The following is a 142,194-nucleotide window of genomic DNA, read 5'->3' as shown; positions in this document are numbered from 1 at the left end:
CAGAGCCCTAGGAGATGCCAAACAGAAGGGACAGACAGCCCTCATCCAACTCAGCAGCGATGACAATGCTCTCTTGTGCTTCCTCCCCTTGGGTGATGGGGTCCTCCGACTGGAGGATAGAGGGGTCTTAGTTGCAGCAGCCCCCTGGGAGCAGAAGAGGAAACTGAGGCTCCAGTGCAGTTAGCTCAAGGCATGTAGGGAGTCACTGACCAAGCTAAGAGCCTGGTCAGGGGCTTGGGTTCTAGACCTTTGCATCATGGAGGAAAGGACCCAGAAGTGAGGAAGGAGTGGCCCGGTTTGAGAAACTGAAAGGAGGCCAGTGTGGCCCGGGGGGCCATGGGCATTGAGGGAGTCTGCAGGCAGGCCAGGGGAAAGGCTGCAACAGGGAAACGTGTCTGTACCCAGGGGGAGAGGAGGAGCCGCTGTTCCAGGACGGGCTTCCTGCTCTGTGATCTGCCCTAGGGCTGACCCTGCCCACCTTCCTGGATCAGAGGCTGCTTCTGCTGGAGATGCCAGGAACTTCTTCACACCAAGGCACAAAGGGTGATGGGGAAGGTCATGGTTGACCTCTTCACAGGATTCTGAGAACACCGGTGTCACCTGTAGGAAATTACTGACCCTCCTCCTATCCCTTTCCTGCAACAGACAAGGCATCTGGAGCCAGAGAAGGGACCCACTTGCCTGAAGTCACACTGCCCAGAGTGGCCTCCAGGTGCCCTGAGCTCCTTGAGCACAGGTCAGCCTTTCCCTGGAATCCTCCCAGCCCTGAAATGCTCCTTTTACAGATGAGCAAGCTGGCGCTGCCCGCAGAGAGCTGGGAACAAAACAATAAAAACAACATGTCATGTAGACTCTGGTTTTGCTCCCAAGCTGATTTCTCCTGGGACAGAGTCTGCTGGGTCCGTCCGAGTTGCTGATTCTGGGCATGAAGTTCCTGTTTGGAACTTGAGGTCTCTGAAAGCCGGAGAAAAGGAGAAACATGTTTCTTCTCTGGGTCCAGGTTAGAATGAGAGTGTGTTCCTCCAGCCCCTGAGGAGGTATCCTTGGCTCGCTCAGGCTCGTGAGACTTGATTCCAAAGCTACTTCTATTCCCAGAGTTGCTTCAGAGGGGCGGGTCATGGGTGCTGTGCAGTCTGGCAGAATCTGTACCTGAGCAGCCTTCTCCCTGCTGTGTGACCTCAGGCAGGTTGCTTGACCTCTCTCTGCTCTGTATCTCAGGCAGGTTCAGCCCAGGGATGCGCAGGAGTGAGGTCCCATCCTGCCTTCCATGAGAGCTAGTTGCTCCCTCTCCTCTGACCACAAGGCAGTCCTCTGCCAGAGCTACAAACAGGAACTGAGCCGCCAGAGCCGCTGTTGAAAAGAACTCTCGGACTAGAGGGTGTGTCTGTTCAATTTGGTTCTCTGCCCTCAAGGATCTGGGAAAAGTTCCAGGCCTGAGCAAGTTTATCAGATTCTTTTCTTTACCCACCCAGCCTTGAATTTCATGGAAAACAAAACAGAGTTTTTCCTCCCCAAAAAACAAAAAACAAAGTCAGCTACCACTCATTCAGTTATTGCAGGGAAAATGAAGTCTCCTAAGGTTGAGTTTCTGCACTTGACCACCTACTCCGTGGGTGCCCGGGGGCAAGATATTTTAATGTCTCTGAGCCCCAGTTTCCTTGCTTCTTGTGTATAAAAAGGGTATTGTAATGAAGGCTCTGTAGTACGTTGGAGAACGAGAGGTCAGTCCTGGAGAATGGTCCTTGGCACGGGACGATAGCGTGACAGGGATGGCTAGTGTTTCCCTGGGTGACCGTTCCCCACCCTCAGCTTCACACCCCAGCAAAGATGTCCATATTCCTCATCCAGGAACCTGGCCCTGTGTGCTTTTCAATGGCAAAAGGAACTTTGCAGGTGGGATTAGGTTAAGGATCTCAGAATGGACGGATATAATCCTAGGATTCCTTTAGAGAAGGAGGCAGAGGTGGAAGGAGATGATGTTATTGGGGATGAAAAGGGAGATAAGGTAGCAAGACACTGGGCAACGAGCCAAGGAATGTGGGCGGCCCCTGGAAGGTGGAAGAGGCAGAAATTAGATTTTTCCCCTGGAAACTCCAGAAGAAACAGTCTGCCGACACCTTGATTTTGGACTTCTGACCTGCAGAGCCCTAGGACAATGAACATGAATTGCCTCAATATACTGAGTTTGAGGCAAGTTGTGATGGCAGCCCCAGGACCCTGGCATGAGCCTTGAGGAGATGCCCACGATGAGCCCCGGGAGCTCCCTGGCTTCCTGACTCCCTCGTCCTGACTCTGCACCTCCTGGCTTCTTGTCTGTCTCTTCTGAGAGCTTCCTGACAGTCTGCGCTTCCCACGCTCTTGGCGACCAGCCAGGGCTCCCCTGGGCTCCCAGTGGGACGTGCTCTCTGCCACGTGTGGGGCTGTTTACTCCATGGGCGGATGCTCCTCTGGCCGTTTATTCCCCACCTCGGTTGGCAGTTCTGACTCATAAGGGCTGGTAACACATGTGCAGATGATGGTCTGTTTGGACTTGCCAGAAATGAACAGAGGAAGAGAATAGGGCCCTATGTCCCCCTTGCTCGGGCCACCTGGAATACCACCTTGCCATATTTAGGTGTCTGTGCCTTTCCTTCCACAACCACCCCCACCCCCCGGACTCTGCTTGCCACACCAGCCTGTGTAGGTGTGGAGGGCAGTGGTTATGGGGTGAGTTCCGACGGGGTCCTAATGCCAGTTCTTCTACCTCCTAATCGTGTGGCCATGAGCACATGGCCCAGCCTCTCTGCGTTTCTGTTTTCCTCATTGGTCTGGTGGGAAAATCAGATGCCTCCTTCTGAAGGGCACTGGGATGATTTAATGAATTTTTACAGGTAGAGTTTAGGGAAAAGTGCTTGGTATAGGTGTGACATGATGGGGTGCCTGGCTGGCTCAGTCAGCAGAGCATAGGACTCTTGATTTCAGTGTCAGGAGTCTAAGCCCCTTGTGGGACATAGGGCTTACTAAAAAACACATGAAAAAATGCTCAGCAGCACTGGGCATCAGGGAAATACAAATCAAAACCACAATGAGCTACCATCTCACACTCGTCGGAATGGCTAAAATTAACCAGTCAGGAAACGACAGATGTTGTTGAGAATGCAGAGAAAGGGGAACCCTCCTACACTATTGGTGGGAATGCAAGCTGGTGCAGTCACTCTGGAAAACAGTATGAAGGTTCCTCAGAAAGTTAAAAACAGAGCTACCCTATGACCCAGCAATTGCACTACTGAGTATTTGCCCCAAAGATACAGATGTAGTGAAAAGAAGGGGCACCTGCCCCCCAGTGTTCATAGCAGCAATGTCCACAATTGCCAAACTATGGAAAGAGTCCTGATGCTCAACAATAGATGAATGGATAAAGAAAATATGGTCCATATATACAATGGAATATTACTCAGCCATCAAAAACAATTAGCTCTTGCCATTTGCAACGATGTGGCTGGAACAAGAGGGTATTGTGTGAAGTGAAATAAGTCAGTCAGAGAAAAGTGAATTCCACTCATAAGTGGAATTTAGGAAGAAAAACAGCTGAACAGAGGGGAAAGGAAGGAAAAATAAAATAAGCAAAAAAGAGAGAGAGAGAGAGGGAGGCAAACCATAGGAGACTCTTAACTCTAGGAAACACACTGAGGGTTGCTGGGGGAGAGGTGGGTAGGAGATGGGCTAGATGGGGGATGGGCATGAAGGAAGGCGCTTGATGGAATGAGCACTGGGTATCATATACAATGATGAATCACTAAACTCCACCTCTGAAGCCAATTTAAAAAACCAATCATAAAATAAAAATTAAAAAATACACCAAAAAAAAAATCAAATGGTAGCCTTAAAAAAATAAGCCCCATCTCATTTCTTTAGCTGAGAGAAACTTTTCTGGTATTTCACATCTCAGCTCCAGTGTTAATCCTCCCATGGAGCCTTCTTTGAAATCTCCTACTCCTTTTGTGTGGCTGTTTCTTCTTCAATTCTGTCAGTGTTTTCTTCTGATATTTAGGAACTCTGGTGTTGGGTGCATCAACATTTACAACTGTTATCTCTCCCTGGTGAATTAATCCAGATGTGGTCAGTTTGGACTTAAAGTCTCTTTTGTCTGATATTAGTGCAGTCGATCCAGGTCTCCTTCAGCTCCCATCTGCACAGAATATCTTTTTCCTTCCTTTCATTATCAAGCTACATGTGTCTCACATCAAGAGTGAGTCTCTGGGGGCGCCTGGGTGGTAAGTTGGCTCAGCATCTGCCTTGGGCTCAGGTCATGATCCCAGGGTCCTGGATTCAATCTGGGCTGAACAGGGAGCCCACTTCTCCCTCTCTGGCTGCCTTCCCCCACCCCCACTAATGCTCTCTGGCTCTCTCGCCCTGTCAAATAAGTAATAAGATCTTTAAAAAAAAAAATTAAGTGAGTCTTTGTAGACAGCACATCCTTGGAAAACTGTTGGTTTGTTAATGTATTCAGCAATCTACATCTTTTAATGCAGGAGTTTAATCTATCATGGGGCTGCTTTGAGTAGTCCTTTTTACAAGGAGGGTTGGTGCCTCCTCCTTGTCCCGGAAAGCCTGTATCTCCCCGGCGTGACACTTGACTGCTCACATTCACTTGTATCTTAATATTTCACTAATGCCCACAGGCCGTTAGAAAACAGAGATTTTGCTCTTCTCTGCCACCTGCATGATGCCTTTAGCGAGCATTGTATGCATCTCGTTGAGTGAATGATATGGCTGAGAATAGTAATAGCTAACATTTATTGAACACTTACATGGAACCAGGTGCTATGTTAAGCTCTTTACTCGTGTCCTTTTAAATAAACCATGAAGTAGGGACTATGCTTATCTGCATTTTGCAGATGGGAGAATCCAGAGGAGTAAAGAAAATTTCAGACTCCCCCGCATGGAAATAGCAGACCAGGCTTCAAGTCCTGGTTGGTCAGCTCCAAGTCTGGGTCATTACCCACTGTATTTCTGCATCAGTTAGACTTAGGTCTGGCTGCATGGGCCAGAAAGTCCCAAGTGACAGTGGCTTAAATAGGAGGGCAGTTATCTCTCTCTCATAAAAGAAGCCCAGACGCAGGCAGCCTGGGCCAGCAAGGCACTGAAGCAGTCTCCCCAGAAACTCAGGGTTCTGATTTCTCTGCTCCAACCTCAGCACACAGCTTCAATCTCAAGGTCTCATGGCCCAGGAGGGTTGCTGCAGCTCCAGCCACAGCACCACTCAAATTCTAAGTCACCAGCAGGAAGAGGTGGGTCAGAAGAAGACAATTCTCTCTTTAAGACAATTCCTGCAAGTGTCATGCTTGTATTACCAAAATGTTACCTCCTTAAAACACCATGCATCTATCACTCCAGAGTTTCTGTGGGTCAGGAGGCTAGGCATGGCTTAGCTGCGTTTTCTACATCAGGGTCTCATGACCCCTCTAACTAGGTGCTGCTAAGGGCTACCTTTTCATTGTAGGCTCAACTAGGGAACAACCCACTTCCAAGCTAAGGGGGCTTTGTTGATAGAATTCCAATCCTGTGGCTGTAGGATAGAGGGCCTCCGTTTCTTTCTGGCTTCCCTCAACTCCTAGAAACCACCCATAGTTTCTTGTCATGTGGGCTTCTTTAACTGGCATATTTACTTCATCAAATGAGCGAGGAAGAGACTCCTCATAAGACAGACATTACCATCTTATGTACGTAAATATGTGCGTGTGTACATGTGATCCCACACATGATCAAGGACATCCTATGACCTTTGCTGCATTCTCCATGTCTAGAAGCAAGTCAGAGTTCTGCCCTTCTCCAGGGGAAGGGATCACCACAGGTGCGAACCCCAGGATTGCAAGGGTTCGCCACCATGACATGACAGTCTGTCGACCACATCGCCTATAACACTTGTGCTAGCGACCCACAGGCTAAAACCTGGTCCCATAGTCACCATAGTGCAAAGGAACCCCGGGAATGTAGTTTCCTAACTGCTCAGCAATGTGTCCACGTAAAGACTGGGGACATATCCTCAAATGGATGGATATTAGCAGCTAGAAGTCATTTCCAGCCTCTCCTTCTATTACCCATAAGAGAACATGCAAAAAAAATGTTCTTGATAGTTCATTTTCTCCTTTCCTTCAGCATGCTTTGTACCTAATAATATTAATTTAATATTTTATTTTAAGATTTTGTTCATTTATTTGATAGAGAGAGCGAGAGTGCAAGCACGGGTTGGGGGGAGGGGCAGAGGGAAGCAGGAAATAATCTGAGATGCAACAATAGCTCCCGGCACAAGGAGAGGCACCAGAGTGTTTGCTAGAATGCAAATATTTGATACAACCCTGATGACCATCTATTACTTGTCCAAAGGACAAGATAACGATAAACCACACGGCGGACTGATAGGCAGTCATAAAAAGTCATGTTTGCAAATGCTTATTTAACTAGGAGAAAATAAAGAGCTCAGGATATGTTAGGTTTCAAAAAAGCAGGATGGATAATTAAATATATACAATGATGACTTCCATCCTCTAAAAATTGTGTCATAGAAATAATCTGAAAGGTAAATGACAAAAATGTTAAAAATATTTGTCCCCAGCTGATGGGATTTCAGGTGTCGTTCATTTCCTTCTTTCCACATTTCTGTATTTCCCAGATGTTAGTTAATGTGAAAGTGTTGCTTCTTGAGTCAGAAAAAGGGGAGAGAAGTGCATGTGTCTGCCACATTGGCAGGAGACAGGGCTTTGGGCTGAATTGCCTGGATGGGGTGTGGTTGGGGGGCGGGTTTAGGTTCCCCTGCTCAAGCTGAGAAGAGACATCCTTAGGGCCTTTTGGTGCCTGGGTGGCTCAGTTGGTTAAGCTTCTGCCTTCCGCTCAGGTCATGACCTCAGGGTACTGGGATTGAGCCCCACATCAGACTCTCTGCTCAGCAGGGAGCCTGCTTCCCCCTCTCTTTCTACCTGCTGCTCTGCCTACTTGTGATCTCTCTCTCTGCCAAATAAATCTTAAAAAAAAAAAAATTAAAAAGAATATCCTTTCCAGAAAACTGTCTACAGTGGAGGGAGTGGTACTCTGGGCCCCTTAGACCAGAGTTGATCTCCCTCAGCTTTCCATGATGATCAGGAGTTAAAAAGGGAGCCAGGGTTTGGCGCAGGGCTGTATGCATCCCACAGAGCCCACGTGGTTTCCCCCATGATGGCTTCTTTTCCTGGGACCTGCTGAGCCCCCTGAGCGAAAGCAGGCTCAGCCTGTGTGTGAGGAAAGTTGGGGAGGAGCCGGGGAGGTCCAGGAGCCACCCCACAAGCATGACGGCTGTTGGGTGATGTCCCACCGTCTCACCCCTCCGTGAGGTGGTGCCAGTCGCTCTTTACAGTCTCTCGGGGGACCCCAGTCCGAGCACGCCCCGGGTGCCCATTGTGGTAGACTGCTCATGGATGTACCCGACATCCATCCTCTTCCCTGCCTCAACTTCCCAGGCCCTGGGGCTTCCTGAGATCACTTCTCCAGTAAAGTGCCCGCCCATAAATCCTTGTGTTAAGGTCTGATTCTGGGAAACTCAGTGGCTCTGCTCTGGCATTTTGAACATCCTCTGCTCCTCCTACATTTTCCGCCAGGGGCCCAGCACAGGCAGCCATCTTGTCGCACTCACTCTTGTCTCACATCTCTGACCTGGCCTGCCCTGCCCTCAGGTCTCCAGCTCCCTGCACGAGCGCCCATTTCCCCCATGGCCCTAATCTTTGTGCAAAGACCTGCCTGCGTGGTCTTGTCCAGTTTTGCAAAATTGGCGGCCATCGTACCCAGCTTCTCTGCTCCAGCCACTTCCCTGAGGCCAGACATCCTCACTTTGCACCAGAGGCCCTCAGATGCTACCCTCCACCCCTCCTCTGCCTCCCTGCACCCCCTCTTCCTTTAAGCCGAGTCATGAGATTGGATGCTTGCAACGAGTTTGCTGGAACATTCAAGAAGATAATGGATGGGCCAGCCAAGCACAGGGCCAGTGCGACCAGGTGCCCACTAGTTGGATTGAGTCCAGCTGCTTACTCGGGATGGGGCACTGGAAGGGGGGTTGTGGAGGCATCACAGCTTGGCTTTTATGGGCGAAGGGTTACGACCCAAGATCCATTCACAGATGTCATACCACTGGATGGATTCCCCGTAGCCCCCAGATAGGGTCATGTTTAACTCAACCAGACAGCCAACAGTCAACTTGGAGTGGTCCACAATACAGCACCATTTTGCTGACAACAACAACAAAGACAGCAGTAATCATAACAGTTGTTTCTTGACCTTCTAATGGCTTTCCATCTTGCTCAAAGGGAAAGCCAAAAACCAGTGGCTACAAAGTGATGTGCACTGGCGTTCTTTTCTTTCTGATCCTATCTTCTCCCCTCTTTCCTGGCTTCAGCAGAGAAACATAAGGTCACACAGGGGAGAGAGAAAGGTGGAAGACAAACAGAAGACAGCCAGCATACTGTAATTAGGGTTTCTGAGAAGAAAAACAGAAAAACAGGAGAAAAATTACTCACATATGTATTAGAGAAACTTTCCTAAAATAAATATGCAGATTCTGTGGGCAAAGTCCCCCCAACTCCCACTTCCTGCCCTGCCCCACCAACACACATACAGCCTGCAAAATAATCCATGCCAAGATACAGTTCCTGAACTTTCCTGATAAGCAAAGGACCTTGGAGACATTCAGGTAGAAAAAGCAGTTAAGTAAAAGAGAGACAAAGCCAGGCTGACTCTCAATTTTTCTCCAGCACTTTTAATTGCTAGAAACAATGGCAGTGAAATTTTGAAGGAAGGAAGGGAGGCCCAAACATGTAAATTCCAGCCAAGTTGACCTTCAGATAGGAAGGCAACGGACAGACCTTTGCAGCCAAGCAAGAAATTAGGAACCAGAGTGTCCACAAGCTCTCCGTAGGGAAAGAAAACGAGAACAAGAGAAAACCTAGCTGATAGGAATTCCTGTCTTCTGAGAGAGATGCATCGGGAGATGGACAAGCTGGTAAGAACAGACTGATGGTGAACATTGAGTCCATTTCAATGTCAAAGTAGTTACACAAAGGTGGAAGTTACGGTTCTAAAATAGAAAGCAAGTTGTAGGAAACTTACTGTTGAAAACTGGTAAGAGTGATCACCAGCTGGTGACAATGGAGGAATGTTGGAAACATACCTAAGGGCACACATATCCTTTTCGTCGTTAACTCATTCATCATTCCTTTAATCAATAAATATTAGTCAAGCCCTTACTATGTGTCAGACCCTTTTCTAGTTTCAGGGGATAGAGAATGGGACAAGGTAAAACTGCGGCCCTTGGGCACCTCACATCCTGCTGGACATGGGGACAATAATTCCCGTGACCTGCTGAGTTCAGGACCTTGCTCATTCAGGGAGCTTCAGAAACCCACCAAGCTTGTTTGTGCTTTTAAGTGTCCTCTCTGCCTGGAATGCTTGTCCCAGCCTTCTGTTTTGCTGTGTTAATGTCCACTCAACTTTAAATACTCAGTTTAAGCACTACCTCTTCCAGGAAGACCTCCCTGATCACATACTCTGGCAGGATTAGGTATCCTTCTAATGTGCCCTCTTCAGCCACCTCTCCTCCCCACCCTGAGAACTTTTGTAATCTTGATATCTTGGCTTCTATCCCAGCATTCTGAGCACAGTGCTGGGCAGAAAAATAGGTGTTAAATACATTTAATGGATGGGTGGATACATGGTGGGCTGGCTGGCTGGATGGAAGGAAGGATGGTGGCAGGTAAGCTCATCCCCCTTGTGCACTTACCACCCTCGGCAGTTCACACTCCGTCTCATTACTGTAAACTAGAAGCCTAATCGTGTCACGTGAGCTAGATCTTTCTTCTCTCCATGGTCCTCCCACTCAATAAAGTCCAAGCCCTTCACCGTGACATGCATGCATTCTGGGATCTAGTGTCTCCTTCCCCTCCAGGCTCAAGTCTCAGAACCATTTCAGCCTCTGATTCAACACTGTCTACAGGCTTGAAACTAGAATTACAGCAAACCCCTCGATGTGGCCTTTTCTCGACTTGATGTGTTTGCTTATCTTGCTCCCTCCGCATGGGATTCATCTCTCCGCGAGATCTTCTTCTCCGCCCTTGGCCCTCCCTTCCCTGTATAATGGTGCATCTTTACATCTACAGCTCTTTAGTTTGGTTTTGTGTTTACCTATAGGTCCCCGGCCCCAGCCTGTGGGTTCCCGGAGAAAATCGTCCTAAATCTTAGAGCAGAGCAAGATGCTACGCCCGACAAAGAGTAGGTACTAGGTACTCAACAATGCCCCTTAAAGATGTCCATATCCTAATCCCCCCAGCCTCTGACCGCCTGACTTCACCCGGCAAAAAGAGACTTCGCAGATGCAATTAAGTTGAGGGTTTTAAGATAAAGAGATTATCCTGGGCAATCTGGGCTGGACCTAGGCAATCAATCACACGGGTCCTTAACTGCTGGAAGAGGGAGACACCCCGGTCAGACCTATGAGGATGGGACCAGGGCTTAGAGGGCTGAGGCTGTGGGCTCTGAAGATGGAGGAAGGGCCAGAAGGAACCCAGCCCTGCCTTTAGCTCATTGAGCCCCATTTAGGACTTTGTACCTCAGGGACTATAAGGTCTTAAGTTGTTTGTTTTTGTTTTTGTTTTTTAAAGATTTTTATTTATTTATTTGACAGAGAGAGATCACAAGCAGGCAGAGAGGCAGGCAGAGAGAGAGGAGGAAGCAGGATCCCTGCTGAGCAAGCAGCCCAATGTGGGGCTCAATCCCAGGACCTTGAGATCATGACCTGAGCCGAAGGCAGAGGCTTAACCCACTGAGCCACCCAGGCGCCCCAGTTTTTTGTTTTTTTTTTTAAAAGATTTTATTTATTTATTGGAGAGAGAGAGAAAAAAAAAGCACAGAGAAGGAGTGAGAGGGAGAAGCAGACTCCCTGACGTGGGGCTCGATCTCAGGACCCTGAGATCATGACCTGAGCTGAAAACAGACGCCCAACTGACTGAGCCACCCAGCCCCTAGGCAAGCGTAAGTTTGAAGGCACTAACTTGTCTGTCATTTGTCACAGCCGCAATAGGACTCTGGTGTAAGAGTGGCAGCTAACACTTCTGGGGCCCTTTCCCCGTCTGCCTCCGCTGTGCTCAGCCCGCCACGGCTGCTGTCTCATGGAGGGCCTGAGGGCTGCGAGAAGTGAGAAGTGACTGTCACGCGGGCAGCAAGTGGCAGGTGGGGACTGCACCCCAGGCAGTCCGGCTCCAGTGCCTGGTGTGTAGCTGCTTCCCTGGGAGAACACGGTGCAAGGGACCTTTGTCACTGTGCTCCAGAGCTGCCCTGGCTGGCTGGTTCAGCGTCAGTTCTCAGGGAGAATCTAAAATGGTTCAGGTTCCTTCCTAATACAGACCCTAGAGGCAGGAACCTCTCCTCGCCTCTACCACTTCGTATCTTCTTCCCGCAGAGGAAGCCGGCAGCCCGGAGCTGTGGCCGCCTGTCCTTGCTGGGAGCCAAGTGAGCCTGGAGACAGGTCACAGAGCCCACCAGCCTGCACCCTCACCCCTGCGTTGGGCCTCCCTGCCCCCCAGGCCTGGCCTCCCACCGAGGAGGGGAGGCGTTAGGGTGCCAAGTTGGCCCCGGGCACTGGCCAGGTGGGCTGTGTGGCTTTTCCCAGAAATGTTCACACTGTGCCAATCTTCTCCGGGAATCCGGGCTGCCCACTGTGCCAGACAACGTGGTAATTCTGCTGCTCCGATCAGCCTCTGTGAGAGCCGGCAGCCCCTGGGGCCTCGGGGGAGGAGGGGGCCCCCAGGGAGCACCTGCCCATACCTGCCCCAGAGCCAGTGATGGAGACCTGCATCCACAGCGTGCGGGAGCATGGTGGACCGGGGGGAAGTGTGACGGGCTCACGAACACAAGGACAATGGGGTCTCCCCGCTGCAGCAATCAAAGAAACACACATCGGTTACCCACTGGATTCTTTAAGTTCGAAATGCTAGGACTCACAGCCGTTGAATGTCCTGGAACACATTTTCCAGAGATCAAGTTAGTATTGATTTATTCTATATTATTTTAAAAATGTATTTATTATGTAACACTCACATATTATTTTGAAAGCTTCTTACTCTCTGACCCACTAATTCCACCTCCAGGGAATCATAACAAAAAGGGAAGCAAAACCAAAATAGGCATCTGGATAATGATTTATGTAGAAGAATCATCATCACAGTGCGATTTATAAGAATAAAAAAAGGGGGGGCCCTGGGTGGCTCAGTGGGTTAAAGCCTCTGCCTTTGGCTCGGGTCATCCCAGGGTCCTGGGATCGAGCCCCGCATCAGGCTCTCTGCTCCGCAGGGAACCTGTTTCCTCCTCTCTCTCTGCCTGCCTCTTTGCCTACTTGTGATCTTTGTCTGTCAAATAAATAAATAAAATCTTTTTAGAAAAAGAATTAAAAAAGGAACAAAAGAAATGTCAAAAATTAAGGGATCAGTTACATAAATTCGGGTAATCTCAGTATGCTATAGTGCAGATTTTTATAGGACTTTATTATTTTTTGCTTTATTATTTATTCCTTCTTCTTCTTCTTCTTTTTTTTTTTTTTTGGAGAAAGATTCCTCACGTGTGGGACAGGCAAAAGAAGGAGAGAGAGAGAGAGAGAATCTCAACCAGTCTCCACCCCCTAGCTGGGATCCCGACCTGAGAACTTGACCCTGAGATCATGACCTGAGCCAAAATCAATATTTAAAAATTTTTTTTTTTTTTAAGTAGACACCATGCCCAGTGTGGAGCCCAACACAGGGCTTGAACTCACGACCCTGAGATTAAGACCTGAGCTGAGACCAGAAGTTGGATGCTTGACTGACTAAGCCACCCAGGTGCCCCAAAGTTTATGCTACTTATAACCAGAGTAAACAGGTATTATTAACTTAACCCGTGTTAGAGATGCACAGTCTTGTTCATTGACAACATCCACCAAATGCATCCAGTGTGATGAACACTGATCAGGTCAGGAGCCAGTCAGAGGCGAAACCCTAGTGTGAACCCCTTCCCGAAGCTCTTGGGTTTTTGGAGGAGGCAGCAGCTACAGCGGACCTGGTGACCTGGAACCTTTAATGGATGTTTTTTCTGATAAAAAGGAACAGGTCTGTCCATGAGCTCTGCCAAGAGCAGCCTATTAAGCAACTGGCCCTGGGGTGGGCCAGCGGACCTCCCCTTGGAATGCGCCTCAGACATGGCTTCCCGGGAAGGAATCCAGGCCCCTAGGGTGGGCCTTTATGTTTTTGGAAACAAAACCCATCAACAACAGGCAAAAGCATTTTCTGCCTCCGCTGTTCAGGGGACCTGGTCCTGACTTTCAGAAACCTGGCTCTGATCTCGTAAGTCGCTGTCAGGGACGCCTCCCTCGCCTACCTGGGCAGCCCCAGGCGTTCCACCACCAGGCCCTCCTCCTGTCCCCTGCTCCTTCAGTGTGATGGCTTTCTTCTCCTGCAAGGCCCAGCCCTGCCCGTGGAAGGCTGAGAGCCAGCCGTAGGATCCGGAGACCCGAGTCTGAATCCAGCCTCGCTGCCTGCAAGCTCTACGACCTTTGAGCAAATTACTCACCCCTTTAAAGCTCAGTTTCCTTGTCTGAAAAATGGGTATAATCCATGCTTCTTTCAAGGAAAAGAATTTGTGAGTGCTCACTAATTTGAGTATTTCCCGATTTTTACTGTGTGCGGCCAGCAAGACACAGAAGAGGCTGTGCCCAGAAATGACACTTGGTAAAAGAAAAAAAGAAAAAAAAAGCTCTAATCCTTGTCCCTTGCCAGTTTCCGTGGTGTGATATTCCACCGTCATCGATTTCAGGCGATGAACAGTTGAGCGGGTTGGCAAGACTCCTGCATATTTAACCAGTGGCTTTCAGGATCTTATGAGCTTTTCTTGTGGCCACAGAAAGCGCCTCTGGCCAGAGCACACAGTCTAGACCCCTGTGTCCTGCTAGGAGACAGGTTTGAGGCAGCGGGAGGTCCTCCTGACCCTACCATCTCTCTTAGTTTCCCCCCCAATGCTCCCCATCTCCCCAATGTTCAGCCTCCCCTGAGCACACTGCCCCCTCCAAGCGGCTCCCAGCACACCTCAAGCCACTGAGCAAGCCCCTATACGCCAATCTTTTTTTTTTTTTTTTAAGATTTATTTGTTTATTTTAGAGAAAGTGTATAAGCAGGAGGGCCAGAGGGAGAGGGAGAGAGAATCTGAAGCAGACTGTGCTGAGTGCAGAGCTGGGGCCGAGCCCGATCCCAGGACCCTGAGATCATCACCTAGGCTGAAGTCAGATGCTGCATGGACTGAGCCCTCCAGGGTCCCCGACATCGGTATTTTCTTACTACCCCGTATATAGAAGTCCTGTCTCTGCTGGATGACACCGACCCATGGGCAGCTCCCTACCTTACAGGGTATCCCCCATTGTTGGGGAGCTCTGAGCACAGGGGGTGAGGCCATGGAGCTGGACAGCAGAGCCGGGAGCCAACCTGTCCTGAACACTTCCTCTGTGCCGGCCACATGGACACAGATTTCTAGAAAAATCATCTCCTGGCTTGGGAGGCATGGCTAATTATTATTCTCATATAATATAATATTATCACATAATAATAATTATTCTCACTTTAGACACAAGGAAACTGATGCTCTGGGACCCGAGACACTTGTTTGAGGACACACAGATGCTTGGTGCACCTGTCACCACCCAGGTAACATTCCCTGGGCCACATCTACCTTGAATGGGCCGCTCTGCCCCCCTGTACACCTCTCTTTGAGGCTCCGGGCCTTTGGGAAACCTGAGGGCACACTCATGCCACTTTTGTTGTCCTGAGACTAAGGGGAAGGGAACCTCCAGTTTACTAGGTACTTCCTAGGCACCCCGAGTTCTCTCCACTGCTCTCCTTCCATTGTATCACATACCCCTTGCTCATCGCAGGCCCTAGAGTTAATGGGTAAGAAGCATTTGTTGAAAGGACAAAGGCACGTCTCTTGCAGACACAGAGCGGGAGGCTCTGAGAGGCGGGGTGACCCACAGTGGGCAGGGAGCGCTGGGCTCTGACCGCAAGGCCAGCCGGTTCAAGGCTCAGGCCTGTCTCCACAGGAGGCTGCCTGTTCTCAACAATGTCCAAATCGCCCCCAGCCCGAAGTCGCTGGGGAGACCGGGGCCAGTCGGCTGTGTTTGGAAAAAGCAGGTGTGGAAGCCTCAGGACCCTGGTTACTCATTACCTTTTATTAAATGCTGATATTGCAAACCCTCATAGATAGGCCAAGGAGTGCTAAGTCACCACAAGTCCAGGCCAGACAAACAAAAACCTTACTGATTAACCAGCCCAGCTTTCCAGGCCTACCAGCTGCTCAGTCGCCCCGGGAGAGGCCAAAATTGCCCCCTCGGCCAAGGGAGCCAAGGCTCAAAGGCTGGGCTTGTTTTTAGGCCCAGCTGTCAGGAATCATGAAAGCCAGCAATGTCACGGGCCCCTTGACTTCAGTGCCAACTCCTGGAGCCTCTAAATGTCCCCGATGAGGGTGTTTTCCAGGGAAGGCTTGGAGTCCTGCTCCTTCTGACCCCAGGAGACTCTTCCTGTGGGGAAACTGGCTTTCCTCCCTGAGTGGGTGGGGGCTTGGTTGTCTCCCGTCCCACTGGACCTGCGGTCTCAGCCACCAGGTTTACCCCAGTATTCAAGCTGGATGGAGCCAGGGACACCGGCCAACATCCTCTCGGGTGCCCATCATGAGCCCACAAGTCTCGGCTTCAAAGTTTTCGTGCATCCTGTGTGTGGAGAAAAGGAAAAAGGGGAGGAAACTGATTATCGGGAGAAGGGAACAGCCACTGAACAGTGCTGGGAACCTCAGGGTCCCCACGGCTCTGTCTTAGCTAACGCACGCACCCATGTCCTCCGGCTGCCGTAACAAAGCGCCACACTTAGGAGCTTCACACAACGTGAATTTGTTGCTGGGGAGTCAGGAGTTTGAAATGGGTTTTCTGGGCTAAAATCAGGACGTCAGCAGGATGCCCTTCCTTCTGGGGGGCTGCAGGGGAGAACGCATTCAGCTGCTGTCTCCAGCTTCCAAAGGATGTCTGCTACTGCTGAGCTCGGGGTGACATCACTGTGGGGTCACTTCTGTGTCTGGGACTCGCACTTGCCTATGTCCCTCCTATATGTGCCCTTGGGACTCCATTGGGCCCATCCGGATCGGGCGGGATGATCTTCCCATCTCAAGGTCCTGAGCTTTATCATTTCTGCAAAAGCCGCTTTCCACGAACGGTAACAAGGTCCCAGTTTCTGGGGGTTCAGACACGGACATCTCTGGGGAGGAGTCTGTTCTTCCACTGAGCCTGGTGAGTTTGGACGCTCTTTGACATGTTCCCTGACAGACACTATGCCCTAAGGTCACCAAGCTTCCTTCCCCCTGACTCACAGGTACCGGCATTCTGAGCTGCTTCTTCCATAGGGCCGTCCGTGAGGGTGACTGAGCTGCACCTGCCAGTCTTCTGGGATGGGGGAGGGCTTCCTCACCCTTGGGTGCTAACTGAGCTTGGGCTTCTACTGTCCACCATGACTCCTCTCTCAGCCTCAGGTTTGGAACTAGACTTGGCTATGCCAAGGTCACAAGGGACCTTGGAAAAATCTACTGCTGCCTTTGACCCCCTTTTTCCCCTTGCACAAAGGGTCAATGCCATCTCCTCCCCAAAGCGATCATGAGGAAGGGCTGAAATGGTAAACTATAACTCAGATAACTCAAATACCCACAGAGCCCTCCTTGCCCTTTGGAACGAAGATAAGATTCCCGGAGAATGCAGCCCAGAGTCTTGGCACTTCCCGGCTTATACCCACCAGGGGCTTTGGCAGCACTTCCGGCAGAGCTCAGCTGCCCTCCCGATGCCCGCAGACACGGCACTGTCCGGCCCCGGTCACCTCACAGCCCTCACCCCAGCTTGTCCACACTGGCTGCTCCAGTTCCTTGAACACACCAGCCAGGGCCGCCTTCTGGGATCCGTCCTTGCTTTCCTTCCTGTGCAGAGCACATGTCACCAGCGGTGTGGACCCAGCGGTGTGGACCCAGCAGTGTGGACCCACCCATGTGGACCTTCTTGCCCTTTAGATCTTAGCTCTGGTCCCATCACTTCAGACAAGCCCGACTTGCCCAGACAGTGGGATCGGCTTCCCACTTATTCCCTGTCACCGTCACCACACCTCGCTTCTTTCCTTTGTCCCCTTTGTCACGTTCCTCCTCCTCCTGGACACCCAACTGACCACAACTGCCCACTTCCCAGCCCTGGGTGTGGCCATGTGACTGTGCCCTCGATAATGGCGCAGGCAGGGGTGATGTGCTCTGTTCGCAGGGCTGGCTGAGAAGCAGCTCCCTCTGTGTTCCCCCGTCCCTGTCTGTAAGGCCGGTAGATCCTAGCCGATGGGGAGGCCCATCGCGTGACTGTAAGCCTGTGCCCGCAGATCTGGGAAGAGCTCAGAAAGTACCCACGCTGGATTTCTCTGTAAGTAAGAAATGCGTTTCTACTGTGTGAGGTGCTGGGATTGTGGAGTTGTCTGCCAAGGCTGACGTGTTTGTATTTATGGGTTTACTGTCCATCTCGATAAAAGGTCCACTCCGTGAGGCAGAGCCTGGGCCTCTCTGGGTCCCCCTTGACACCTCAGCTCCTGGCACCATCTCTAGCACAAGGTGGTGGACAACTGAATCCCACTGAGCAAAGGAATAGATGAGTGAATAAATAAAATTGGCCTGAGTCCCCTTTCTACACTCTAGAAAAATCCAAAGCCGACCTCAAGTTTTTGCAAATCCCCAGGCCCCTAGGATCCAGGGCTCAGAAATGTGGCATTTTGCCGCCTTCTCTGCCGGGTTCCTTATGTCTAGGCATCTTCATTCCGTCTTACTCAACCTTAGGACAGGTCTCACGGGGAAGCCCATCCCCTTCTGTGTGCCCGTGTGACACACGCACACGCGGCCCGAGGCCTTCACTGAGGTCTGCGCAAGGCAGAGGTCGGCATTCACCCCACAGCCGGGCGCCCAGCTCCCAGAGGAAGTCAACACCCGGGTTCAGTTTCTACCCTTCCGCCACCCCTATCTCCATCCAGACATTTCCACGGCCATTTCAGCCTCCTGTCCCCACTGTCTGTGATTTCCTGGTTTCTGTTTCCTCTTCCTCTTCTTCTCTCTGCCTGTGGCACGCTGTCCTACCACGGTTGCAACAATATCTCCCATTGCGCACACTCTTCTAATCTGTGACCTTGTCACCCTCCCAACCAGAGGAGCCCGGGGTCTCTGCTCCCTGACTCCGGGCGGGCCCGTGACTGCTTCCCCCAGGGAGAGCCAGGAGGGAGTAGTAGTCTTTTCTGAGCCAGGGGCATCAGAGGCAAGGTGGCTTCTCCCTCTCCTGCAGGGACCCTTGGCTCGTGGGCGACAAGTCCGGCTCTCTCGAGGCCAGCATCCCGAGAAGAAGCCAAGACCACCTAACGAAGCCCGCCCGAGGCTCTGGTCTCAGCCCCAGCAGAAGCCACCGAGCTGGCTAGTGCAGATGCCTTTTGATGTTTCCAGCTCCCCAATGGTGTGACATTCCACTGAGACTTCCCAGCGGAGGCCCAGGCATCGTGGATCCGACCCAAGCCACCCTAGCTGGGCTCCGTCCCAATTCCTGACTCACAGAATTACGGAGCATAATAAAATTGGGGGTTTCCACCACCAGGTTTGGGGGTGTTTTGCCATCCAGTAATGTAGAAACCGGCATGGCTCTTTCCTGCTCTCTCACAGGCAAACAAACAAAAAAAAATTTCCCCCTGATTTTCTTAAGTCTGTCAACTTAGCCATTTCTTTTGTTGCTTGTCTCCGGCCTCAGAGTCTCAGATTCCACCCCAAGTGGCTTGTTAAGGTATTTTTCTAAACAAAACTTCTCTCTGAGAGGTGTTCTGATGCCAGCAATTAAGATAGCAAAGCGTTTTATCTCTGCCAAGCGTCTGAGTGCTTGGCGCATACATTTGCTCAATTAATGTTAGTTTGAAATTCGGTATTCTTTATTGAATTCCCAGGGAGCTGGAAGGTGAAGAAAAGGCTGGGGTAAGGGAGTAACTTTTGGATTCCAGATATAGGCGTTTGGCTCGTGCATTTGGCCCCAGCATTGTAAGAAGCAGGATCCCGCAACAAAAGAGCCCTTATCAGAAAGTTTAAGAGAGACAATTAATACAGAGAAACAGGTACAATGGTGTCCAGAGAGTTGAGAAAACTTCCAAGGAGGGCTGCCAGATAAAAGACAAGAAGTCTAGTTAAATTTGCATTTCAGATAAATAATGATTTTTTTTCTTCTAAGAATGTCCCCTGCATATTTGGGAACACTGATTCTTAAGGATACGTCATTTATCTGAAATGAACTTTGAACTGGACATCCTGCATCTTTATTGACTAATCCTGGGGCTCTTGGATGCATCTTGGAGCTTAGCAACAAGGAAAGCATCTCCTCCTGCGGTTGGGGCAAGGGAGGAGGGGCTGACACCGGGATCCAGGAGCTGAGGCTACCCCCCCTGGAGCTGGCATCCTGTCAAGGACCTCCACACTAGGGCTGGGACCAGGGTAGGGATGTGAGATGCTGCCTGGAGCAGAGGGAGAAACGCACTAGCTCCTTCCTTGCTCCTGCTCTCTTTCCCCTGCCAGGACCTCCCATGGCCAAACCCAGCCAGAAACATTGGCCAGGGAGCCTGGGAAATGTAGTTTGCAAGGGTCAGCCATCGGGGACAGGGTAGACAAGGGTCCTGTGTCTGCGCTACACGTTTCGTCATGCATATAAAAAATACAGCAGACTTTTTCAACCATTTCTTGAGCCCTCCCAATGTTTGTGGCACCATATTGAGCAATTCAAAGGCATTTTGTCATTCGATCCTTAACCAGACTTATAAGGAAGGCGCGATTCTTTTCTACATTTTACCAATGAGGATGTGGATCCTCAGAGAGATGAAGAAATGTGCCCACGTGCTGCCCAGGAAGTATGTGTCAGGCTCTCGTCTTTCCTACAGCAGCAGGAGGGGCTTCAGCCCTCCAGGCTGGTAGGGAAAAGGGCAGAAGTCAGAGAACGAACGAGGCGGGGTTGGGGTCCAACATCCATTCCCCCAGCCTGCGGGGTCTGGGAGGGCCGCCATCTTGACCCGTGTCCACATGCTTCTGCTAATGCCCGAAATGCCTTCTCATTCTCGCAAAGGCATCCGATCCGTTTGCTGTTTCCATCTGACACCCAAAACATACATGTTGGCAGCCACACAGGGGAGAAAACAGCAGAATATAATCATTAAGCACCTGAGCCCTGTAAGGTGGCGCGTTCAAATCCTGGCTCTGGCATTGACTAGCTCTGTAACTTTGGGCAAGTTCTTGAAGCTCTCTCTGCCCGTTAGTCTTCATTTACGCAAGGAGGTTGATGGCAACGATGTCTCGAGATGATGATCTCCCTGATGGCGATGGGGAGGTCTATGGGACAGTTACACAGACTGCTCATTGCTCTTCTACATGTACTGGGCCAGCAGGAACCCTGCCTGTGGATGTGAATGTTGAGGGAATTCATCCATGGGGAGCAGTGGTACAAAGCCTGGCCTGCAGTCGGTACCCTGTTATTCTATACATTCCAGAATCAGCTAAGCATGGGACAGTGTGCAAAGTTAACAGTCTCTGCATACTGAACAGTAGGGAGATGAGGGGGACAAGGAAGCACATCATCTGAGGAGGAGTCGGTCTTGTAGAGAACACAGCAAGGACATTCAAGGTGGGATGAGTCAGGACAAGGGCATGGGGAAGAGCAGATCCACACTTGGAGGCTATGGTGAGATGCTGGGGACATGGGGGCATGTGGCAGAGGGAAAGTAGGGAGAAGGGGTAATTTGAGACAAAAAAGGATGGAGAGGTTGGCCAGAGGCCAATACCATGGGTCTCACTAGCAACTCTGCTGTCGTGGTTGGCACGGAAAATTTTAAAGTCAGGGGCTGGTTGTACAGAGCTGATGTGTGGGCCTCTCACAGGGGCCGGGGAGAGCGGGAGGGAGCTGGCTGGAGAGAATCGCCCTCCACAAGGAGAAGCCAGTCTTAGCCCAGTGACACCAACCTCACCCCCTCCCCCCACCACCGCCACCCACCCGTCACTTCCGTGGCCCAGGCTGGCACGCCAGGTAACAAGCGCTTCCTGAGAACCCCCACAATGGTGACCCTTGCACTGGGCCAGTCTTGTATTGGGGCAGAGACTTGTGCGAGAGCTGTAAGCAGCAGATATGACTGTGGGCACAGATGTGGAAGGGGAAAAGCAGATCGGGCACGGCGCTCGTGATTTCTGGGCGTGCCTGAACCCTAGCCCAGAGTGCCCACTGTTCTAGGCTGACCTCCTTCCCCCGCCAGGTGAGGCCCTGGTCCAGAGCTCTGCTGACCTGAGTGGCCTTGGGAGGGTCTGTCTCCTCCATTCCACCCAAGACCACATGCTCCAGGTCCCACAGAGGAGCTGAACAGGAAAGTCATGGGGCATTAGGTCACCTAGATTTCTTATTTTATAGATGAAAAAATGGGGGCCGGTGAAGGGACAGGGCATTCCTCGTGCCAGGGGATGGGAATGACACAGGGAGGGCTCTCCCATCTCCCGACCTAGGGCCCTGCCCTTCGCCTTCACACTCTGCAACATCACTTCCCTTCACCCTGCTGCCCAACCATCCAGTACTTTTTTTTTTTTTTTTTTAAAGCGATGCCTTTCTCCACTCAGCTCGCATGATAGAGCACCTGCTCGCTGCCAGGTACCGTGCTGGACACGGAGAACACAAGAACTCACCAATGTCTGATTAAGAGCTCCCCGTGGAACGAGGTAGACAGGAAGGCAGAGGAATAATGCTAATAGAATAGGGATGCCAGCTCCTGGGGGCTCTGGAAGCCTGATGAGCCACGGGAGGGGGATGGCAGGTGGGGAGGGGTGATCCGTCCTCCAGCCAAGGCTGAGAGGGCAGCAGATGGCTCTCCAGTGGTCCAGAGGGCTGCTCCGTTTCAGTCTAGCCAGCGAGCCTAATAGCAAGCGAGAAGGCAAGCCATGTGTGGCCCAAGCTGGAGGTTGGAGGTAGGGGCAGGAGCTGGGACTCGGTTTTCCAGGGAGTCAGGTTTAGGGAAGAGCGTGACCAGAGGCATCACCTGCCCAGCCCTGCTGCTTCTGACACTCCCGCTCAGCCGGGCCTCCGTGCTGGACCAGGACACAGCCACAGCCTTGTAGCACCGAGCCGGGGAGGTCATGCACGCATTTGCCATCTTTAATAAGAAAGTTCAGCCGGTAAAGGGAAGCCACGTTTATGTAACAGGAAGCCTGATTTCCAGGATGTGCAATGCAATCACAGCCCTATTTCTGGAACAATTCTACGGGTTCCAATTTCTTTAGAGAACTCCAGCAAAACCCCGCAGGCCAGCAGACAATGCAAGGGTTCAGCTTTTCTCGCTGTTGCTCTTGGTCCTTTTATCCCAAAGGCCAGACTGTGGGGAACGTGTAACCCACACCCCTGAGTTCGGGGCTTCCAGAGGAATCCCCATCCGTCAGACCCGGGGCTGGACAACTGCCCCGAGACCTGTCCCAGAGGGTGCTCATGCCTCTCTGACCTCTGGCCGTGACCCCAAGAGATACAGACACTGGCCCCTAGATTTTTGCCGAAGCAGGACAGTCTGCTCTTTCCCCTGGTGCTAAGACCCCAGAGACTGAGCAAGTCATCTCGTCACCCTGAGCCCTAGTTTCCACATCCATAAAAAGGAATTACTATTAATACACATTTTGCCATCTCCTAGAGTTCCTCTGATCAGATGAGAAGATACAGGGGAAAAATTATGTCTTAGTATTTTAATTTTTTTAGCTTTTAAAAACATTTAAGTGAAATCCATGTAACAAATAACCAACATTTTAAGAGGCATTACCCATGCAGCCACCACTTCTATATGGTTCCAGAACCTTTGCATCAGCCCAGAATCTAACCCCGGGCCCATGAAGCTGTTACTCCCACGGCCCACCCGTGGGCCCCACAGCGGCCGCCAGCCCTGGCCACCGCTGCTCGGCTTTCTGTCTCTGTGGGTTCACAAATTCTGGCTATTTCACATAAGTAGAATCCTATAGCATGTGGCCTTTTGTGTCTGGCTGTGTTCACGTCAGATGATGTTTAACTATGGGGTGTATCCATATCAGAACGATTTTCAGTGCGTCATCCTTCTGACGGCTGAAGAGTCTTCTGTTGTATGGATGGACCATAGTCCATCCACGCTGCTGTTGAGAGACACCTGGGTGGCTTGGGCCTTTCGGCCCTTGTGATTAGTGCTGCTGGGAACATTCACGTCCACGGGGCTGAATACACTTTCCGTTATTTGGGGTATATACCTATGAGAAGGATTCCTGGGCCCTACGGTCATTTCGTGGAACTTTCTGAGAAACCACGAAGCTTGACCACGTGGAAGTTCTGCTTCCAACCGTAGGGGACAAGCGTTCTGTTTCCTCCACATCTTTGCCCACGTTTGCCATTTCCTGTCTTTTTGATTACAGTGGTCCGAGTGGGCGTCCAGTCAAATCTCATCAAAATCGTCACTAAAGATGTTGAGCATCTTTTCCTGAGCACGATGTCCGTTCATATAACTTCTCTGGGTAAATAATCTGTTCAAGTCCTTTGACCATTTTTAAATGGATGATTGGGTTGTTTGCCTTTTTGTTGTTGAGTGGTAGGAGTTCTTTATATATTCTGGAAATTATCAGGTAGATGATTTGGAAATAATTTCTTCCATTAATACTAGTTAGAAATAATTTAGAAGAAAAATTTTATGTACTTACAGCTTTAACCTTGCCTCATCTGCTTTCTCCTTTCCTCCCGCTTTTTCCCTCCTTGTGTTTCTCCTTCCTCCTCCTCCTCCTCCCCCTCCTCCTCCTCCTTCTCCTCCTTCTTCTTCTTCTCTCTCTCTCTCTCTCTTCCCCTTCCCCCACCTCTCTCCACAGAGAAAGAGAAATGACTTTACACTGCAGTAAGAGATTCCATTCATAACCTTCAGAACTTTTCAACTTCTTTGGGATGCCTGGAGGGTTCACAGAGGAGCATCCCAAACTGTTCTTTGGTAGAATAATGGAGCTGGTCATCCTTGGAGTGATCCTTGCCTCCCACTCACTCGGAGGACCCTGTGCCTGGGAGTGCAGAAAAGCCCTAGACGGGGTCTTGGCCAGGAGCGAGCCCAGGCCATGGAAAGCCGGACCTTACCGTCATAGATCCTTTCCATTCAAACCAGGTGGTTCCTCACACATGCATCGTGGGACTGTTGGGTGGTTCCAGTCACAAGGGGCTCGCCGTCCAACTGGGGAGATAGTGGTGGGACTGTGCGCGGCGCTGTGGAGCACAGAGGGGCATTATTAGGCTGGGCTCCGCAGTCCCAAGTCCCTCCCCATCTGTCTCTGTCTCAGCCAGATTTGTCACTAGTCAGCTCGAGTTGGATTACCTGTTCCTGGCTCAGAGCTGCTCAAGGACAGTGAGGACATGAAGCCCCTTACAAAATGTGCATTTTGTGTGAATGTACGTTCGACCACCACACCACGTATTGTTTTGGTGAGATGGCACTTTAGATTTCCCTGCTCACCCCGGTCTACACCCTCCAGTGCTCTACATTTTCCTGAGGGGAAAGCCCAACGCCAACCAGATTCGCAAAAGAATGGGATCCTGCTGCCCTGCCTCAGTGTCACGACCACCTTCCCCTTTGCAATTGTGCCATGCCCTCCTCACCTCAGGGCCTTTGCACCTGCTTGTCCCTCTGTCTGGCACACCCCTCCCACCCCTTCCTTGTTTGAGTCACAATCTTTACCCCTTCATCTTAGCCGAGTGGCCTCTTCCTCCAGGACATCTCTCTTGATCTCCCTAGACAAACTCAGCCCCAGGATGCTATGGAACTCTGAGCCTCTGTAGCCACGTGTCACACTGTTTTCCATGGCTGGTTTGACCATGTCCACTAGAAAAACAAGATGGTTACATCAGGGAAGTAAAGGAATGTCCTCCTATGTCTGTCACAGTGCTCTACACTCCACAAACGTGGATGAATGAGTCACTATGGTCCCTGCCCCCAGGCTTGCTGGAACATCTGTGCCCCCAGGCAGGGGCCAGACTGAGGTATGATGCAAAAGGGGCCAGCTGGCAGGAGCAGAATCTGGCCCTCTTCTCATCTGACCGCCCTGGAGCCCTCCCGCCCGTCCTCTGCGCTCACGCCCGTGTGCCCTAGCCTGCTCAGACTGTCACACGGGGCCAGGGTCAGGATCCCCTGGACACTGTCTGCCCCTCCTCTGGCCAGGCCAGGCCCCGAAGGAAGCATGCGGCCCATCTCCTCTGCCTGCTCTGTTGTGTATATTAAATGTGTGCTAATCTCAATGGCCGGCCGGCCTTCGATCCTGGCTTTCCAGGTCACGTCGCGTGTGGGCTCCAGAAAGAGGGAATTCAAGTCACGCCTCTGTCCAAGGAACTACCCGTCTCTGAGCCTCATGCAGAGGGTACTACTATCTTTTTCACGTGGCTGTGGGGGAGACTTCGAGGAGAAAACGCCTGATAAATGCCAGGCAAACAGAGCGGACTCAGAAAACGGTAACGGGGCCCTGTTTGCCTTCCAGGCACGCTTTCGCTCATATACACACATGCCCATTTTACAGATTACGAAACGAAGGTTCCCAGAAATCAGGTTTTCACCCAGCTCACAAAGCTAATGAGTCACAGAGAAGGGCCGCCGCGGGAAGCCAGGAAAATTCCAAGATCTGGAGGTCTGTCTGGGGCGCCAGGCCAGCAATGTCCTGTGCAGTGACCGCGCAGAACCCTTCCAGCCACTCTACGCTGGCTTGGGGGGTTTTGACCTTTTCCAGCTGCGCCAAGGCTCTTCCTCCTGACCCAGTTCTCTTGGCTGAGCACAGAGATATTCGTTTCCTTATCTGGAGGGCGGTGGAATTGATACTGAATGCCATTTTTTTTTTTTTTTTTTGAAGTTCTGACCTTATACAGGGGCGTGTGTGTTTCTCCTGCAGTTTTCATCTGCTTTCCGGGGCCTGAGCAAACCCTGCAGAGAGCGAGCTCTGGTGGCAGGTGGGTCCGTTGCGCCCTCTAGTGGCCGCCACCGCTAGGCGGCTGGTCTGCGCTCTTAGTGGAGAAACCTTTTGGGGGGCTTGGGCTTTCCCAGGGCAGGACCTGTTCTACCACCTGGAAGCAGCCTGCGCGGGCTCATCTCCAAATTGCTTCAGTCTGGAGCAAAGCTGGAAGTGTCCTGGCCCCAGACTCTTGTGGGAAACGGAGGTTTCTCATTCTCCGCAAGGACTCAGGAACTCAGTACCTTTCTTTTAAGTCCTGGGCACACCCCTTCCTTGTGGGGACGTTACTCCACCTCCTAGAGGTTCAGGCTCCTCATTACATTCTCCTCCAGTGGGGGAGTGTCCTGGGCAGGATTGTTGAATAATGAAATGAGATAAAGGTAGTCAAACCCCTTGGCCCATGTGGACCCTGGTGCAGAAGGAACCTAAGGTCATTATTACCAATCTCCCACTCTTCCTGGTGTTGCTGCTATCTGGCTACCTGCCTGAACCCCTTTGGACTGTCGTCTTCTGATGGCAAAGACCTTGTCTTGCCCCGCCTCAGCCCCCAGGGGCCCTTGGTGAGTATTTATCAAATGAAATGTATGTAAACATAAAGTGTATTCGTTTTCCTCCCTATCCCATGGGGTAGGCAGATCAGGAATCATTCCCACTTTGCAAAGAAGCCCCATGCCTGGATCTAGGTCTTGGCTTCTCCAGGCGTGTGGGGGCCCATGATCCAACCAAGCCCTCCTCATGGGAGGCCTCCCGGGGAAAGAAAGCTTCCAGCAATCTACAGACCTACACTAACCGGAGCTCCCTGTTTTGAATAAAGGCTCTGGAAAGCCAGTCCAGAGGCTATAGAACATGGAAGGGGAGGAGTTCTCAGAAGTCACGAGCCGCCACGGGAAGGTGAAACTGGACGTCTGGGGCTCCACAAACCCTCAGGCACTCAGCTTTCTGGTTTATACAATCTGTAAACTTCTGGAAGGCTGAGAAAAGGTCTCAGTTGGTAGCACTCCCAGCCCCTGGCTTCAGTCTTCTGTGCTCCAGGAAGTGTACCAGGCACACGCAGGGAGCTCCCTGGCCTTGCCAAGGGCAGGCTCGCTGCCTGGACCTTGGAGGCCTGCCTGGGGGTCCGGAGCCATCCGAGCCTCTGCCATCCGAGCCTCTGGCCGCTTCTCTCTGGCTCCCAGCAGCAGCAGCTGGGGCGAGGACCACATCCTGAGGGGCCCACACTCCTGCTTCTGGACTTCATCCCCTGCCCTTTCTCCCCAAACCTTTCTCTTGCCGCACCTGCCATCTGGTTACACCACGTCCCTTTGCGCCCTGGCATCTGCCATCTTGGTGCCTACTTTCCCTCATTCCTGGTGGACTTTGCAAATTCGTTAAGTGTGGTTCTACCCAATTTTTGTTTGTATCCCAGTGACTTCCCTGTCCCTGTGGAGCTCATGTATAGAACCTGCCCTTCAGGGCCTTGGATGTCTACTCTCCGCCCACTTCCTTCCTCCACCTTCTGGCTCGCCATCACCTGGAGCTCTTCCATCCTGAAGGCCACTCAGACACCTCGTGCCTCATTCCTCCCTGAAGTCATCTTGGCCCTGGCCTTGGGGGGAGGCCCACAGCCCCATGGACCTGTGGCTTCTTTGCTCACTCCTTCAAGCCTCCTTGTCCTGTTCCTCCTCCTAAGACTGTCCCCATTCACCTCCTGCAGTTTCTCATCCAGACCCACAGCTTTCTTGGTCTATAACCTGGCAAGGTCCAAGTCTCTGTGTCCAAGTGGTGGGGGTCCTCGGGCCACAATCCCACCTTCTTGCCATGAGCTCTGAGCTAACAGAGAGACTGACTGGGGAGCCTGTTGGCTCTTGCTTATCTCATCCAGCTGAACTGACTTTGCTCTCCCTGGCTGGGACCTCCCCCTGCAGGTGGCAGGCCAGCCTGGAGTGAGCGCCGTGGAGACCCAGAGGTGGGAGACGTTGAGGAACACTGCACTTCCCAGAACCAATATGGCGGTGGCTTCCTGAGCTCCTGGTGGCTGTGTTCACCTGGTGGTGGAGGCGGGAGGTGCTGGTGGAGGGGGGGGCGGTTTCTGTCGTGTCTTCTTAGGACAGCAGTAATCTCATCCAGGGTCCTCCCTTCACGACCTGCTCTCAACCTGATCACCTCCCAAAGGCTCCCCTCCAAGTAGCCTTAACATATGAATTTGGGCTAGGGCTCCAACAAAGGAATCTAGGGGACACAATTCGGTCTGTAGCAGCGGGTCGGAGTTGAGTACAGCCAGTCTCTGGATCATTCCATGGCTCGCAGAATGTCAGGTGTGGCCTGCATTTCTGAGAAGCAGGTTACCTGGGATTCACCCCTCCTGGGAGGACCCAGTGTTTCTGCTGGAGACGGCCAGGAGGGCTTCTATTGTTCTGCGGGGCTCCAGGGCGTGGCCGGGTCCAGGGTGGGCTTCAGAGGGAGCAGAGCGACAGGGGCGCACGAATACATCAGTATCGTCCTACAGATGGATATTGTGAAGTAGTGGTTTCAGAACCGGAGCCCCTCATGTTTTAAAACAAGAGGCAATTAGAACACTTCTTCCCAGAAACTTCTTTTTGATTCCATGAGCTCTTTGCTGAACAGTCAGGTGTGTGTTTGAAGCAGCCTGGGGGGTGCGCCTGGGAGGACCATCCTAGGGTTCCCACAACCAGATCCTGGAGGACCTGCGTTTGTGGGATGCATGGGGGTTGCATGGGGAGGAGGGGGGTGTGGGGGGTGGGGGTGGGGATGGGGAACCCTGGCTCTTGGCAGGTGCCAGAGGGTCTTAAAGAAATATCTTTAGGTCCTCAGGTCTCTCTGTGGAGGGCTCTGGCTAGTTCCTTTTCCTTCCCAGGCTCCTTCCTGCGTGGGGCAGGGTCGTCGGGCACCCAGCGGGCTGAGCCTTCCCAATGGGGTCTGCTTGCATGTGTCGCCACCTGGCGGCCGCATCCCCACCTGCGGCCCTAATGAGAGCTCCCCCGGAGGGAATTTGGGGGAAGCTGGGTCTCTAATGGAAGGGGATGGCGGGAGAGAAGTGTGCTAACACTGTCTGAGAACAGGCGCTGAGAGCGGGAGGACAATGAAGTGATGGGGCCGAAGAGGAAAGGGAAAGCTAAGAGTTGAAGAAACCACTTGGGAAGCAATCAGAAGTAACACCAAAGCCCCCAGCAAAGGGGGTAGGGCCGGGGAAGAGGTGCCGGAAAGGGGAGGGGGCGAACGAAATCAGCCTGGGTGCCCCAGCGGGCCTCACGGTTTTGCTATCATCTCCTTCTTCATGCATGAATTTGGTTTAATAACAGCTAACATCCACTGGGGGCTTCTTGGTCACCAGAGTCTTCTTAGCCTGCAGTGTGTGTTAACACACTCCACCTTCAAGCATGTTTCTAAGGGGCGTACCCCATCCCCCTGACTGTCCAAAAGGAGTTCAGGCACAGGGAGGTTAAGGAACTTCCTTAAACTCACAGAGCTAATAAGAAGGAACGCAGGCGGCGTGACTCCAGGGCACCTATGTTCCTCTCTGCCCCCTCCGCTCTGAGGGCTGCCCTCACAGGGTCACTGCAGACCAGCTTCCCAGACGAGCCTGGGAGATGTCCTCTTGGGAGGCAGCAGATAGACAGGGAGCCCCGGATCTGCCGAGAGAAGGTTTGCTTTGAACCCCACCTCTGCCCTCAGCTGGCTTTAATTCTCCACTCCTTTGCACACACGGAAACCCAGGCGGCCCTGTAGGGCTGCTTTGAGAATTCAAGGTCGTTGTCTAGGGAGGCATCGTGCAAAGTGCGACCGGCCACACAGACTCGGGGCGGGGGGGTAACTATATCCACCAAATGTACATTGCAGAACCCCAGTCCTGGATTTCTGGATCTTCTCACAAGAGATCTGTGCTCACTTTGGATCAAACTTGGATTCATCCACAGATGTACCCATTTACTGGAGGAAAAGCTGAACCCTAACTCAGCCCACATGGGGCCCTGGACAAGGCTATTTCACTCAGCAAAAGCTTGGAGCAGCTGACGCACATCTCCTAGGGCAGGTCTCCTGAGTTGCCTTTTTTTTAAAAAAGATTTTACTTACTTATTTGAGATCCAGTAAGTATGAGCTTGGGGGGAGGCAGGGAGGCAGAGGGAGAGGGAGAAGCAGGCTTCCCGCCGAGCAGGGAGCCTGATGCGAGACTCAATCCCAGGAAGCCAGAACCGTGGCCTGAGCCCAAAGCAGACAGTTCCCCACCGACCGAGCCCCCAGGCCCCCTGAGCTGCTTCTCTTCTTGATTTCACACCCCCTCTGATGGCCGGTACCGTTTGGCAGAGGGGGCAGCTGAGATCCAGAGAGGTTTGGGGACCCATCGGAGTCACACAGCCGCAAGAGGCGCTGCGGCATCTGTGAGGCTCATGCTCTGAACCTCTGGGCCCGTGGTCGGGGCAGACACGAACCGAGGCGGCCCCCCAGCCGGTGTGCCACTGGGGGCCTTTTTTCAGGACTGAGAGTAAGCCCACTGGAAGCTGTGAGGGGAAGGAGGAAGGCGCGACCCTCGTAGACAGACGACGACCACGCCCGAACGATAAAATAGCTTTGTTTTAATTCACTCTGATTTGAATCATTGGAAATATTCCACAATAAATAAAACAGAGCAGAGGCTGGGGCAGGCCGACTCTTGCTACCGTCCTTCAAGATGCACCCCGATCGGCGTTCAGCTACCACACAGACACCGGAGCGAGGCAAGAGGGAAAAGAAAGTAAATTTCTTAAAAACACCAAACAAGGAACCAAACATGATTGCAAAGAACAGAAAGTGCTCAAGAAACTTTGGCTTTGAGGTGAATCTGGTGAGGGCCAGGCGCCGGTGGGCAGCCGTGTCTGTCCCCCAGGGCGGCCCCTCCTGATACGGACCCAGGGGGAAGCTGGTGTCTGGCTCAGGGCTGCCCGCAGGAGGGCACAGAGGGCAGTCCTGCCCTTTGAGAGAAGGGAGCAGCGGGGTCAAGTTCAACACCAGGGCCGGTGAAAGCGGACTCTCTCTTGAAACCCGTCAGCCCAGACCTCGGGAGAGGATGACCAGCTGGTGGCCCATGGGCACGTTTGCTTCCAACCAGAGGTCCATGATGGACATGACAATGACCTTGAGCTCTCCAGAGGGGCAAGGGCAGTGGATCATCTCTGATGGCCTGCGGCCAGCCATCTTTGGCTTGCGCTTCCCTGGAGAAAGTGGACGGACGGTGAGTTCTTTTCTGTTTTCCATTTTTGTGTTCAGGCTGCCTCGAAGAGAATTGTTAGACGCAAACATCACGGTTCTAATATTCTCTGTGATTCCACTGCACCCCGGAGCCAGAGGCCCCGTCCTTCTGGTAAGTTCTAACTTGCAAGGATCGTTCTCCCCACCTTCTTGCTGGCTTCCCCATTTTCAGTCCTATTTTCTTCAACCTGGCTTCTCCCACTAAGCGCATGCCCGGAAAAGCATCACTTTAAGAACTTTCTTGTCTGCCCTATGGCTCTGGAAGCCAGACGCTACAAACCAAACGCTCCCTGCTCTCTGCCCTAGCAGTAGATGGGGGCGGGGTGTGGGGGATGGGGATGGGAGTGGGGATGTGGACCCAGGTGCTGATTTTGCAAAGGTGACTGCAGCTCGAGAAAAATCAGTCTCCTGGCCCCACAGGGGTTGGGGAGAGTGCTGAGATCTCTCTTCCTCCTTGGCCCTAGTCTTTCTGGCTTCAGGCTCACACTGACCGCAGGTAGGGACACCTCTGCTCTCTGCCTCGGGCCCAGGACTGGTCTCCAGGGAGCTCTGGACCTGAGGAGCAGATGGAGAGCCCTGGGCTGGGAGCCCAGCACTGCAGTGGGCCCTTGAGAGCCTCCCCTGGGGACCTCACACCAAGTGCTCCATGGGAAATACTCTGGCTGGATTCTCAGACCCCTGGGGAGGACACCAGTCTTAAGCCCACCCATGCCTTCAGTCCCAGCCATGATGATGGGCGCTCTTCGGTGAAGACCCTGCCCCCTGGCTAAGCCAAGGAACACAAAGAGGTGCGGGGCGGGGGTGGGGTGGAGAGCAAGGCTGTCTCCCCCACGGGAGGGATGGTGGGAGGGGCAGACCCCGGAGCTGGCCAGGGCCACCACCACCAGCAGCCTCAGGAGGAGCCCAGCGGTTAGAGGCTGAGCTACCAGAAACCTCCACCAGCTCACTGTTCTCAGAGATGCTAGGCAGAACCCAGCAGGGAAAGGCCACCCTGGGATGCCTCAAACAGAAGAGCAATGACATTCTATTTCTGCTCCAAGTGTTTGACGTGTGCTTTCTGTCACAACCGGTTCATTTTTGCAAGTCATATTCCTTCTCTGGGCCTCGCTTTTCTCCTCTGTGAAATGGGAAGCCGGGAAGGCCTCTCAACAGCTCGAAGGGCCCAGCGGGAGGGAGGGAGAGACGGCCAGGATCAGGCAGCTGAGCCGGACCCCTCCTCGCTCTGGGGACTCGTTCGGACTCCGCCAAGCCCAGAGGCAGGTGGCACGTTCTGAACGTGTCGTCTCTGAGTGGACTCAGCTCCCGGGACTCGGGGAGGAGCTCAGGAGTCCTTTCTGCTCCCTGTCTCAGGGGACACTTTTCTCAAGGGATGAATCAGCCAACCAGCAGACACCTGCTTTAGTCTTTGGGGACTTATGATCAGAACGATGACCTCATCGTGACGTAGGAGCCTTGATCGGTCAGCAGAGTCTTACATTTTGGAGGATTTTCAAGCTGGAACTGGTTTTTGTTTGTTGGCTTGCTGTTACTTTGCTTTTTGTAAACGACTGCCTGGGTTCTGTGTCTTTGAGAATCTAGTGAAAACTACAGAAACTCTCCCCAGGAAAATGCTCCTACGCACAGGCTTGGGGGAAACACACAAATGGGGCATGCTATTTCTGGGGGCACTTGTGAATTGCCTGACACTCTCCGTGGCCCTGAGCTCCCCAGATGTCTCCCTCCCTGTTTACAGAAGGACAGACTGCAGCCGGGAGAACAGAGCTCGCCAGAGTATGGCAAGGAGCTCAGCAGACAGGCCCCGTGGCTCCAGAGACCGGCCTGCTTCCCTCTCCCCAGGGACACTGTCACGCATCCTCAAAGTCAAGTGGCCTAGAAGGGGAAAAGCTCTCAACAAGAAAAGTGCTTTCTCTGATTCAACATCAGTAGCGGGAGCCGACCGACCATCACCGTCCTCCAGCAGGTGCGACCCACTCCCCACCTGGCCCTAAGGGAGTCCCACTGCATTTTGGAGACTCTTCGCCTGAGACTGAACCCAGTCCGCAAGGACAGAGAAAGAAGGCGGAGCTGAAGGGAAGGAGGTACAGAGCCTCCATGAACCTCCCAACCCGGAACCCCGGGATCTGCCCAGTGGCAAACCCCCAAGCCCTAGATGCCTCCCACCCCAAAGCTGAGGATTCCCATGAGAATAGATTTAAGCTCCCTGTGCCCCGGCTGCCAGCTGAAGCAAGAGCAAGCTTAATTAAAACATTAGGACCAGCCACAGAGCCCCAAAGTGCACACAATCTCAGCTGAATTAAAAAAAAAAAAGAATCAATAAATAATCAGGTAGGCTGATGAGGACGAACCAGAGCAGCGCAGGGATGAGAGGGTGAGGTATGTCTTCTCCCGCTCTGAGGGTCACGTTCCCAGGATGGCCCTGCCTCCCCCAGGACACTGTGCAGGTGGCCAGGGAGGACTCGGCCCAGAGCGTGGGCTCCAGGGGAAAGTGCTGGCTGGTGGAGGTTCTGGGCGTGGGAGGTCATGGGCACCGAATCCAACCATCGGTGAACGTCAGAATGACCTCCTGCGGAGGATGTCTCTCTGGACAGTGTCGAGTGTCATCCTAACTTTGTTCCAGATCTGGCACCACCCCAGAAAACTAGAAAAGATGTCCCCGGCTCTGGAGCAGGGGGTTATGAGACCGGGGGTCCCCCAGTTCCCGAGTCGAGGCTTTTGCCTCATTTCAGCCAATGCGCACATTTCTCCCCCAAACACAAAGGCACATGGAAGTAGTCAGATCTGCTGTCAGCCATGATGATCGCAACCAAGATCGATCACTCCAGGAGATGTCAGCTTGGGAAGAAGTCCTCTGCGGAGTCTGCAGCACTTGGCCATGAAGACCTTGAGGCTGGGAAGCCCCTCCCAGCCACCAGAAACGAGCTTGGGGAAGACAGCACAGGTGGGGTGGTCGTGCCCAGTGAGGGAGGGGGCAGGCAGCGTGCAAAGAAAGGCGCCGTCTCGCCCCCAGGGTCCATGTGGTCCGATGGGGCTCTGTCCCGAGGTCCTCCTCACTCGGGAAGATCCCAGAGAGAATCAGAATCTGGGACTCAGCCCCGGACCCTGGGCAGAGGAAAGTCTCTGCCCATTCTCCCTGGGAAACTGTCCTTCACTTAGGAGCTTGGAGTCTTTGGTGTCTGCCCCCACCTCCACCAGAAAACAAAATGACTTGAGCATTTGGAGACTGGACTTCCCCCGCGTCTCCCCACCTTCTGCCAGCTCCAGGACAGCCCTGGGGCGGGGTCTCCCCATCGAGGACCAGTCCTGAGACTCGCTCTGCAGATGCTGCCAAATGCTGGGTGCGAGAGGCCATGAGGGGCCCCGGAACACACCTCCGAGAATGGCCCTCAAAGCCCCCTGGGCAGAACGGTTCCAGCGCGAGGCTGGGGCTGGCCACGGAGAGGCGGGTTCCGGGGCTTCTCGGCAGCATCATCTCCCCTTAAATATCCGGATTTTATTGATGGACGCCAAGGTGGCCGTCACGTTGGACTCGAAGTCTCCATCGTGCACCCCGGTCTTGCGAAAAGCCCCCGCCGAAGGGTTGTTCTCCCAGTAGTGATGCCAGTTCCCCTTACTGTCCGCCCCGAAGCCGTACAAGTCCACCTGTGGGGGCAAAGCACGGGTCAGAACCAGACAGCAGCGAGACAGGTGGCACCTCTAAGAAGGGGTGCCTGCGGGTAACCCCCAAATCCGCAAACACAGCGTCCGAAGAGTCACATAAACCCTTCCCCCCATACACCCTTCCAGTTCCTTACTGGACCTGCCAGGGCCTTTGTGAAGTAAAAGCAAGTTCTGTGAAAGTCAAGTGTGATGCCAGGAGGCACGATGGAGGCCCTGAGGGAGCTGGGGCAGGGGGACCTCCACCCCAGGGCTCCAGGAGGTGGGGGCAGGGGGAGGAGAGCAGGAAGGGGGGGGCCGCAGGGTGGTGGTGGTGAGAGCCAGGCTCCAGCCCTGCCCTACTTGCTGGTAGAGCCTGAAACTGCCACACCCTGTCAGAGCCTCACTTCCCTCATCTGGAAAATGGGGCCAAGAGGAACGACCCCATTGAGGCAGGTGGTAGGTGCTGATCGTCTTCTTCCCTGAGGCTAATTTCCACGTGGTCCAGGGGCCCTCCCTGGCCAGTGGGCGGGGGTGGGGGCTTTCCAGGATGTGACAAGCATTTACTGAGCACGTCCTCCGTGCCCAGCACTGCGCAAAGTACATCAGAGCTCAGGCAGACCTTCACCGCGGCCACCTGGGGGACGTAGGAGTCAGGTGTCAGACCTCGGAGCTCTGACTGACCATGAGCACCAGGGAGGGGAGGGGCGGGGCGAACCTCAGGGCTCCCGCCCACACAGGAAGGCGGAGGCCGGGGACTCCAGGCATCTGTGAGAGCCGGTGCCATTTGAACTGGGTCTCGGGAGATGAGATGAAGATGTGCAGGAAGGAATATTCGAGGGCCCTCCAGGGTAGGATCTGCCCTGTGATTCTGCCCCCATGTCTGAGATTCCACCCACTGGTTCCGCCTCTGCCTCGGGAGCCCGCGTGGAGGGAGCCGGGACCCTGGCTCCCGAGAATGTGCCCAGCGAACACTGCTACCCCGTGCAGCCCACTCTGAGCGCAGCGCTGGGGAGTCCAGCACGCTCCAGCGTGGCGATCGGCATCGGAGCTTCTGGAACAAGAGCTACGTCGGGGCCCTGGGGTGGGGATGGAGGTCGGCCCGATGGCAGAGGCTCTCACGGGAGCTCTCGGAAACGTGGCAGGAGAAGCCCTCATGGGCGGCTGGGTGGGCACGGGGCCGGGGGAGGGCGTACCTCATCGCAGATGTGCAGCGAGAAGATGACGGAGAGGATGCCCGTGGACGGGTACCGCCCGTGGCCCTGCAGCCAGCTGTCGAAGACGTACTTGATGAAGGCCGGGTGGTAGATCAGGATCTGCGGGAGGACACAGCCCTTCGTGAGCTGCTGCGAAGGACCCCTGCGCACCTGTAAGTCCTCCCCCTCCCCCGCAATGTTGTGGCCTTGGGGGACGGAGCCGTGCCCAGGATGAGCGCCCCCGAACTCGGGGCCTGACATGTAGTGGGAAGGACGGGCAGTTACCTAATCACGGGGCCTGGGAGGCTAAACCATAACTGTGAGACAGAGAGAAATGAAGCAGCGACACAGTAAAGCCCCAGAAGGGAGAAGCCTTGCTGAGGAGGAGACGTCCGGGTAACATTCCAGTCAGGCCAGGAAGGTTCTAGGGAACAGCACGAGGTAGGGACAGAGACAGCCCTGTCACCCAGCAGGAGACACAGGCACGGGGACACCCGTTCTGCCAGCGATGGGACTGAATGGTCTCCACGCCGTAACATGGCCCCATGTGCGAGGAAACTTGAACTCAGAGAGGCTAACGAGGCGCCCAGCGTCACACAGTCAGGCTGGCTGAGCCGGGAGGGGTCTGGTATCAGACCAGCCCTTAACACCACGCCCCCCACCCCCAGCGCTGCCAGGAGGACAGGGAAGGAGACCTCTCAGGCAGTAGATGGTGTGCATGTGTGTCCAGGAAGCCCCGCGCCCGACCCTAGGAAGAGACTGGAGCAGAGGACCGTGAGGGCTCTGCCGAACTGTTCCTCTCAGCCTGGCCTTCAGCCACGGGCATCTGGGAGGCTCTTCCCTCTTCCCACTCGGCCCTCCAGGGATTCCCACGTGGCTCCTCCCCAGGGCCGTGCGCCCGGCGCGAAGGGCAGGGGCTGGAGGCGCGGGGAGTGCTCGAACTCCAGACACACCGTGAAAGAGCTGTGTGTTCCCGAGCAAGTCACTTGGCCTCTCTGACCCTGATCTCACCAGGTGAAAAGCACACAGGGTGTGCCAAGAACAGTGTGGTAGATGCTTCTTTCCTCCTTCTGCCTTTTGCCCAGGTGCTGGCCAGCCCCATCCCGGGGATGCCACTGGGGAAGATAGAGTTGGGGGCCGAAAGGTGAGGTCTGGCCTTGAGAAGCGCACACCGTGTGTACAACACCGGTGTGTACTGTAAGGCCGCGGGCACCCGCATCGCTGGAGGGCCGGCAGAAGCCCGGGTGGCTGGGCCATGCCCTCCCTGCAGAGTTTCTTTTTTCTTTTTCTTTTTTTTTTTTTTAAAGATTTTATTTATTTATTTGTCAGAGAGAGAGGGAGAGAGAGCGAGCACAGGCAGACAGAGAGGCAGGCAGAGGCAGAGGGAGAAGCAGGCTCCCTGCCGAGCAAGGAGCCCGATGTGGGACTCGATCCCAGGACGCTGAGATCATGACCTGAGCCGAAGGCAGCTGCTTAACCAACTGAGCCACCCAGGCGTCCCTCCCTGCAGAGTTTCTGACACAGCAGGTCTGGGCTGGGCTCGAGGGTCTGAGGCTAGGGCTGTATCCTAGCGAGGCTGCTGGGCCAGGGTCCCCCATGTAGAAACTGTCCCAGAATCTGTCTGTGGAGCAGGGAAGCTGCCTAGGGGCTCCGGCATCCACCAGCCCATGGGCCCCAGGGGCTCTTGGCAGCCAGGTGCCGGCAGAAGGGAGATGGGGCTCTCCGCCATGGAACTGAGCCTCAGCTCAGAGGACAAGGGCCTGAGCCTCAACTTACCTTATTCTTTTTCACTTTGATCTTTGCGGGGACAGGAACGTAGGTGCTGCAGGTGGAGAAAGAGCGGGTGGTCAATGTGGCTAGGGGCCCAGGCTGCCCGCATGCCCCTGGGGGGATGGATCCTGGACAGGGCAATAGGGACGCCACCTCCTCCTGTAGCAGTGGCCCACTATGGACACCAGAGGGCGCGCTTGGCTAACTCTAGAAAATTTTCAAACTGCTGCTTCCCCCTGCACCCCCCACCCCCAAGAAGTTGAGGACTGGGGGACTTGCTCCTAGCAAGCCCGAAGAAGCACAGCTCAGGGCTGCGGCGCTGAATGATGAGCCCTACAAAGACCCCCTTTCCATCTGCGAGGTTACATGTGCCCCAAGATGAAGGTGCAAATGCCCAGCCACCTGACCTTAAGTCAGATCTAATGGGGGCAATTCCCGCTCCTGATCCTGGGGTGGGAGGGGAGAGCAGCTGAGCGCAGGCCTGGCCCCCTCACCCCTGCCCAAGCCCACTTCCCTCACTGCCTTCCTGAGAGGGCGGCCCCCAGCTTCCCGTACCCCAGTCCATCAGGCTTCCTGGCCGGGCCTCAGACTGGGAGGTGTCTGGCCATTTGGACAGCAAAGCCCTTTCTTTCCAGGAAGAGTAGGGAACTAGGAATATGACCCAGATGCCAGCCTGGCTTCCAGGTAGGGCTGCGTGCTGGGGCAGGCCTCTGTGTCCCCCTGGGAGAAGGGAGACGAAGGAATGAGCAGTGTGGGAATTCGAGTAGACAACCAGAGCCCAGGGTGCAGGGCACTGCCTGGGACAAAAAAGCCACTCGGATATGAGCCCCAGGAAGGGCCGGCACGCTGCCTCCCAGCCTGCCCCCACCGCCATCCATGGCTACTTTTATAGCTTCAAAAGCAGGGGCGCTGTCCCCCTCAGGGTGCAAGGCAGAGACAGGAAGGGGGCAGAACAGGACTCTCATGTGTGGGGAGTTCTTTCCAAGTTCTTCCCAGGGGAGCCCCTCCTCCCCAGGAGTTTCCAGGAAGCCTTGGAGGCCTGTCCCGGACTCGTGACCAGGCAGATTGTGGTTACCCATGGGTGTTTGGAGCTCAGAGAGGGAAGGGACCAGGAGCTGCTGCAGGCTGGGTAGGGGCCAGGGGCTGGCAGGCTGGTGCATTCCAGAAGCAAGTCTGGTGATGGGGGGGTGGCGTTCTGGTGTAGGAACAGCATGGTGGGGGGAACTGAGGGTCCATGGGGGGGTAGACAACGGCTTCCACGCCAAACCCCTCCCCAGCCCCCAAGCCCCAGCCTTGGGACTCACTGAGAGATGGTGCCCGTGGTGGTGGCACTGATCACCCACTCCAGGTCGGTGGTCTTGAAGGGGACCAGGACCATGCTGACATTCTCCGCCAGCTCCCTGAAGCTCTCGGGGTATACCAGATGGTGAGTGGTCTTGCTCCCAACATCCATCTCAAAGCCCACCGTGGGGGCCTTGTTCATCCTGGGGGAGAAGGGACAGAGGGACACGCATCGCATCGCACGGGCGCTGCTTCGGGGCCCCAGCTCCCTCAGCTGTGAAACAGAGATGATTAAGAGGCAACTAGAAAGCTTTTGCTATCTCTGTCTCTTCAGGATCTCCAGTGAGCCTGATTGTTGCCACTGTCGCGGACCTACCGTGCACAAGGCACCCTTCCGACCCAGGAAGGCGCCGAGTTGCACCTTAATGACAACCATGCCCGGGAGGTATCCCGTGCTCCTATTCCATGATGGAAGAAACCGGAATGCCAAGAATTTGTCCCAGGACACAGAACTAGCAGGTGGCAGCCTTGATCGTGGGTCTGTCTGACCCAGAACCCAAGGGTGCACGCCAGGCTCACCGAGGCTCCGAGAAGCCAGGCTCATGCTCTGAGCACATAAATGCAGAGAGCCCAGGAACAGGAGATGATTGGCTTGGGAACGGCAGCCCCACTGCCGAGTGAACAGTGGGGTGGAGATGACAAGAAACCCAGGATACACATCTTCCTGGAGGATCTATTTTATTTGGAGATAAGGAAACGTATTTGTTAAAAGTGTATAGTTTTATTATGGCTTAGATTCCAAAAGGGGGCTGAATTTTAGAGATTAAACCAGTCTTCATAGAAATCTTGCCCTCTCTCCAGGCCCCTATGGGCCGACCTCCTGGCCTGCTGGCATCCTCCCTTGTAGGATTTCCCAGCTGGGTCCAGAGAGGCATGGTCGGTCCGCCTCCTTCCTATGATGCACCACCGGGGAAATTGAGAACTTTGGGAGGCAGTGGGGGTGCTGGGTCCATGGGGAAGTCTGGGCATGCTAGCACGGGGGTCCTGACCTCCTGGTCCTGAGCCGAGGGGTCTCTAGTGGCTCCGAGGGTCCAGGCACTCACCTGAGCACGAAGTCGTGGCTGTCGATCTGAGGCCCATACCACGATTCCTTCAGGTTGCCGGAGTTGCCCACCACGGCACAGCGCCGGCAGCCCACAGACCTCTTCTCCAGCAGGGGGTCCACGTTCCCGGGCACCACCTGGAACAGCTCCCTGATGGTATCGTTCAAGTTATTGGGCTGCTTCTCCCGCTGGAGCTTCTGCGGGCCGAGAACAGAAGGAGAAAGGTCAGCCCGTCTGTGCTGCCTCTGGCTGGGGCCACTCAGCCGCCCCCATGCTGGGCCCCAAGCCCCCCACTTGTGCTCAATGGACCCCTCCTTGGTACCTTCCTTTCTGCTGGGCACCTGGAGACCCACCAGAAGCCCGGGAGCCGCTCAAGGGAATGGGAAGGAGATCACTCCCTCGTTCTGCAAATGCTTTCTGAGCACCAGCTACGTGCCCACGACTCCACTGGCCACTTAGTCAATGACACTGGGTGAGAGGAGAAGGGTCAGGTGACCCTCCAAGGCCACCTCCCCGGCCTTGGCTCCCTTCATCCTCCTGCCCACCGCCGGGGGACCACTGGGCTCCAGGCAAGACCAAAAAACCAGCCTTTTGCTGGATGCATCAAGGCTTTCGACGTCTGTCTAGCACATTGTTTGCATCCTCTGAGACCGAGCTCCGGGTTTCCGACTTCCTCACTCATGGTAAAACCGGGAGACCTTTCCTAATTAAGCAGTGTCACCTCTGACCCTGTGACCAACCTCGGGCACACCGCATCCCATCTGAACAGCAGATGAGGAGGACACTGTGGGGCCCAGACTGGTTGAACCCTGTGTCCCACATCCAAACCGGGATTTGAACCCAGGCTTTCAGAAACCCACTTAAAAGTCCCTCCCACAATACTGCCCCTGTCTCAGACCATTGGAACCTCGACCTTCAGAAAGTGCAGTTCCTGGAGCTGCAGGGGCTGGGGCGGGGGTGTGTTGGGCAGGAGAGGGGCTGTGGGGTGAGTCCCATCAGCCTCTCCCAGCCCCAGCCCCAGCGCCAGCCCCAGGGTAGTGGCTGGCAGAGAAAAGAGGTTACAGCTCGCTGTGGCCATTGTCCAGGGGATTCGTGGCAGGGCCCATGGGGGGATACAGGCATGCAGCCCCTGCCCTGAGATGGAAGGAATCAGATCTCCAAAGGAGGGGCACACCAGGGGTGTGGTTCCTCTAGTGGAAACCTTCAGCGTCTCTCAGACAAGCCGCGGGAGAGCTGCAGGCAACAGGGTCTGGACCACTCACCACACCCCCAGGAGGGTACAATAAATGAGAGAAAGTGAAACAAGTGTTGGAGAGGATGCAAGAAAGGGGCACACTCGGCCATTGCTGGTCGGCATGGAAAATGGTGTGGCCACCGTGAAGAACCCACATAGAACACCACAGAAGCCACAGTTTCTGCTCCCAAGTCTACACCCGAAAGGACTGAAAGCAGGGTCCCGCACAGAGCCCCGCACACCCACGTTCACGGCAGCGTTATTCACCAGAGCTAAAAGCTGGAAAGCGACCCACGCGTCCACTGGCAGGTGACCGGATGAAATAGGTGTGGCACGTCGCACAGTCATGAACAAGAAGGGAATTCATGAGCTGACTCAGGGGGGAGTCTGTGCTTCTCGCTCTGCCTCTGCCCCTCCCTCTGCTTGTGACTCCTCTTTCTCACAAATAAATAAAATCTCAAAAAAGAAAAAAAATAATAAAGGAAGCGCTGGGACTTGGAAACACGCTTACTGACCTATGCCAGACACAGGAGGACAAATACGGTAGGATTCCACTATATGAGGTCCCCTAGGGGAGCCAAATGCATCGCATGGAAGGTGGAAAAGGCAGTCAGCGGGGTGCCTGGGTGGCTCAGTGGGTTAAAGACTCTGCCTTTGGCTCAGGTCATGATCCCAGGGTCCTGGGATCGACCCCGCATCAGGCTCTCTGCTCAACAGGGAGCCTGCTTTCTCCTCTCTCTCCTCTTTCTCTGCCTGCCTCTCTGCCTACTTGTGATTTCTGTCTGTCAAATAAATAAATAAAATCTTTAAAAAAAGAAAAGGAAAAAGAAAAAGAAAGGCAGTTAGCTCGGGGGGGGGCAGTTTGCGTTGAACAGAGGCGGGGTTTGCGGGCACAACAGAAGAAACACTGGCTCTGGACGGCGGGGTTGGTCGTAGAACAGTGGGAACATCCTCAATGCCACTGAGCTGTACACGTACAAATGGTCACAACGGTAAACATTATGTTATGTACATTTCAACACAATAAAACGGAACAATCCCCAGATTAAACACCTGCTTGCGGTAAGATCTCCTGGGGCAGCTCCAAGCTCCCGGATGGGCGGCCACCCAGGATCTTGCTAATTCAAATGGCCTGACTCAGTGGGACCGGCCTGAACCCAGGATCCCACACTTCCAGCGGGCTCCCGGGTGGTGCTGCCGGTGCAGGTGGAGGACCCCGTCCATACTGTCCTGGAGGCACGTCCCCGTGCTCTGAAGTCTTGAGGCCCCGGGAGATGGGACTTAGGGAGCACAGCACTGCGGTGTCTTAACCCGGCTACGGCTCTTACTCATTTTTAATGTCTCACTTCAGGGGAAAAAAAAAAAAGTTCATTTTAAAAGGAAATCTCCCATCCCTACCGCAAGTGGAAAGCAAGGATTACTTGGCAGAAGTTAAACAAAGTAATCGCACCAAACAATGTTATCTGATTCCCGTTCAGACTGTCACTGGCCCGGGCACGCTGCCCACGCTTCACTAGAAGCAAGGCGGCACAGGACTGGACAAGTGCGTCACCAAGCACGGGGGCGGATTAAAGTCCTTGCAACTGCACAGCAAGAGAATCATTGCAGACTCCGTGGACTCCCTTCCTCGTGCTGGGATGTGAGGGTCTTGAATGCCCGGCCCCGCCATCACCTGGGATCTCGAGGCCGGCGACATCCCGTCGGCGACCTCGAATCTGCTGTAGTGCTTTGCCGTCAGGAGTGGAGACTGAGGCCCAGAGGGGAGACGGGCGAGGCCATCGGGCACGTGCACCCACACGTCCGCAGCGGAACCAGCCAGAGCTTGGGTGGGAAACTTCTGCAGGAGAATCCTAACTTGTGCACCTGCCCGCTGGGTCGGATGGGGCAGGGTCCTCAGTGCTCATCTGTGTCCCTGTGCCCGTCTCCCTTGGGAAGGGATACTCCAATTTCCCTCTCATAACTCCCTTTGCCTCTCACAGCAAAGGGACCACTAGGCTGCTAACTCGCCCGCAGGAGGGAATACTGAGAAGTTCAAAGACAACCTCCCTGTCTCACTCCTCTGCAGGAACTTCCAAGTATCCTTCTTGGTCAGCGCCCCGCAGGAGCCTGCCCGCTGGGGTCAGGGCTCCTGGAGGCCGCCCTGTGACTTCAGGCAGGGCCGGGAAGCAGAGGTTGGAGTCAGGGCTGCAGCTGCGTGGGGTGGGCGCCGACTGCAGCGAGGGACGGGGCGACATGATCTCCATGGCAGGGTCCACTTCAGCGGGCGGGGGCCAGGGAGGCACACGTCCTGGCACACGCACACTCGGGCCACAGATGGGGAAGAACTATAGGGGAGCCTCGAGGCATGATGTCTGGCCTTCTGCACCTCCTGTCCCAACCCCCCTGAGTGTGTTGGAAGGGCATATCCTCCCCCTACCCCTGTCCTGCCTTTCTGCTCCGCCAGTGAACCTTGCTCCTCCTTCCAGTCCAGCTCGCCCTGCGGCACCTGCGAGGCCTCCCACAGTCCCCCCAAAATACTGGTCTCTGCCTTATGCATGTGCTTGGCACGCAGGACCCTCGCCACAGGCATCGTGTAATCCCCGGCTGCTGTGGGCTTGTCTGTCCCGCCCCCTGGGCGGCTGAGCAGCAAGCACCGACGGACAGACAGACACCCACTCAGGGTGCTGAGCAAGCACATGACCTCCAACGGGGTTGACACCCACCGGACCCAGCACAGCAGAGCACCCCCCCCAATGCTCCAGATGCCGCGTGCGTGCGGTGGGCAAGTTAGAGCAGGCTCGTGTGCCCGCCTGTGAGGCCTCGTCATAGGTGGAAGCCTGTGTTCTGTGGCTCTTCTTCTTCTTCTTCTTTTTTTTTTTTTTAAGATTTTATGTTTTTATTCAAGAGTGATGGAGAGAGAGAGAGAAAGAGAGCGCAAAGAGGAAGGGAGAAGCAGACGTTGGCTGAGCAGAGAGCCTGACGTGGGGCTCGAACCCCGGACCCTGGGATCATGACCTGAGTAGAAGCCACCCAGGAGCCCCCCGTGGTCCATCCATGCCAGGCCCCGCTCAAAGAACATCACAGGCGTTTCCTCATTCACTCCCCATAACTGTCCTTTGAGCAAGGTGGTATGACGTACCCATTTTACAGCTGAGCAAACTGAGGTTCAGCGAGGTGGAGTGGATGGCCCAGAGGCCCCAAGATAGCCTGAATACCCCGGCCTGACTCCAGAGCTTGTCTCTGCACTGGAACGTGATCCGACTGTGCCCCTCACCAGTGAGGCAAGCCTGACAAGTGGAAAACGAGGGGTCCTCACAGGGTGTGGTGAAGCTGGGGGGGTGGGAGGGCAGTGCTGGAAGCGAGGCCTGGGGCCCCGAACAGAGCGGCACCTGGCGTCAGGCGGCGGGTATTACTGTCTTCCGTGCACTGAGCACTGTGCTTGGGGCAGGAAGATGTGGGCGGGGCAGAAGGCAGGGGCAGACGGAGCGGGAGGGCCCAACAGTGTGTGGAAATGTGGCCTCGGCAGAGGGGACCCTTGTCCTCATGACTGGGACACAGGCGGGAGGAGAGGGTCATGGGCAGGTTGGGGCCAGCCCAGGGGTGGCCCCGTGTGATTGCTCCTGTTCTCCTGCTCCCGCGGGAGCTTACATCTGCCCTGTCTCCTTTGCCTACCGGGACTGTGATGCCCATTGATGGCAGCCTTGAAGCTCAGAGGCAGGGTGGGAGCTCGAGACCGCGCAGTTCTGGCCTCAGACTCCTCCTGGCTCAGCGGGCTGGCCGCTCTCCTTGACACTGCCGCCACCTGTTTCCCAAAGAAAGCACCCCTCCTTCACTGGGCTGGGGCTCCCTCGCACAGTCTAAGTAGGAGAACACGACTCGGGTCATCTGCTCTACCCCAGGGCTCCCAGGGGCCTAGCGCAGAGAGAGTCTAGGGAGAGTGTGGGCTTGCCTCCTGGGCCCCGTGGCACCAGCCACCTGCCGCTGGCTCTCTGCCAGCTGAGGGCCCTACAGCGGGGCTTCCAGTGGGCTCCCGCCAGGCTCCGAATGTGTGCAAGACAGGGGCTCTATGGTTGGGGTCCTGGGTCTGGATCTGTCCACAAGATTGTCCCGGTTCCCTGGGAGGGGGGAGCTGGCAGGGCTGTGATGCATCTTGGAATTCCCAGGGTGGTTTTGATTTCAAATATTCCATGTCTCCACCTGGAGAACAGGAGATCTTGTCCGACGTGGTATCCTGATTCTCTACTCAGGACGTGTGGCCTCTGTGTCATCTAGGCACCCAGAAGCTTTAAAGCCCTCCTCCTTTCTATCGATTTCTGTTCCCAAGGGCTCTCTATCCCCACCATACACCCCTTCCAAGCGGCCACCGGGGCTGAGCTCCTGGAGAGAGAGGCTACCAAGGAGGGCTGGGGTTGGGACATGGGAGACAAGTTGATAAAATACCAACAGTCACTTGGAAAAATGTTCAGCCTTGATAAGCGCTGGGGCGCGGGGAAGCAAATTCATTATCACTTGCCCATTCCGCCAGCAAGAATAAATACAGGTGTTACAAACGAATGTTCGTGACTCAGATGAAGAGGTTCCTCGAGAGCCCTCTTGATGAGACCAAGAAAGTCGGGAGCAAAAGCCAGGAATGGTGAGGGCACATCCCACTTCCTAAGTCTAGAAGGCACAGAGCAGTTTCTGCAAAGACACACAGATTATAGCAGGAGATTGATTTTTTTTTAATATATATACTTTTTTATCCATCCCGGGCTAAGCCAGCCTGAGAGTGTTAGAAGCGGCTCTCCCCGAGGACCTTTGGGAGGGGAGTAGATGAAGTCGTCCTGGCTACCCACTCTAGAAGTTTCTTACCGGTACCTCCAGGTACGGAAGGCTGGATGGAACGTGCTCTTTGGAGCAAGTCACCGTTCTTTTCCGGGTTTTCACTTCCCTTCCCCACCCACCGAGGTTATGGGGGCAATTCTGCAGCCCCTTGTCTCCTGCCAGGGTCGGCCGGCAATATCTGGAGACATTCTGGGGCTCACAGCAGGGGGGTGGGTGACGCCAGCATCTCGTGGGTAGAAACTGGGGATGCTGCTAAACATCTCCCGATGGGCAAGGCAGCCCCAGGAACAGAGATGTAGCCACCCCAGCTGTCACCAGTGCGAGGTGGAAATCCCGCTCTAATCTTTCTCAAGCCTGGTCCGCTGCCTCCCATAGCAGACACCGGAATCTTCAAGAGAGTGACGACCCTGCCTATTCTCTCTCCCACCTCCCCAGGACCCACCCCAGGACCTGCACACCGAGGGTCTCAACACAGCTCAGCGAACCAAGACTGAGCCTGCGCATTCCGACTCCCACCTTCTGAGTCACTGCAGACTCTTCCAATCTGCTCAAAGAGACGGTAAGCTCCCCAGAGTGCCAGAATTGCTTAGAGTTGCTGACTGGGAAAGCCAGCCTCCTGCAGGAAGCCCCCCCTGATTTTCTCAGCCTACACACAATTCTAACTTCTTAACATGACCTTGTTCACATTGCCAGGCTGATGCACACTGGTCCCTGGGCCTGGAGAGCCCTTCCTGTGCTCCCCACCGGGACAACCTCTCTGAGTCCTTTAGGAGGAGCTCCATCACAGTCCCTTCTGGGGAGCCTTCTCTGACAGCTCTCACTCCAGCCCTAAGGTAGGGTTGGGAGCCCCTGCTCTGCGCCTCTGGATCCCCTCTTCCCTTCCGAAACATCACCTATGACCCCAGCCTGTGGCTGGCTGTCTCCTCCTCTCTAGCCACCCTGGCAACCCAAGAAAGGGAAGACTAGTTTTTCAATTTCATTATATCGACACTTGGCATATAGTAAGTGCCCAATAAATCCGCAAGGAGTTAATTCTTTCTCACCCCCTTCACTCTATTTTGGAGTTCAACCCCCTAAATAACCTTTCAAACCCCTCAATCGGATCCTGGGACTCCTCTCAGATTCACAGCAGCTTCCTGTTGCACAAAAATCAAACCAGAAATCCTACTGTGGGGGTTTCCCACTGCCGGGGCCCTGTTCCTCCAACAGAACCCTGCGGAGGCCTCCCCAGGGCTCCTATGCTGGCTGCTGCCATGACCCGGAGCACATTCTCTGGATCCTTCTATGCCCAGTGCCTTCTACCTCCAGGGTCTTAGCTCAAGTCCTGCCTCCTCAGAGCCCTTCCTCGATGACCCCATTTACAGAGGCCCCGGGCCCCCAGGCTCTAGCACAAACCTCCTGTGACCTCCCTCAGGGCATTTCCAGCTGAGTCAGTCTTCTGGTTTCTCATCTATCTCCCTCAGCCAGGAAACAGTTCCCTGAGAATGAGGACCTGGTCTCTTTTCTGCATCTCGGAATCTGTAGTGCAGGGAACCAGTGGTCTCCACAAAGGTATGTCCAAGCCCAACTCCCCGTGAACGGGACCTGGTGGGAACAGGTCTTTACCGTGTTAAGTTAGAACATCATGAGATGGGATCATCCCGGATTTAGGGGGCCCTGAACGGAGGAACAGGTGGTCCTGCCGAGATAGGCGGAGAGAGACCCAGAGGAGGGGTCAGGTGGAGAGGGAGGCAGAGCCTGGCGTGGTCTGTCTGTTGTTTTAAGTCACCCAGCTGGTGGCCGGCAATCTGCTCCAGCAGACACGGGGAACGCATAGGGACGCTCGGCTCTGATTTACACAGAGCGGGTCTTCCATGAACAGCTGTCGCACAAACGAACGATGCCTCCATCCCGACCCCTGCTAAGCACCCCGCCCCCACCCCCCGTGCAGCCCACGGCCGCGCCCCACCGGGCCCCCAGACGCACGCCCAGCCCGGCTCTCACCAGCCACCAGCTGTAGGTGTCCTCCTCCAGGAGCGCGTTCTGCGCGGTCAGCAGCGGCTGCATGGACCGGTTGAACCTCTCGTCGAACCAGGCCGACACCCTCTCCTGACCCACGCAGCGGGCGCAGGTGCAAGGCCTGTGCGCGTACTTCATGAGCTTCTTGAAGTTCTCCGAGAGCTCTACGACCATCTGCTTGGGAAACCAGGCGGCGGTCACCATGGTGTGGGAGTAGTTCAGGAAGAAGGAGGTGAGGAAGATGAAGAGGACGAGGAAGGTGAGCACTTTGAGCGTCCTCTTTCTCAGGGTCACCATTTCTGCGCTCCGGACTGGCGCCTCCCGGGGCTGGCGGGGCTGGAGGAAGTCACGCCTGGCGGAGGGGGAATTCGGAAGAAAGTCCCAGAGATGGAGGCCCGCTCACAAGGCGAGGCAGGGATTCCCAGGGGGGCCTCCAGGCCTGCGAGGGCCGACTTCACTCCTGCCCGGCGATGGCCACGCCAGGGTGTGGGACATCACCCTGTGACAGTCAGAGGCTAAGTGGACCCCTCTGGGGGGTTGCGGCTTCTTGCATATAATTTGTCCTTTCTGGAAAAAAAGTAGGTGGCTTTGTCAGCAGTCCTGAAACAGCCGACAATGTCTCTTAAAGCTTTAATCAAACTTAGTAGAATGACCTCCTTTCACATCCACAGGGGTTGAGGGGTAATTAATCTTGGTGACAGTGCAAGGACTCTTTGGGGTGAAGACCTCGGAGGAAGGGTCACGGTGCGGGACAGAGGGATGCTGTCTTCGCCACTGTGCTCCAGAAAGGGTGATGGGTGATGATGCTTAATCAGAAGCGGGTCTTTCCCCTGCTGTGACCAGAGATGTGGCCATCCAGCAGCACGCCGGAGGGAGGCACTGAGGCTTGTCTGTCATCTGCACAGAAAAGGAGGAAGAAAACAGGATGAAATTCTATTACCTTGGAATATTTCCTTTCTGTCTCCCCACCTCCTCCAGGATGAGCTCCATGATCTCCTCTGCAGTCAAGCCAACGGGGCAGGTGGCTCTGGACCATTTCTTTACCCTCTTGAGGGAGCCTTGGTCTGTGCATGTGTATGATGGGACGTTAACACCCATTCTTCAAGGTTTGCTAAGGGACACAGAGGCCACCCCACCATCTTTCCCGCAACCAGAACCAGGTCCATGTAAAGCAGTCCATCAAAATCTGTGCAACGAGTCAATGATGCACGCCCAGTGGAATGGACACAGAGACTGCTGAGTACCCGCCAAGGATATGCTACTCCCTCCTTCACTCTCCTTCAGATCCTGAATTTCAGTAAGAATTGTAGGCTTCTGCCCCCCTTGGCATTCAAGCTTTGCCTATTAGCCTCAGTCCTACAGAGTAGTCTTTAGCCAGCTCAGGTTCAAGTTGCAAAGTTAGTCAGTCAGCCTGGCCCTCAGCCTCCTCTTCTGTAAAATGGGAAAATGACACCTCCACTTACCAGTGGTTACAAAGATAAAGTAAAATGCTACGGGTGAGCTGCTGGGATGTAGTGGGCAATTGCTAAGCTTCTTCTTTTTCAATGCACACATGAGTGAGTGTTCTTGGATGATTCACTCAAAGCCAGACACGATGGGTCACGCATGTGTCTTCTTCCTTCAGCAGTCCTCAAAGTACACTGCCAGCCAGAGAGGGGGTCCCCGTTTTGTCCTCAGAATAAACTGAGATTCAATGAGATTAAATGACTTGCCCAAGGTCCTGGGGAAAGGAGGAAGCAGGATTTGAATCCAGCTCCACAGGCCTCTGATTCCATGTGCATGGAAGGACGGGGCGCCAGGAACGGGGCAGGGGGTGGATCGTCTGCTCCGGAAGCAACATCCTCTCTCTCTACTGGTCTTTAGTTGGAAAACACAAAGGGGGAGTCCACTTCCACCAAAGAGAGCAAACAGGGACTCCTCAGATGTCCCTAACACGAGCCCCCAGAATGCATTGCCCTTGTGCTGGTCACATCTCTTCACTTGAGCGTGATGACTTTGTTCTTTGCTTGGAATGTGTCCCCCTCCCCCAACTCAGTCTCTGTCTGGTCCGTTCATCCCCACCCGCGATGTATAAATGTCAAAGAGCAGGATGCCTTTTTTTCCAAGGAAGCAACATTTGAAGGGTTATTGATTACCTTTTGGTAGAAAAGGGGGGGGGGTGCTAAAAAATCCGGTTAAATCCAAAAGGCCTTCCTGGAAACATCCAAGGCTTACGTGTGCTAGAACTCCCTCAACTCTTCAGCTCGGTTGGCCAGGCCATTTTGACTGTCCTACTTCTCCATTCCTCAGTGTTCAAGACAACCTGACTCATATTTATAACCCAGGGGTGCCCAGAGTCATCCCTTCCAGCCACCCGCTGCTCCTCTAGCAAGAAGCAGCTCCATCACTAGAGTGAGATTGACCTGCTTATCTTCCAGGCTGGCTGCTGACTGAATGTGTCTGGCAGAAGATTCCCAGCCCTCTGGGTCCTGGGATGGGTACGTGTCCTAGGTCAACCAATCACACTAAACCCCCTGACTTGTAGGGAGGGAAGAAATTTTATTTTGCTCTGGCTGTTTGATTTTTGCATATAAAAGTCAGGATCATGCTGGCCATTTTCTATTATTATTATTATTATTTTTTACTGTGTAATTTGTTTTTATTTAAATTCAATTAGCCAACATATAATCTGTGCTGGCCATTTTAATAGCTCATGTGGCAGAGGTGACTGCTGATCAGGGCCAAGACAAGTGGTGCTGACTCCCTGATCTAGCCATACCTGCAGCCCACCCCACACCTCAACTGTTTGATGACACGGGATAATAAATCCCCTTTATTGCGTAAAGCAGACTACTTATATAAAACTTGAAGCAATATGACTGACCTACAGGTCACAGCTGCTCCTGCCCAGGCTGACCCCACAGAGCAGAAAGTCCAATCCACCCAGCCTGCTCTTTCTCATTCCTCAGGGATCAGCTGGTGCTGACTCCTGGAGAAAGGCCTGCCCTCTCCTGGCAGGAGAAGGGTCCTCTCCTGGCCTCCACAGTGTGGTGGCTCCATTCCACCAGTACTGTTCACTTATCTGCCTCCTCCCTGGCTGGGAGACCCGTGAGGATAGGAGCTCACTCTCATTCATTGTTGGGGCCCTGTCACCTGGTATCCAGAGGGCATGAAGGAATCCAGAACCGAATGAAGGGAAAGGCAAGGGCCAACGATTCAGAGCAGAGATGTAAGCCTGCCCTCTCTGAACCATTTCTTCAATTGAGAAATGAAGAAATACCAATTCTGTCCACTTTTCTGGGCTTTCAACCAGGTAAACTCTGTCCAGTCATCTGATTCTCTCACTACCTATTTTCTAGGGGCCTGTGATGGGTCAGCCTCTGGGACAGGTGGTTGGGACACATCATGGAAGATTCTACGTTGGGAGAAGATGCCTAGGAGTAGGCATCTTCAGAAGGATGCCTTTGGGAGAAACGAGGGCTGTACCCCTGGATCAATGGGAAGAAGAAAAACAGGTGTGTGGGGGGTGGGGCAGAGAACATGGGGCTGTGGAAGTCATTACGCAAGACCAAGTTTGCTCTGTGGGACCCAGGGACCCGAGGAAGGGTCTGAGCAGAAGAGCAACACAGTCTTACTGCATCTGTCTCCGTAACGAGCATGGCCCCAAACGCTTTCGATGACTCTGAATCCTGAAGCCAAAGGCAGAGACAAGGTCACTCAAATAAATGACTGTTCTTGAACCACACGGACCAAATACAGTTCTGAACGAGGGGTTCCTGATAACGTCCTGGCTCCTCGAGGGAGGTGTTCATGGTCTCAGCTGGTGCTGGGGTGGGGTGAGAGTAGAGACAGAGGGCAAGGCTGGGCTGCAGAGGCAAGGAAACCGTGACACCCCCCTCTGTCCACTCAGCACATGCTGGGAGCCGCATCTCCGAGACCAGAGCATGCACTCGGATCCCACTGGCCATCAGAGGCTTCTGAGCTGGTATCCATTAGTGTTTTCCAAAGCCTTGAAATAAGCTGCAGAGGAAAAGCAACAACACCCTTCCACCCTCTTTTCCGGCCCCTGGGGAGAAACGAGGAATTCATGACTTCCCTGCGCTCCAGTAACTGAGGCAGCCTGTAGCACCAGAGGCAACACCAGCCCTGGTTCCCTGAAACGGAACTGAGTCCAGGATGCCAAGTGCACGGGGAGGGGGGAAAGACCCGCCCCCGCAAAACAAAGCGGGGGAAGGACACGGCTCCCTGTCCCGCCAGCAGAGTGGCTGAAGTCTCGCAGCCACATCCTGGAGGACAAGCATATCCTGTTTGTCCTGCTCTGCGGATTGGGGCTTTTTACAGACAGATCTGAGGCAACCCTACCTGTGTTGCGCACATCTACCGGCAGCATTTTCCCAATATGCCCACTTGGCGTCTCCACGTGATATTTGGTAATTCTCGCAGTGTTTCTGAGGTTTTCATTACTGTATTTGTGAAGATGATCTGTGACTGGTGATGATGACAGGCTTTAGGCTCAGGGGATGGTAAACACTTTTCAGCAATAAAGTATTTTCAAAGTAAGGTACCCATCTTTGATTTTTAAAGATATAATGCTATTGCACATATAATAGATTCCTACCATATAAACACAACTTCTGTAGGCACTGGGAAACCAGAAAATTCTTCTAAATCACTTCGTTACAATATCCACTTTATTGCGGTGGTCTGGAACTGAACCCAGCATTATCTCCAAGGTCCACCTGTCCTGGAGTGGGCACCGAGAATGTATCTGTGACCATCTATGGGGGTCGCCGGAACAATGTTAAATACACATCAGCACCCTTTCAAGAGTCCAGAAAGTCAAGGTTTCTCTAAAGAAGGTCCCTAACAAAGATAAGCCTACCTGGTCACAAGGAGATGCTGGCAATGACCAGCTACTGACAGAAGAACTGTTTCAAATGCTTGGGGAATGAGGTGAATGAACAGTATGGGTTTCTGAATGTTCACACCTGCTGAGGTGCACAATTCTCCCCAGGCTGGGATATGCCCTCCTAGCTCTCTGCACAGTCTCCTGCAGGAGGGCTGCTAGTAACATCAGCACATCCAACAAGGAGGGGCCTCAACTGTCCTCCACGTGATCTTCACATCAACTGGGCAAAATGGATAATCATGTTTACTTCCCGGACATTGGAAATGAAAGCACAGAGAAGGCAAGTAACTTGTCTCAGGTCACACAGTGAGACAGTGGCAGAGCCAGCACTTTGACCCAGCCTTCTACCTTTTCCCGGATCTTTCTGTGTAGCCACAGCCAACCCTGTAATTCATTAATACCTGCTCTCATCTTCATTGTCTCCTTGTCATTCCTTTGGGCAATCTTTCCAATTTCTTGAGATGGGCCCTACCTTGTTCACATCCTCTTCTGTTGTTTGAATTAGGGTGTTGTTAATTTTGGTTACTGTATTGCTCACTTCTAGAATTTCTATCTGAGCAAAATTTTTATAAGCTCTGTTCTTTTCAGGTAAAATTCCCCACCTTGTCCCTCTTCCTGCAATTATGCACTACAATTATTTCAAAGACTCTGTCTGCACCTTGTGACATCTGGGGAACATGTGGGTCTATTTCTGTTGTCTGTTTTCTCTCTTTACCTCCCTTTGGTCATTTGGTTCTGTCCCATGGCATGACTGGCAATGGTGCATACTGTGTGCTAAAAGTCCAGAGATTCCAGAGCAGGCTGTCCTTATTCAGAGAGGAAGGTGCTTTCTCCTGGTCAGCAGGAGGAGCCGGGACATGTGACTTTGTTCCAGGTGGTGAGCAGGTGCCTTGGGGCCATGTTTCAGTTTTCACAGAGACTGGTTATTTCCGGTTTACCCCCCCTTGTTTCTGGTTTACCACCACTTACAGACTACGGCCCTTCTTAAGGCTATCTGGGATGTCTACCAAGGCCTGTCTTCCTTGCGTGCTCTCACCTCTGATCCCCCCTGCCCCGCGAGGTTATCCAAAGCTGAGTCTAGCTTTTTAGTCTCTCAGCTGCTATTTGCAGCTTGGTCTCTCAGGCTCTGGTCCCAGGCAGCTGAACTACTGACAGATGCTTAGAAGGAAGAAGGGATGCAGAGTATTTCTTCTTTTCTCTGTGGTTCCCTTTGCTCCAGGTTCTTGGTCGCTTAGGTTTAGGCTGACCCGGCGGTCCTGAGTTCTATTTTTAATTGAATTTAATTTGTTTTACTCCCAGTTTGTGAGATGGCCCAACACTGAGCTGCTGCTGCTGCTTTCCACTTGCTTCTGGAGCCTTTTATGAGCCAGCACAGCCCTCCAGCAGGGAGGGAGCTGGAGTATCAAGCTCCCCCCATTCATCTCCTTCCTCTCGTGGATCTTCGCCTCTCACCTCCTGGCTGCTGTAGCTGTCCTCTTCATGAGCTGGGTTTCTAGCTCATTCCACTTTTTCGGTTCTTGGAGGGAGGAATGGTCTACAGGCCTCTGCCACTGCTGGACATGGAGGCCACAGGGTCTTTCCGGTGCCCGGCCTGGAGTCCTGGGTGTGGGGGGATCTCAGAAAATCTGGAGAAGAGGGCAGGCCCAGAGAAGCCCCACAGGTGCCAAACAAATGGCCTCATAGCGGCCGAGCGAGCAGATGGAGGGAAGGAGGGCGGCAAATCAACAGGCAGAGGGTGGCAGCTGCAGCCTCGCTCGTCTGCCATGACCTCCCTGCCCCCGCCCCAGCTCCATCTGCTTTCACGCGGCGTCCACACACACCAGCTTCAGGACACGCAGCGAGGATGACTTCCCAGCTCAACCCATCCTGAGCACACGATGAGCAGTGATGAGGATCCGGCACCCGGGAGCCTTCCGGTTCTTGAAAATGGGATCCCCTCTGTCCTGGCTTTGGGTGCCCTGACTGCTTCACATGGTGGTCCAGGGTGGCATGGGATAAGAACTGTCTGGAAGGGTCAAGCCTTCTGTCACAGAAGAGCCATTCTTTCCTGCATGGCTACCCAGCCCCGACCTCTTCTCTGGACATGCGGCATCTGCCTGGTCCGGTTCTGTGAGGCACCTGCTATCGGGTCATGGTCAACAGCTGATGGAAGAGAAAATGGCACAGACAGACCAGGGTTCAAATCCTGATTCCGTCCATTCCCAGCTGTGGGCTCTTGGGAAAGGCACTCCATCGCTCCGATATCAGTTTCTGAATTCAAGAAGTGGGATGAAAAAGCGCCCACCCCCGAGGGTCCCGGTAGATTGAAAGGACGTGCACAGAAGCAATCAGCCAGTCTTTGGCACAGGGTTGGTTATAAATGTCAATTCTCAGCCCTCCCCCAGGCCCAGGCCCTCATTTGGGGGAAAAAAAAGAGAGAGAGAGAGAAAGAGAGAGAGAGATAAAGGAAAAAAATCCAGCGGAAGCCCTGCTTTGCCTTCCTGACAGGGTTATTTAAAAGAACAAATGAAATCAGGCATGAAAGCACCAAGGGGCATTAAGGCAATGATGATCCCAACTGGCCGCACGAGTGGCTTCCATCCGTTGAGGTACCGCCTGCCGTTCTACTGGCCATGACCTCTGAGAACCTGCAGGGAAGGGGCCCCAAAGCAATGAAGAGGCTAGAGGCTAGCAGAGTACTGTTGCAGTCCATGTGGCCCAAGTACTCTGTGCAAAGGTTATTGTTCAGAGTGCCTACCGTGTCTGCATGGGGGGCACTGGGACATCCCGTTTCTTGCAGCTTACAAGGCCCCTTAGGCTGGATATAGTCTAGGGGTGTGAGGACTCTTTCCTCCCTCCTCTGTGTCCTCTCCCCTACAGCAGGGCCTGAAAGTCTGGAAACCACATTTCCCAGCTTCCCCTGCCTGTAGGGCTCTGGATACCGCAGCGATTCAGCCAGTAATCGCTGGGCAGGCAAAAGGGAGGCAGGGCCGTCCTCCCTCCCACAGCGGTGGAGGCTGCTTCGTGGTCTGAGTCCTGGACCCAGAACCACCTGCCTCCCTCACCCCCGGGCTGGCTTCCTGTAGTTTCTCGGCTCTTGACCTCAGCCTGGAGCCACGGGACAAGGACTCCCCTCCTGTCACCTTTCCAATAAATTTACAAGCACCAGATCCCCGGAATCTAATCCTTTTGCTACAAGTTTCTGTTTCGGTTTCTTCATCCATAGCCTGGGGATAAGTATGATACCTACTTCCCGGGGTTGGATCGAGAAAAACATGAGTCAAGGTAGGTCAGTGGCACAGAGAGGTGCATGGCACTCCCTGAGTGCTCCCTGAATTTTGGGTGTTATTAGCGCCGTGGGTTCAGTGTCCTGCACGGAGCACCGACACGCCCACCCCTACGTTTCTGTCCCATTTTTGCTAACAGATGTGGAAGCTGAGCTCAGAGAGGGGAAGTGACTCCTCCGATGACCCAGAGATAAGGCGCCAGAGTTGAGAGGGGAACCAGGCCCCGGAGTCCAAGTGCATGTCTGTTCTCAGAGATAGAACCTCTCTGGTCACGAAGCTGCCCCCAGCCGGGCAGTTTCTACACTTCCCCAGGAAGGAGCTCGGAAGGTGCCTCCAACTAAGCTGAAACGGAGCAAGAACCAGCAGAGGCCGAGGTGGCGAGGTCTGAGAGCTGGTCCAGCCGCTTCTGCCAGGGGTGAGGCCCTGCAGGAAAGTCCGAAGTCCCTGAGCCCCTGGTAGTGTGACCCCGGGGACGAAACCTGGGCCGCCTAAGCTTCGAGTCCCTCATCTATAAATGGGGGGTAAACACCGCCCTTGCCTCTGAAGGGGCCTCAGGGCAAGAGGTGATCTTTTAACAGCAAGGAGGGGTTCTCTCTGGTGGACCTTATTCAAAGCAGGACAGTGGATCAGAGCCCGGAGCCCACAACAATCATGGTGCTGGAACCAGGAATCGCCTCCATCTTTTGGAGGCGGGAAGAGAGGTCCCAGTGGTCAAGTTCCCTGCCCAAAACCCTCCACTGGTAAGTGATGAAGAGGGGTGGCAGGTGAGGCCGAGCCCAGTGGGGGGTGTCCAGGGGTCTGCCCTGCCCTGAGCCTGGCATCTGAGCCTCAAGCGAGGTGAGGGGCCCCCACAGGGCAGTCCCAATGGGGCGAGCGTGAGCCCTCCCTGCTTGTCTGGCTCTCTCCCAGTGGGCTCACTGCAGCTCAGCTCCACCCGCTCCAAGTTAGCCCCAAAGCTGGCAGCCGGTTCCCCGCGGCCCGGCCCAGCCCTGGACGCCCTCGATGCCTTGCTCTTCCCCTGGGCCAGGAAGGACCAGCCGCGCTGCAACCGGACCCTGGAGCTGGCACAAAACATCCCCTGATAGGAGCCTGGTCACACTGAGGGGACACCTGAGAGGGGCCCGGACACGCAGGCTGAATAGGGGTGACAGGCTCCCCGACACTGTAGAGGGGGGAGTGGCTGCTTCTCTCCTTCCAGAGTCAAAACCAGGACTCGAATTAACCCAGCCAGCAGCTGTGCTGACCCCGAGGCCTCTCTCCTCCCTGTGCCTCCCGGGGGATGGACAGCCTCCTCCCTGGGGCAGCAACCCTCTGGTCCCACAGGGACACAGCGCCACCTCAGGACGTTAGGCCAGTCCACATCTCTGGGCCTCGGTTCGTCCTCCATACAATGGGACAACGAGGCCAGCCCCTGCTTACCCCAGACTCTGTTCAGAGAAAAAAACGAACGCATACAATGTGGTTAGCGCTGATGGTCAGTTTCCAAACGGACAGCAGGCAGCCCCACATTATAAAAGTGTTACCTAGAATATGGAATATATAACACGTTTCGGGATCAGTGCTAAGGGTTTATGGATCTAGGAAAGTGTCTAGAGTGATCCTGACCTTCAGTCAAAGATAGCTGACATCAACACGGATGTTGGGGGAATTTCACCTTGCCCTGGTGTCACCGTACATTTGAGGAACTAAAATGCAGGTGTGTCCACTGGGGGGGGGGAGGGGTGGGGTGCAGCAGGAAGGCGCAGCCTGTGCCAAGCGAAGTGCTCACCACACACGGTTACAGCGCCCCAGACAGACACGTCACTCTGATCCGCGCCCCGCCACGCCCCCCGCCGATCCTCTCCCCCCCCGTGGTTCTCTCACCCTACCATTGCAGGGCACAGCCAGGCAGCAGCCGCTCTGCCCACTGCTGGGCCCTCCTGAAACCTGACCTTACAGAGTGGGGCCGAGGCTGAGATTATTAAGGAATCACGGGGAAGACTTGAGAAAGGCCGTGATGGATCAGTTCTATGCGTCGACTCAGCAAGGCCATGGTGCCCTGTTGTTCGGTCCAACACTAGTTTAGGTGCGGCTGTGAAGGCATTTAATAGATCTGGTGGCCACTTATAATCAGCTGACTTTAAGTGAAAGAGATGATCTGCCAAAATGTGGGTAGGCCCCGTCTAATCAGTTGACGGTTTGAGAGAAAGAATTTTCTCTCAAAACTGTAGCAGAGAAACCAAATCCTGCCTGAGTCTACAGCCTACTGTCCTGCCCTATGGATTTTGAAGTTACCCGTTCCACAAAACATAAGCCGGTTCCTGAAACATGCATATACCTGTACTCTATGGGAACTTTTTCCTTAGAGAATCCTGACTGGTGCAACCATCTTCAGCATTACAGAGAAGTGCGCATCGGATACAGCTAGCAGGTATCCCTAGGAAGTGGTAATGGTCTGAGGCCTGCATAGCAGATGGGTAACTAGGCAGAAAAGACAAGAGCCTCTGGGCTGGGGAAGCTTCAGGGGCAAGAGGTCTGCAGGAAACAGCAGGTGAGTCTGAAGGAACTGAAAGAGAGAAGACCAAGCCAAGCAGAACGCCCGAGAGAAAGATGCAAGATGGAGCTGGCAGGCGAGCTGGGGCCACATCCTGGGAGCCTCAGGTGGCCCCAGCGGGGTTTGACACAGTGATGTTTCCAGATTAGGCTCAGGGAGGTCGAGGCTTGCCCAAGCCACACTGGTAGGACACAAAGTCAGGCCTGAGGAGATGGCACCTCCCCGCATCATCCCTGTTTCCCCTGCCTGTCGGGGCTGCTGAACAGGTGCACCCAAGTCTTCGGGGGGCTAGGCAGGGAGCTGGGCATCTGGTATTCGCTCCGCCTTTCCCACCTTGCTCCGTGCCCAGGGGCTGGCCTTGGGGCCTGCACAGGGTCCCACTCTGCCAGGCTTCCTGTGGGTCTGGCCCGTGGGAACGCAGGTGGGAGGCTGGAGAGAAAGGGGGCAGACGCTGGGGGCTCTGGCCTCTCCCCGCCTACACTGGCTCTGTCTCGGGGTCTTAGCAACATCTCTGATCTCATCCTCTTGCCTCCTTAGCCCTAGAGCTCAAAACATTCCACAGTCTCCATCCGTAGGGATGGTCCGGTCTCCGTGGCTTCTCTGCCCAACTACATCCTTATAAATACCCCTTTCACAAGCTGCCACCTGCGCCCCCCCCCCCCAAGGACACCATCTGCGTCCTGCTGGGCAGCACCGGTGGCCCCAGGGTCCTGCCCTGCACCTCGAGGAATGGCCCTGGCAGCCTCAGAGGATTCATGCGAAGAGCTGGTTTGGGCCAGCTGGACGCCCAGAGCCCTGGCTCCCCTCCCACCTTGGGTAGCTGATCTTTCTGGAAACTTCCCAGCCCTGCTGCCCGGGAACTCACCTATCAGGAGGTCTCCCACTGAAATGGCCCGTGCCAGCCCCAGAGCCAGAGGCTCCTCCTAGGCTCTCTTCAGGCTCCAGGCTCCCCACATTCCAGGACCCACTAGGGGGCCCCAGGCTCCCTGGTGATAACCGGAGCCACCTCCCGGCCCCGCCTCCCACAGGAAGCAGCAGCTGGTGTGGGCAAGCCACAGGGCCAGGCCCCTACAGCCCACGGCTGCCCCCAGTGCTGGCTGCGGCCTGACCCCCAGCCACCGTGCAGCCCCTCTCTGTCACTGACTCACCCCCCTCTCCCATTCGCCGGCCCTCTGACTCCTGCTCGGCTTCAGGATCGAGCTGTCAGAGAGAATCTTCATGGTTCTGTAAGGGGGACAAAAGCCCACAGGACATCTCTAACACTGGCGGGGGCTCCTCCTTCTCTCGATAATGGCTTGGCAGCCTCAACCGCCTCCCCATCTTCCCCACGCACAGTCTGCCCATCTGGCAGTTCAGTATCTGGCACGTTTTTGTGCTGGGTTCCTGGAAGGGGCCCAGAGGATCTTTGGGACAGGTACCTGTCCCTCTGCTGTGCAGTGGGGAGGTCTTTGGACTCTGAGACGACACAACTTCTTAGGCACTAGCCAGGGTGTGAGAGAGGCGGTCGCAGGTCTTATGGGGAAGGTGGTACCCATCAGTCCCATTTTATAGATGGGAAAGCTGAGGCCCATGGTCTCAGGATACTTTCTCAGGGTCACAGGGCTAGGAAGGGCTGGGCTGATTCCCGAGTCTGCTCTTCAGTGCTATTCTGGCTGGCCCCTCACCTAGGCATCTCTTACCTGGCCCTTACCTCTCACCTGTGAGGACACCTGTACTGCCCTGCACACCCAGTGATGTGTCTCTCCTCGCCTCGAGCTAAGGAAGCCAGACTGGGCCAGCTCCAGGATCCAGCACATGACAGTTCACACACGGACCTGTCTTCTCCCAAGTCACATGCACCTCCAAGGCGTGAACACTGGCTAAGAACCCCAGCAACTTGGGAGGAAGAGGGAAGGCTCCGTGGAGGAGGTGTTTGTGGAGACTAAGTGGGGTGGAGAGGGTAGAGTAGAGCAGAGAGCTTCGTAAAATGCAGGGTCGTGGTGGCCGTGCTGATGGGGACGCCTGGCACAGTTAGGGAAATCAGGGTGCCCTGAGTAGGTGGGGCCAGCTCTCAGAGTCTTTAGGAACGTGGGCTTTGGGCTACAGGCATCAGGGAGCTACTGCTGATGGTTTGTGAGCAGCACACAGTAGTGATGCAACCGGCATCACGAAGCCAGACTGGATGGGGTGCACATGCGGCCCCTGAAGCCTGAGACCAGCCCTGTCTCCATCCTCGTGCCTCGGGAAGCCCATCTCCATCGGGATCAGTTTCCCCACTCCTTCCGGTGCTGACTTGACCATCTGTCGGCCCAGGTCCCCCACACCCAGGGGGCGCTGACAACTGGAGAGAGCCCCTTTCTTGGGCTCAACCGTCCTCCTCTCCTTACCCGGGTACTTCTTGCTCGCTGGAAGGGAAAACAGAGATTCCCTGCAGCACAAAGAGGGAGTAAGGTTCAGAGCGGCGCTTTGGGGAAGCACGTCTGAGAAACGTGATTAAGCAGGATTAGGGTCATATGAGAAGCAGTGGATATATTTTCATATTTTGAGCCGCACAAAAGGAATTTAAATCCGCAAATCTTCTTATGTGTGTAGATTGAGCTGTGCTAAATTCAGAGTCTGAAGACATCCACACAATATGCGAGGCAGGTAATGTGGTCAGGGGTCAGGACCGCATCTGCACAGACTGACCCCACCTCTGCCCGCAGAAAAAAAGGGGGGGTTCCCCTGATTTGGGTGGTGCTGAAGTCATGGCAAAGGAAAGACTATTTTGCCAGCTGAGGGACCCCACGAAGAGTTCCTTGTCTTTGTGTGTCCTGGGCCAATGCAGGGAGCACACGGGCTTGTGTGGGAAGGACACCGAGATAAGCCACTGCTCCCTCTAGTTATACAGCACTGGGTGGGTTGAGGGACCAGATCCCGAGAAAGGGCATCCCACATGCTTCCTTCTGCTCCTTTCTTTGGACTTCTGGGGTCCTGCCCCTTCACACCTTCTCCTTCCCTGCCTTAGTGAGTGACCAACAGCATCTTTCACCAGGATGGTGACACTGGCGGGTGGTCAGGGTGTGTGTGTGTGTGTGTCTGTCTGTCTGTCTGTCTGTGTCTGTGTCAGAGCTACATATCAAACATGGCTATGTTCTGCCAAGAAAGGGAATAATCAAAAACCCAGAACAATGACCATTGGGCTGAGCTCGCTTCCTCTTTGCTGCGTGTTGGTTTGTTAGAATTTCAACTGCACTTCTTTAAGACTTCAGCAAAGTTGCTCTGATCTCAGGGTGAGCTACTTCCAGAGGAAACTACATCAGGATGTGTCAGGGTATCGCCACGGACATCTGTTTCCATGAGCACACGGGAGCCCGGGGGCTGGTGGCCACGTTACCGGGGACGTGGCGATAAGGACACGTAGAGCGGCGGCTGTGACATAGTGGACATTTGAACTTTAAATACCAAGAATTGGGAGGACTCACGGAGTGTTTGCTCTGGGTGAGGCTTCTCTTTGCTGCCCTGAATCACTCTCCGGAAACCGTGGGACACTTGCTCCTGGCTTGGCCAAGCCATTTCCTGTTGGCAGTGGTGTTAAACCACTCAGCGGTCTTGGGAGAAGGGCCCACGTTCCTGCCTTGGTGAGCCTTTCCCCCGCCAGGGGCACTCACCTTCAGGGGCGCCCCACTTGCCTGTCAATGCCAGTCCTGTGGCCCGCTAGCTACGTGCCCCAGCATCGAGGGACCCAAGCCAGCAGCCTTTACTTGGAGGGACTGACTCCATAGACCCCCGGCTCACAGAACGGTACACCTCAACTAAATCTGGACTTCACTCTGCCTGGAACAACAGTGTAATCGATCATTGGTTTGGAGCACGTTATCTCTTTAATGGCTTATTAAGAGACATTATCCTATAGACTGCTGCCTTGTGAAATATTACTATTATAAATTATCATTCCTGTAGTGAACCTGTATTAAATTATTGCCAAAGACCAGCTCAGTCTCTCAGCATAATTTGCCTCAAGTAAAATATTCTGGCTAATGCAGATAATAAGCGCACTGTCTTCAGACTCAACTTGTATTTACGAGGTTCACAGCTCTGCCTGGATGCAAATTTTCTCCATTTGACAGGTACACATAGAGAGATGAGGGCCTCCCGATAAGCCATGACCTGGGGCCGGCCCCCAAAACCTTCACTCCTTCCTGTTTCCAGAGCTCTGAATTTGCGAGTGTTGACTGAGTTGTCATCTTCCCCCAGATTTCGAAGGGGTAACTCAGAGCCCTGGCTCCGGGGGGGAGAGGCAGGAGATCTCCTCCACAACCTGCTCTTCACAACAGCCCTTGCCCGCATCCCGGAGCCTCACGGCACCTGCCAGGATCCGTGACACACCAACAGGCTAGCTTCTCAGTCAGCAAGAGGGGAAGAGGATAAACTCAGTCAGGACCGTAGCTTTCCAGTCCCTCCATGGTCCTCTCCAAGCATGCCTCCCACTACCCAAAAGTCTCCAGAGGTTCCCTTCATGCCAGAAGTGAAATCCAAGGCTCTTGACACAGCCCTGCAAGATCCTTCTAGACCCGGTCCTTGCCTACTTTGACTCCACTCTCCACGCCTTTTCTTTGGTCACTCTACTCACCAGCCACGTGCCCTCCGCAAGACGACAAGCACAGGACCTGTGGGCAGGCTGGAGACTAGCCATCACTTAGGATACTGGGTCCCAAGTCACCTCCTTGGAGAGACTATCCCTGCACTGTCTGCACCCTGAATCATGATGTCTGTCACACTCTGCATTTCACCTAGCTGTTTTCCAACATGATATACTTAGGAACAGCTGAGAAGATTCTCCATACAACTAGTTCTTGACAACTAGGTTCGTAGACTCTGTTCCCCACCGTGTTCCTAGAACAGCGATCTTATATAATCTTGAATAATCATCTGAAAGGTAGGTACTATCCCATTTCACAGGTAACAAAACTGAGGTTAAAAGACATTGAGCAATTGCAAATTTACCTCATCTCACGATTAGTAGGTGACAGACTTAGGATTCCAATCCTGGCATTTTCAATACCACCCTATTGTCAAGAGCACTACTCTACGGGTCTCTGGCACTCCCAGGGGTCTTACTGGGCAGGCTAAGAATGCAAGGCCCCACAGTCCTTCATCTGGATCATTCTTCAGCATTGCGCCTGCAGCAAATGACTGTAAAACATGAGGTAATGTCTTTCTGGGACCAAAAGATGTCTCACTTATTGTCTGCTACAAAACGCTATATTTTATCATCAGGATAATGCCCTTGCTGATGGAGCGATTTTTCTGGCCCACAGGTCCCCCAGCAGGTGAACTGTGTGTCTCAAGTGCCACCTGCCCAGGAACGCTTCCCTGGATTCCTCCCCTTCCTTATCCCCCAAATCCTTGTGAGATGAGGATGTACTGGAAGGAAGGGAGCAAAAGAGAATTTGATGTGATTGAAGAAAGCCAAGCCAATGCATTTGGGGCAGACACTGTAGAAGACAGATTAACACAGAGAGAAGAACATTTCTGAATGTTTACATTTTTGTGACCTTGATAGTTAGCTCAGCCATGAACTCTCTGGAGTTCGACCAAACCAGGAAGGTGGTCAGACAGAGCCTGACTTGCCACTGAGAGCATAGGCTGTGTCTCATTTAGTTCAAGTTCTCTGGTACTGTACCCACATGGGGGCCTGCTTAATGGGTAGATGGACAGAGGGATGCACCAATGATGCTGACTCACAATGGGCTTGCTGGTCGACCGCCATGCTGCCTGCTCCTCAGGGAGAGAGCAGGAAGGGCTGGGCTGTCTTATGTATGGGAGCTTTTTGGAGCATTCCTTCTGGGAAACTTTCAAGGGGTTCACAGGCCAGTAACCAGGCAGAACAGCTTTCTGATTATTCTTTTTCCAGCTGAATGAGATTCAGTTAATGGAACACTTAATAAGTCCTTCTGGGCCCCAAGCAAAGAGAGACATTCCTCTGCTCCTGGAAATGAATTTCTGGTGCCACAGCCACAGAGTCCAGATCAGGGAGAGGTGACGGCTGCTTGAATTTCTTAACTGAATGCCCGAGGCAGGACCGCCAAGGTCATGCCCCTGGCATTGGGCATCCCTCTGCTGAGAGCCCCAGGCCTACATTATCAAAGGGGAGCTGCTGGAAGGCTCTGTCTCAATGCCTGGCTGCTGCCTGCTTCGGAGGCAAAGGCTTGTGGTGTTTCAGGATCACATAGGAACATAGGGAGGACCATGTCTCTCTGCTTCCTTTTTCAGGTGCGGAAACCAAGGCTCAGGGAGGGGACGTGACTTGCCCCAAACTGTGTATGAGTTCTGTGTTGGCTCTAAGACTAGAACCAGGAGTCCCTAACTCTCTAAATATGTTCCTTCCAGCACACCTGGTCCATGAGATGTTCCAGCAGGTGCCAGACAGGGGTCAGTATCCTCACAGATCGCAGGAGAAGTAACCCCTAGGCAGGATGAGTCTGCCCGAGATCACAGCCCACTAATGGCCCTGCCGGGACACCCGTGTGTCTGCCTTGGCCCTTGCCCTAGCCCCGCCCCCACCCCAGGCTCTGCCTGATGGGACTTCCCTCTCCTGAGATCAGATTGAGGTCTGTGGTACAGCACCAGCCAATTTCTTGCTCTGTGTCTGTTGTTTTGAAATCCAGGCTCCTGTCCGCCTTAGAAAAACAAGCCTGAAGTAGTGGAACAGAGTCTGGCTCAAACATGTGGTTTGAGAAAAAATACAAAGCAAGGAACAATTGGAAGTATGGAACTATTTCAAATGTCACCCAAGAGTGGACAGTGCAATTATTAAGGAACAAGACAAGTAGTTTCCTATTAGATACACACCTTCCTTCTGCCCCGTTCAGTTCCGTTCGATTTTTCTCACTACACAGCCACAATCACCCACCTCACCCCTGCAGACATGTGGAGGGAGGCAGATGGAGAAGACAATTGAGGCTGGTAGCTATGTTGGTCCCAGGGCCTTTGCACATGCTGTTCTCTCCTGCGTAGAATGTTCTTACCCTAGAATCCACATCGTTTGCTCCCTGGCTATATTTATGGTTCTGCCCAAAAACGCTCCTTGGAGGGACCTTCCCTGATCACACTAAAATAGCATACCTGTCACTGTCCCCAGGCTCAACTGCACTTCCCATCACAGACTTAATCACAAGATGACACTTCATTGTATACAAATTCCTTCTTTCTGGCTTTGTCTCCCTGCACCAGGAAGGCAGAAATGTCACCTATGACCCTGCCTGCTGCGTCCCCCATGCAGGGGACAACAGTGGGCTCCTACAATATGTGCGAGCCAGAGGTAGGGTGAAAGTGCTCAGAGCTCAGAAAGCAGAGATTCCTGTGGGTTTGTGCATAGGAAGAGGTGGAAGGGGGTGGTCCTTGATCATCGTGGGGTCTCAGGGTCCTCATATGGGAAATGGGATGGCGACACTGAGAACCTCAAGGCAGCCCCGCCCACGGATGGCCCAGGGCAGCGTGCAGCTCAGGGCAGGTGCCCTCTCAACCCGGACCCTTGTCTTGGGGGCCTCTTTGTCTCCAACTGGGCAGATCAGCCACCTTTAGGAAGGGAAGGCCGAGCTCGGCCTACAGACTTCCGTTGGCTTTTGAAAAAAACAACAAAACCAAAAATACCATAAAACCACACTGTGCATCTGTGCAGCTGTTGAGAGCTGCGGCATGCAGGCGTGGGTCCTGCCCCAGAGGGTCGGTCCTCTGTGGCCGAGGCAGGATGTGGGGCACACAGCGTGGGACGGGGACACCTGGCTCTGCTGGGTGGGGTGCACAGGCCTGGTTCCCAGACAGTCTGGAGCCTCGCGGTGACTTCCAGGGAAGGGGGGAATGTCAGTCATGGGGATGGAGGGGCTCAGTGTCCCACAGGTGTGTGTGTGTGGCTCTGGGTCTGTCCCGACCAGGGTACCCACGCAGGGTGGGGTTGTTTTATCAAATACCACCCCCTTCTCAGTTCCCTGTCCTGATGGCTTTTCTTTGTCAACTCAGGAACAGGAGCATCTGTGTGAGTATCATCAAAACCTCACTGCCGCTCTGGCTGGGAAACCACAGATGGACAAACTGAGGCCCAGCAATGGGAGCACACTTAGCAAAAAAAAAAAAAAAAAAATTAGAGAAAAAAAAATATGCACGCATGCAATAAAATGAAATAATAATACAAAATAAAATAGAAAAAATATATATTTTTTTAAATTCACACAGTGTCACATGGTAGAGCCATGCCTAGAACCAGCTCTCCAGACTTCAGGACGAGGCCATTTTTTTAGCTAGCGGTTTTCAAATTTTCTTGAAACTCGAGTCTTCCCCAAGCAGAAACTTGCTACTTCAACCGCTTTTCCGGGCAAGGTGGTGGGGGCGATCCCCCAGGCCGGCCGCCGTTGGGTCTCAGCACCCCCGGAAGCTAGTTTGCAAAGCCAAGTCACACCCACTCCGCCCCCGCCCCGGGTGCTCTCTGAGAGCTCCAGAGGCCTAATCAGGCAGCTAATCTGCGGTCACGTTACTAAATGGGGCTTGTTCGTTCTCAAAGCGTTTTCACAAACAGGTTCTAGGAAAACTTGTGAAAACAACAGAGTGGGTTTCAAGGACGAGGAAGTGGAGATTGGCACTCTCAGGACGGGAGGGAGGGGGCGGGAGAAGCAGGGGGACCAGGAGAAAACAGGGATGGTCCGAGCCACGAGCCCCGGTGAGGCTGCAGAAACGGCAGCGGGAGTGGGTTAGCCCCCCGCAGGCCACCAAGGGCATGTGGGAGGAGGGCGCTGGGGGCCCGAGCTGGCGTCAGGCCCACGTTGGACTCCACCTCCGCCACCTTCCCTCCCCTCTTCTCACTGAGAAGTCAAGTGTCCTACTTTCTGAGTCACAAAGACACGTCCACTGTCAAAATAATCTATCCGTATGGCCTGCCTGTACGACAGGAGACAGGCTTTATCATCAGGCACAGAATGCATTTCTCGTGCCGTACGTGTTGGCGACCTGTTGATGTGTTTGAATGTGGCAAAAAGGGAACGCACTTGGTTAAGCAGAACTTTCTGAAGATGAGAGGAACGTCCCATCCCCTGAGCACTGCCCCACCGCCGGGGATTAGAAAGGACCGCCTTCGAAACATCCCGGATGTCTGGAGAGCCTACTGTGTCCTGGGTACCGCAGGAGGCATAGCGAGAGATACAAAACCCGGGTCACAGGTCTCCCCGACTTGTGTGGTGGGGGGGACAACCATTTCAACACAGTTCAAGGCAGAGAGGGCAGGCAGTTAAGAGCACAGATTCTGAAGTCACAGAGAGCAGGGTTTGAATCCCAGCTTTGCCACTTACCAGCTGTGCCACCTCGGGGGAATTCCTTAACCTCTCTGAGACCGTTTCTTTATCTGAAAAATAGAAAAAAAAGAATACTCAGACTTATGACAGCGAGAAGGCATGAAGATCTCCCTAGAGAGTGCCAGCCATGTACACAGGAAGTGCTCTTTTGAGGGCAGAGCCCTGTCTGATCCTGCTGAGGGGAGAGAACAATATTCACCTTCAGAGCGCTGGGTCAGAGTCAGAGGAGCAAGTGGCAAGGCTCTGTGCTCCAAACCCTGAAGTGAAAACCTCGGACCGCCTGATCTCTGAGACCACTTCCTGCCCGAGATCCATACCGGGGGTGGGGGTGCGCTCTTTCGGGGATCCCTCATGCGCCTGGCAGGATTAGCCACTCTACCCCCACAGCCTTTCATGGCAGCCCGAGGCAGTTCCAGCCTCCTGTCAGACCGGGGAGGAAACTGAGTCTCACGCAGAGTGTCCTGGTTGGGCCTCAGGAGCAGCGAGCAGCAGAGCGCCGGGGCTGGAAGCCATTCTGCCCCAGTGGCAGAGGACAGAGGACTTTTCAGGTGCACTTGCAACAGGGCTAGTGGTGAGTCCCAGATCACACAGAGGTGGGGCAAGAGTCTGATTCTAGAACATTCTAACTGGCAGGAATCAGACAGCTGGGCATTTTGCGAAGGGAGAGGTTACGTGAATCTGAGAATTAGGGAGGTGTTATTATTGTTTTACCTTTTTTTCCCCTAGATGCTGGGGGGGGGCTTTCTAAACAGTAATAAGGATGGATGAAAATGCCCCCCGTCCACCCGTGGCATGAATAACAACCCCCAGCTTGTAGCAGCTTCAGTCACTTGCTGTCTTGGCTCTTATCGCCTGTGAGGCATGCAAAATACTTTCCCCCTGGAGTGGGGATGCAGAGAAGTTTCTGTAGCATCCAATTTTAGCATGTGTGCTCCAAGGCGGAAAGAAAAGAAATTTCTGAATAGTCCAGACCACCTGGGCTTCTTTCCCTCCCTCTCACCTGAGCGTACCTGCGCCCGAGGACCTGAGCTCGCTGACCTCTACACGTCAATAATGGATGACCTAGAGGCCCATGGGTGCTAATATTACATAGAGGCCACCTCAGCCAGAAGGAGGGACTCAGTGCTCAGGACGTGATGGCCTGCCTCTGAATTTCCATGAGAACAACATAAAAGGAGAAATTTTTGAGAAGTATAAAGTAGTTTAATTAATTAAAGTAATAACTTTCCAGAATAAGCAGCATGGGCTGCAGGCACCCTCTCTCCCACTGCCTGCAGGGGAGCATGGAGGGCGACATAGTCCTGTGTTACTAACATGGGCTGAGCCTCAAGGCCATCCCGGCCAAGGCTGGGCAACCACCAGCCTGTCACTCCTGGCTGTGCATCTTCTGTATGCCTCAGTCTCGTCATCTGTAAGGTGGGGAGGATGATAGTGCCTAGTTCCCAGGTTGCTGAGGCAATTAAAGTCAACATATGTGAAGTGTTTAAGGAATGCCTGGCAGATAGTAAGCGCTCTCTAAGGGCTAAGCAACTATCCTCACCATCACTACCACCACCACCATCTCCGTCATCATCTTCATCTCCATCACCATCACCATCACCATCATCGTCATCTCCATCATCATCATCATCATCACTGTCTTCATCATCATCATCATCGTCCTCACCAACACCGTCATCCTCACTGTCTCTATCAACATCATCACTGTATCATCACCATAAGCACCACACCACCAATACTATCATCATATCATCACCACCATCATCATCACCACCACCATCAGCATCATTGTCATCATCACTTCCATCACCATCATATCACCATCATCTCCATCACCATCATCATCATCATCCTCATCATCATCACTGCCATCACCGTCATTACCATCACCATCATCCTCACCGTCTCGACCAACATTCACCGTATCATCACCATCATCACCAAACACCATCACTATCATCATATCACCAACATCATCATATCGTCACCATCATCACCTTCACCATCATCATAATCTACTCCAGCCCAGATGTGACACATCTTATGGAAAGTGTCATTTTGGTCCCATTGCCCAGATGAGGAACTTGAGCCTGTGAGAGTCCAAATGCACTGAATCGTGCCAATAATTAACTAGCAGTGAGCTGGGAGGAGGCCCAGAATGTGTACATGGTGCCACCACTCCAGACACTGTTGACCTGACCTGAACCACATCAGGCAGTGACTACGAAAGGCAGGCTATCCCTATGTCCCCGATCTTTTTCTCCTTAGCTGGTGGATCCCTTTGCTAAACAAACACCCTCAGGCACATCCCTTCCTAAGCAAGGCCAGATGTGATTGGGAAAAAGAAACAAACATGGAGTTTGAAGGGTCACCACCGAATCCTACCACTGGCTCCGAGCCTGAGTGTTCTCTCTGAGTGGCCATTTGAGCTGAACACCCAGACTCATGAGCAAGACCCAGAACCTTTCCCAGACACAAGGCAGTAGGAGTGAGTTCTCCTGATACCCACCCACACCCAGCCGTGTCAGGTGGGGTCATCATGGTGCTTTACTGGTGGAGACAGTACATGTGGGAGGGGGTTTGGAGAATCACTGCCACTTCGGACTTCCATACAGCATCTTTGTAAAAAGATCTCTTGGAGTCGATTTTGGTTCTCAATATTGCCCAATTACCTTGGCATCAGCATGTAAGGCCCTGAGGAAGTGAAATCTGCTGAGATTTTGCTGGCACAATTTTTGGCCTTTTTCTTTTCTTTATTCTTTCTTTCTTTCTTTCTCTCTCTCTCTCTCTCTTTCTTTCTTTCTTTCCTTCTCTTTTTAATTTCAGTGTAGTTACTACCCAGTGTTTTATCAGTTTCAGGTGTACAATGTAGTGATTCAACAATTCTCTACATTACTCCGTACAGCGTTATTTACAATAGCCAAATTATGGGAGCATCCCAAGGGTCCCTCAATAGAAGATTGGAGAAAGATGCGGTGCATACACACTAGGGAATACTCTTCAGCCATACAGAGAATGAAATCTTGCCATTGCAAAATACTTGTCCTGAACTGATGGACCCTGGTGATGTGACTAAAGTCATAGCAGGTTAGCAATGTCCAGGGCTTCCCAAACCTGGTTAGCCCCCCTTAACCGCCTCCTGCTTTGCTTTGGGATTCCAAAAACGTACTTTCTGAGCACCTAGTCTTCACCAAGGGGTAGGTGCCAAAGACTTAGAGATAAATGTTTTGAGGAATCACCACTGCAGGGAAATACTCAAGTCTAATGTGGGACAAGCTACAACCAAGCACTAAGAGCAGCCTAGCTTCTGTTCAGCATGCCCTTGTGAAGCCCTACTCCCCAACATCACTGCATTTGGAGACAGGGCCCATGGGGAAGTAATTGAGGTTAGATAAAGTCATAAGGGGGGGGTCCTAAGCCTACAGACTGGCAGCCTTGTAAGAAAGAGAAGAGATACAGAAAAGCGCTCAGAGCGCACCCATGCAAGAAAGGCCAGCGAGGACACAGTGGGAAGGTAGTGGTTCACAAGCCAGGAAGAGAAGTCTCAGGAGACACCAACTTGGAGCACCTTGACCTTGGACTTCTGCCTTCCAGGACTGGGAGTAAATAAGCTTCTTTTTTTTAAGTCACCCAGCTGTAGAACTTTGGGATGGAAGCCCCAAAAGACTGACGCAGTCCTGTAATTACCATCCTCATTTTACAGATGAAGAGACTGAGCCACCAGGAGGAGATGTACCTTCCTAAAGGCCAAGCAGTTCCTAAGTGGTAGACCCAGGGGGTCAGACCCAGGCATCTGGCTGCAGAACCCAACACTTTATGGCTGACTGCATTATGCAACTATGTAGTTTCCCCCTCCCTGACCCCTCCCTTTCACTGTGAGAGAGCTATCCCTCCCTGCTCCATTGATGTTGGCTTTGGCCCTCCTGTCTCTTTCTTTGCCCAGCAGGATGTGAACAGGTACAATGTGTACCATCTCTAAGCAGAAGATTTAAATTTGATTATGTGGGGGTTTTTTAATGGGGATTTTTCAGCTCTGAGTAAGTGTGTGATGTCCTAGGTAATGATTCCCTTAGTCTGGGCCTTAGAGACTCAAGGCACATCATTGGCCTGCACTTGGCCCACAGTTTACTTGTCATACAAAAAAGAATTACACATTTGTGGTAAGTCACCAAGATTTGGGGATTGTTTGTTATGCAGCAGAATGGACATAAGTAGGGCTCAGTTTGTAATGATCCTATCTCCAAACAACCAACCAACCAGCCCACATTCTGTCTATAAGAATGGAGTAGGTGCTCAGGAGATCTGACTTCCAGAACCGGCTCTGTCCTTCACCAGCTCCCCATGGTTTTCATTTCTCTGGGCCTCGGTTTCTTCATCTGTGAAAATAGGGATCATAACAGCACTGCATTCTGGGTTCTGGCAAGGATTCCACGAGAGGTGATAGGAAGTTCTCAGCATGGTGCCTAACATAGTAAAGGCCTACTATGCCCATGGTTGCCACCTAGGATGATGATGCGATGTGTTGAAGCTGTAAGAGTTCAAATCAAGTGCTCCTTCTTCAGCCCATCTTATAGCTAGTGCTCCCTCGGCCAGTCAGTGTGGAGGTCCACATTTTACAGGAGGAGGCCCAGAGGCTGGTCCTGCTCGGGGAGGCAGCAGGAAGTAGGATGAGCGAGGAGGCGGGAGGCACTTGATTCCTGTGAAGGGGAAGATGGGCTCCCCTAGGCCCAGAGCTGTGGAAGCACAGTCTACAAAGAAGGGTGGGAAGAAGGTACCTTGAGGGGCTGGTTCCCCTTCTCCCATTCCTGTCCCACTTCACAGATGAGAAACTGAGGCCTGGAAAAGGGAGTGTCTTCCCCAAGATCACACAGCTGGTTATCATCAGAACTTGGACTAGAACCTTGATCTCCCAAGACCAACTCGGGCAACATTCCACTGCCTCTTGCTCATTGATAATGAAATGAGACTCATTCTTCAGGCTACCTAGGAAGGCAAAGGTCAAGTTTCTCTATCTTTGTGGGTAGATTTACCAAAACTCCACAATTCAACAAGCTTTCCTTTGAGTCACTTCAAAACACCCCCTTCTCTTTCTGGGAAACTCAGTCCTAGTCACCCCTTGGCTCCTGGAGTGGGCAGTGGGGTAATGCGCTGTGAATACAGTTCAGGGCACAAAGTCAGGGTTAGTGGTTGCAAGATTTGTTTTTTGGGGGTTCCCTGTTTATGGGTCCACTTTTGCCCAAACCTTCCAACAGGCACTGTGTGAGGAAATTCAGCACGAAGGTAAGGCTCTGCCTTCCAGAGCTGCCAGTCGGGAAAATGAATCTGGAGGCTCTATTTTAGAGAAGAAGCAAACCGTGCTGAACAGGGAGGGCTTCAGGGAGGAGGCAACCCTGCACTGGCTCTAGAAATACGGGAAGAAGATGATAAGGCCGAAGAGAAGAAGAATTTCAGAGTCTTGGAGGGTGAAGTTGTGAAAAGGATCCAAGAGGACAAAGGTCTCAAGTTTTTGTTTTCATTTTTATTTTGCAGGGTATGGGGCAGAACTGACACTGAGTGACAGATAGAACAGTTCACAATTTCAACTTTCAGGGAGGGTAACTGAAGGAAGCTTCGGTTTATTCATCTGAAAAACGGGGGAAAACTGAGGGCAACTCCAAGATGTAGAGAGAGCGGAAAGTAGAGGTAGTGGGTCCCCCGGAGCAGAATTCAGATCTGCTTCCCATCCAAGATCATAATGTCTCCCTCCAGGGAAAAGCTGGGGAGGTCTGCTTGTGGTCCATTATAGACCTCATTGGCTACGATACTGCCACTGCGCAAAGTTTGCTTGTGGTCCATTATAAAAGACCACAGTCCCTCAGGTGTGAAGCAAAGCCATGGGACATGGGGTACAAGTCAAAATGATGCAAACATGAAGCGCAGGCTGCCCAGCTGCGCTGGGAGTGATAAAGTCCTTTGTCTCTGACCCAGGAAACTCATATTTTCTGCCAGTATCTGCCGTCAGGCTAATTGCTAGCTAGCCTCATGGCCACTCTCCCAGCTAGCAAGTAGAGTAACACCTTAAGATTTCCTCAGTCCTGCAGGGCCACTGGCCACATGTGACAACTTTTGATTAAAATTAAATACAACATAAAATTTTAAAAAATTTAAAAAAATTAAATACAATGTAAAATATAGCTCCTCAGTTGTATCAACCAAATTTCTAGCGTTTAAAGGCTTTAGGTGGTTGGTGGCTACGGGTTTGGACAGTACAGATATGGACCATTCCCCTCACGGGGGAGGTTCTCTTGGCAAGACCTGATCTAGGAGATATGAGCAATGAGCACAGGGTGTGGGGTTCCATCCTTCCTCCTACCACGTACTGGCTACGAGAATGTGAGCAAGTTACTTCCTCTTCAAGTTCCTCTTCCTCATCTCTAAGAACAGGAAAACGGCTGACCTTGTGGGTTCTTATGAGGATTCCACAATAACCCATACAAAGTATATCTAGTCTGGCCCTGGGGGAAGGGCTCCTCAAACAAAAGCTAACATTTTTAGGCCCCGAGCAAATGCTAACTCCCCCTTCACACCACAGGGAGGGTGGAGGGCATTATCAGGGATGCTACAGAACAGGAAGGAAGGGAGCAACACACAGAGGGGCACAGTAGGAAGCCGGGCCCAGAGGTTCGGCCTCATCCCAAAGGCAAGTGGGAGCCTTCGAAGACCACAGGCAGAGGGATGCCTCGTCTCCCGCTACCCAAGCTCACAGAGACAGCGTGGAGAGAAGGAAGATCACAGGCTTTGGGACAGAAGACATGGGTGAGATTCTCCCCCTGCCACCTATGAGTCGTGAGGCTCTGGGCAAGGCGTTGGGCCTCGAGAGCCAGAGCTTGACCCCTTGCAGACGCCGGCATCATGAGACCCACCTCACAGGGTTATTGAGAGGGTTAAGTGAGGTAACACGGGCAAAGCTCCCAGAACAGTTTCCAGCACACAGTAGGGAAGCTAAGGAAAGCAGCTTCGTTCCTTTTTCTCCTCTCCGGAAAGGAAGGCTGGCCCGGAGGACGAGCAGGAAACCTGAGTGGCACGGAGGGGCGGGCACTGGTAATCAAGAAGTGCTGGGCTTTCCTTAGGTAGCAGATTACTCCCAGTGACCTACGGACCTTCACCTGGAGAGGCAGGTTTCAGGTTTTCATTTTCTTAGCTGGGGTCAGGCTACTTGGAAGGCTCTGGGTCCCTGTAGAACAGAGATGCTGTTGGCACCCAGCCTGAATGGCCCGTTCCCCCTTAGCTGCTGTGGCTTTTGGCTCCAGAGGACTGCCCTGGCTAGACAGGAGCCACCTTGCAGAGAAGGAGCCCACAGCCTGGCCCCCATCCCCCCCGGAATGACTGAGGTGCCTGGGATTACATGATGCTGGCATCCTTTGCCTCCCTGTGAAGCCAGCCTTGTCACGGGCACGCTTTGTGCTCCAGGTACCCATGGAGTCAGCTGAGGGTTGACTATAGCTGGAGGCACATCTCTGCTTAGCTTCTTTCCTCCTCCTGCCCACCCTGTCTTCCTCACCCCCGCCCCATTCTCCTGGAGCACCTCCTTAGTAATCCACACACACCAAATGCCTGCCTCAGGCTCTGCTAGCCAGGAACAGAGATCCCTGCGTGTGGCTGGTCTGCGTAGCGACTGCCAGTTAGAGAAGTCCTCAGGAATGCTCTCAAGTGCAGAGAACTGTTCAAGAGCAAGGCATGTCTTCAGCAACCCCCTGGCCCATACCCTTGGCTCCACATGAGTGAGAGGCCAGGGACCACCTGTCATTTAACAAGGACTCCTCGGGGCCCAGAACGTGCCAGGCCCTGTTTAGATCCTGGTGATACAATGGTGAACACTCACTAACAGCCCAAGGTCCCCTCCTCTTGAAGCTGATGCATCAAATCAAACAGCAGAGCACAGCGAACACTTCTGCAGAGAAAAAAGTGGGCAGGGAGACTACGGACGATAGCCCTGTTTAGAGGCGACCCTGGCGTGACCTCTCAGCCAAGCCACCAAATGAGTCACCCATACAAAGGCAGGGGTGAGGGAAGCAGAGTTCAACCCAAGGGGAGAGGCAGAGCGAGATCAAAGGGCAGAGACAAGTGGGTCATCAAATGGGCAGAGGTGACTCTTCCGGATTCCCTTTCCCAGTCACTTCCCCGGGGTTGGCTCCATCCTTGGGAAGCCAGGCGACACACCTGCTCCCACCCGAGCTCCCAGGTCAAGACCACATCTCACGTCGGGTTTTCAACACCAATACCAGAGATCAAGCTTCGCGAATGAACCGAAGAGTGGCCTTTTGAGCACCAGCTCCATGTTCCAAACTGCTGGCTTCTCTGTGCTTTCCCGGGAAGGCGCCCCTCAGACATGAGGCCGTTAAATAGTTCATCGTCCTTCATTTCATCCCACATCAAATGAGACCCAGCTGCAGGAGGCATTGGGGAGATCGGCGGGAGGTCGTCAGAGAGGAGCTGAGGCAGAGGGTGGACTTTTGGAGGGGCCAAGGCTCTCAGAAGGCAGCCCGCGGTACCTCCTGCCACGTGCTCACCAGGCAACCTGAAACCAGTGCCGAGAGTGTCAGGAGCCTCAGTCTCCTCCTCTGGAAAATGGGTGCGCCAGCGGCCGTGAGAGAGGGAGTGAAGGCAGCTCTGGGACTTGGCACACAGGGCACAGGTGTCTGGTCTCTCCACCACTGACAGCGTCGCCTGCCTGGGCCCGGGGTATGGGAATGGAGGGTCCTCCTCCTCCCTGGGGTATGGGGATGGAGGGTCCTCCTCCTCCCACTGTGGCTGGGAGCAGCTTGGGGACACAGGGTGAAATCCCTTATGAGGGAATACGGGGAATGGGGAAGGACTCTGAGGAGGCCAGCCTTTGGTTCTTTCTCCCTAAGTCCTTACACTGGGCTATTCTTCCATAATAACCAGTGACCTTTTCAAACAGGATTTTAAGTGATCAACAGAGGGGCTTGTGGCCAGAGCAGATAGAGGGCAAGGAAGGAAAACTTTGCCATTCTCCCTCCTTTGGTCTCCAGCATGATTATCCCATGCCCGAATTAAATCCTTGTGATATACCTGCCCATTCTGGCAGTAAATACTCATCTCGGGGGTTTTAAAAGATCAGCAGACACAGTCTGGAAATTCTCATTGAGCCAAAGCCTGCTAAGGATAAAGAAGCAAGGTTATCTGGGGGTATGCGGAGGTAGATGCGCAGGGGATTGGAAATCCTTGGGGAGGTAGCAAAGATGAATATGATGGAAACGTCCCGGCACATCTGATAATACAGAGGGGCGACTGTCTTTAGTGAACAGCTACTATGTGCCCAGCAGGTCGCATCCAACAGCTGCCATTCACTAACCAGGCACACGTGCACCGTTACAAACCCCTGATGTGGACTAAGCCACCTCATCCCGCAAACAACCCAGCATTAGGGGTCTAGTGGCACCCCACACCTAGGCAAGCGCAGAGAGGGGAAGTCGCCGGTCCAAGGTCACACAGCCAGAAGGTAGCAGAGTCAGTGCCTGAATCCAGATTGTCAGGTTCTGGGGCTGAGGCTGGGAGTGACACACGCCGTCTGTTCATCTCCCTTCCCTTGGTCTCCAGACCTTGAGCGTTCCATGGACCACGTGAACTCTTAGGGAGCACCCACTGAGGTTCAGAAAGGGGAAGGGTCTGTCTGTGTGTCCTTGGAGACTCAGCCCAAGTCTCGCATCTGCAGGAAACCTTGAGGCTAAGCAAGCCAAGGGGGTGGGAGGGAAGCAGAAGGGAAGGAGGAGAAAAGCCACTGGGCACGCAGACCCAGAGAAGGAAATCCATCTCCCCCTTTGCCCTTTGCAACACCAGGTGGGATTTATGAGTTTTTAATTAAAATTTTTGACAGACAAGCTGCATCCTACACGCCGCACTGGGTATGAGAACACCTGCGAGAAGGGATCAGAAGAGGCCCGAGAGGTCCATCAGTCTCCTCTGGCTTGGTACAAAATTCACATGCGACTCTTTAACATTAAGCTGACAGCCTGGTCCATGGAAGGGTCCAGAGCTGAGGTGGGGGGGCGGGGGGAGGGGGCAAAGAGGGGGGCAAAGGTGGTTCCATGGAAGTTGGGGGTCCTTGTTTAGGGTCCCATGGGGGCTGCCCGGGACTAGCTGGTTGACTGCACAGGTCTTTCAAGTGTTTCCCGAGAACACAGCTTTCAAGGTCAGCAGTGAGAACACAGGTCAGAGAGGAGGGCACGGTGCAGAGGAAACCCCTCTGGAATGCCACCCTCTACTCTGGGCCACCATGTTCAGCGTCCCGATGCCTCTGGCCTTGACCCAGTCCTGTGCCTCTCTCTACAGCAGCGCCCTCCCTCACTTCTCCTGCAGGGGACTTGGGACCTACCAAGGTGCAGGGCGGCGGCGGCACGTCCAGGATGCCCCGTCTAGAACCCACTGGCAGAATTAATCACTCGTGGGGGCATTTTGCTCACGCTACTTTTGAGTCCTTTTTTTTCATTCTAGCTTCCCCCCCTTTCCCACTGAATCTTGGAGTGGCAAAGTCCTCTTTTGAGCAAAAAATTCTGTATTTACATAAAGGAAAAGACAGAACACATTAGAAGCGCAAACTTTCCTAAAGCAGGAGCTGGGAAACTAGAGTCCGGCCCCCGATTTTTGTAAATAGAGTTTTACTGGAACAGAGTCGTGCACATTTATTTTCATACTGCCTGCGGTGGCTTTTGGGCTACAATGACAAGCATGTAGCTGCGACACAAAGCCTGTGGCTCTCAGAGCCTTAAGTATCCACGAACAACCCTCAAGGAAATAGGTGTTGGACGCCAGCTGGATGGGATTAAATATCCCGAGCGATAGTGAAAAATCAAGGTGAACTAAGAAGCAGATTTGCAGCACGCCAGGCACCTAGTAGCCATAATATATAAAGAGCACTTATAAAATAAGGACACACACACACTTAATTTCTAAAAATGGTTAACAACAGAAAAGGCAAATCAACTGAGAAGAAATGCAAGTCACCAACTAGCTCTAAAGAGTGGCTCCAGGTCACTGATAATCTAAGTGATACACAGGACAAAGAGATGTCATTTCTTCCCTATTGGAATCTCAGGGGTTGAAGAAGGAACCGCAGGACTGACCGACCCATAGTTCATCCTTCTGCCTCTCTCCCACCAGATGTAGCATGTTCCCAGGCAATGGGGAATGGGTGTGCTTTGCTGTGGTTTCGGGGTCACCAGGAAGCTCAGAGTACCCCAGAGCCACATACTCTGGCTGTCTATCATGCCATCAGCATGGCGTACAGAGCAGACCCCATGCCTCAGGGTAATCCGCTCCCTCACCCTATTGTCATCTCCATTTTCTGGAACTCTCTGTTCTCCTGCCCAGCAGGCCTTGGTAGAAATATATGCCTCTGAGGGGTGAGTTCTTCCCCCACCCTCTTGGGAAACAAAACCTTCCCACAAGACACCACTAGCCAGCTGGCCCACCCTCCAGAGACCGCACCCTGCTTTGCCTCCCTGGGCCACCTCTTTCTGCTTTGCCTCCCACATTCTCTCTTGTTCTCTCTGTTCTCATCCTACTAACTCCACATCTGGTCTTGAATTCTCCAATCTCATTCCTGCCTCAGGGCCTTTGCACCTGCTGAATGCCGACCCCTCCCCATCATTCCTGCTTTAGTTCAAGAGGAATTTAAGGCCAAAAGTAATTCCCATTTCTCTAACATTTTCTTTGGCCATCTGGACCCATCTGCCAGAACACACCCTCACAGTAAATAGCTCTGTGAAGGCTAGCAGCGCAATTACTAAATGGCCAGCCAGTGTCACGGCTGGGACATCAGGAACTGGAACAGCTCAGACTCTCGTAATTTCAAGCCCAGGTTCATTTTCCTGGGCCACGAGGTTGACCACAAGGGAGAATAAACATCCCCCACTCGGTCTGAGATGTCACAAGCAGTCTCTTTTTTTAAGAACGCTGGTTCAAGGGTAAGGACACGTCCTTCAGTCAGACTCCAGGCACTCAGTGGGCGGGACCCTCTGGCAAGAGGCCAAAGGTGTTCTCTGCACCATCGGGCTGAGATTTATTAGGTCAGCGAGCCTACAGACTGCCCACAAGCTGCCCTCCCAGCAGCAGGGGGCCTTGCCATTACTGGCCACGGGTGGGCCAGCCACTTCCTGTGGACTGGCTGCCACTCATAATGTACCCTGTGCCAAGCACCCAGCCAGGCTTTTGCTGAAACCATTCCAGGGTCACTTCTGGCAGCACAGTAGCTGGACAATCCCATGCAGGAGGGCTCAGAAGCCCCAGCCCTCCTCCCGACTCTGTGATTACAAAGATGTGTGACTTAGAGAAAGACCCCAACCCTCTCTGGGCTTTAGTTCCTACTTTGGAGAAAGGCAGCACCAAGGAGCCCCTCAGGGTGGTGGACAACATGCCATACTAAGCCACAAAGAACTTTGGGTCACCAGTCCCTGGGGGACCCTTGACAAGTTCCCAAATTCTTAGTCTTGGTTTCCCGATCTGTCTAAGCTGGTGCTAAATCAGAGGGGGTTGAAACTGCTGCCTCATGGGCCTGTTTTGTCTGTGCCAAAACTCTGAATTAGATTAACACTTTTAAAATCAGAAAACCTTCACATGAAAATCTGAACCTCTGGCTTCCTTTGCTAGAGGAACAGATAATCCAGGAACCCAGGGCTCACATTCCCCCGGGGCTAGGCAATAGCCATATCCTTTGGTCAGGACCTGGTCAGTCTGCCGGTCTGCTGCAGACCCCACTATTCCCTAGTGTTGACCCAGGCCTCTTTATCACACCTGCACTCCCCGCAAGGCCCCTGCAGATCCAGGAAACAGTGACCCCTGGACTGGATATTCTAAGGGCCCCCTCTGCTCTGGCTTTCCATGACTTTCCTGATATTCACACGCCATTAGAGGCCGCCCTGCCATCCCCTGGTGTAGGGAGTGGAGGGCTGCCTCTCATAGCTCTGCGAAGGGAGAGGCCCTGCCTTTGCCAGGGTTCCGATCCGGTCATCGGAAAGATGATAGCTCCTGGGGGGTACTGAGCAGCCACCAGGCCACACTGAGCTTGCACCGCCCTCCGTAATGACCTGCAGTGTGTAATCTAGCCCCATGGAGAATCCTAAGGAAGGAGGGCTTTTTCCCCAGGCAATTTCCTGATCGTACAATTTCAGGGTTGGAAGGGACTTTAAAATGGCATCTAGACCAACCCATCATTACTGTCTTGCTGTTGGCCCAGCACTGCTGGGAACTGAAAATACAAGACGTGGCAAAAGCAGCCCCACCCAGGCGTCCTCCCGGGCTGCGGAGGCCAGGAGAGAAAGCAGGTAATGACAACGCAGGATCGCAAGGGCTCCCGGACCCCATAGCTACGGGCACTCAGCGCTAAGAGTAAACAGCGTGTAAATAATCTTCCCTAATTCTCCAGAGAACTCTCCCAGGAAGTGCTGTTTCTCATACCATTTGCAAGGGAGGACTTTAAGGCTCAGAGAGGTTAAGGCCCTTGGAGGAAGTTGCACAGCCCATAGGATGCTGAGGCAGACTTTGATCCTGGAGAGGCCTGGGACCAGAGCCTGCTGAAGGGGCAAATGCCTACCTTTCTCTTGAAGGATAAGCAGAAGAGGGAGCGAGCCTCGGGCTGGGGAGGGCAGGACGGGCACAGAAGTCCGGGGCCTCCTTAGCAATCCAAGAAATGCACATGCAAACAGGAGGAGGCATCCCTTGACCCCGATAAGCCTGGCACAAATTCGCAGGCACCATGATGCCAAGTGTCCGGGGTACGTGTAGTCCCAGAACCTCACGCTGTGCTAATGGCAAAGTAGACTTGTCAGCCATAGGAGGAACCACCGGAAGTCCTGGGGCAAGAGACATATAGGCAGGCTCCATGCCCCACCAACACTACGCCAAGGCGAACACCAGAGTCATCCAAAGTTATCAAGGAAAGTACAGAGCGACTTCCAGAATGTTCTTATATGTGCGAGAGGAAGAAAAATCCCGGCTCATAGAAATTTTTTTTAAAAAACGAGGGAACTGTTTCTGTTATAATGTCAAGGTGAGAGGAGTCAGAAACAGGCTGATTACAGGATGGCCCAGGAGGAGTCCGGGATTAGATACCAGCACAGATGAAGAACTCGGGAAAGGAATGCAGGCAAGAATCGGTACTGCCAGCAATCCTGCTTTGGGACCTTCGAGAAGCTCTTTCCATTCGTCCCCCCTCTCAGCATTCATTCATTCAGCATGTCTGCATTGAACACCTGCCGCGCGCCCGGTAACCCGCCCGGCGGGAGGCCGAGGCAGGGAGCCGCGCGGATGAAGCCGCTGCGGGCCGAGGTGCTCCAGGGAATCAGCAAAGCACGAACCGCGTTCTCGGTCAGAGGTGCAGAGGCCCGTGATGAAGAGTGAAGAGGAGGGCCCTGAAGGAGCCGGCAGCAGAGGTGTGCATGCCATGTCCTGCATATCCTACGGGGAACCCCTAGGGCAAGCCAGTGCCAGGATCACAGAACCTTCCATGTCCTGACGCTTCTGCCTTCCAACGGCTGCCAGTCGTCCCAGCTTCAGGAGGGCCTTAACCTAGACTACCATGATGCCCCTAGACACCCAGCGCGGCTTGGAGAAAAGAGGTTGAGCCTGGCCCACCTGGAACCTTCCCTTGGGAGCTCTTGGATTCTGATCCCGCTTCAGGGGCAACAAGAGACCCCACCCCCACCCCCTGCAGAGGAGGCCGGCTGTGCGGGGCTACAGCCTTCTAGAATGAAAGGACATTCATGTGGGGGCATCGAAGGCCTCAAACAGTAACCTTGCTTCCACTCTGCAATTCCCCTCCAGGAATCCCTACTCCAGGAAATGATAAACCGTGTTATTTTGAATAGCAGAATGCAAGAGAGCAGCAACGTGCCCCACCTTAAGGAGGGCATTAAGGACAGTGAGGCGTGTTCAAGCAGCCATTCTGTGACGAAGAAGTCTCCATCGTTAGTAAAGCCCTTGAAGAATTTAAAATAAGGCGGGGAAACATCTGCTGTACTGTTAAATTGGAAAAAAAAACAAACAAAAGAAACAATACCAGAATCAAAACTACAGTCTTAACAATACAGGAACCAAAAATGCAGAGAAAGGAAATACTCTAAAATGCTAAAATCAGTACTTTCCGGGACGATTTTTTTTTTTTTTTTTGCTCTGTTTTGTTTCCTCTGGGTCATTATACTTTTTCTCTGTTTTCAGGATTTTCTTCAGAGGTCATGATCACTTTCATGGTAGTCAAATAAGACAATTAAAAACAAAACAAACCCTAAACCAGTCATGGCACCTTTAAAATGTTCTCTTGCGGCCCAGTGCTGGGTGGGCTGGGTTGGCGTCTCCCCAGAACCTTGACCTAGTGATCTGTCCAGGGCTGTATGTAACGAGAGAGTCTCCCAGGATTGGGGATTTCACTTCCAGGGGCTTAGGCCTCTGGAAAGGAGGAAAATAGGGAGCAATAAAGAAGACCAACAGGGACAGCAGGTAAGGATTGTGTAACTGTGCAGACCCAGCAAAATATGTAAATTGAAAAAAAAAAATACAAATGGCTCCCAGGAATGACGGCTTGGGGAAAGACTGTCCTGGACCCCCATGCTCCCAGTGTGGGCCATGCTCCTCACCAGGCCCACGCTCCCCTCCTGGAAAGTCTGTGGGATGGTGGCAATGTCACTCAGGAACATAGATAGGTCCTTCCCGGACTCGGAAAGCTGTGACCCAGGCACACTGTGGTTCTATCTCCTCCTACTCCTCCCGGTGGGAAGGTAACACAATGTCTTGTATCATACATCAGGGCTGAAGGTCCGGCTCAGAGAGGTCATTCACTTGCCCGAGGCCACACAGCTGGTCAGGGACATAGCAGGGAGTGGGACTCAGGCCTCCAGATCTGCAGCGCTCTACCCCAGAGCACAGCTGGCCCAGGAGCCATGTGCTGGCATCCAAAAGTCTGGGTTCCAATCCACGTCAGAGAGTCACTCGGCCACTGCGGGTCTCGACGGTCAGCCGGAGGAGATCAGGTTTCATCTGTGAACTGGAGGTCCCCCTCAACGCCCCTGCCCCATCCAGAACAGACAAGGTGCCGGGCAAACGGGCGTTAGAGCAAAGAGATCAGCACGGACTCCCGGGAGGAGAGCTGGCTCTGCTTGGACATTTGGCAGAATGTTTCCACACTGCTTTCTGGCCCAAGAGAGCCGGTTTCTGGCCAACTGTGCTCAATGTCTGTCTAATTCCAAACAGATGGGTCTGCGCCCTGCCCCCCACTCTTTCTCCACAGCCTCCTGCCCACCCCCCTCCCCTTGCTCCAGGGGCCTCCTGCCTCTGACAGGGCCAGAGGGAGGAGCTGAGGGCTTGCTGGCTCTTCCTAACACCACAGAGGCAGAGACTGGGCGTCTAGACCCACCCTAGCCAGAGGAGGGACAGACCCCATCCCCTGGGGACACCTCTGTCCCAGCACACGTCAGTCACAACCACCGGAGTCTGATTCTGGCTCTTTCAAATCTTGGCTGGGACCACTGGGCAAAGGTCTTCCCCTCTCTGTGTCCCCCGTAAAGCAGGCATAGCCAGGCTGAACCAAAGCCACATTTTAACGGACCCGAGGGTTCATGCAAAGACTTAAAAGAAGCACGCCACGGGGGGCGGAGATGGGCTCTGCTGTCGCCTCTCCTGTTCTGTGTCATATGTACAGTCCAGTCCCCTGGAGTCCCCAGGACCTCCCTAAGGCAGGCAGCATGGTAGGCACTCTCCCCAGGGACTGTGGATCGCTCCCCAAATACTGATCTTTAACGAGGGCCAAAGAAGTCGTAATCATCCCAGTTTTTCAGATGAGACTTGGAAACACAAAGAAGTGAAGAACTCATCCATGGTCACCTGGCCTGGACGTGGCCCAGCCAGGACACAGACTCAGGAGGCTCCCCCCAGGACAGAGCCCTTAACCACCAGGCAGCGCGGCTGCCTCCAGCAGACAGCACCGTTCCGCAGGTGAGCGGATCCTGTAGCTTCTCCCAAAGGCAGCGCTGAGTGGGGAGGCCGGCCTGGGCTCTGGGGGGCCTGCAGCCAGGTGAGCTCCAGAGCTGAGGACCCCCTCCTGGCTTCACACGTGCCAACGTGCCCCAGTCCCGGAGAGATGCCGGAAACCCTCGCCCCCTGCGCTTCCCTCTCCCGTCATCCACTTCCCAGCCAGCACCCAGGGGCTGTGCCCCTGTACATTGTTCTAGATCAGGAGGAAGACAGCCTCAAGGAAGAACTTTAAGGTCCCCCACATGCAGAGCCAGCCAATTTGTGTGGAGTTCTCACTAAAAGGGTCTGTCTTATCATAGTGTTTGCTTCAACCAGTGAATGTCTTTCTTTTTACCCAGCCATTTGTCTCCAGAGAAAAAGGCTTCCACGGAGGGGCCAGGAGCCTCGCTACTATTGGGTTCCTGAGATAGATTACATGTCGGAGAGAAATGAGAGAAGACTGGGACTTTCGGGCAATAGTGAAACCACCGTAAAACCCTGCCAATTAGAGGGCTCAACAACAACAACAACAACAAAACAAAACAAAACAAAACAAAAAATGGAACTGCCAGGCATCCGGGGTGGAGGGAGCTCAACGTGTTTTCCTAGACTTGCAACACCACCCAGCATGAGGTCGGAGGGGTAGCTCCCAAGGCGTCAATGCATGAATTTCTGCAGCTGAGGGCAGTGGACGGGAGGTGCTGTGGTTCCCGGGAGCACTAAGGGTGGGAAGAAGCTTCTGGAAGGAGTTAGGGCGTGGGGACAAGGGACCGCATCTACTGAGAACCCAGGGTGTGGGGATGGCGGGACACTCAGGTACATGGCTGGACTGAATTCTCAGGACCCTTTAGGCAAGCTGGGCCTGGCAGCCCCAGGAGCCAGAAGAGAAAACAGAGGGTCAGAGAGGCAAGCAGACCTGCCCAAGCCCACCTGACTATTGATTCTTGAACTCAGATCTGGCTGATTTCAGGACACCCATCCATGACCGCTAAGGCTCATGTTTGCACAGTCACCCCCAAGAGAAGGGGCTGCTTTCTAACAAAGGAGGGGGTGAAGTGTTGTTTTACTCAAGGTGCAGGGAGGGACCTTGCCTCTATTTATTTATAGGTCAAAAGTCCAAGAAGGGGTTTGAGGGTGTGGATAAAGCACTGGATTGGGAACTGAATCACCCAGGTTTAAATCTGGCCTCTATGATGAGGGGCGCGTGGGGGGCTCATTTAAGCGTCTGCCTTCCGCTCAGGTCACGATCGCGGGTCCTGGTATAGAGATTGGGCTCCCTGCTCAGCGGAGGGTCTGCTTCTCTCTCTCCCCCTGCTCATGCTCTCTCTCCCTCTCAAATAAATAGATAAAATCTTAAAAAAAAAAATCTTGCCTCTCCTATGAATGCTGTGTGATCTTGGGGAGATGACTTCAGTTCTCTGTGCAATGGTATCCTCAGCTGGGAAAAGGGGGCTGGGGTTGGTAGCTTGTTTGATCCACGTGCTTCCCTCCAGCTCTGGATCCGACCGCCGCATGTCAGCTCAGCACGGGTGTTAGGAGCAAAGGCCCCAGCGCAGGATTGCTAGGTTCGAGTCTCAATGTGGTCCTGCATTCCATGAGCTCAGGCATGTCGCTTTTCTGTGACTCATGCTGCCCTGCATAAAATGAGGATAATGATACCAGGGCATAGGCTCTTATGCAAATAATGTGTGTGAAGCACATTGCGGGGTGCTCTGCCTCAGTGGATATCAAGAGTCAAGCCATAGTCACGCAGAGCGCAGGACAACCTCACCGCGGGAAGGAAACAGCTTTTCTGCTTGGGGCGGGGGTGGTCTCGCTCCTCAGTGCCTCCTTTCTGGGGGACTAACGGCAGCCAGGAAGCTCCACATGCCCCAACCCCCACCCCAGCTCACAGACGCGTCAATCCTGGTGGGCCCTGGTCATGATTGGGTGCTTAGAAATCTGTGGGGTTGCCCACTGGCTTCCAGAAGGGAGGCATTCGCAGAATGTCAGCGTCCAGAGGGCTACGCCAAATCCTCCTATAGGACCCTAGAGGGGACGGTGCCCACCCCCACCCTGAGCTCATTAAACTCATTCCTGAAAGGTCCATCTGGAGGAGGGGATGGTGTCTATTATCCCCGGGGTGGAGGAGGGTGGTGCTCAGCTTAGATGCTTAGAGGGAAGGCGCGGGTCTAGTCCAGAAGATCAGGCTCAGCAGCTGTGGAAAGGTCATCCCTGCGCTCACTGACCCATCCCCTGGCTCACTGTGCTGGGCTCCGGGCTAGTCACAAGGGCGCAGAGCTGAGTGTAGCACAATGGGACCCCCCAAGAGCCGCTGTCCCGCGAGGGGCCGTGGGAATCAGTAGACAGTGCATACATGTGCTAACCCAGCTCTTTCCCTCTACAGCCTAGAAGGAGTCCAGACCAAGGGTCAGTAAACAACAGCCCACGGGTCAAAGCTGGCCTGCCTCCAGGTTTTGTAAACGAAGTTCTGCAGGAACACACCTGCGCCCGTCACTGAAACATGGCCCGTGGCTGCTTTTGCTCCATGATGGCAGAGTCCAACAGTCAAACCGAGACCCACAAAACTGAACATATTTACGATCTGGCCCTTTAGAGATCAAGTGTGCTGCCCCTGCAAGCCCGGGGCCACCTGGATCCCTCTGGCACACTCAGTGGTGGTGAGATGAGAATGTCCCACGGGGATAGGGACAAGGGCAGAGGCCAGCATGAAAGCAGATGGGGCATGGGGGACAGTTGTCCAGGGTGGTGGCCCTCCTGCTGAGGTGATAAGGGCTTGGCAGACCCCCCTGCTGGGTGAAGAAATAGGGGTGGGTGTTCTCGGCGGAGGGATGGCACGCGTGACGACACACGGAGAGTGAAACACTGAGCTGGTCGTACGTGCAGTGCAGGTGGAGGGGGGCACACGGGGGACACCAAAGCCTCTGGGGCAAACCCGTAGCCGTCGGTCCCAATCCGGATGGAACAGAGCAGCCAGTGAAGGACTTCCTAGTTCTCTAGCCTGGTCCAGGTGACACGCCTGGAGTTCAGGTCTTCTTTTCAGAGGTTCGCCCAGTCCTCGAGCCATAGAATTTAGCATCTAGCAGGGGAATCTGACAGGCAAACACCAGGTCGGATGAGCTGAGTGCCCGGCAGGGGCACGGACGGGACGGGAGCGGGGTTCTGTGGAAGGAGGAGATGGGTCCATCTGGAAAAGGCTCAACAGGGTCCCAGGGGAAAGCCAGCATTTTTGGAGAGCCCTAGGAACTCAGATGTTGGGAGCGGGTGCTCCTGAACAAAGAGAAGAGGTCACAAAACTCAGGACCGGTGGACGGTCCCACTTGGCAGGTGGAAAAGTGAGAGACCCAGGTAAAGGGGAGAAAGGTGGGCAGGCAGATAACCTTGCAGTTGGGGATAGGAGCCTAGAGGCCTGCGCAGGATGACACGGGCTCCCAGAGGAGGGATAAGGACAGTGAGGGGTGCAGGCATGGTTTCCCAGAGGAGGGAACGTTGTCACTGGAAGGGCTTAGGGAATCAGCCGTAGGATGTCACTACTGTCCATTGAGAGGCACAATGTCACACTTGGGAAATGTCAGTCACCTCAAGGCCAAGGAGGCTACCACGACAGGCCTTCCCCCTTGCTCCCTGACCATCTGCTGGCCTCTCACTTCCTCTGTAGGGGTCCCCCTGTGTCTGCTGCTCAGATGCCCCAGGCATGCTCCTGCCCGCTTAGGGTGTGGTGACAGCTGTCCCCCAGGTAACACAAGGACAAGGCTGTCACCTCCTCCAAGTCTCCCGAGGGCAGCCAGCCCCAGCCACCCTCCACTGGCTGCTCTAACGCTCACCACTTCTCACCCTCCTATGAATGCCGGACTCCATTTGCTAACTTCAGAGTTAACCAGAAGCCCCCCCCACCCGGAGGTACAATTCACGAGGGACGGCTTGTGAGTTACCGAGGCATTGCCAGCTCTCTGAGGTCCACCTGGCGCAAAGAGGCATTCATTCAATACTTGTCAATTCATTTAAGGAATCAGCCGGAGTGGGGAGCCACAGTCCGCACCGGAGCAGCAGGAAGGGGAGCCGGCATTTCAGCGAGACATCTCCCAGAGTCCTCCACGCGGGTCCCACGCTACAGTGACCGAATCGAAGCCAACCTTTCGTCTTTTTATTTTTTGGACTTCTGTGTCTTTTCAAAGGCTAAGAGGATGCATGTGCCTTTGTAGCGTTCATACCATGAGCTTCCAGACAGAAGTATTTCAGGACAAGGCTCCCAGCCTGAGCGTCGTCCTGGACGGACACAGTGCAGGCTGTCCTGTGCAGCCGGGGCTTCCGGAAATCCCTGGGCCCAGGCCCTGTGGATTCCTTCTTTGATTTCGGCCCTGCCTAAGGGGCCAGATGTTCTCGCTCTGGTGGCTAAATGAAGACGGTTACGTCACCAGCAAACAGAGGAAGGAAAAATGAGGAGCGTAGTCCAAACTCGTCACCCAGCCCTTGATCTGGTTTCCAGGGAAGTGAAGGGGAGGGGAGCCGTGTCCTCACATATGGGTCCCGGGCTTAAGGTCCTGCTCCATGAGGCACTCCCTGCACACAACCCTAGCTGTGTCCAAAGCTTTCCCCGCCTGGCAGGGGGACAGAAATGCCGGCTTAAGTCATGGCGGTACTGAAAATTCAATTTCGTAGAAATGATGTATAGTGGGTGACTTCTGTGGCAGTAACTTTAAAAAATATTTTATTGGCATTAGAAGACGCATAGTATATGTGATAGGAAGTATATATACACACAAATATATGCACATTCACATAGGGTATGCGCATATATGCGCACAAAGAGCATACATCAGCGTATGTGTGCACAGACAGCACAAATAGCATTTAATACATCCCTGGCACTGTTCTGAGCGTTGTGCATATCCACTCATTTAATGCCCATAGGAATCTTATGCAGTGGGTTCTATTATCCCATTCCATAGAGGATGGAAATGAGGCAGAGAAAAGTCAAGTCTCTAGTCCAAGGGCACTCAGCTGGTGGCAGGTGGGCCTGGGATGTGAGCTCACTTCTCCCTTAGGCAGCCTGTTAGAAAAGCCATCTTCTCCAACACTGCCCCGACACTCCTGAAATCATGTTCCCGGGACCCCCGGGGGTCACTGAGGCCCTTCCGGGGAGTTCATGATGCAAACCAGTTTCATACTACTCCTGAGACATCATTTCCTTTTCCCTGTCTTACGAAGGCACCGGCGAGTGTCCCAGAGGCGAGGGACGAGGGATGTCAGAACCGATGGAAGGCGGAAGCAGACGGGAGACCCTGGCTGTTTTCATTGAAGCCAGACACCAGAGAGATCTGCAAAACTAACACGAGTCTTCTTTCTCATGGTCTATTCTGGCACGTAGTCGTTCCTCGTCATCCGTATGTGACCACGTGATTCACCTATTATTGTTACTTTTCAAGGAAGGCACATATCGGAAAAGCACTTCTCAGTGTTCATGACTAACATGACACACGTTACGAGAGAGAAGCCACGTACAGGAAAGCTGTCTGGGGCCATGGGTAACGCTGAAGATGGCAAAGGAGTGAGGAACACAACAAGCAGCTTGAGAACCACAGCAAGACACCAGGCAATGCGGCTCCACAGCCCAACCGCAGGGTCCTGGGGAGGGTCTGGCAGTTTGGACGGGACTCCTTCTGCATGGTACAGGAGGTAGAGCACTCCGGGCCCTGACCTGCAAAATGCTCAAAGATTCCCCAGGCACCATGCCAGCCAATATGCCTCTCCCCACTGTGTGTGTGTGTGTGTGTGTGTGTGTGTGCGCGCGCGTGTGTGTGTGTTCATTGATGTCCACGTGTGTGTGTGTGTGTTCACCGGTGCTCACGTGTGTGTCCACCAGGGTTTGCGTGTGTGTTTGTTCACTGGTGCTTACGTTGTGGGGGAGCTGGGAAGCACAGCTTTGGAAGGCCATCTTCTCTTCCCGCCCTCCCTCATTTTCATATGCATCCATTCAAACCACCGAGGAGCTAATTAAGAGCCGGGTAGGATCTGGTTCCACTGCTGTCAATTAATCTGCCGCTCCTGACCATTTTTATTGTGGAGGGATAACTTCCAAGCCACAGCTCTCTGGCTTCCCCCTGGATGCCGGAATGCTGGGGACGCCTAAGGTTCCATGGGATGTGGGCATCCTATGCCCCTCAGGGTCCCTCGGCGCTCTGAGTTCCAAGGAAACCCATGGGACTTGCAAACCCTGGAGTTCTGCAAAATTCCTGAAGCCTATAGGATCCAGGAACCAGAGCGAAGGATTTGCAGATATTGCCAACACCCAGAATGTCAGCATCCCGGTTCGTGCTGCAGGAATATAGTCTTCCCTGTGAATTACCAATATCCCAGTTTTACAGATGAGCGTGAACTGGCTGTGAACTGGGACTCCAGCTCCAGTGCCACCCGCACACAGCTGAGAGCACCTGCTCCCCCTGTCGTGCCGCACGTTGCTCCCTAGAAGGGGAGGGCTGAGGACCAGCTCCCTCTCCTAACAGAGGCACGTGTCTCTGTCCCAACTTCCTGTCCCATCTGCCGCTCCAGGGCCTGGACTCAGGGCCCCCGCTGACAGCAGACCAACTGCCTTGCTAAGGTTAGACCCCGCCTGCTGCTGCCTCCACGCCCTGGCCCCGTCTTTCCCTGAGTCCCAGCCGGGATGGCTTTCCAGCCTGCCTTCCTGCCTTTGTCCCACAACAAAGTCACAGGCAGCCAAAGCATTTTCAGGGTAGTTCAAATGAAGGAAAATCCTAAAGCATAAAGATGTTCAACAGAGCGCTGTTTATAATGATAATGATACCTATATCATGTGCCTGTATTACGGAGAAATACGTAGTAATGGAAATGGTTAAGTCACTCGGTACCACCACCTGACGGAACAGCACACAGCCGCGAAAGCGCTCCCTGAGAGAGTCCCCAGTCAGGTACTGGGGACGCAAATGGGGAATGACCCGGCCCAACCCACACAGGGGTTTCGATTAACTGTCCCTCTGCCTGTCTCTGAAGTGCCAAGAGCCAATTCCATTCTATTCAACCAACAGAAGGCCAATCCTATTCAACCGACAGAAGGCCAATCAGAAGGCCAATCCGAGGCTCCTGCCCCCAAAGCCTTCCCGCTAGCTAATCCCCCAACACAGGGGGCATTTTTAGCACCTGGTGGAGGCCACTGAGCAACACAGCGACATGGCCCTGGGACGTTGTTGGATGCAGGACGGTGCTTACCAAATGGATTTCAGACCGGCTGGCTTTGATTCCCGGTCACACCTTTCTTCCTTCTCCCCATGATCCAGATCAGAGGGGTGGCTTGCTCTCTCAGCGGGTGCACTTGCTTTACTTAACCTGAGGCAGGCACATGGTCAACAGCTCTTTAAGGAGCGTCCCGGCTGAGCAGTGAGGAGCAAGGGGACCGCAGGTAGTCCCAAAGTGAAAGAACCACGAGCTCCCAGAAACGGGATCCCCCCCCCCATTTCCAGTTCTTCAGAAGCTGGAGGCAGAAGTCACAAGAGGTGTGGAAGGCTGGCTGATGCCCCGGGAAACTGAAGATGAGAGAAATAGTCCCCAAGGAAGCCCAAGCCTGCACCTAGCTCAGCAGAGCCATCAGCTGGCTGGACAACATGGGTATCAGCCCAGTGGCTGGGGCTGGTCCTGTGTGGCCGCGACAGGCGGTCAGCTGTGCCTGCCTTCATGCATCCGTGTCCTTGCAGATGCAGAGTGGGACCCGGCACAGGCGGATTTTCAGTAAGTCCCCGTGAAGAGTGAGCCCCACTCTTGCTCCCCAAGGAGCTGCCAGTCGAACAGGGAAAACACACACGGGCCCCGCCTGACGGGTCAAGTGTGCTCAAGCCACATACAGGGGTCCTCTGGAGGATCCAGTGGGGACGCCGGGGAAGGGGGCACGTCGGGGGAAATGATTCCCAGAAGAGGTGACACTTGAGTTTTGAAGAGGGATGATTTCAACAGGAAGGTACAAAGAGGAGGGTGTCCGTGGGGGGGGCGAGCTCGTTCCGAGTCCTGGAGACGTGGAACTTACTTCATTTATGATGAATGGCTATTCCTGATAAACACAGGATGATCGGGATCTACACAGGCGTATCTAGAGCCCCCGCAGAAGCCACATCCGTACGGACGGCCTGTAGCTCAGGTGTCTGACAATTAGTTTTTTCAACTGTGATATAACAAAGTCCCTGACATCAAACTTTTGATTGCAAAAACATTCACTTTGAAGATCTCTCTCTCTCTCTCTGGCTAGACGGGTGATGGGCATTCAGGAGGGCCTGCTGCAGTGAGCATCGGACATAGTAGGGAAGGGATGAGCCCCTGAATTCTACTCCAGAAACCAATATTGCCCTGTATGGTAACTGAGTAAAATTTACATTATAAATAAATAAATAAATAAATAAGTAACAAAGACATCTGTCTCCAAGACAAGCATCACCAGCGACACTAGATAAACAGCATGCCACCCCCCCCCCCTCAGAAGTCCCCTTTTAGAAAGCCGGGGGGTTGGGGGGACAACTCGAAGTGACCCCACTCTTCCCTTCCCAAGGCCTCATTCTTGCTTTTACGTTTTCAGTTCACCAATAAAGAGGAAGCCTGCCAAAGCCCGGCACCCCACCCCTCAACCCCAGGAAAGGCGGGACCCCAGTATCCTCACTGGCTCAGATCGGGGTCGCTCAGTGTAAGAAGCCCGGAAGGGGGGCGTTCCTAGGGTGTGTCCCTGGAAGTCGTCCCAGGGCAAAGTCCTACCCAGAACAGTATTTGCAACTCAGCTGGAGGTCGGGACTGCTGTGTGTCCACAGGGTCCTAAGCACCCTCACATAGAGCAGCACATCTGACCTGCATGACATCCGGATGAGGATGTCACTACAGCTGTCTTTGGTGCGTTGTGCCCACGAGAAAACACGGATCCAGGCAGGTCCAGCACCTTGCCCGACATGGTACATACAGTGGGCCACAGAAGTGTGATCTGAACTCAGGCCTTTTGCTTACACTCTTCATCCTGCTCTTAAAATTCCTCCGTGACTCACAGGAGAGCAGTGTTAAGGCCGGGATCCTGGGTGGGCCTTGTCCCGCCCTGCTGTGGCGTTTGGACTCTGTCCCAGGGCCAGGAGAGGCATGGACACTGAAGAGAGGAACGACATGACTGGACGCCCTTCGGGAACAAAGTTTATTGGTAAATGTCCAAACACTTCTCTTCCAGACATGACTGGAATAAAAATTAGTCATTTGAGGCCAACTCAATCTGTGGGCTTGGCTTCCTAAGCACAAAGGAAACTTCCATGCTTCTGGTGGTCTAGTGCCCACCCTCCCCGCCTCTTGGGGCACGAGTGTCACCAAGGCCTCTGGGCCCGGCCACCGTGGTTATTCCGAACGTGCGTCCTCCTGTGGAGGAAAGGTCTCCGCCTCAGCCGGACACCTGCCCCAAGCCGGCAGGGACTGCTCGCCCACAGCCTGCCAGTGTGGCTTGGCTAGGAATAACAACGCAGTGACGTGTCACACTGACTACGGGCCAGGCACCGGGCCTGGCTTTGTGCGCAGCGTCTCACCCTGACAGGCCCTCACGGGAGACGGTCTCCCTTATGGCTGGGAATCTGGGAGGCAGAGCTAGAGACGGAGGAACCTCCAGATCCACCTCACGCAAGACCTATTATAATGAACCCTCAGAGCCCGGAGATCCCCTTGGGGTCCCCGACCCCTGCTGGGTGGGACTGGCCCCATCTTCCCAGGGGAACGAGGCTCAGCAGGTTAGGGACTGCGCCGATGCTTGCTGCTTCCCCCCTTCCAGCCGGGTTGTCAGCCAGGGCTGGACCTTTGAGCCCCTTAGGGAGGGCATGCACCATTGCCCACTGCCCTGGTCTCAGGTGGGTGTCGGACCTTTCTGGAAGATGCTAATCACACGACCTTGCCGGCAGATGCTAATCTCCTGCAACCACGGTGAAGAGCATGTGATTTGACGTCCAGAGTGTCCGTGGGTTCCCCACTCTGTTCTACAGACGAGGCAACAGGTGCAGGGAGGCCGGGGCTCCGAGGGCACTGGGACCAGTGAGGGACCGAGGAGGGCTGCCGCTGGAAGACACGGGTCTGCAGCCGGCTGGGAGAAGGTGCGAGCAGAGGGAGCAGGCAGAAACCTGCGCTGTCACCAGGTCTCCATTCCTCACCGCTGGCTCTCCTGGGCCAGCTCTCAGACACCGCTTGCAAATGACGTGTGGACGGATGAGCCTGGGGGACTGGCGGGGGGCGGGGCTCAAACACTGTGACCACGCAGTTACCATCCCCTCTGGTTTTCTGTGTGTCCACCTCCACCTGCTAGTGAGCCCAGGTAAAGCTCGTGCAGAGCAGTCCCGGGTTGTCCTGTGCTGGCGATGTCCTTTGGCCCTTCTGACTTTGGCCACTCGGGCTGTGTCCCATGCACTGCTCTAAAAGAATCAGGCAGCAAGGATCACAGACAGGCAGTATGGCCAGGGGCCTGGGTGCCCGAGGCAGACCACGCGCCTCGAGAGCCCGGCTCCTCTGCTTACTGACGGCTGAGCAATCTGTGGCTGAGTTACTTTATCTCTCTGTGCCTCCACCGGCGACGAAACAAGGAGCATGACAGTAGCCGGCTCCCAGGGTGGCTGGGCTGGAGGAGAGGGGCACGGGCTAAATGGGTTGATGCTTGGGGCTCTAAGAAGAGCACGTGGCCCACAGGCAGACCTTTGTAATTGTTGGCAAATGCTCTGCCAGAACCTGCACTCCCGAAGTTTGTGTGATTGCTCAGAACACACTCCCGGGAGTGGGATCACAAGGTAGGACTCTTGTGGAATGGCCAGGAAAATGCCTTTGAAAGTCCCAGCAGCACTAAGAAGAGCAAAAGTCTTTAGCTCTCATTGGTTAGCCCAAGAACAAGGGCTCGGAGGGCTCGGAGGAACCGGAGGGCAAGTCCACCCTCCTAGAGGCCCAGGATCCCCACTGCCAGCCTTCCCGCCAAGTCTCGATCCTCAGCCTCCTGCTGTAATGAAGTCCCGGTGCCCAGTCACCCCTGCGGCCCCAGGGTCCCCAGGAGAGAAGGCATTCTTCCCGACCCCGCAGGAAGCCTGGCCCAGCCCAGGGAGGCTTAAGTTCCAGCCCTGGGCTGCACGCCACTTTCCTAGGGCTGGTCTGGTCTTGTCTTTTCTTTCCTTTTCCTTTTTCCTTTCTTCTTTTCTTTTCTTTTCCTTTTCTTCCTTCCTTCCTTCCTTCCTTCCTTCCTTCCTTTCTTTCTGATTTTATTTATTTATTTGACAGAGAGAGAGCACAAGAAAGGGGAGCAGCAGGCAGAGGGAGAGGGAGAAGCAGGCTCTCTGCTGAGCAGGGAGCCCGACGTGGGGCTTGATCCCAGGACCCCAGGAACATGACCTGAGCCAACAGCAGATCCTCAAGCGACTGAGCCACCCAGGTGCCCCTAGGGCTCATCTTTCATTTAAAATCCGTAACTCGTATCATTATTTCTTAAAGAGAACGCCCAAACTGTATTAGCTACAGGGAGGTCTGCCGATCTGTTAATTTGTCTGTTTCTCCCACTGACTTACCACCGTCTTGAGGACAGAGCTCTTGTCTCACTCGGTTTTATCCCATCCTCAGCACGGTGCCAGGGACCCAGGAGTGTCTGCTGCCTGAGCGAACGAATGAATGCTTGAGTGGATGAGAAGGCAGGCAGGAACCCCACGGCCCCAACTGAGACCTCTCTGCGAATTCCACTCGCTCCCCTGGATTCCCTCCTTTCAAATCGCCCGGTGCAGGCTCGCCCTTCTGCACCTGCCAGCCCTGCAGCTCCTCGAAGCTGGCTCCCCGGTCTCTCTCCCAGGGCCCCTGTGCCCACAACTGTTGCTCTTTCTTTAAGGTTATCAGCAACAGAAATCCCACCCTGTTGCCCATTTCCATATCTGTGACCGCTAAGACCACCTCTTATCCACTGAGTGCCTTGGCCTCCAGTTCACCTCCGGGCCAGCTGATAACATTTACATTTTTTGGAGGAAATGCTTGAGTTCTGAGGGAGAGAGAGCCCATGTGTGTGACTCCTCAGGCCTGAAAAGATGCACAGGAGCAGACAGGCTTCGCTTTCCAGGGTGAAGCCCCTCGGGGAGGGTAATGAGTCCCCCGTGCTTGCTCTCATCAGCAGCCCGGGCTCCCTGTCTTCACTGTTGTGCTCTCTCCTCTGGGCAGTGTGACGGGATTCCACCCAGGGCTCCTCCGAGTGTCCCTCCAGGACCAGCACGCCACACATGCTCTCCGTCCCACCCCGCCCCAGCCTACTGATGCTTATTTACGTCCTGGCTTACTGTCCATCTCTTCCCCTTGCCCTTCTCTGGCTTTCGGCTAACGCGTGAGCTCCCTGGGGCTCTGTCTGCCCAGGACAGTGCCTGGCACACAGAAAGAGCTCAGAAACAGCTACTGATGCACGATCAGAAGTAGCATTTATCAAGTTCACCTCCTACAAGTGCTCTGCTGGGAGCCGGGACGCAAATGTGTTTCCAGTTAAAGCCTCCGGGCTGTAGCAGCTCAAAGGCCTGGAATGCCCCACAGCAAGAGAGGAAATGCCCTCTCCCCAGAGAGGCCCACTTCTGCTTTTATGCCCGCAACCTGAACCTGATCGAGGGCTTGCAAGCACGGGACCGCAGCCGCCCACCCCTGCCAGGAAAAGGCTCGAGCACACACAGCCCCATGCAGATGCCCGAGAGGCAGACGGTAAACACCTGCCGGGAGTGAAGGACGTGGGCGTCACCAACGCGCCATCGCCTTCCTGCCGCTAGGGTCTGGCCCTAGGGTCAGCCATCTCGGGTCTGTGGGACAAACGCTCCCCTCACCCTTGGCTTGGGTTTTCCTCTGGGGCACCGGTCTCCCCACAGGCCATCGGCTCTGATGCCAACAGGCCAACGGGCACTCAGGTACGCTTGCCACACGGGCTCGTTGTACAACGTTGCAGAAGTTAATTATCTTTTTGGAGTCTTGTTTCCTCATTGGTACTTGGGCTGCTTGAGGAGCAGTAGCAGCAAGGGAAGGGTCTGGAATAGGGTCTGGCCCGTGGTTTAATAAACACGGTGCTCGGTGGTATTGGCCGTGAGACTGGGCCAGCATCATTGAGACAGATGTGGATTTCAAGAATGTTGCGGCTAGCTTCGCCAGTGTGCGCTCACCGTGGTTTTAATATGCATGTGTGCTGCTTTAGAAACGATCTAGATGACGTGCCTCTATAGGCATATTCACACATATATATGATGGGTACACATGTATATGCTGATACATATACACAGGTCTATAAATACAGATGTGTATATACGCATAATATATATGCACACACGGATGCATGCACACACACCCACACTCCCTATTTCCCAGCTCTGTCTGCTCCGAGGGCCCAGGGGGAGGTAATCTCAGCAGCCACGGACATATCCGTATAGTAAAATGTTAGGACATATCCGTGACCAGATGGTATTTCTAGACACCATTCTCCACTGAAAGGAGCCAGGCCCCTTGACCATTAGCTGATGCCATCATTAACCAAGTCACAGTAATGGGACAGACCAGCCCCGCCCTCCACTTATGAGGCATGGAGGACACCCCGTGAATTCTGCGGGATGCCGGGCAAAAGCAGGAATATAAATGTTATCACGAGGGAGCATCAGGCAAGCACCAACCAAGGAACACTCTGAAAAATGATTGGCTTACACGTGTCAGAAACATGAACGTCATGAAATACAAGAGTGAAGAAGTTTTCCAAAAAGGCCATGTGCCCAGTGGGCTTTCTTTTGCTGGAAAGGACCTCACTTGGGGGCCTCTGGTGAAATCAGAAGAAGTTCCGAGGCTCAGATAACAGCAGCGGACCCGTGCTAAGTTTCTGACTTGGTTGTATCACAGTTTTAAGAATCTTTGGGTTTCAGAAAAAATAGAGAGAGGACAGGATAGAACAAATATAGTAAAATGTTAGGACTTAAGGAATCCAAGTGAGGGGTATCCAGGAATTTTTTGGTTCTTCTTGCAACTTATCTGTAAATCTGTAATTATATCAAACTTGAGCAATTGGAAAAAATGTAATTGAAAAACATGCTCTGGGTTCATGTGCTGAGAAAAAGTGACTATAGTGCTTAGCACAATAATCTGAAGCCAGTAGAATAACAATTATTGTTACCAGAATGGTGTAAGTGGCACACAATGAGCTTGAAATGGATGGACGATATCATTGCTGTTAACATCATCGTCACCACCACCTCTGTTGTTCCTGGTGCGCTCGATACTATGTAGCAAAAACAAGTATCTTTTCTAATTTTTACTTCTAATTACTTCATATCTGCTTAAACTCCACTGTTTGAAAGTCTGCTGTGGAAACACCTGTTTCAAGTGACTCCAACACTCACCGGCAATGGTGAAAACTTAAAACCCAACCAAGAGTAGAGAGGCAGGGCCCATTTCCAATCCAGAGGTACAGATACACATCAGTTCAACTATTTTCCATCATCTGAAACTCTGCTTTGTTCTTGCTAGTTCTGGGGGAACCCAAGGCCAAAAAAAGCCCAGATCCTAAAGACACAACGTGGGGCCTTTGCCCATAGTCCTCCTGGCCACCTAGAGTTTCTTTCTTTCTTTTTTAAAGATTTTATTTATTTATCAGGGGGGGGGCGGGGAGAGAGTGAGCACAGGCAGACAGAGGCAGAGGGAGAAGCAGGCTCCCTGCCAAGCAAGGAGCCCGATGTGGGACTCGATCCCAGGACGCTCGATCATGACCTGAGCCAAAGACAGCTGCTTAACCAACTGAGCCACCCAGGCGTCCCCACCTAGAGTTTCTTTTCTGACCTGTCCATAAGCACCGTGCAGCTCAGTGACTGGCCCTCTTCTTCAGCACTGCACACTCCCTTATTCAGCAAGTAAAATCTTCGATTATGCTTCTCGTCCTGACCCACCCAAGGTGGCGGGAGTATTGCCAAGTCCAAGCTTCTCCCCTGGGTCTGCTGTATAGAACTGGCTGTACTCAGCCTGCTTCTGAGATGGGATAAGTTCCCAATCATCATGATTCTGTTTAACACATTCTTTGAGAGTAAACCCATGGTCCCTCCCTGTCATCTTTTGTCTCTAGCATTCCTCCTTCTTCCAAGACTCACAGACCCGGTATCTTTAGCTCACTTTCTTCCTCTCACTGTTTCTTATCTCTCTTGCTCCATCTTCAGCCGATGGGGAACACTATGGCCATTGCTTCGTTCCCTTTACAGGAGACCCAATACTGTGTCTGATCTTCCTATGACCATGGGAAGGCTCATATTTGTATCAAGGTACCTGCATATGTAAAACTGATAAATCTCAAGGTCCAAGTGGCTTAGTTTTTACACAGACTCACATACAGTGGCCATGGGTTGGCTGGCCAAAGAAATTCTAGAAGTAATTCCATTTTTTACGGATAGGTAAGTAGATAAATAAATAGATGTACGCACCAATAATCCTATAGAACAGCCATACGCACACATACATGGACCAACCCTCCTTCTTCCACAATGGCCGCAATTATATCCAAGCTGAGTCAGACACTCAGAGCAAAGAGAGACACCCCAGGGTGACCATAGTTTCCCCAAGGCAGCCTTCCTCGCTGATGGAAACATTCTCAATGTAGACTGTTCAGAAGGGAGCCACCGGTCCCATACGGTTATTGAGCACTTGAAATACGGTGAGCGTGACTGAGGGCTGCCTTTCTCCTTGTGACTAATTTCAATGAATTAAAATTTAAATAGCCACACATGGAGTGGCCTCATGTGGACAGCTTAGCTCTAGATCAGAGGCAGGCACACTCTTCCCATGAAGGACCGGACCGTGAGTATTTTCGGCTTTCAGGCCACACAGCCCTCTGTCACCACTGCCGTTGTGGTGTGACACATATCTGAAGGAAGGAGTGTGGCTGGGTACCAATAAAACTTTATTTGTAAAACAAATGACTGGGCCGCTTTTGTCCTATGGGTCAGAGCTCTTTACTGACAGTCACTAGAGTACGGTGTCATTTCAGACCTTCTCTGGGATGGTAGGTACTGGTCACAAGAGGCTGTTTCTAATCCAGGTTTTACTTGTTTAATGAGAACACAGAAGGCCTTCCTCTTAAGAAAATGAGGCTTGGGATTGGGAGGGAGACAAACCACAAGTGACTCTTAATCTCACAAAACAAACTGAGGGTTGCTGGGGGGAGGGGGGTTGGGAGAAGGGGGGTGGGGTTATGGACATTGGGGAAGGTATGTACTATGGTGAGTGCTGTGAAGTGTGTAAACCTGGCGATTCACAGACCTGTACCCCTGGGGATAAAAATATATTATGTGTTTATAAAAAATAAAAATTTAAAAAAAAACCTTAAAAATAAATAATAAAAGAAAAGAAAAGGAAAAAAAAATGAGGCTGCTTGATATGCTAATGACCCTGCATTTTTCCTGAGGTAGAAAGTGTCCCCTCTTAATGGCATATCCCTGGGAAAGAAGGCCAAATGACAAAGATACCAAGACACAGGGGAACACCTCTCCCCGCCTACTCAAAGTTAATCTATGGAAGAAACCAGAAAAGACAACACATCTCACTCGTGCTGGAGGGAGAGGGTGGTCCTTTACCTCAGGAGGCTGAGGGACTGTCCATCTCTGGCACTCAGAGGAAACCGTCCTGGTCACAAAGCTCAAAGTGTTTGCTCACCACAGCTCCTGGCGATGATTATTACTTCTATTGGCATTTCCAGGTCAGAAAGGTTGATCCTGAAAGTGGTCCCAGCTGGAAGGGAAGAGGAGAAAATTTCAAGTCAGTTTTGACATTTAGCTCATCCACTGCCTTTTGAAGATTTTATTTACTTATTTGAGAGAGAGAGAGAAGAAGAAGAAGAGGAGGGTCAGAGGGGGAAGCAGACTCCCTGCTGAGCAGAGAGCCCAATGTGGGGCTGGATCCCAGGACTCCAGGATCATGACCTGTCCAGAAGGCAGTCGCTTAACCCACTGAGCCACCCAGGCGCCCCATCCACTGCATTTTGAAGATGATGCAAGATAATTCGAAGGCATTTACCCATCTCTCCACTCACTCATCCAGTGATTTACACGTCAAGGTTTTTGTTTTTTTTTTTCAATAAACACCTATCCTGTTCCATGCATGCAGCCAAGTACCAGAGACAGAAAGATGAGGAGACCATAGTTCAGACCCTCAAGAAGCTCAGCCTCGTGGAGAAAACAGACGGATAAAATGAATAACTCAGGGCAATGTGACACGAGGATGGGAGTGATATTTGGGAGAGCTAAGGGAGGAATGACCAAGCCAGTAGGAGAAGAGCACATGGGTTTTTAGTTGTTCTTTGCTCAAGGGAAATGCTGTGTGACAAAAAGAAAAGGTTTGGAGAAAGTGTCTCTGAGGGGCATCCGGGTGACTCAGTCAGTTAAGCATCTGCCTTCGGCTCAGGTCATGATTCCGGGGTCCTGAGATCGAGTCCCGCATCATGGCCCCTGCCCCATGGGAAACCTGCTTCTCCCTCTGCCTCTTCCTCCCTCTCTCTCTCTGTATCCCATGAATAAATAAATGAAATATTTTTTTAAAAAAAGAAAATATCTCTGAGGAAGAGGATAGGGGAAAATGTAACTAGTGAACATGTGAGATCAGGGCTAGGAAGCACAACCAGGCTGAGGCCGGGTGGGAGAAGGCTCTGGAAGGCCCCACCTGAAGAGTAAAAACAGAGACCCCCAGTTGAGCTCTTACTGCGTCCCACACTCTGACCCACGTTTCCTCACGAAATCCCTGAGGTGGTCTCAGTGACGAGTCCCGCTTTATGGAGGAGCCGCCCGGGGCCTGGACCCGGGGTCTGTCCAGCCCGGGGTCTGTCCAGCTCTGCAGTCCTCATCTTAGCCCCTGGGACAGGTGCAGAGAGTAATGGCCCCCACCGGCTTGGGCCACCTCCGCAACATAGCTTTGCTCTGCCTCCCCACAGGGACTGAGGTCCACTTCTCCACCCTCTGAATCTGAACTTGGCCACACAACCTGCTTTGGCCAGTGGGTCAATAACAAAAGACACAAATAAAAGCTTCGACAATGCTTAGGCACAGAATATCCTCCTTTCTCCCGCCTGGAATCTTCTGCAGCTTCATCACCGCAGCTGAGCTGGTCCCCAGGAGGCCCGGGCCACGCCCCTGAGCCCCAGCCATGCTTCCCAGACACAAGAAGTGTCCGATCAACCCAGAGAATCAGGAGAAATAATGAATGCTTGTTGTTGAAGGCACTAAGGCCCGGAGCTACTTGTTATGCAGTGAAAGCTCACTGATATCACCACCAAGGAATCCTTACATGGCCAACAATGGTGATAAAACACAATAAATTTGCAACCTAGAAAGATCTGCCGGGAGTTGATGATTGCCCTGAGATGTGGAGGTCAGGACCGAGGCAGGGTGGCTGTGCAATGGCAGAGAAATGGAAGATTCAAGAGCTATTTTATTGTATTTAAATATTTTACTTATTTATTTGAGAAAGAGAGACAGAGAGAGCAGAAGCAGGGGGAGCCGCAGGCAGAGGGAGAAGCGGGCTCCCCACTGAGCAGGGAGCCCGGTGCTGGACTCGATCCCAGGACCTGGGATCATGACCTGAGCTGACAGCAGACGCTTCACTGACTGAGCCACCCAGGCGTCCCTCAAGAGGTATTTTAGATATAAAATCAACAGGATTTAGTTACAGACTGACCCAAGACTTGTCTAAGGCGCCTGGTGTCGACAATAAATAGATTCTATTTGGAGCTCGCCGGCGGGTGGGGCGCAGGATGTTTCCACGGGAGACACAACGTGGCCTGAGCTGGAGAAGTCAGGGCTCAGTGTCACGGCAAAGGCAAGCTCCCGGAATGAAACTTTCTTTTCAGTCCCTGATATTTGAAAGAAGAATTAAGGCGGAGTGCTCACTGCCCCAGCCTCGGACCTGCCGTCACCTCCTCTGAGGCCAGCGTCTGCACGTAGCAGCCCGCGGAGGGACCCTTGTAAGCTGTAACCCAGACCTCCCTCCCTCCCTCCCCTCCCCAGCTCACACTGTCCCCTTTCCCTGTGCACTGCCTCCTCACGCATTAGATTTCACTAGTGATGGCCCTTCCCAGGGACATCTTCACGGACTGCCCAAACGAGGCCAGGCAGCGTCATTACCCAGGATTCCTTGCACTCCCAGAGAGCAGGTGTCACTGGTCTGATAGCCACCCGGGAGCACAAGGGTGCCTGTCCCACACCCCACGCTACCACCACACCGCCTGCCGCGCACCGCCGGCCATGTGGGAGAAAGTCAGTTTCTAGCTCCTGAATGAGAGAAAGAACAAAACAATCCGTTCACCTATCACTCGTCCCAGATGTTTCCTTCCACCTGCTCCCTTCCACACGCCAAGCCGAGTTAGCCACCTTCCCTTCAGCTGCCCAAGGCTTCCTGTGTGTCTCTCCATTCCTTTGCACTGGGATTCCCAGCCCCGACTGGCACACTGGCAACTAGGGGACTTCCACGAGCTAGAACCGTTCCCCAGGTGTCACCCACCCTCCAGGCCCTGGTGCCTCGGCTCCTGACACAACACTGGGGTGCTAAATACACAGAAAACATACTTATCTCATATTCCGTATCTGCTTAACGATCTACTGAGACCCTCCTTGGCTTTTATATTTTTGTTTTTTTTTTTTAAGATTTTATTTATTTATTTGCGAGGGAGAGAGAGAGAGAGCGAGCGAGAGTGAGCACAAGCAGGAAGAAGAGGGAGAAGCAGACTACCTTCTGAGCAGGGAGCCTGACCCCCACGACCCTGAGATCATGACCTGAGCCAAAGGCCAATGCTTAACTGACTGAGCCACTCAGATGCCCCCAAATTTCTTCTGGAATGTGACACTGCGGCTCTCTTCCCACACTCTGCTATCCTGCCCTGTCTCCCTGGACCCCACCTGCTTCCCCATCCTTCCCCTCCACCTGGGCATTCACCCCTTCCTTTCTATCCGGAGGACTGGAGGCCACCAGGTACCGGTCCGGGCCCCCCGCAGCCGACTGCTGGGCTAACCCCGGAGACTCAGCAGCAGGAAACACGTCGACCAGCTCTACCTACCGCACAGGAGGTGAGGGCCCATAAGCCACTCCTTCACCCCTAATAGAACGTCACCACCGGCAGCCCCTGCACCATCGTGTACGAGAATGTGATAAATCTCCTGAGAGAGGCTGTTCTCTGATTTTGGTTCTTTGGGGAGCAGAGCAGAGAACCAGACCCGAAATTCCTCACCACTTCTAGATTGCTTAAGAAATCCCAGCCTTTCCCTCCGCTTGAGAAGCGATCATCTGGATAATTGTGAACGCAGGGCCCTGCTGAATAATAGTGCTGCCCCTTCAATATACGGACGTCTCTTCTCAGAGGCCTGTGGCCACGTATTATCCCGAAACAGGGTGTCCCGCGGCTGCTGTGTCGACCAGGAGACACTGTGCAAGCCAGGATGTGTGACGGCAAACAGTCTTCCTCGGAGTCTGAGTTGGCTCCTTGTTAACACAGGCACCGTTCCGGCTTCAACTATTTTGCAAGGCCGTACCGAATAAAAGTGGATAAAACCAACATGGGATCACTTAAAAAAAAAAAAAAAAAAAAAGCAAAGTAAAACTAGTAGTAGTAATTGGGGCAGATACCACTTTAAAGGGCTGGCTGGCACTTTCCCAAACTAAGCCCTTTGTCTTCAAAATCTCTGCTCTTCTTCACAGTGATGGGACGCCAGCTGTCATGTGTATCATTTTGCGGATGAGCAAGTGGAGGCTTGAGGAGGGTAAGCAACTTGCTCAAGGTCACAGTCAAGATCGAAGCCTTGGATGATAAACCAATTCCTCCCAGGACGAATGCAGTGCACTTCACATGGGCACTCACTGAGCCCCTCTGGGGTGCCCTGCCCTGGTGGGACAACAGCACACTCTCAGGGGTCAGCACACGGGGAGGGGTGCAGGCACATGAGCCAGCAGCTGCACCACCCTGCGCAGGGGTCAGGGCGGAGACGGTCAGCACACAGGTGGGTGGTTTCTTAATCTGATTCCTGTCCAGAACACAGTGATCTCGGAGAGTGAGCTCAGCACGGACAGTGTCTGGCAGATCTGTCTGCGGAGGGGACAGGTGGCCCAGATGTAGGCAGGTGCAGGGGCCAATCAGAACCTGGTGGTGAGATGACCCAGAAGCACCTGGAGTAGGAGCTGGGGTGCCTGGAGCAGGGCTGCTGGCCAGGCTCGGTGAGGGGCACAGGGCAGGGGAGCTGCGGTGCTGGGGCTGACGGAGGGTGCAGGGCCTGAGCGGCCCCTTCCTGATGCGGCTGCATCTCCCCTCCTGGCCCCGACGGCTGATGTGAAACACGCCAGACGGGGCAGGGAACACAGCTGCTTGCTGGCGGGAACAGTCCTCCAACGCGGACCCGCCCCCACCGGGAGGGCTTCAACGGGGAGCAGCCCTCGGAGTGAGGGGATTTCTGAACGCGGAAGGCAGGTGCTTCTCTGGGAGAGGTTATCACTACCAAGGGCGAATGGATGAGCGCACAAGGACACCAGCCCCGAGCTAAGCATCTCGTGCACCTGACTTCACGCAGCCTTTCCAGCACTCCTCTGGCGGGGGCTGGGGGGGAGGCAGATCCCCATTTCACAGATGTGCAAATGGCAGCTCTGCAAGAGTCGGCTCTTCTGCCCAAGGCCACGGGGCGGGAAAGCTGCCGAGGAGCTGTTGAAAGCCAGGGCCGCCTCCTACACGTACACGGCCATTTTCCTCCTTCTCCAGCCTGACTGGCCCTAGAAGGTCTTCAGTCCGTGTTCCCTCGCGCACACCCCCCCACCCCACAGATCCACGAGTGGGGGGCGGTGCAGTTTACTGGTTTGTCTCTGTGCTCTGAGTTCCCAGCTCTCTCCAAGCAGCTTCGGCTTTGGGCTCCCAGCACCGAGCGTGGTCAGCTCTCAGAGCCCAGAGAGACAAAGACATGGGTGCTGCTCGCATGGGGGACAGACACCCCGACACGGCTGGTGATCTCCCCCACCTGCCCCAGCTGCGGGGCTCGGGCCACTCCCTCCTGGCCGCTGCCCTCCATCCGCTGGGGTTCCTCCCACGTGGGTCCGGCTGAACCCCTCCTACGGGCAGTAAGGGAGACCTGGGCCGCCCCTCATTACTGAAACAATGCAGGCCGTGCAGGCCTCCCAAACCGCAGCCTTGGCCATTTCCTCTCTTTACACCCCCTTCCTCTGAGCACATGACAGGGAGGGGCCCGGTTCCTTCTCAGGGTTCCTCCAGAGAGGGCAGTGGGCCTCTCTACCCTGACGGCCACTGTCACCAGGTCTTTCAGCAGGAAGACTGTCTGTTCTCCGGGGCTCCCCCTTCATCCTCTCCTGTTTTATTTCTCTCAACTCCCGATCAGAATGCTGAATGGTTTTACCCCAGAGCACAAGTGGGGAGACTGAGGCTCTGGCGTGGAAGTCACCTGCCCCAGTCCCACGGCTGCCCCAGAGCCCATGTTCTGCGGGCCCTGCCCTTCCCCTCTGCCCCCAGGCCTTCCCTGCTGGGGAAACGGAACTGTGCCTTCAGAGCAGGGAGACGCAGGTCTCTGGGCTGCCTCCGCCTCCTCTGGGCCCCACGGGTTCCTCCGTGCTGCCCAGAGCCACACACAGAGCTGGGAGGAACGGGGAACCGCGACGCACGGGTTTGTTTGCCGGGCAAGAACAGGCCTAATTCGGGAGGCCTGACTACGGACTTTCGAACAAGATTCTGTGGATGAGAGGGAGGAGGGAAGCTTGTGCTGAACAAGGGAAACCTCGAGCCAGAGGACAGGGCTGGCATCACACAAAATCTGTCCATGCTGAATGTGACCTGGGACACCACCCTGAACCGTCCTATTTATAGTCCTTTGAAATATGGCTTGGGAAGGGGGGGCTTTGTTCTTTTGACTTCTTATCTGATTCTCAAGAACAAAGGGGAGGGAGGTGTAGGAGGGAGGCCTGACCAGCTGTTGGTGTGGGCAGTGGGAGCAGACACACTGGACCCAGGAAACTTCTGGCCCATGTGCCCGTGGGGAGACAGTCGTGGTGGGGTGGGAGGGGTCGTCCCAGCCCCCGACTCGACCCAGCCTGGGGGACCTTGGGTCAAACGGCCAATGCCAATGAACTTCGGTTTTCCCAACTGTCAAAACACCAATAAGAGGAATGACCACAGAGCCCTGTTTAGATTAAAAGAGTCCAAAACGTCCAGTACATGGTATTTCCTGGGCAGAAACTCAGGAAGGAGAAAAGGGCAGACAGCAGCCAGAATTCACAAAACCCAGCACAGGCTTGCTCGGAGGGAGGTCTGCAGGAGCCCGTGGGCATGGGTGGCCTGGGACGTGGGGGTGTAAGAGCCCACCAGCAGCCCGGTGCAGGGGGTCTGTGGGAGACCCAGCCGCTGGGGTCCCTGGCTGCCGGCCTGCGGAGGGCGCGGGGGTCTCCCTCTCTAGGACATCCTGAGCTTCCCGAGCCGAGAGGAAACCCAGCGGGGAGGCAGGACTTGGCAGCTTGAAACTGCGGGCTGGCTTCCAGCCCTGGCTCTGCCTATTAACAGGCTGAGGAACCGCACAGGTCGGGCCTCTGAGCCGTCTGCTCAGCTATGAGACAGGGGGCAGGGAATACCCACAATGCCTTGTCCTAAGTGTGCTCACTTGACCCTAGGGTCCGGTGAGCACATCACAGCCCAGTCCACGCTTTCAGCCTTAAATTCAGATATCCCCGAAAGTTGCACCCTACCACCTTCTCCGGAAGGCCCTCCGTGGTTGGAAGCTCTGTGTAAGGAAGAGCTGCCTCATCCACAGAGGTGTTCAGAGGACAAAAGGTCACTGTGTGGGGCACAGATCTAGTGATCAAGTGCACAGAAAAACCACCACATGGGAGAGTGCAAGTGAGGAGCCAATTCGTGGGAGATCGAGCCAGAGGCCTCTAAACGTGCATGATGTTGCAGATGATGGGAGCACGCCCTTAGAAAGCCCTTAGGGTGGGCACCCTGCAGGGCACAGAGAGGTAAAGCAGCTCCCTCAAGGTCACACAGCTAAGGAGTGGCAGAGCCAGTGTTTTTTATTGGGCAAATCAATGAGTGAGTCAGAGAATGAATAATTGAAATCTTGGACTAGGGGAAGGTTGAAACAAGGGCACCGCTAAGCCTCTTTGCAAATGCTGGGATTCTACGATCCTTTCTTGTTTCGTGCTCTGCAAATACGCCACCTCTGTCACTTTGTTATCATTCAGTCTACTCACACAGCCCTTCCCTCCACCCACTCCTGTAAAGGTCACAGCTTTTGACACCACGGCCCCCCACTCAGAGAATAAGAGAAATTTCCTTTACTTCATCCCAGGGGCAGGTCCGCAAGGAGGCAGACATACTCATACCCAAAACTGTTGTTTGGTTTGGGAGAGACATCAGCTTCATTTTTCTAATCCTAGAGTTCCCAGATCAGTTTTCTTAGGCTCAGTTTGTTCCCGGCCACAGGTAGAGAAGGAAAACTAACAGCAGACCTTCTGTTGGCACTAATTCTTCAAACAACTCTGAGAGGCTTGTTTTTCATTTGAAATTTCTCTTAGGCGGTGGTGCATGATCTCACGGGCTTCTCAACTCCTCTTTTGATTTAATTTCCTTTTTCACCAAAAGACTGAGGTTTGAAATTTTAGATTTTTGCTTTAGGAACGACCAGGAATACTGCCCTACCCCCCCCAACAAGGACATTCTTGTTTGTGGTAGCGCCTTGTTTCCCAAGCAACTGTCTTTCTTCATCACACTCTCCACCAGGTGGTAGGGAGGGTTTTGGAGGGAGGGGAGGGGGTGATGGGTGAGCTTGGAGGTGGGTATTAGAGAGGGCACCTATTGCATGGAGCACTGGGTGCGGTGCATAAACAATGAATCTTGGAACACTAAAAAACTGAAATTAAAAAAAAAAAAACACAAAAACCAAAAAACAGTGTTTTCAAGGAAGAACAACAAGCAGACCTTTCTCTCCATTGTGACGATGTTATTTAAAAGGGAATTTTTCAATGTTGCCAGAGCAACTTTTACTCATCATTTTACTCGGAGCAGGCCCTGGAGGTGGGTGGGTTTACACGTCTGGTGACAAACAGACTGAGCCTTCCTGCTCACAGTCCTGTCTGTGCTTTGCGACTGGCTCCCAGCCCTTTCTCAATCCCCAGGCACCGTGGGGCTCTCTGAATTCCATGTATGACAACAACGCAGAGGATGAGGGCTTCCAACCAGCAAAGGGGGACTCCGCGCAGATTTAAACTCCCGCCAGACAGCCACGGGTTAGCTAAAGAAACCCATCCAACCAGCACAAGCGGGGAATATGGGAAGAGGCTTGGAGCCCCACCCGTGGACTGGGACGGATACCCGGTGTGATGTGCTCTCCATCCGCACCCCTTAGGGAAGCTGCCTCACCCTTCCCAGTCTCCCTGATGTAGAGATATGCGATGATCCCAGGAATTACACGGGTGGGGATTTGGCCGTGAGGAATTTGGGCTCTGCCAACTTTCTAGCTATGTGACTTGGGGCAAGTGGCTTCGCTTCTCTGAGCCTCAGTTTCCGCATCTGTAAATTGGGATTAGGGACAAAGTATGAGCAGCAATTTTATAGGGCTGTTATGGAGACTAGGAAAGTCCTATTAAAAGAAAGTCAAGTCTGCTGATGGAAAGCAGCATGGCCCAGCCCCATGTGGAGATGCTGAGAGTAGACCCCAGCCACCGGTAACCCAAGAAAGACATCACTCTAGCCTCCGCAGTTCAACTCTTGGGGTTTTCTAGGAAATCCACCAATGGAAAGGATATTCTTTGAACTCCGTGTCAAGGACAGAATGCACACAACCTCCCAGCTCCCTGCCAGTTCACCAGTTCACCCTGCAAAAAAGACTTAGAAGCAAGACTCCCGGTTGCCAGGATCTGCCAGTTGTGTCTCTCCCTTTCTCTTTTAAATTCTGTTTCTGCCTTTATTCCTTGCCTTTGACTTCGCGTGCTTGCTGACTTCCTCACCTTAACAAGATTATTTACATACAAAATAACTACAGGGTTGGGAAATCAACTAACCGAATATCCATGTCCGAGTTATTTGTCGACAACTTCTTTGGGGGCTTCTGGAGTGATCTGCCTCCCTGAGCCCACACCCCTTCACCAGCAGAACCTTCCCTGGGCCCCTCCCCCAGGCCTCCCCTGGGGATGGAGCGATCTGACTTCCTAATGCCAAAGCTGGTTCTCAGCCAAGTCGGCTTCTGGTTCCTGTTCATGCGGACCTACTCGAGGGAACGGTAAACTGTTGGGACAGTTCAAGGTGAGAAGATGGGGGCTGGGAGGGGTGAGCTGAAGAAGACGAATTGGAAGCACGGGCTTTTGCCCTCCCACTCAACAGAGACGTAATTTTGGGCACACAGAAGGAAAATCTGAGTGCGGGGACCGTGTGACCTTGGGCTCGTCACTTCCACTGCAACATGGGGAAGACCCTTATCCTAGCCCAGCACTTAGAAGAGCTGGAGTCCAAGCAGAGTCAGGGGTGCAGATGCTGGTGGCTGTGAATGCCAAGCTCAGGGGTTTCCGTTCTCGGACCATGGGTGGCTCTCTGAGGACATGACACTCAAGAAAGGGAAGGGGGGGACACAGCCCTTCGTCACCAGGCCAAGCGACTCGTGGGCTTTATTTTGGGCTCCAGTCGAGCCTTCCAAGGAAAGAGGTTTTCTTTTCTTCTTTCCTTTTCTTTCCTTTCCACTGAGTCTTTTATCTCTGAAAAGGTAAATGCCCAATTAGATGGATTTTCATCTGTCATGTGGAGTTGTTTTAGGCTCTTTGAGCATGAAACAATATTTTGGAGTCATTCCACCCTCTCATTTAGAGAGGAAGCTGGGTTTGCTCTCGTTGTGGTTCTTCTCTTCTCTCTCTCTCTCTCTTTTTTTTTTTTGGTTGAGTTTTTCTCAAGAGCCCTCTGCTAAGTAAATATTCATGAAGGGAATTTTTAGCCACTCTAGTTTGTTAGTTCAATGTGGACTCAAATGGATTTTTTTTTTAAATGTAGCATAATCTATCACAATGATATCTATTTGAATTTGAAGCTTTTGAAGGTAGCTGGTGAAATTCAAAGAAAGAATTTTCTTTGTAGACCCACATGGGGACCTACCCAAAGTCATCTGAAACCCCTTTTTTAATTCCGCCAATAATTTGGAATGCATGTTCTTTCCTTCTCGACTTCTCTGGATTACTGAGATTTTAAACTTATATTTCATATTCTTTTAAGGGCTCCAGAATCAGGCCCGGTTAGATAACTTTTACATATTTTAGAGGAGGAAGAAAAAGTACACACATACACACATGTATAGAGACACACACACAAAGAGAGTCAGAAGAAATGGTCCAAACATCCCCAGGTATCTTTGGAAGGAAAAGCTTTTAAGATCAAAATATTCAAACAGTACTATCTGATTACAGAATAGGCCAGAAGGACAAGAGGGAGTACAGCCAGCCCCCACACCCCAAGTTGGAACCTTGGTCCTCTCGGGGAAAAAAAGCTAATGTCTATTGAGTGACTCGTTCATTTTTCACATCAACTGTACAGAGTATCATCCCCATGACAAAAGAGGAAACTGAGAGCCAGGGAAGGTAGGTGACATGGTCACTGAGCAGTAAGTGACAAGCCTCAGACTGCAAAGCCTTAATACTGAAGTTTTCTGCTTCTCAAAGATGCTTCCTAAAATGTAAAGGTCTTTTTTTTTTTTAAATTTTTGAAGATTTTTTTATTCATTTGGGGTGGAGGAAGCACTAACGGGGGAGGGGCAGAGGCAGAGGGAGAAACAGACTCCCTGCTGAGCAGGGAGCCTGGTGATCCCAGGACCCAGGAGCAGGACCTGAGCCAAAGGCAGAAGCTGAACCGACTGGGCCACCCCGGAGCGCTGAAAACATAAAGGTCTTAGTAATAACATCTTCCTCTTGATTCTTGCATCTTACTAGGGGAACAGAGCACAAGGGTTCAAACTTGGGCTCTGACCAGTGGTGTGGCCCTGAGCAAGGGAGCTCCCTTCCCACCTCCAGCTCTGTTCTTCCAGGATCCTGGGACCAGCCAGGCCCCTGGCTGCTGAAGGATCAAAGGAGATGACAGGTGAGTGCAAGGTGAGTGCAGACCTGTCCAGTTGCTGAGAGACTCCAACAAAGGAACTCCCTGGCTTCTGGCAGCTGGGTGAGTGAGTGAGTGCAGCTCTTGGTGGCACAGGATAGGGAAAAGCAGGCAGGACACAGCAAGGGGGCAGCCTATCCTTCGGCTGTTACCTGCCAGGCTGAGGACAGAGGCTTTCCTCAGAGGCTTTGATGAGCTCTGATTGCCACACTCCTGGTCCCTCTGACCCATCCCTCCATCTGCCTCATGGGGGCTTTGGTGGTTGAGGGTGGGAACCTGCTCGGGTCCTGCTATATTCCTTGCTGCTCTGGAGACATTCCCTTTATTAAAGTCTCTGCTCCATTTGTTTCCTCCCGAAACCCGGAATAAGTCAGTTTTTTTTTTTTTTTTCCCAATTTATTTATTTTCAGAAAAACAGTATTCATTATTTTTTCACCACACCCAGTGCTCCATGCAAGCCGTGCCCTCTATAATACCCACCACCTGGTACCCCAACCTCCCACCCCCCCGCCACTGCAAATCCCTGAGATTGTTTTTCAGAGTCCATAGTCTCTCATGGTTCATCTCCCCTTCCAATTGGGGAGGGTAAGTCAGTTTTTTAAAATACTTGCCCCTGTTCTGGGCATACCCTAAATACGTAATAAAAATTATAAGCTCCTGAATTTATTACCAATGAGGCAGGTTCATGGCCTCATCCTAAGGGCCCCTCCCAAGCGCCCCGGGCAGGGTGGGAATTCTACAGTGCCATCTACCAACTGAGGAAACAGGAGATTCTGAAGAAGTTCCGGAACTTGAGGGACGCACCCAAGGTCCTTGGCCAGGAGCAGGTGGAATGGGACAGGACCAGGAGCTAGGAGTTCTGAGTCCTAGGCCAGTGGTTGCCCTGCCTGGATCCACTGGACTCAGAAGGAAGTATCCTGACCCCAGCGACTTATCTGACAGTCTTTCCAGTGTAAACCATGGTAGATGGTTCCTGACTATAGATAGATTGAAGTTCATATAGATAACCGTATTCCGACGCCAGCATCTTATCTAACGCTCGTCCCAGTGTAAACCATGATAGATAGTTCCCTCCTAGTGCCTCCAACTTGAGCACAGATCACACCTTTTACTCAGTCAGCAAGACCACGCAGGAGGGGCCCGGGGCATGCAGCAGCCTCACCTGTGTACTCCCCTCGGAACCCAGATATCTCTGTTCCTAGGAATTCCCTGTGCTGTGCCCTAGAGATAAAGAAATTTTGAGTTTCTTCATCAATCCTCAGCAATGAGAAAAGCAAGCTGTACTCTAATCCCGTCATTAGACTCTTTCCAGTGGGGGTTATTAACAACCATATAACATTAACACCAGCCTTGTACATCAAATGTTCTTCCACCAGCATTCTAGAACATTCCACCTTCTGTCAACTTCTCTATTTCTCACATGCTCTGTTTGGATACCGTGCCTCGAGCACTGAGCACTTTCCATGCTAACTCTCCTGCACAGGCTCTTAGCTGGGCTATGAGGAGGCCCCTCCAGGGGCAGGCTCCTGAGCAGGATCTTTGATCCTCACTGAGCATCCAGAGAAAATGACCCAACAGCACTTCAGCCCCAGCCCCAGAGGTGCAAGGCTTGCTGAGCTCACACAGTTAGATGCGGTCCTGTGCCTGAAAACTTGGGCACTGTCCCCGCACACGCTGCTTGCCATCCTTTAACCCCATCTCCCGAGACGGCCATTTAAATCTAAGATCAAGCATAAGGACAAGGATTAGAGATAAAGCACCGAATTTTATTTTTCTTAAAGTAAAGTAAAGCAGGTAGTCTCTATTGTACAGGCTATCATGTGATGCCCATGACCCTGGGAAGATCCCAATTCAAGGTCCTGTACTCCGGCTGAGAACCATGAAGAACAGACAGACCTATGCCTGGTCTGTTATTTTATTTTACTTTATTTTTCTGGGGCACATGGGGCGCACACCACTTTAATTAGATACCGGTTCAGTGCATGGAAGAAAATACCTTTGCTTTCAAAAGTCTGGTTCTCCTAGGTATTCAGACTCTACCTTCTCAGTGAGTCCTCCCGTGGGTCTCATGAGGCAGAGAAATCCGTTCCCTTCTCTGTCCCAGCCTCTCACTGCACGCGCACGTGTTCCACCTGTACAAACCACTGCAACGTACTCTTCAAGCCCCTGGGTGCCTCCCCACCACACGGTGACGTCTGGGGGCAGGGAGGGGTCAGGGGTAGGGGGAGAAGGATGGATCACATGTTCTTTCAACCCTGTATTTTCAGCATCTTGCATGATGACCAGAACATAATTAATACCTAATAAATATTGGTTCAACTGAAATCAAAACAAAGAAACCAATAACAAGACCCAAGAAACAATAAAACCCCAGGACTCCCAAGGAATGCTGGATTCCAATGAGGAAACTGAGATGTAAACTTGCAGAAAAGAATATGGGTGTGGGGAGGGAAACAGAGAGGGCTCACCTAGTTGGGAGCTTAGGAGACCGGGGAGCGTTCCAGGTCAGCTCTGTCACCCAGGGTCCCATGATTTTCCCTCTGGGCCTCAGTATTGTTTTCATTAATATGAAAGATTGAATGAAATGATTTCTATGAACGTTTTCAGCTCCTGGAGTGGGAGTAAAATCGGTCCTAGTGAGGGCATCAAAGCTCCTCTTGGCCACATGCATCACTGGGAGTCTCCACAAACGTCACCTCAGCTCTGCCGAAGTTCAGAACCCAGACTCTGAAACTTCTGGGCCAACTCAATGTCCAGAGCTGAGAATTGCCGGTGAATGACTTCACTGATTGGGCGTGGGCTCTGGAGTCTGGAGCACTCTCTGTAAGGGAAGGGAGGAGGCCCCGCACGGATGGCTCTGTTTCTGGGACACCAGGAACGTCTGGAAGGTTCTGAGGATGGAGCTGGAGCAAAAGCAAGCAGGGTGCAGGCTGTCTTCATGAAGAAAGGCTTTAACGGCCCCAAGGCCATATCAGCAGAACTGCAAACCTCTCATTTTGCAGAGAGTGAAACTGAGACCAGAGCCTGGAACAGTGTGGGTGCCAAGTTACAAAGCGATTGAGTGCTGGCCCTAGGTGACTAGAGCGGGCTTCCTCTGGGGCCCAAGGCTGGTCTTGTGTGCCCAAATTAGAGGAGGGAGCTTTCAGATCCTTGGGTCTGCAAGGGGGGTATGAAGTTTCCACACATGCTCCACAACTGAACAAAGTGACTGTGAAACTTATTCCAGAATTTTCTGTGACTGGGCCAAGAAACAACTCCAGTGGCCAGTGGCATCTGTCCTTGGTGCATGTAGGATTTACTGTGAAGCAGGATAAGGAGATAACTGGTAGATTTTTTTTCTTTTCTTTCTTTCTTTTTTTTTTTTTTTTTTTTTTACTTTGGTTGCTTTACATGGTGTGGGAGGGAGCCTGGGGACAGGGTTAGGGTTTAGCTCCCGTAAGACAAAAAGCCCTGTCCAAATATAACTCCTCTGAGTCAGCAACCACAAAGTAAGGGACTCAAGCAAGGTGAACTGACCGGGTGATTCAAAGAAGCCCTTTCCTGGGGGCTGGGGAGGGAGGGCTGCTGAGAGTTTGCTTCGAAAAGCTATCCTAGCCTGGGGGGCTGCTTGGTGCAGAGGGCCACAGAGACCCACCTGGCACTAAGCCATACAGACCCTTGAAGCTCCAGGACCCAAAAGGATCCCTCAAGGCCAGACCCACAGATGGATCCAGCCCTCATACCTTGGGGACCAAAGGCTCCAGATAGCCAATTCTGTGGAGGTCCCCAACTTCAGTAGGGTGCTGGTAAACCCAGTTGGGGGAATGGCCAGTCTGTGCCTCCAAGGAAGAACCCAGCCCTGAGGTCAGCGAGAAGGCTGGTCAGAAGTCAGCCTCCTCTGCTGCTGAGGGCAACAGAATCCACGCCCCCACAGAGCCCTTGGCCCTCACTGCTGGCAACACTTCCTGTTTCCATTCTCAGGGCAGCATTCAAGAGGCACCCTGCGGCCTGCCAACCCAGTAAGGTGGGAGCAAGAGCCTGCTTCTGTCCAGGCCCTTGCCCTGTCCCAGGGGTAAAGCCTGGATGGCAAATGTGGGACTAGGAGAAGGCAGAGGTGGCACATTTCCAGGCTCGTGGGGTCGTCCAAAGACAGAGGAGGGAGCCCCCTACTCATTTTGTTATTTATTTATTCAGCAAAAACAAATTCTTTGTAAGATGAGATTCCCTTTCCCAGATTTGAAGTCAAAGGTCACGCGGACATGCACGTGGAGTGTGAATGTGTAAACGTGCATATCCCTACATGCACACACATTCACACAATTACATGTAACACTCTGTGCCACCATCTGGAAGGTAACAATAAGGACCCCGTTTTACAGACACCGAAACTGAGATTCAGAGAGTTCGAGTCCGCTGCGGGAACATCAGAGAGGGAGATGGCGAGAGACCGGGATCTGGGCAAGGGCGGCGGGGGCTGGAATGGTGAACTCTGGTGGGTATTTTTAGTCCACCACGGGATTTCAGAACACGGCCTGGCCACGGTATCTGGGGCAGGAGGGGAAGGTGCAGGAAGGGATCTTGAGGGAGACCAGATACCCTGCCTCTGAGGCCCCCTCCCCACCTCCGAGTCAAGCGGCAGTTTCCAAAACAGCCGGCAGGGGGCAGTGTACCTTGCCTTTTGCGAAAGTCCCGGCGCCCCAACGCAGCTCCCGGGGGCAAGACCACCAGGCGACTCCTCCCTCAGCTTCTAAGAAAGCCCAGCTTTGAACCCGGCACGTAGTAGGTGCTCAAGGCACGTCTAGAAACCTGAAGGGCTGGATTAGGTGGATGAACATGAATTCCGTAGAGGCAATAGGGAGGACAAGGAGAGAATCCGGCCCCTGCCAGCGCATTTCATCCACAGGCCTTTTGCCAACAGCCTTTCCCTACTGTGTGTCAGGCGCGGCGGCGACGACTCCTGGACACCCTAATTCCCTGCCAATCTCGCTCTCCCCGCGCTCCCCCCTCCCCGCCCCAACACACACACTCGGCCTCAGAGCAGGGGTGGGCGCTCGTTTTCTCCCTGGGGGACCATCTCAGCCCAAATCTGCGGGGCCTGCGAGGAGGGTGAGTCAGAAGAGGCGAGGAGTCCCCAGAGGTGGGCACGTGAAAGCCAGGGTGATGCCTGAGGCGACCCCGGCGCAAGGGGGTCACTGCCCTCAGAGACGGGGCTGTCTCCGGCTGCGGGACACGCAGAGCCCGCGAGACGCAGTGACCCGCCCAGCCCCCACCACCCGCTCACTTCTGGGCGCGCACGTGTCCACCCGCCGAGCGCCCCCAGCAAGCCCAGCGAGTGGCCGGCGCTGGCCGGGACCTTCGGGCGGCAGGCTGGAGGGACTCCCGGCCCCCGCCGCCGCGCAGAACCCAGACTCTGCAGACGCCGTTCCACAGAGACCGCGCCTGGGGCAAGGAGAAGGCAGACCCGGCGCAGTCTCAACCCCCATCTCAAGTTCAGCCGCACTTCCTCCCGCAAGGTCACGCTCAAACACACTCACGCTGGGCAAAAGGAGGAGCTCAAAGTTGCGCCACGGTCCCGATTCCGAATCTAGCGGTGGTCCCATCCGCGGGCTCTGCCCCAGAGCAGCGGCCGCCCGCCCCCGCGCTCTGGCAAACAGCGGCCCCTGCCCCACGCGGGTCACACACCCGAGAAACGCAGACAAGTTGCTAACTTTTGTCAGATTATTCGCTGCAGCTGCGGCGCCTAACGGGGTTGGGGCGGACTCAAGAGTTTCGAGTTGCCACCAGCACCACCCCCGCCCCGCTGCCCTGCGCCCACCCAACCCCTCCCTGCCCAGCGCGCCACGTCCAGCTACCGCGCCAACTTCTCCACCGTCTCCGGAGCAACGTGGGCCGGCGGCGTCCCCGGGGGCGACGGCCACCTCCCGGATGTGCTCCTGCTCGCAGCGGATCTGGAGGCTCGATCGCAACACCGTCCCGCTGCCGCTGGACCGGATCACCCGCAGCCTCCTCGCGCCCCCGCGCCCCTCGCTCCCACTCGGAGGCGCCGGAGCGAGCCGCCCAGAAGAGACTCATCCCAGCCGCGGCCCCACTGGCCGCTTCGCCCTCTGGCGGCCCCGACCCGGGAGATTCCAGCCTGGCGCCGGTGCAGTGCCACCCCGGGGACCGCTGCCCCGGACCCGGCGCAGGCTCCCCGCTGAGGTCCCAGCAGCTCTTCTAATAACGGCTGAAGATCCCGGAGCCCCAGTCTCCTCCTGGACCTCCTCCCTCTCCCAAAGACCCCAGTGACGCCGTGGCTGGGGAAGGGGTCTCCCTACGTCTGTCTTCCTCCAGGCGCCGGGGGTCTTCAGTCCCACTTCCACTGTCACACCCTCCGAGACCCCTCCCGACCACTTCTGTTCCCGGCTCCGGGCAATCACCCCTCCACTCGGAGAACACACTCGAAACTGCCCGAGCCCCAACTCCGGCGGACGCAGCCCCCCGCGCACCCCGGCAGCGTTGGGCTCGGCGCGCTCACTCACCGCAGCTGGAGACACGCGGGAGTTTCCGCGGCTTTGGGGATGAGGGGCTCCGAGGAGAATAAGCAGGGGTGTCCCGAACACTCGCCCCCCTTCCAGCTCACAGCGCTCCGTCCTCCTCTCCCTGCTCGTCCTCCTCTTCCTCCTCCCTCTGGTCTTTGTCTTTGCAAAGTGTCGAAACTGTCTGGCATAGTGGAGCTCCGCCGGCAGAGGCTGGAGCGGGGGAAGCGGGGAGGCGGGTGAGGATGGGAGCGGTCTCGGGAACACCTTCCCCCGGGTGTAACGGGAGGGGCGGGCGGGCGGCCGGGGAGGGGCCGCTTCCCTGGCCGGCCGGGGCCGGGAGCGGGGCGCGCCGGAGGGGGGCGGGCGCCTCGGCGGCGCGCGGCCCTCCCCTTCCTCCGCCCAGCGCCCGCCCCCCGGGCCCGCGCTCCCCGCGCTCCCCCCGCTCCCCCTCCGCCCGCTCTCGGCTCGGCTTTCGGCTCGCTCTGGGCTTCCAGCGAGCTCCGGAGCCACGTGGACCGCAGCCGGCTAGCGGAGGCCAGGCTGGGGAGACGCCGGAGGCGGCGCGGGGACAGGATCGCCGCCCAGAGAGGGCTCTGCAGGGACCGCTCCGCCACTCTCTGCGGCGAGGCCGCCGCGCCCAGGCTGGCGAGACGAGGGAAGAACCGCCGGGGGACCTGTGGGGTCAGCCCCGGGGAGGAGGAGACGGGCGCCCACCGAGAGGACGTGGCGGTGCCCCCGAAGAGCCCGAGATGGGCGCGCACCGTAGCAAGAAGAGGCCGATACCCCGCTGGCGACCGGGCAAAGCCGCCGACTTCCTCTAAGGGCGCGGGACTGGAGGTGGGATTCGGGGAGGGGAGGAGCGCGGCGGGGCTGGGGCCCGGGTAAGAGCCGAGCCCTGGCCGCGTTCCGAGCCGCAGAGCTGCCCCCGCCCCGGCTCGCCAGCCCGCCGCGGGCTTTTCCTCCTAGATGCGGAGGCTGCATCGCCGCGGTCCAGAGGAGGGCGAACGCCAGGTAGCGGGACTCCAGGCAGGGCCGGACCCGGGGAGGCCTGGGGCTGGGGTTCCTGAGACCGGACCCCTTTTCTGGTTCAGGTTTGGGGCTCGGGTTTGCCCTGTCTCCGTTAGAGGGAAGTGGGGGCATTGGAGACATCTTGCTCAATGGCAGAATCCAGGCTTAGAGATTAAATGCTGGACACAAGGTTTAAGAGGCATTAAAAAAATGCGGCTGTACAGCTTTTATCCCCTCACAGGGATTGTACCTCTTTTACAAGTTTTTTTGAGCAGTGCTAAGAGGAAAGAGGCACAGTGTGGCCTCAGGGACACTTAATTCTTCCAGCTTCCATTGCTTACCTTGGAGAGGTCAGTCTTTTGCGGTGGAAGGGGGATAGTTCCCTAGCCCCTCGTTCTTCAGAGGGACGCTATAGTGTGTGCTTCAGACTAGGGCCAGCTGGATGGGACTTTTTGCCTCTGATCCTGCCTTGCCTTCGTTGGATGTGTGATCTTAGACTAGATAAGGCAGCCCTGTGCCCCAGTTTCCTCTTCTGTGAAAACGGGCCTAATAATTGTCTAGCCCATAAGGTGGTTGTAATAATCAAGTGAATCTATACATGTTGAACCTTAAAACTATGCCAGTCATATAATAAGTACTGAGTGAAAGTTAGCTGTTTCCATGGTGGGCCTCCTGCCTGCGCCTCCACCCCTGGGCAGGGAGGTGGCCTGCCCCAGGGAATTGGTAAAGATTGGTCCAGGAGAGCTCTTGGCCTGGGGGAAGGAAACAGGAGCTCTTCAGAGCAGAGAGAAGTAGAAAGGAGCAGATTGAAAAAGAGGGGGAGGAGAGAGGGAGACGTTCACCGCTAGGAAATTAACTACTTAGTGGTTAGGACTGTACCATCATATCCTAGCAGAGTCTGGAGAAGAGACCAGATTGGGTAAGTAAGTGGCCCCGATCAACCAGCTGTTTTTTTCACTTGCAGCCAAGAACCAAAGTCAGCACTTAATTTCAGCCCCAGGTTCTTGGCAGTTCCCCTAGGTGACTCCACAGTGACATGGGAATTCCTAATTAAATGACTCTGTGGTGAAGCATGCATAAATCATCACCGTCTCCGTAAAGATGAGCATCCCAGGCTCCGATGGGGTAACCTGGCAAGGCTTTTTTTCTGGCCCACATCCCTTCTGTTGTAATATAGTTCTTGGGAAGTAGGAGAGAAGGCTCCCCCACCCTCCTGTTGTGATAGGCCATGGGGACAGCGCCTCCAAGGCCCCTGGACCTTTCCGGGAGCCCACATCGAGAACTGTGTGTCACAGCATTCCCCGTTGTCACCCTGAGTGTGTCTCCCGACATGCCCTGCCCAAGAACAGCCGTCCTAGTCATTGCTGGGAGTTGTCTGCACAGTGAGTGCCCCCAGGGAGCCCCGACATCGATGTAATGCTCACACACACACCCTCCCCCACGTACTATGAGCAACTGCAAATCTCTCAGTAATAATGGCGAAGGAAATTGATCTCGTCCTCCCCCAACCCCCTTTCTTCACGCATCAGATGGAAGGATCCTAATGGGCCCTGATGCCATCTGGGTGATTAGGCAGAAAGGGGCCGCCTCGTTCGTCAGTGGTTAAGTTCAGATCTGCTGTGTACTTGGTGGCTTGTTTGGGGGCAGTGTTTTCCTTACCATGGTTTGGGGGGCCCCACTTTCCTTAGATCAAAGGAGTAATAGAGGGATGTACTGAGGGAAGCTGGAAGGAGAAAGACAGCCAGGCTTTCTCACTCTACTCTGGCTCCGTAACTCACCTTCTCTCCCTCGTCTTTCTCCTCTTCCTCTCCCCCTCTCTCTGCTCTGTTCTCTCCCTGCCCACAGTCATTCTCTGTTAAGCCCTGGGGTCTGCCCTACTATTTTCCTGGTGGTTGCAGCCGCAGCCCTTCTAAGTCCTGACGACTGTCGTAATGCTCCTTCCAGTTTCACTTCCCACTGCTCATTTATTTGGGGTTTTAGTTTTTCCAGGAGAGGAGTCTGATTGGCAGGGCTCCCTGGATCATGGGTCATCAACAATCCCAACCATGAACAGGCTGCCCAGGCAGCATGTGCCCATCTCAAGAGTAAGCATGTGGAAGGAGAGCTGTACATTTTACATCACAGGGAATGCGGGACCCCGGACCCTTCCATCCCTGGGAATCTTGGGGGCATTTGAACCAGCAGAACAGACACACAACCACACTCTACACGAACGTATATTATACCCCACATCCATACTAAAGCAGCTGATTAATCTTGTCCAATCATAAACACCCTCTCTTTTGCGCCAGAATTCAGCTTGGGAAGACGTAGATTTAATCCCTGCTTGGATCAACAAGATAAAGAGAGAAATATACTGTGTCTTCTAGGAAAGGAGTCCTCTTGAATCCTGGGAATCTTCTCTTTACTTCCAACCGTACATGAACATGAAAGTGTTTTTAACTCAGTAACTCAGTTCTTCTGGAAGACATCTTGTGCTGATGAGAGGAGCCAAATCAAAGCTTAGTAGATCCAGAGCCCTGATTGCACCATACCTGAAGCATACTTCTAGACTTTCTGTTGTATGAGTCAGTACAGTTCTTTTGTTTAAAAGAACTGGGTCACGATCCTGTTACTTGCTGCCAGATGCTTGATAACTGATACAAAAGATCTGACTATAGCCAGATTCATTTTTCCTGAAGCCACAAGGCATTCCCAAGCTCAAAATCCTTAAAACTTCAAAGGTTCCTAATGGCTGAGGATGAAAATCCAAACTTCTGAGCCTAGCAGTGAAGGTCCTCCTTGATGTGGTCCCAGTGTAGTTTCTCATTCGTTTCCTCCCAGTATTTCTCTTTTTGAGTCCTGTATAGCAGACATGATTCAGTCCAGGAGCTCTGGTTAAATGACATTTGTTATGTCCTTGAAGTCAACATGGATCTCCATCTTGCTGGGTCCCTGAAGATTTCACTAACAGCCATCATGGGGCTCCCCAGCCCCTGCAGTATATAAAGATCTAGGGGTCTCAGGCAAGCCCTGGTGTCTCTGCTTCCTAGCCATCCTCACTATATCAGCTGAGCCTCTTTGTTCTGGACTATGGGACCCATAGAGGATCCTGACTCCTAAACATGTTTGTCCCTGGGTTCAGTCTTCTTGGATGTGATCATTTCCTAGCACTGTGATAACAAATTACTACAAACTGGGGGACCCAAACCAGCAGAAATGTGTTTGCTCACGGTTCAGGAGGCCAGATGTCTGAAATCAAGGTGCCTCCAGACTTGGCTCTTTTTGGAGCTCAGATAGAGAGAAATCTCTGAGAGAGAATCCGAGCCTCTCTCCCAGCTTTTGGTGGCTCCCGGCAGTCCTTGGCTTTCCTTGGCTTGTAGATGATCTCTTTGATATCTGGCTCCCTCTTCACATGGCTGCACGTGTGTGTGTGTGTGTGTGTGTGTGTGTGTGTCTGACTGTCTGTTTTTCGGTCTGTCTTCTTCTGTGGTGAGGACAGCAGTCATTGGATACTTTGGGCCCACCATAATCCACCAGACACTGTACTAAGTGTTGGGGACATGGAGGTGGACACAACATAGTCCCCAGCCTCCAGGATCCAACGATCTGTCAGGGGACCGGAGTTGCGGGGAATTCCGACACATTCGGGCTGCGCTGTGATAGGCTAACAGGTGGGCACTTACAGGGTGTTGGTTCACAAGATTGAGAGCATTTGGGGTGAAATCTGAAACTGGCCCCGTGCACAGAAGCCAGGGAGAGATGAAAGAAAGAGACTGGTGAGTGTCGGGTTTAATAATCAAGAGAATTTACTTGTAAATCTTATCTTGGGGGCCTTGAGATGAGTAGACCTCTGAACCTTCCTTCTAGAATCTTAGAAGTTTATAGAGGGGCTTTAATGAGATTCAGTGATGGACACTGTCCGGGTGGTCTCAGCAAAACCTCTGACAGCTGTGCCCCGGAAAAGAGCTCCCATTATGGGAACAGGGTGTGGTTGAGGCGGGGTGTACATTCCGAGGACAAGGGCGGGGATGAAGATCCTCCACCTGTCCTGGGCCAGCTCTCCTTTCAGCTGGCGGTCATGTCCCCGGGATGACCTCCTCCACCCGGGGGTAGCTCCTGGGGACAGGTGTCCTGAGATCTCCGGGTGAACTAGGGCGTATGCGGTGTGCGGAACGCATAAGCTCCTCCAGTCACCCACAGCCTTGCAAACCAGGCGGGGCCGTCTGGGCCTTATCCGGAGAGCCATTGGCATCTCGGAGACTTCACGTTTGGAAAGAGGCGCTGAGGACACAGTGATGTCAGCATGCCGGCCAGACCACTCGGGAAGCCTTGTTCAGACTGGAGGCAAAGTTCCAATAATCCAGGTGTCCGGCCTCTGACCTGAGAAGGTGCAAAATCCTAGGCAGAGGCAGATAAGTTCCAGAGGAGAGAAAACGAGCAGAACATTACCACGACAGGTCAGGGACCACAAGAAGAGAGGAACACTTCCATCTCTGCGTTGGCGACAAATCCAGCAGGGACAGTACACTCTCCCAACGTCCATCCCCTACTTTTTTCTTGCAACAGAGTTACATAGTTAACACACACACACACACACACACACACGGAGGGGCACAGGACATCTGGGGAGATGACAGCCATCTTTCATGGCAAGACCAGCATGCATGTGATAGGGCTAAAAGCTAGAAAAAATCTCTGGTCCCTGAAGGCAATGCTGAGGAACGGATTCAGTGCTGGCAACATCTTCTTCCTCGGATCCCTCCGTCTATGAAAGGAAAACACACAGCAATCCCGGCCCTATTTCTTGAAAGTACCATAGTGAGATTTGTGGATGGTGGATGGCAGCCATCTCCAAAACACGGCACCTCAGGGAGGAGAAAGGAGTACTTTTCCCACCTGTCACATTTCCGTGTTTGTGGGACCTTCCTTTGTGGTTTGTTCTGCTCACCTATCCTGCAAAAATCGTCCCCCAAACCAGAGGCATGAAACGGTAGAAACATTGCATTTGATCTCAGGGTTGGGGGGCGGTCAGGAGTTTGGATGGAACCGCACAGGGTGAGCTAACCTCTGCCCCACGTGTCTGGGAAGCTGAGGTTAACTGGAATGGCTGAGGCTGTTAGACTCGCAGGCAACAGGTGGTGGTGGAAACCAGATATGAATGGGAGATCACCTGGGGACGTTGAGGAAAAGGAAGAGGGACAAGGTCGGAGGTCTGAGGACGGGGTGGTTGTCCGTGAATGGTTATGGAATCAATAATTCATTCAAGATCATACCTTTATAGATAGTCCCCCAGGTCAGTGGCTCTTCCTTCTGATCCCAAGCAGGAGAAGGATCACAGCTAAGGGAGTCTCCAGTTACTTCCCGGAGCCAGAAAAGGAGTCCTTCGAGTCTACTTCTCAAACTTCAGTGTGCACAAGGATGCCTCCAGCAGGCTTATTCTAAACAGAGTCCTGCGTCCCACTCACGGTGATTTGAAACTCACTAGACCTGCGGCGGGGTCCAGGACTCTGACTTTTTAAACTAATCCCTTTTGTAATAATGGCCACAGGGGCTGGGTGGACAGCACTCAACGGCGACATCCCAACAGAGCTGTGGACCAACGTCTTTTGATAAGACGTTCTGGCCCCAAGTGTCGGCTCTGCTACTTTGTAACCATCTGACTTTGGACACTTTCCTTTTTCTGATGACTTTCTTATCTGTACCATGAGGAGGTTGAGTTGGAGCAATGTTTTCAATTCGTGCTCTGTCGGACCCAAGGGGATTGCCTGCTGGGTATCCACCTCCATTAATCCATTTAGCAAATATTTATTGACTGGCTGGATCCTAGAAATATTATATATAGTATCCATGATTAATTATCATTATGGTAGTTATTTCCAAAGAGAAGCACAAGACGGGCTGAAAGAGGGAGCTGGCAAAGATGACTTAAATTGTGCATGCCCTTCCACTTGGGATGCCACTTGGCCGAACTGTTGTCAGGATGGAAACTACTGGCTTAGATAATCTTAAGTGTCCTCATAACCGGAAACCTTTTGTTCCATGATGTTTTTCAAAGAACTTATTTCTGAGTAAAGTCGAAACAAGCAGAATGCATTTACTGTATTTGAAATATGTCAAGGACCCCAAGGTTAACACTTTCATTCTTGAAAAGAAATTGTGCGCTCTTTAGGGATTGAAAATGGTCTATATCATGGTTTTCTGATATTTAATAACCAGCTCCTTTACCTGGGAAATTGAAGGAACGAAGTGACAGCGAAACTGAAAGGAAGCTCTGTGTGCTTGCTGGAGGAAACAGCAAAGCAGGGAGGGTAGGACAGGGGCTCCAGCCGGACAGATGATCTGCACTTTCTGAGCCTTCTAGTTTTCGTCCGCAGAATGGGCAGATGGTATCTGCCTCCAGAGTCGTTTTAAGGAGAAAGATTATATATAAAAATTATTAGTTCGGTGTGAGATACTTAGTAAGCATTCAATAAATTATGGCCATTATTAATTTAAGTATCTTTCTTATGCATATTATTCTTGTCAATATTCCTGCAAATGTTTTATAGATGAGAATGGAAAAGTACTCAGTGTGGGAGCTGCCAAATATCAGGGCTTTGCCAGGCCAACAGCATCTCTGGGGGAAGAAAGCCTTATAATTCTCTCTTTTCTAAATTACATGCCCCTGGAGCTGGCCTTACAATTTTGAATTTGCCTGCATATCCTCCCCTCCCCCCACCAAGGAGAGCAAGTTACTTTTGCTCAGTAAAAACCAAGCCTATATCCAAATTTAAGATAGTGGGGTTTCCATATTTAATAAGAATAATGATGACAGCCTTATAGACTGTTGAGAAATTGCAAAGAAGCCCTAAAGTAATTTCTTCGTATTTTTCTGGAGACGAATAGGCTAACTTGCCTTAATACTAAACCAGCAAGCATCTTTTTGTTCTCTTCTCTCTTGATCATTAAAGCCATAGGGAGACTGCACCCAGGTGGGGGGTCCCTCTAACACTTACTGGTTTGTGGAGAGCAGCTGCACATCTGAGCTTGGGTGAAACATGGGGCTGCAGCTTCCTTTTGTCTAAAATGAGAGTGATGACAGATTTCACCCTCTAGGCTGTTAGAAAACTTAAATAAGGTGGCTTTTAGACAGCCACGCACATATAGTAAGTGCACAGTAAGCTAACTATTGCTATTTTCATGTGTATTGATGTACTAGATATTTTGGTGTTTGGTTGTATATGTCGAACTGCAAACTCATCAAATATAAATTAATGTTAGTTTCTTGCATTTAATGATCCGCATGTAATGACTCTGGAGGCAGCTGAATCGACCTTGATGTTGTGTTGGGACCTATGGCCTCAGTTTTAAGAGATGAGACATCTGCTATAGATTTGGGGTGTCAATTTGGTAAAATCCTGTAAGACATCGGGGCGCCTTAGGACTGTAGTCTATAACCAGACACGGGAGAAGGCGGAATTCCATCAGGTGGTAAAACAGCTGGCTGGCAAAGAATCCTGTTGTCTGGGGAAGAATTTGGAATTTCACCTATGCAAACCAGGCAGGAGTGTGTTTAGTGGTTAGGATTGGGTTCCATGGCAGAAAACACCACGTCACAGTGACTTAATCAGGTAGAAGTTAATCTTTCCTTTTTCTAAGTCCTGGGACACAAGGTTTACCTGGCATTCTACAGTGTCAGAGACCTAGGCTCCATCCATCTGGTTCCACAGTAGGGCACACCACCCAGCCCCAAAGGACTTCCTAGTCCAGGTTGGCTGCTCCCCCTCTGGACATCAAATCTGTATTCCAGTCATTCAGAAAGAGGTAAGAACAGGCCCTCACCTTTAAGGACATTTTCCTACAGATAGCCCACAGCACTTCCACTTAGGAACTCATTCCCCAAGCCACTCCCAGCTGCCTACCTGCAAGGGACACTGGGAAATGTAGTCCTTATCCTGGGAATGCATGCTGTGGGAAATGGATGTTTGGGGACAATTAGCATTCCCTGAAGCAAGGTTAGAAGGGGTTAGAGCACTCAATCCAGATGCAGGGGCAAGAGCGCAGAAGTGAATCCCAGGTGCTCAGTGTGGACTTGGAATAGCTTGTTGCTATAGTAACTAGAAAAAGCCTGAAGGTGCCAACTGTCATGACCAAAAAAAAAAAAAAAAAAAAATTGTCCTTGTCCCTCAGACCCTGTGTTCTGGCCAGAAATCTGATCAATAAGTTCGTAACTTTAGGTCGGTCCTCCTTGTGATGTTGAAACAGCTTGTTTATTCTGCTAGTGCTGACCGTTCTCCACCCTGGCAAAGGTTTGGAACATATTATACAGAGTGAAGAGAAAGGAAATCCCAGAAGTAATGTCTGTGGGGAAATGAGCATATGTTTGGTATTTGAAGTCTGGAGTATAATAAAAAGAAAAAGAAAGTGTTTTGATACATTGGAGTCCAATTAGCCTGATAATGCCATTTTAAAATGTAACTGAGCAGTGGTGTAATTTAGACTTGTAAATTTCCATCAAAAAGTTTTTTAAAAATTAGAAAGTTTACCATGTTCGATTGTTTAGAAGAATTGGAGAGTCTTAATTTAGTTATAAGTTGAATGATAACTTCATTAGATGTTTTTAATCCTTAGGCAGGCTTTTGTCACATCCGTTTAAACAGTGGAGGGGATTTAATGAATGGAGCTCTTACCTGGGCCAGTCCTTTGAAGTTAGTCAGGATTCTTCCAACACTGAACACGAGACTCCTTGAAAGTAGTTCTTAAAATATAGTCCATCTTGAAAGAGATTTGTAGGTTGAATTCACAGAAAGACCTAAGGAAAAAAAAACCTTATTAATTGTTAAAAGTTTTTTTTGTTTAAGTAATTTCTACCCAATTTGGGCTGAAACTCATGATTTTAAGATCAAGAGCAGCAAACTCTTCTGACTGAGTCAGCTAGGCACGCCCAAAATGGATTTTTGAATGATTTTCTTAGGGCGGGGGCGTGGGAGGTCGTGGTACCAGGTGGTGGGTATGATAGAGGGCATGAATTGCATGGAGCACTGGGTGTGGTGCAAAAATAATGAATACTGTTATGCTGAAAATAAAAAATAAAAAAAATTTCCACAAGATAATAAAAAAAATAAAATAAAACATTCATCTCAAAAAAAAAAAAGATGTGGTATATATATACAATGGAATACTATGCAGCCATCGAAAGGAATGAAATCTTGCCATTTGCGACGACATGGATGGAACTAGAGGGTTTTATGCTTAGCGAAATAAGTCAGTCAGAGAAAGACAACTATCATATGATTTCCCTGATATGAGAAAGTGGAGATGCAACATGAGGGACTTGGGGGGTAAGAAAAGAATAAATGAAACACAAATAAAATTTTAACAAATTTAAAAAAAATTTTTCAATGTACAAAAGTCTCATAACAATAATAATATAATAATAATAAACAACACAACGCCAACTTGAATTTTTTCCTGTTTTTATTTATTCATATACAAAATAAGAAGGCTCTGGGGACAAGTTCCTTTTTTATTCATTTATTTTTTTGTAGTGGAACTCTTTTTTGTTTGCTTATTGCTTCACACTAAGTCTTCTGTGGAACCCCCTGTCGCCCTGTGTCCCGAGAAATGCCTCTCCCCCATTCCAAGTAGTTCTCAGAGACTTCCAGCCATGAGACCGTCCCCTTCCTCAGTTACAGGTGGCAGGCGTCACACACTAAGCTTGTCATGCATGCCACGCCCCTGAAGACTCCACCGTTCCTTACTTCTTTCCACCTAGAGCACTAAACATCGCCTTCCTGCTTCTTGTTTTTCAGCATAGCGGTCAAAAGCATAGATTCAGAATCCAGATCTCGTGTGTGTTCACATCGTGGCTCAGGGGCTACCTAGCTGTGTGACATTGGGTTTATTACTTAACCTCTCTGAATCTCAGTTTTCTGAGCTATAAAATCGGCATTAAAATAGTGTTCACTTTCGTATTTAGTATTGTTCTAAAGCTTAAGTATGTTAACAAACGTAAAGCTCTTGAACAGACAGATAGTAGGTGCTCGATATAGGTTTATTATTATTGTTAGTTGTTGAGCCTCCCTTTAATTTATGTAGACTGAACCCACATTTTTTCATTGAATTCCTTTTGCCCTCTTTACTTTTTCGCTGTGGACTGCTTCTGTTACTTGCAAGCAACATTTTCTGGTGGAGACAACCCTGGTAGAAAAAAACGATATCCTCAGTGCAAGGGAAGGAGAGCTATTGGACCTCCTTTACCTGCCACAGCAGCTTAACATCCCCTCCATAGATCATGGACACAACTTGAGACCCACCAGATCCAGTCACTCGGCCTAGGTGCTCTGATATTTTTTTTCTCCGGTTACACCTGCAGTCCTGGCCCTAAGATTTATGTGTTAAGTAATGACCTCAAAGTCTGGACAAATATGCAAATGTATTTGTGATGTTCCCAAGAATCTCTTCTTGTTAAGACAATGGAATAAACTTATAATTTTATAATATATTCGGGAAGGGTCAATTGAAAAAGGAAGGAGAAAGGAGGAGGAGAAGGGGGGAGGAAAAGGAGGAGGAGGAGGAGGAGAACACCGTCAGCAGCAGCATCTCGGGACTCCTCAGACATCCCGTTGACCCACTCAATGTGTTCTTCTGTGATCCCCCTCATGGGCAGGATATAAGTGACGCCACGTCAGCAGGGCACCGAGACCTCCCTAGACTGCCCTTGGCCGCCTCCCCATCCTAAATCCTGCTCCTTCTCTCCTCATTGTAGTTTATTTCCTAAGTACCAAACTCCCGTTGCATCCTGCCTGTTCTATGCTTTCTCAGGCCTCCATAGTTTTGTGTATTGCCTTCCTGCCATCTTGCCCAGCTAGCACTGACTGCTGGGCTTCAAGCCTCATATGGCGTGCCGTGGTCCCTGAAACAGCCCCTGGCTTTCCCAGGCGTGTTCTTTTTTTTTGTTGTTTGTTTAATTTTTTGTTAAAGATTTTATTTATTTATTTGAGAGAGAGGGAATGAGAGAGAAAGCATGAGAAGGGGGAAGGTCAGAGGGAGAAGCAGACTCCCTGCCAAGCAGGGAGTCCAATGCAGAACTCAATCCCCGGGACTCCAGGATCATGACCAGGGCCGAAGGCAGTCGCTTAACCAACTCAGCCACCCAGGTGCCCCAATGGAATGTTCTTGAATCCCTTTTCCTCATGCCCCTTGCACCTTACACATAATCTCCCTTTTGCTCGGCAGATGTGACTGTCTTGCAGGCAGGGTGCATGTTGCCTCCATCACTTTGTGCTCACCCGGCCTTGTCCCTGACCCAGAGCTGGTGATTGGAACGTTTACTCAGCACGGTCTCCCCTAGACCACGCTATCCTCTGATGTGCCCTTTCCTGTGCCCGGCTGGGAGGGCATAATCCCAGCTGGAATTTGGTTGTTGGGGGAGAGCACTAGTTCCATTTCTGCATTTCTCTTTAAACAATGCACAAGGAGGGCAGAGACTGTCTTCCTTTCCTCCTGCTAGGTCTCCAGTGCTTAACATGAAAGCTTAAGAAGATATATGTATTAAATAAAACAATAAACCCATCCACGTATCTACCTGCAGATCTCTCGGTCCAAGACTACCATGTCCTTAAATGAAGTGATCTCACCCGAACCGACGGACTGTCACAGTCTCTTCTCCCCACCATGAGAGGCTCTCTGAGCCTCCCTCAGAAGCAGAAATGCGTTACTTGAAATCTGTAGATGTCAGGGTTTGATGTCAAAATGAGACAATTCTGATACCCATGAGCATTGAATCTGGTCCTGGATACCAAGACAGAAAGAAAACATGTCAGTGTCGCTCTCTGGGGACAGTGTGACAACGTCAAAATAAACCCACAGCAAATGCTATTAGCTTGGACTGAAGGGAAATGTTTGGACTTCCATAGACACGAGACATCCCCACCAGGTAGGGAGAGGGTGCCCGGGTGCATCGCTCCCTTCCCCCCTTGCCTGTCTCCCTGCTCCTGTACCCCGACAATGTCTCAGCCTGACCTCCTTCAAACCTACAGAGGAAGTCAAAGGCTCTGGGTTTCTCCCGTGGCCATTCTTCTGGGAAGGTAACAAAAGAAATCTTACCTTGTTTATTTTATGCAATAGTTTAAGACAACTGGAAGTGTTTTATGGTAGATCATGTGACAGGTAACTTCTCGGAAGAAGTTTTGAAAAGCCAAACCAAACCTTCACCTAGCCCCAGTTTCTGGGAAAGCCGCAGGAGCCACGTGCACAGCCATGCTGGGCACCCACTGTGGGCCAGATCCACGGTGATCCAGCAGACAGAGACACAGACACAGGAGCTTGAATCCAAATGTGTTCTGGTCCTTAGGAGACCCCGGTTCACAGCATGCACACCAGTCCACCCCTCCCACAGCCGCCTAGGTCACTGGGCAGCTGCCATCCTTTAAGCCAGGAGCCATGGAGCATGCAGAAGGACACCCATTTGCTCATCTGTAAGTTGCCAGGAAAAGCCCCCACCCGTCAAGATGGGATGCGGTCACATATTGAGCCCCAAAGCTTAGGTCTGTGCGGTCGTCCTTTGTCCCTGGAACAGGATCCGACAGCTCACTCTGCAACCATGTGCAAATTCCTCAACCTCTCTGAGCCTTCCCTTTCTCATCCGCAAAATACAGGGAACTCATCACCACCTCACAGACCTCTTGTAAGGATTATTTGTGGCATAATTTATACAAATCATAGGACCATTTATGTAAGATCTCAAGACCATCCCTGACCCGCAATGGTGCTGGATTCACATTAGCCCCCAGGTTCTCTTTAGAAAACAGAGGCTCAGAACGAGATGAGCCCTTTATTAACTCAAACCTTTCATTTTATTGTTAAACAAACTGTGGCCCAGAGAAACTCACGAACTTCTTTAAAGTCCTGCTTACAAGGTCACGGGATAGTCCTTAGTTGACTTGTATGTTTACTAAGCACATAAATAATACTGGCAATGCAAAGGACACCATGCTAGGTATTCGACAAGTATCAGTACCCTTAATATTTGCAGAAACCCTATGACATAGGAATCATCGTCATCTGCACTTTCCAGATGAGGAACCAAAAAGTTCAGTGACTTGTCCAGTGACAGGCTTGTAACTAATGGAAGAGGGATGCCAAGCCTGGCAGTCGGTCGTGGCCTGCCATCAAGGTTGTGCACTGAACCATTGTGGCACTGTTGCCAATTGCTGGAGTGCTCTTGATCTTCTTGATCTTCTTTAATACCCACCTCCAGCCAGTGGCACCTCCTCTCTCTCTCTCTGTCATGCTCTGCCTCCTTCTTCCTCCCTTCTTCCTGCCTTTTAGCTATCCTAATTAATAATAATGAGAAGGAAATTACTTTTTCTTAGAATCCACTGAGCAAAGGCTGAGGAAGCAAAAGCTTCCTTGTTATTACTTTACCAGAGAGAAAAATTTTAAAGAAGCTAGGAAAAAGGTGGGGAGGGAGGGGAACACCCAAGGGTGTGATACCCAGGCACTCCACATGGTATTGTTCTACCTCAGGGACTGTCCCTAAGAGGCACAGCAACTTCTGCACCAGGGAGCAGACTGTTGGGGGGGAAGGGAGGGAAGGAGGAGGAGGGAAAGAAGCAGGCTCACAGTTCCCACTTCCAATCCATCTGAGGTCTGGCTTTGTGGGTCTCCCGCCAAGAATGCAGACCATGTCCAGGCTTCCAGGAATCACATTTCAGGAGCAACAGAGACCGTCCCCGCCCCCCCCCCACCCCGCCTTGGTGGGGGTCGGGGGGGCACTTGTCATGGTGAGAGGGGCTGGAGCCCTGCAGTGTGGGGTGGGAAAATGGTCCAAGGTCAAGTTTCGGTCCCTTGGGGATGGAGGCTGTGAGGAGCTGGGGTGTGTGCTGGCGGGGGTGCTGACTGAGGCACTTGCCCAGCGGAGCTGTTGAATCCTCTCAACAAGGTCCAGATCTAGCCAGGGGCTCCCAGTCTTCCGTATTCCCTCGTTCCTATTTTATCCGTAGTCTAATTATCTCTGTAACTTGGGGCAGGTCTCTTCCTATCGCTTTTCCATTTATTAAATGGAATATTATGAAGATCAGATCAGCTCATGAACAGGAAAGGCACACATTCACAATCACACAGCGGGTGGATGGCAGAGCCCAAATAAATATCCAATTTTTGCAATGACATTGGGGTACTTTTCAAGCAACACTCTAGAGGGAGAAACTCTTAACCATCTCCAAGCCCACCATGGAGAGAGAGAGCCTTAGGCATCCTTCTCCAGAGTCCTCGAATGGCTTCCCCGCCCCGCCCCCACATCAGGGCCACCGGATGGAAACTCACAGAGAGCCCAACTCGCAGAGCGTCAAGAAAGGGTGCTCTCCTGTTTCCCGACTTCTCAGTCATCAAAATGGGGCTTTATTCCCAAGTTGTAAACAATGCCGCTGCCTCACGATGGTATCAGTAGCTGACAGACCTTCCCATCTTTACCTGATAGTGACACACACAGGTCAATGAAACATAAACGGTGTCGGGTAATCTTGATAAAACACGAGATTAAAAATAATGATATTGGTTAAGCTTCTCTTAGGTACCAGAAACTGGGCTAGGTGCTGTCTATCCAGTGGAATGGTTAATACATTTTATGTGCTTCTGCCTTTCTGGGCACTGCTCAGTGCAGGGAAATGTGTGCAATTTGTCCTGTCCCTGCAGCAGCCTTGGGAGATCAGGACTGGTGTGAATTATCTCTGTTTCACAGATGAGATGAAGGAGGCTCAGAGAAGTTAAGTCACTCACCCCCTGTCACACAGCTGGTGACATGGAATTGAGATGACAGTTCGGGCCTCTGACTTTGCTAGAACTCATGCTGTACGCGTCTACTTGCTGTTAGCTAAGACTCAGTGAGTCAGCTTGGGCCCCCTCCCGCACCGGGTTGCCAAACTGCCATCTTGCCCGTATGACAGAGTGCAGACTCTCTATGAAATGTGTTACCTAGCTGAGCTCCCCAAACCCACCAACCCCTTCCCACCCTCCGCCCCTCTGCTGGTGCCAGGGAAATGGCGGGGCAAACGCTGATCAGCGCTCCAGGTCTCTGACCTTGAACAAGTCCCCTTCCCCTTGGGACTTCTGTGTCCTTATCTGCAGATTGAGGGGAAGAAGCTCTTCCCTCATAGGGTCTCAGGAAGCACGCTCAGCACTGTGTGGGAAACACGCCTGTGCCTCGCTGATGCCCACGTTCGTCCCTTCCGCCCGCCAGGCTTCTGGGCTGGAGCTGAGATTACTTTGCAGCAGGAACCAGGCGCCTCTCAGCGGACATGTCCCTCCCGCACTTTGCACAAGCCTGGGGAGTGAGCACACCGTGTTATATTTATCAAGGTCAGTGTCCCTCCTCCTGCGGGGTCATGTGAGGGGGAAGCTTCTGGGTTCACCTCTTCATCCCTGCCCCGGCGCCACTCACGGTCTCTGACAAGCACGGAAGCTTCGTGGATGACCGCCCGGCTGGATAAATGAGTGAACAATGCAATACTGTGTTTTGGGGGTGCATAATACTCATGCAATAATGATGTGCCGACCTGGGATTTGACTTGGTTAGACTTGTGTGTGCCTGGCTGGATCTCTGGGGGTGGGGGGGCGAGCTGTCAGGGATGATCTTTTAGCTTTCCCAGGCTCAGCTCTGTTCAGCCAGCACGAACACCCCCAATGAACCTTCAGTGGGGACAGGCGAAGGCCTGATGGTCATGAGGAGCGCACTGCTCTGCCCTCATTTCTGGGCTTGTCGTGCCCGTTCTTCCAAAGCCACGCACAAATTAGTCACTCGAGGAGCATTTTTAATGAATACACCTTTGTCTGTGTCCTTTGCCCAGGCTCACAACACAGGAGAAAAAGGAAGCAGAGAGGCTCCAAGAGAAAAGAAATTTGAGGTTTTTCCTTCTAGTACCCCCCCACACACACACATGTGCACATGTGCTATATTCTCCAGGTTTAAGAGGAAGCCATCTCAAATAGCATGGAAAGAACAGGCCTGTCCCTCCCTCCAGCAGGGGTTTAAAATAGTTTGATGACTGCTTGCCCCGGGTTTGCAATGGAACATTTCCCAGACCCAGGAGGGACGTGCCCAAGCTCCCCCCACCGAGAAGGGGACTGGCACAGGACAAGTGGGGCCCGGACGCTCTCCAGATGGAGGCCACGCTGACGTCCTCACAGCGGGCCTGTTGTTCAATTCATCAGCGCACAAAGGCAGCCTCCCCAATTAGCATGATGCTCAGGCTAAGCAGGGCCAGGGGCCAGGCAGGACGCTCTGTACCGCCTCTGTGGGGACCAACGGGTGACAGACGATCCCACGTCATCTAACTTAGCGTGAAGGAACCATGTTCCAGGGAAGAAGGGGCCCGTCCAGGAGACAGCATGAGTTCCTTCTGGTGGGTGGTGGACCGGACTCCTGGCTCTGTGACCCCATTCATCAGCCTTCACAGGAGTAGCGTGAGGCTGAAATCAGACGAGGTGTATGGACGGCATGTGTGGAGAGACACGTGAAGGAACATGTGCCCTTTCCACAGGGTATGACTTCTGGATAGGTCACTGACCTTCAATGTCAAGCTCAATGACCTTGGACATGCCAGGCACCTGTGTAGGGAAGTGCCAGCAAGCAGGAGCAGCCCAGTCTTGGCATTCTGGAAGTAAATATCTCTTCCCCCAACATACATTACCCCTAGGTCCTAACTGACAGGGATGAGCAAAGGCCTTTGGAATGCAGCATGCTATTGTAGCATGCTAAAAATAGACATTAATGAGAAAGTCACCCCAATTTATTGCGGCTTCCACAGCCATTATTTTTTTCCCACCAGGTATGTACTGAACATTGTCATCAATAATACGATGACCATTTATAAAGAATTTGCTTTGCCAAGAAGTTATAAAGACATGCCCCATCCCGTAGCCCCATCTGCAGGTCCCCTGGTCCTAACTGTGACATTTGGAGAGACGCCCGTAGAGACTGCCACTTGGAGTCAGTTCCAATCCAAGCCACGCCCCGAGTAAGTCACCTCCACTGGGCAAGTCCATCGGCCTCCTGGAGCCTGAGAGTTCCCATCCAAAACCTCAGGGGTGGGTGACATTTGCCTTTTTTTTTCTTTCTCCATGCTTTGAAGGTGAAGACCCCTTTGTCCCCAAGACCCCTCAGGCCTGGCTCCCTGCAAATCCTCAGACACAGCTGGGATGTGGCTGGCTTCCATGGAGTCTCTGTGCAGTTAGAAAGAGGTGCCAAGCTTGCTGGAAGCGGCCCCACAGCTCAGGGAACGGGTGATCTCTTCATGAAAAGAAGACTCCTGCTTGCTTCGGACAGGTAAAGTCTCGCACCAGGGAACACATTTAGCGGGAAGATGGTAGGTTGGCTTTGAGCCTCTGCTCATCTTCTTTGTGCAGTGCACAACCTGCAGAACTGTAGGGTAATGGCAGGATAACAGGTCTCTCCTATATTGACACAGATCTTTGTCACTCCTGATTTAGCTGACTTCGACTGCTTTGACAGGGTTTCCAGCATGGACCACCCCCTCCACCCGCCCCCACCACCACTCCAGGTCATGGAGTGAATCCTTGGCATTTGAGGATTTTCCTTTCCTGGTTTTGACTCTTAACCAAACCCATTCAGAGGTTCTCAGTAAAGTGATTCATTTAGAGCAGGGGCACTCCACCCAGGCTTCACCACTCGCTAGCTTGGTGACTCTAGTCCCATTCTTTATGCTTTCTAGGCCTCCGTTTGCTCATCTGTAAAATGGGACAATGATAGGTGTCTCACTGGGTGTATTGATTGGGCAGAGTAAGCAGGGTCGTGTGGGAAGGCCACCAGACAGGGAGTCGACAGTGGACAAGGGAGCTGTTCCCAGCATGGTTCTCTGATCCAGAGAAGCAAACCTTTCTCAGATTCATTTTAAAAGTATAAAATCTATTCTTGGACAGTGGGCCACAAAACATCGACCATGGGTAGGTTTGGCCTGTGGGTCACTAAGTGTATTTTATGAAAGAGAGCACGGGATGAGAAGGGCACTGGGTGTTACATGCAATGGGTGAGTTATTGAGCTATGCATCTGAAATTAGCGGGCTGCTGTATGTTGGCTAATTGAATTGAAATAAAAATTAGGTATTTGAAAGAATCATCCACCTTCTACTTTTTCAGTTATCCTTCATTGAATTTTATGCAGGAAAATATGATTGTGCATGTATGTTGTTTGTGGGTTTTTTTGTGCATGCGTGTGTTTTTGTTGGTTTGTGATTCGTGACATTTGTGGGGAGCTCGTTCCCTCAATGACTTACTCTACAGTCAAAATACAAGCTCCCTTTTATTGAGTGTCTGTATGCGACAGGCCCGGCATCCAGTATTTTACAAAAATTTAATTTAACCTCCAGAGGTTAGGTTCATTCCCATTTCATCCATAAGGCCAGAGAAACTCAGAGTAAGTAAGTAATTGATCCAAAGTCACCCAGCAAATAAGAGGCAGAACCAGATCCTATTTCGGTTCTGTATGTCCCTAGAGCCCTGGGTTATCAGCGTTGCTCTCTTCTGGCCTTTACCTTCCTTAGCTGACCCCTTGGGTCTAAATCTGGGTTCTGAACAACCAGCTTTCCCCAGTCCCAACCCCTCATCATGGGGTGGGGGGAGATTCTGCTTAGCACTACCTGAATATATTCTGAGCCTGGTGCCTCTTGTCTCCTAGTGGTCTCTGAGCCCAGCAATGTTGGGAAAGAAGGTCCGAAAAGGACCTCAGTCAAGTCCAGAAAATCCTCAAAGAATAGAAGACAGTAAGGACAAATCCAGCGCTGGATCCCCAAATCTCCTAGAGAATTGGAGGTGGGACACAGCTGTCTTATCTCTGAGATGAGGGCACGAGCCAAGGCCACCACGAGGGGCCCCGGGGACTTCGAGGGAGAGCCATCAGGTTGCTGCCTAAGCTTCTATGTACTCTAGGATCAAGGCACGTCAGAAATTCAAAGAAACCAAAGACAACAGAAACAAGAGGGGCAGATTTACATAACACACGTCAGCAATCGCAACGAGAGAAGTACATCACCAGAAATGTAATATTAATCTCATTGGAGGAGAAGAACATTTTGTCTTGCCAGAGGTTCTGAGGTCAGCTGTTGGCTGCTAAGCAAAGCGGTTATAAGCTTTTCTGGTGAGATGAAATTTTTGAGATGTTTGGAGGCTGTCTGTGGCTGGACCAGTAGGCTGAGCCTCATGAGGACGACCCCAGCCATCCTTCTTGTGAGTGGTAAAAATTCCTCTTGAAAGGCTGAAGTGATAGCCCTAGACAGACGTTTCCCGAACTCTTATGTACAGACAGATCATCCAGGGAGCTTGTTGACAATGCAGATTCTAATCTAGTGGGTCTGGGCTGAGACTCTGCATTTCTAACCAGCTCCCAGGGACTGAGCATGCCGATGGGCGGTGGACCACGCTCCAGGTAGCCAGCCTTTCTGCACGACAGCCTGCACGCAGCTGGCCCCACGTCAAGGGACCTCCAGGATTCATGTAGGGTCGCTTTGCCAATCTGTTTGCAGCTGAGACATAGAAGAAGGGTCTGCCACACTAGGGAGCGGGATACGGGAGTCCGAATTTGGTCGGTCCTTGCCTGCATGGGGTCTTTGGCAAATTGTTTTGGTTCTGAGGATCTCCGTTTCCTCACATCTCAAGTAGGGAAAATAAACATCCCACAGAAAGGCTGAAGGGGTCGATGAGGTAATGTGTGTAAAGAGATTCGGCACATGCATACATGTATCTGAATCTGAGATCATTCTCAAGATCAGCCCTCACTCCAAGACCCTCAGGGCATCCCTGGGGGGCTGCAGGCTGGAGCCCCAGAGTGCCCGTGGTGGGGTGTCAGCTCCGTGCTTGAGATTTGGAAAAGCAGTTTCTTTTCCAGCATCTGTTCTCACCCTGTCCCCAGCCTGGATGTCCCTCTTTTCTCTTCTTCCTCTCTTGTCCCTCTTCTTTGCTGTCACCAACTCCCCCGTTGTTTTCACCCCCACCTTCTTTGCTCTCTTTGAAGGTTTGAAATTCCCCTCACTTGTTAGGGTAGGGTCTTTCCAAGCCTTTCCTGCTGCCCAGTCCCTCAGGTCCCTAGTACTGAGCCCTACCGACCAGCGAAGTCAGGTGGACAGGAAGGAAATGGTGATAGAGTCCCTACCCTGATCTCGAACTGTCCTTCACACAGCTTCACTCACTGGTGGGTTCCTACTGCCTCTCGGCCTTGTTCATATTACCTCAAGTACAAGCACTTCTCGCTGTCCCTCCAAAAGCTGCCCACATGTGGCGGGAGGGACCCTGAGTCCCTGCTTAGAGGACCAGGCTTTGCTATCAGCCCTGAAGACACCGCAAGCACCAGCCACAAAAGAAAACACAGAAACTGGACTCCTTCCAAATGCAGAACTTCCATGCAGGAAGGAACATTATCAACAAGATGGAAAGACAGCCCACAGAATGGGGGAAATATTTGCAAACCATGTAATCTGATAAGGGTCCAGTATCCAAAATATAAAAAGAATTTTTACAGCATAATACACACAAAAGGACAAACAACTCAACTAGAAAATGAACAAAGGATATGAATAGATATTTCTTGAAAAAAGGTACACAAGTGGCAAAGGAGCGTATGAAAAGGGCTCAGTGTCAGCAGGTCTTTTGAAAATGCCAGTCGAAACCACAATAGAACAGCGCTTTACACCCGTCAGGATGATGATAAAAGCTTAGAAGGAAAGTCGCAGGTGTTGGCAGGGCTGTGGAGAATGTGGACCCCAAGGCTGTTGCTGCTGGGAATGGAAGATGGTTTGGCCATTGTGGAAAAGAGTTTGGGAGAGCTCACAAAGTTAGCCACGGTATTGGTGTATGACCCAGCAATTCTGCTCTTCGGTATATGCTCAAAAGCGAGTATTGCTTTTGGACCCGTTCTTGTCCGTGAATATGTATAGTGGCCTTATTCACAAGCACCAAACATGGAAACCACTTGGATGTCTGTCGGTGGACGAATGGATCAAGAGATTGTGGCCAGTGCGTACAACGGAGTCTCAGTCGGCCACCGGAAGGAGTGAGTTCTGATGCCTGCTACAACGTGGGTGCATCTTTTTTATTATTATTAACATATAATGCATTATTGCCCCAGGGGCAAATCATCAGGCTTACATATTTCACAGCACTCACCGTAGCACATGCCCTCCCCAGTGTCCATCACCAGCCACCCCATCCCTATCCCCCATCCCCCAGCAACTCTCAGTTTGTTTCCTGAGATTAAGAGTCTCTTATGGTTTGTCTCCTTCCTGATCCCATCTT

General features: G+C 52.8%; 1 protein-coding gene across 2 annotated transcripts; it reads right to left on the bottom strand.

Moving 5' to 3' along the window:
* Positions 1 to 30,639: 30,639 nt before the first annotated feature.
* On the bottom strand, positions 30,640 to 120,187 carry ST3GAL1 (ST3 beta-galactoside alpha-2,3-sialyltransferase 1). 2 transcript variants are annotated; one of them, XM_044244911.1, is made up of 10 exons: positions 119,922 to 120,187; positions 101,909 to 102,062; positions 96,869 to 96,952; positions 68,316 to 68,368; positions 48,315 to 49,226; positions 40,295 to 40,491; positions 39,215 to 39,394; positions 37,917 to 37,962; positions 36,141 to 36,260; positions 30,640 to 34,950 (listed from the first exon to the last, which is right to left on the bottom strand). In XM_044244911.1, the coding sequence occupies exons 5-10, from the start codon at positions 48,624 to 48,626 to the stop codon at positions 34,777 to 34,779; spliced, it is 1,029 nt and encodes a 342-aa protein (XP_044100846.1). In that variant the 5' UTR covers positions 48,627 to 49,226; positions 68,316 to 68,368; positions 96,869 to 96,952; positions 101,909 to 102,062; positions 119,922 to 120,187; the 3' UTR covers positions 30,640 to 34,776. The 2 variants fall into 2 exon arrangements, with proteins under 2 accessions (XP_044100846.1, XP_044100847.1); XM_044244912.1 differs by lacking the exon at positions 119,922 to 120,187 and adding an exon at positions 118,938 to 118,959.
* Between the last annotated feature and the right edge of the window lie 22,007 nt (positions 120,188 to 142,194).

The sequence above is a fragment of the Neovison vison genome, chromosome 4 (genome assembly GCF_020171115.1).
Source record: "Neovison vison isolate M4711 chromosome 4, ASM_NN_V1, whole genome shotgun sequence".
NCBI lineage: Eukaryota > Metazoa > Chordata > Mammalia > Carnivora > Mustelidae > Neogale > Neogale vison.
Note: the sequence above shows the minus strand (reverse complement) of the source record. Positions and strands in the feature narration are given on the sequence as shown.

What these genes read in the sequence shown, in the direction of transcription:
- ST3GAL1 (XM_044244911.1), bottom strand. Translation starts at nt 48,626, where the DNA reads ATGGTGACCCTGAGAAAGAGGACGCTCAAAGTGCTCACCTTCCTCGTC. An exon ending in ACACCTACAGCTGGTGGCTG is followed by an intron (nt 40,492 to 48,314) that starts GTGAGAGCCGGG and finishes CTCGGCCCGCAG; the next exon opens with AAGCTCCAGCGGGAGAAGCA. An exon ending in TCAAAGTGAAAAAGAATAAG is followed by an intron (nt 36,261 to 37,916) that starts GTAAGTTGAGGC and finishes GTCCTCCCGCAG; the next exon opens with ATCCTGATCTACCACCCGGC.